Here is a 143,154-nt window from a genome sequence, read left to right on the forward strand (position 1 = left end):
TATTTAACATGTGCTGCCTTTTAACGAATAAAGTCAGTCCTGGTTTTCCAAGAGCAAATAACTTCTGCTGGAATACTGTTGTAGAGAGTTCTTCAGCACGATGTTCAGGTGATTGTTAGTTGCCAGATATGACCTGCAGGACTATAGGATAATGTAGAATAACTCCTGTCAGGAGGACCTTGCTCCATGCAGACTTCAGTACCCACACAGCTTAGCACGATGCCTTTCCTTGATCACCACATTCATCTAATCATAATACTCTTTCAGTGGAAGTGTACCGGAGACACCTAGTTTGAGAAGATTAATCTTATTTCCTTGGTATATAGAACTTTTGAGTCATCACCACTACTTGTTTGAGCAGTATTAAAGGCAAGTATCTTAGTTGTAGCTATACACCCACACCAAAGTTTTTATATAAGATTCTAATTAGCATAAGAAAACCTGGTGCATATTTGTAGAACAGGTGCAAGTGATGTCTCATCTCTTCCTGAATAAAAGGTTAATACAATCCCACAAGTTATTTAATCTAAATCACCTAATCTTATTGCTAAAAATGATGTGATTGTAAATTGATATAAGTGTAAGTTAAGAAGATTCAGATAAATGCATTGCAATTATTAGTTAGTATTCAATAAGGGGCAGGATTTTTTTTCTTTAAGAAAATGTACACCGCTAACTAGTAGCAATTAATTTGCACACATTGCATTAATTTAAGACTTAATTATGCTGTTAAGTTTAAGCTGAAGTATGTGTGGCACGTGCAGTGTAGGAGTGTGATGTAACAAGAACTGTAGCTCATGTTTTGACTTGTGGATTTAAAATCTAAGGGAATTTGATGTAAATGGAAATCCAGAGGATCTAAGTTTTATGACATGAAATTCTGTTGTGGAAAGGGAAAATAGCAACTTAGTAGAGTATGAATGGTATTGGTAGCCCTAGATCTACTTTACAAATTTTATTACCTCACTTAAATTTTTTTCAAGTATATATTTAATGATAAGTGATTGATTATTATATTGAAAAGTAGAGATGCTGTGGTAAACATTTCTTAGCTCTTTTTTTTGCTATACTCATTTAATGACAGACTTAGGCGTTTGTGAGTGTGTGGAGAAAATACTGGTTGTATGATCCTCTGAGATGTGTAAACTGGCATTGCTTTTCAAAAGTAAATGAAACTATGAAAAGATAATTCAGTCAGCCTTTGAGACCAGATATAAAAATATGCTCAAGCTTATATTACTTTCTGTGCATAAATGCAATATGTGTACAAATATATAGAAGCCTCCATAGATCAAAAAAATGATTTAACTGTGCTATAATTAATAAGCTTTTCTTACCATGACAGAGGTTAGTTATATTGGTGTATTTAATCTTTAAAACTGTCTAGGCATTAATTTCTCCTAAATATGATTTATATCCACAGAGAATCCATTAGGCAAGAAAGTGGAACAGTGTTTTGATCACTAATGTGAAGTAGTGATTACAGGGCAAGAAGGCCAAGTGTGTAAGATGAGTGCTGGAGATTTTAAAACCTTAAAGGAAGGCATTAGTTGCTGCAGTTTAATTTATAAAGTTGTACACAATGTTGGTTTATTCTGAATGATAGTACAGAGAGTATGATTTTCCCTGTTTCTTGGGGTGATTTTTACTTCACAATAAGAATCAAATGTAATTATATGTACTCTAGGAAAGCTCTGTGATTGAGTATTGCTTAAAAGCTACTAAACTATGCATAATCCAGCAATTGAACTTATCTGCCAAGAAAAAGGAATACTTCAACTATATTTGTTATAAACTTAAGATGCTTTTTTGTGTTAAATTTAAGCAATGCTATGTAACTTTCTATAATTAATTTTTGGTTTGGAGCTTTTAACATCTTAGTCCTGGGGCTTCCTAAAGCTTCCCTGTTTCTAGGCTGCCAGAGCGATGGGAGGGTTCACTGCATACCAGAAATCTTCTCAGTAGTGTACAACTGAATATATCATTGTTTTCTTCTCAAGAATTAATGACAAATGGGAATATGACTATGCGCAACTTTCTAATGTTTCCTGTAGCAGGAAGTAGCTTTCATTTAACAAACGTCCTTCAGTTAAAACAAACAAACAACTCTGACAATAGCAAAGAAATAAACAAACAAAACCCCCTTTTGTCCACATACATCGAAGACTGGCTCTCAGAATGGATGCAGTTTGTGGAATTTCCATCTTCAAAAATTTTCAAAATTTGGCTGGACAAGGCCAACATTTGAACTACGTTTGATCAGGATGTTAAACAAGTGACACCCAGCCATCCCCTCTGGCCCTTTCTATGGCTCAGGCCAAATAAATCACCTTTTGGGTTTTTTTTAGTGAGTAGTGAGATGTTCTTCCTTCCTTGTTACTTTCCCCTTTGAGGTGGGAGGAAGTATTTTTGAGAAGTATGGAAATTAACACTTATTTTTTTTTTCTGCAGCATGCTCTTGCTGTAGCAAAATAGTTCAGCAGGAATCTCCATTAAGTGGAAAATGTTAGGTATGTTAATGTTTTGAACTGTGAAAACAGATAAAGATCCTGTAAAATCTCTGCTTTATAAGAGCCTGCTTTCTTAAACATAGACAAAACCCTGTTTGGGAGCTTTCTTTAATATTTCTCTAAGAAATATATTCTGGGTTCCTCCGAAGGCAATCATAGAAAGTCATGAACAGCACAAACTTAAAATTCAGAGAGAAAGGCTCTGTCAGCTGCAGTTAGGATGCCCTTGCTTCAAGCATACTGCAGAAGGTGTCTGCTGCCCCCTTCAGGATTGGATAAAATATTAATTTTTAATCACTAATTAATAGCACCTCATTCCTTTGAACTTGTTTTCCAGGAGGAGGGAAAGAGCCCTAATAAGAACCATAGCAGTTGTTAAGTAACTGTGAAGTAGTTGTTATTGTTTGATGTTAAGTGCAATAGTCAGAACTGAGAAAAAGGCCTTAGAACCAAGGCTGGGGACTACAATATGGGAAACAGGGAGCAAATCAAGTTTCTGGACTGCAGGCTCATACTGCACAAAGAAGCATAAACAGCTTCTGTAAAATAAAATAAAATAAAAATGAAAACTCTCCATTGCAGATCTCTGCTACTTTGCATCTCTCTGTATGCTTTCTCTGGAAGCTCTCAAAATCCTTTGTATATGTATAGTCTTCATTTGTAAGATGCAGATGTAACTCTCGACTGCACAAGCGTATCATTTATGTCTCCATGCTGTTATTTTTTCTAGGTTTTCCTTCTTCCCCTTTTTAGGATAATAGGACAAAGATTCTAATGGTTCTACTCTGTTATTCAAATAAATATTTACGATTCCTTCAGGTTGGTACCAACTGACTTCCATGCAGTAGTAACATTCTGGTTAATACTGCAAGTCCTATTGCTACTTGTAACGCAGAACTGAGATGTGAGATACTGACTACATGGAGGTATCCTTTAGGGATGAAGCTATCAGAACAAAGTTAGTATGTTATGTTTGGGATGTAACATGGTATATTTTTAAACTTGTGTTTAGGAGATAAAAATTGATTAAAAAAAATTAAAACAGATTGCTTTAAGCATTTTCAGTTCTTACTGTGTGGAGGTAAAGGAATTTATGAAAAGTTACTTTGCACCACCCTCCATTAATCTAAACTGCTGAGATGTTAAGAGCAAAAATAAATACCAGGTTCTTGTGTAGTGACAGTGCTTTATTGTTTTCCTCACAATTTAAGCAAAATGATTACAGAAGATGAACAGAAATACAGATTTGATGGCATACTGCATTCCACATACCTCACTACATAAAGGATCCCAAAGAATCAAACTTATATACTCTTAAGGGGAGATAATGTATCTCTATTTTTTTTTTTTTTTTGGACACTGAAATAGTAATTTTCTACTTTGGTGAATCTAAATTCTTAAGTCTCCTAATTTATGCTCTCAGATGCCCCAAAACATGCATTTATTCTATTTGCTGTCCTGTCTGTACTCATTTTGCTCTTAACGGTAAAAAGAAAAAAAAAAAAAAAAAACCTTTTAATTTTACACACACCAGATTAATAGCATGCCAAAGGAAAACTAGAAATCATCCTTGAAGTCAAATCAAATCATTCAGATGTGACAGAAGAATCCTGCTGCTCACCAGTATATTACAATCCATGAAATGTAGTGCAATACATCACTGAGGTATGTTGAGTTTTGCTTTTGTTAGGACATTTGTTTTCTCAAATACTACAAGTTTGAGTTTATCATTCCCATTCCTTGGCACTCAATGATGTAAGCATCTTTACTAGGATCTTCCTCTTCTGATTTTGTTACAGTAAATTTGGCCTAAAACAAATAGGATAAAAAATACATATCACTAAACATGTCATAGTATACATGTAATAGACACATGTTATATATATGTAAACACAAATAAATCTTCAATATCTGTTGTCTGATTATCTATTTATAGCTTGTTTGTGCGTTTTGAGAGATTTGACTGATTTCATTAAAAACATTTAAATGGAAGTGGTAAAGGATCTAACCACTCTAAAAGAATTTAACTATAAAATACTCACTTTCTACTAGTAAACTCCCATATAAATATTGTAGCAATTATTTTATGACCACTTGTTCTGCATGAGGGAAAGTTCAGTCCACAAATACTGCTAAAATGGACATGAGTCTATAGAACTCACACTTCCTAGTATACAGGATGAGAACTGATTGACAAAATTTCCTCAAATTTTGGACTCACCTCTGTTAGCTGCTCTGCAAAGTGTATAGCAGTTTGAGTATGAAGTGTAACTGGTCCACTTTTCACTCTGGACACTCCCTTTGCTAATGCCATAAAAATGATCAGCTAAAAGAATAAAGGTAATTATTTAATAAGTGTATAGAGCAAAATCAAAAAAAAAAGAAAAAAAAAGAAACAAAAACATGCAAAACCTCTGTAAATGAAAATATGGTTCTAAGCACTGAGACTGTGGTGAGTAGTCCATCACTGATGTAGGTCCCTGCACTTCAGTGTTAAAATTTCACAAAAGTACTTGGTGCTGAGTATTAAGAATGATCCAAGATTCAAGAAGCTTGGGAACTACTACTCTAACACATATCATAGATGGGGACGCTACTTTTCTACAGTCAAGTTTTTGTTTGAGTTGCTGTATACAATAGTGTGTCTGTGTGTTATGTGTGTGTATGTGGGGTGTCTTTATTCTTAAATGTAGTTATGCGAGGAAGTCAAAAAGGAACACCTAATGGATATTTTGGATCTAATGGCCTCTCTTAATCTAGCCTTTAGCACATGGGAAGAGAACTCTCTTCTTCCTCTGCTGTATGGCATGGTTTCAGAAATAGCAAGTACATAGTAGGAGGGAATTACTACAGTCTAATTTAGAAATCTTCTTCCCATTCTTCCACTGTTCAGATTTGAATACCTTACAACAATACATATATCCATGTCCTTGCTATAGTTCAACTTCATCTAAACATATATAGGAGCCTTACTTGGTCTTGCAGAGAGTCATCCACAGCTCCACCATGTTTAAGATTTTTAAGCAGTATCTCTGCTGCTTCAATGCCAACTTTGTCAGAATTCTTTCCTAGCAAAGAAATAAATCCACAAGATTAAGATGTGTCCAATTATTATTTTATAGTTAAAAGATACAGAAAATCAAAAAGTGACAAACAACTTGTTAAATCTTTATTTTCATACTCTTACCGCCAATGACCCCTTGAAAAAAGTTCTTCTCTTACGATGTATAGTTCGTACTCTGTAAGCAGAGGCCTGTCGCCTCACATGCACTTAGAGAAACATTTTATACAAACCAATTATAGCTAAAATCCCTTCTATACCTTTTCATCTAGGTACAACTAAACTGAGAATTCCTTTCAACTCAGTGACCTTAGCAATTCATTCAGATAAAAGGTGAGTTTAAGAACTCTGTAAATTTTGACTATGCAAAAGCAGCTTAGAAATCGATCAGAGTCTAAAATCCTATTAGTCAAAATCGAAACCTGCTATTTCCACTGTCCTTTATTAAAGCCCAATTCAAACGAAACTCCAGGCATCAGACCCTTGGACAGATAATATGTGAGAGTCCTATTCATTAATAGGACATTAAGTTAAACCTGAAACCAGTGTATTTCACACAACTCTTACCTCTCTTGCCAAGTGATGACCCAGCTAACAAACAACCTGTTGAAGTCTCTGCTACAATGCTAAACATAAAAAGCAGAATCCATATTAAAAGTATAGAATTATTCATGCTACATCTTATTTATAAGAAAAATAATCATGATTATTGTATTTTGTTTTTAAGTAGAGAATTTTAATGTCACTATCCGCCTGCAAATTCCTCCATGCCAGGTCTCGCTACTCTCCTGCTCTGTTGCAGATGAAGAATTCAATGAATGGCAGTTAGTGAGATAATTTTAACAAAGCCAAAAACATTGTTTTTCATACTTTTCAAATTTGATTATTCAGATACTTATATTAAAAAATAGGTTAAATGTTTTTAACATGTAGTTAACATGTTTTTAACATGTCCTAATATACATTCTTGCTTTCAAAAAGAAATCACTTTTTTTCACTGCTTGTGTGTCTTGAGAAGATGTAGCTAATCAGTTAGTAACTTTACAAGACAGGTATTAATAGGAAGTTTTGGTTCATCTTACATTATTCCACTTCCAGTCCCAACAGCTTGATTGTCAGGTTCTCGAACTGATTGAATGTTAATGTAAAGATCCCTGATTTCTTTTCTGATACATCTCACTGCTGCTGCCGCCATGTCTTTTGCCAGCTATCAAGGTAATAGAAAAAAAATCAAGTTTAATATTGTAATAATACTTTTTCCTCATAAGCTTAATTATTACCATAGGATCCTTTATAAAAAGTCTCTTCTGAGAGAGAATTTCTTCAATCGTGTTAATACTAAATGCTAAACAATTGATAGTTTATAGTGCTGACTGTAGTTGCTGTAGTGAAATTTTAGTGATGTAGATGTACACAGAAGCTTTAATACCAATAGAATTTCAAGACTTTTTTCCCCATACCTATGGATAGAGACTTAGTCTTATCTTACATCAAGATATTAGATTGTAAAAGAGTGATTATGCACAGGATATATTCTGTAAATCGTAATGTATAAATAACAATTTTAGATCACAGGTAGCTGAGGGCCAATTAAGTTTTTCTCATGCTGGGGATCCAATAGGAGAAAAAGAAGATCATAGTCCATATCCATAGGTTTGGAGATTTTTAAGACCAAAACGAAGGATCTTCAAAAAAGTAACTATTTCTTCTCTCCCTTTCTCAAATGTTTCCTACCCTGTGCGTGTGAGAACAAGCCCTGAGAAGATCCAGCCACTCACTCCCTGTAAATACCGACAGGATAGGAACAAGAGCAGAGGTAAAAGGAAGCAAATGAATTTTTGTTTTGTATTTGCCTAATCTACCCTTAACTTGTTTGTCTGATGGTTGAAAAGTCTGATTTAATCTGATATCTGTATATTGCTAGTGCACTGTAGTTTATCCTCAAATCTATGGATGATTTCAGATTTAAGATAATTCATGCAATATGACTTACAGTTAAATCAGATTTAAAGTGTCCCACAATCTATGGTAAAATTTTCTCAATAGTCATGTCAAGGGCATCATTCTCATTCCCTATTTTAGGTGCTACCATAATGCTATGCAAATTTCAGGCTATTTTATGGCCCAAAAAATGAATTTCTTTAATAAGGTTACTTTGGTTTCTATGAGAAAGTGTGCATAATACAGGAGCAACAAGGACATGTTATGCACATTACATACAACATTTGTAATTTACATACAAACTTAGTTCTGGATGCTTCCAGAGCTATCATCAGCACTCACTTTTATAGGCAGAGCTCCAGCAACAAATGCTCTTCCATATATCTTTGTCACAGTGCCACGTTCTGTTAGGTTTATTGGGCTCAACTCCTTGACTGGTGACATCTGGACTATAACTTCACCACCTCCTTGGGGATAGTAGCCCCTATTTAGAAATAATAATCACACCTAAGTAAATGTGAAGATTAAAAAGAGCAAGAAAGTAGCAAGAATGCTTCACATTCTATTATACATTTTATATTCTCAGGTACTATATATATGAACTTTGCTGATGTTTGCCTTGGAAATATTTATATCAGAAATATGTTCTCTAGCAGTACTAGCTCATAACACACGTTATGAGCCTGAAACACACGTTATGAGCCTAAAAATAGCTTAACACATTTGTTCTTTTCTGAAACTTTACAATTGTTATTTGTGTTGAGACATACCTAAAGGCAGGAAATAAGGGTCTTACATAGGTAGTGTCATAAAGAACATGTTGCTGTGAGTGTGATTAGTTTCCTCATGATTGGTATCCTATCCCCTATTACACCACCAGCAGCCTCACTTTTCTTTTGCTTTTCTTCTGGGCTTTGAAAGAGAGCCCAAAATACTTTTTTGGGTGCCTGGGCTCTCTAAAAGTGCAGGAGGATACCGAAAACTGGCAACTCAGAATAAACTCTGTAATGGTGCTTGCTCAGCATGTGCTTCCCTCGGAGGTAGCCAATAGGACATACCAAAACGTAAGGTGGAGATGCAGCAATGCAAAAAGACAGGAAAGAGCTATACCCTGTTCATCGTGGGGTGATAATACACACGGAGAAGCACATGAATTACTGTATTACAAGTTCATCCCTTGTCTTGATTCAGGACACCTTGTAATGTGCCTAGGCATTGGCTGCCTCATGGTTCTACAGCTCACCTCTTTTTTATATCACAATTGAATGTGAAATTGAACTTTTCAACAATTGGCTTGAAAACCTGAAAAATAAGCACATACATAAACATAGGCTGAATGCAGTCAGTGTTCTGGATTTAGCATTTCTCACCATTCTATTCAGTCTTCAAAAAGAAAAACAGACAAAGAGATGTTCAACATGAAAATTTCACGTACACGATAAAAATCTATATATTTATATAGCAGTCTTATGTATACAAGTTATTTTAGGTTCTTCATGCTTCATTCTGAATGGCACCTTGTGTTAAAGGATTCTTATATGGGAAGAAGAAGAAAAATTCCTAAAAATTTTACAGCATTTTAGGAACAAAGAATCTATTTTAAGTGAAATGATCTTTAGTAATTAAAACCAACAAACAAGTTGTTGTTTCAGGCAATTCTGAGAGGTACTGGTTGCTCTCTAAATATAACACATTAATAGTGAATAGTGTAGTATTCCCATGTCAAACAGATTGGTGTTCGCTTCAGTAGTTTACCAAGTAAACATTTAATTTTGCAGTTAAAATTGAAGTAAAATTGCAGTAAGAGCAACAAAAGTACAATAGCTACAGTGCATACATATGCATGAAAGATGCATCAAGCCAAAGAAACTGTTCCCTACCATGATTGTGTAGTCTATCTGAGGAGCCATCTCAGCATTAGTCCCACCTTTTAAATGAAGTTCTGATGGGGAAGCAGCAAACAGCACACAGGGCATTGCTACCTGCATCAGTAGGCACACGCTCCTAAAAATAATCACAATATACTCAAATGTCATATAGCCATAATCCACAGAGAATCATTAGGTATTGAACGCAAATGGTTAGATATGTAAGTATCTTAATTTTTAACTTTATCTATTAAGTAAAATTATTAGTTTTTAAAAATACTGTTTTAAAACACTTAAATGCTTTTAGCAAGCCTAATACATTTTTTTCTATAGTAATTGCATCTTTAAAATTTTCTAAATTAAATTTCTGATACACAATTTTCTTGTTGAATCCTTGCATATTCCATAGGTAATAAAGCTTTCCTCCCAACCTGATGTGCAATTACTAATCCTTCTGCAATGTCGCCTTTTGTGTCATGTTTAAGTAAAAGGCAGTAGCTTGTTTATGCTATTGCAGCTTAGAAAAAAATATTTTAATTTAAAGTTTCAACTATGCCTAATGTATCTTATGCTGCCAGGTGGCTGCTCACACTGTGCTTGGGGAGCTGAACCCATTCTACTCAGTCTTGCAACAGATTCAAAGACCAAAGGACCCAACATGAGATACAGCACAGAAAAGCAGAAAGACAGAGAACAGTGGACAGGCTACGTCCCCAATTCTGAAGATGAGTATCGCTTCCCACCAGCGCATGCCCAAGAGAAACCTCAAAATCAACCCTATTATATAACTAATTCAACATTTTATTGAACATGCTACTAACAAATGTAGCAGTCGTTATCTTTTGCCATGACTCAAAGGCAGGCAGGAGGGCAGCAGACCTACCCTGCTGTTTTGGTGTCCGCCAGGTGGGTCCCGCCCTTGATCTTGCCAGGAGTGAAGGTGATTTCCGTGGAGCCGATCTCGCCACCCTCCAGCTTCCCCTCACACAAATCCTGAATCATCTCCAGGCCCATCAGATGCTGAGGCCTTCAAGTCATTAAAGACAACATGTGCAAGTAGTAGTATTCTTGATACACTGAAAAGAATTACTAAATGCTAACTAATAAATACTTATTAAATACCACGATTGTCCCATTCTCTCCAAACAAGCCTCAGAAATTCAATCCTGCCCCAACAGGATTTCTCTTAGAATTTCTTATACAGCTATATTTTTAATGCTATTATAACACTATTATTTAGTCTTTCCCCTAAGTTCTTGGCCACCAAAGGAGGAGCATCTGTTTATTTATGTGTTGCAGGGGACCTGGAAACGCTGGTGCACCCACATCATCAGGGCCATGTTGCTGTTTCACTATGTTTCAATGAGGACAATGATGCTCTGCAAGGTAAAAATTCACCTAGTGGCCTCCAACTTTCTCTGCCTTACGGGCTACTGGTCTGATAGTGATATTCTTTGCTCTGTTACTATTTTTTAACGGTTCACATCTCCTTGCCGCCCGTTTGCGTTACCTGAGGCCGGGCTGGCTGCGGCCGGCGCGGATCCTGCGCACGCGCAGCGGGAGCCCGCGCAGGCAGCTCAGCGCCGTGGAGACGCGCAGGATCTGCCCGCCCTGCGGGGAGAAAGAGCCGCTCAGACGGCGCCGCCGCGCGGTCCCGCCGCCCGGCCCGCTCCCGCGCTCACCCCCTCCATGATGCCGCCGTCTATGTCCACCCGGTCCCCGTCCATGGCGGGCGGCGGGACAAGGCGCCTCTCGCGGGGAGCAGGAGGGCCGCGCCGCGCGCTGCGGAGGGCGAGAACGCGGCGGAGCAGCGCTCCCTACTGCTGCGGCGCAGGGCCAGGCGCAGCGCGCAGCCGCCTGCCCGCCCAGCCCAACCCAACCCAACCCCCGGGCGGCCCCGTCCCGGCAGGGAGCGCGGAGCGGGGCCGGGTCGCAGCAGGGGCCTGCGGCCCCGCCCTGGCGCCCGGGCCGGGGGCGGGCTCGCGACCGTGCGCTCATTGGCCGGCCGGGGGGAGGTGTGCGGGGCGCGGCCCTTCCCGGAGTAAGATGGCGGCAGCGGCCGCCCTGCGCAGCGGCTGCCGGAGCGCGGGGCGCCTGGTAAGGGCGGCCGGGGGTGCCCGGGTACCCGGCGGGTGGCGGCGGCCTCTCCGTCCGCGGAGCGCCGTGACTTCCTCCAGCCCTCCCGCGCGCGGCGCTGGCCCCGCCAGCCGCGGCGGTGCCTGCCGAGGGGGCGCGCTGCCCCCGGCCAGCCGGCATTTGCCCGTTTCTGCGCGTTTGCTGTGAGGGAAAAGGCCTCGGCGGCTCCGGAGCAGGCACCGGCGCTATGATTTAGCCTTTATATAGCGGGCATGGGCTGCAGCTGCCTTTTAAATGTCTCGAGAAGCGGCTTGTTCATCTGATCCTCGTGGTAAAGTGGTGTCAAAATGCAAGAAATAAAGTTGCTGTTGTCACTTTGAAGTGTCACATTTTAATGCACTTGGTTCCCCTGCAAACCTTGAGTGGCCAAGGGCAGGACCTAGCGGTGGCATCATAGATAGGATGTGGCTATAGTTTAGGAAGAGCAAGAGAGGAGCCTGGGGTTCCCGCATGAGCTGCCAAGGAAACGGGAGTCGTGCACAGATGAGGTCGTGGAGCCAGTTTTTAAGGCTGATTGAAATATGCTAGCAAGGACGTTGGATTTGTTGATAAAACTAAATCTAGTGTACTGAAACCTCCATAAAGCAGTATGTGGAGACACAAAGTGGGTAAGCAAAATGTGTTAATAAATGTTGATTAAAATGACTAAATAGGGGAGCAGGTGAAATGAGTCTCGCTGAGGAGTGTCCTTTAATGTAAAGCCACTACCTTTGAACACAATTCATTCAATTTGATTTTGAAATCAAGTGTTATTTTGTCACGCAGTTGGTTGCCTGCAGGCTCAATAACATTTTTGTTCTGAGGGCAGCAGATTTCCAGGATCCGTGGAGTTTTATAAAAACACAAGGGGCTGTTTCTTAAGGAAATGGCCAAAATTGAACCAGACAGCATCAAGGTTACTCTTCCCTCAAATAGTGTGTGCTCCAAGGCTTCATTCAAACCTTAAGCCTTAAGAAATTTGGTTTGTTGTCAGTGGATGATGCATCCTTGGTATCAGTGAGAGGCTGGGGCAGGTGTGAGACCCCATCCCCTTGCGCAGGAAGGGCTGCAGCACCCTGCAGTAGAGTGGTGCCATAGCCCTCGCAAGCAGTACCCTGCTGCTTGGGGTCCTGCTGCCTCCTGCTATTTAGCAGTCACATGAATATCCACCACTCATATGTACATATATATGCGTTATGTATATATGACGGTATGTATTTATATATTGAGTTTAGGATTTCCTATTACAAGCTCTTGTTTTCTTACCTGGCTTTACACAGTGTTATGATGATTAAATGCTGAAATGAATAAGTAAATTGTCTCTTTATGGGTTTCACTTTTTCAGCTTTTCGAAAGGAACACAGTTATATGGAGAGACTGAGTTTTGCATTACTGCTTTAATATACTAACACACCAACTCTCTGGTTAACCTCATCTACAGACCAAAAAGAAAGATACAGTTTTACAAAATGCAGTAGTTTAGAATGATTCCTGCAAATATAAAATGAAAGAATTTCTGTAACAAAACCAATCTCTTTATTTGCCAGTTATGTTACTAATTCACATTTTTAGGTACTTCAGAGGTTTGATATGCTGCTTGCAATCGTCTTCACAGGTAAATATTGAATCATTTCCATGCAGGGGCATATAAAGACAAAAGAGTTCTATTTTGATTTTGGAACAAAAAGATCTTGTAGAACAAAAGAGTGTAACTGTGGAGTGAAATAGAAATACAGAATTAAAATAGAAGAAATCTGCCTTTGGAAAGCATAGATTTTGTGCCACTTTTATATTTAATTAAAATTTTAATTGCATCGGTTAAATAACATTTATTATAGCTTACGATTGTCATTTGACCTTTTTCTTTTGACTAAGGGAAAGGTATAGCTGTTTGCTTATTATGGAAATGAGAAAAGTAGTTATTCTAGATCAACAAATACAATCTTAGTAGGAGGCAGTTGAAAAGTAGCTCAATGTGACTTTGCAGTGTCCTTTGAGGTAGAGTATTGTATAATTATTTGTTCCCAAAAGAAAATAATATTTGAATGTAATTTGCATGTTAAATAATATAGGAAGTATGTATGTTTTCAGTTCAGTATAGTACAGTCTTCTGGATTATCTGCACTTTAAATGTGCAATGTAAACATGTGAAATTTTCCATAGTTTTGGGGAGAGGGCAGGATAATTCATAAAGATTCATATGTTTTGCAATTATTTGAAAGGATTATTTCCAAAAAAAAAAAAAAGCGTTAAAATGAACTTTCCCACACAGGTGTCCTGTTTTCTGGCTCTTCTAAGAAGAGAATTTGTAGATTTTACAGTTTTTGAGTACTTGAGGTACATTGTGGCACCTGATTTTTTTCATATCTCTAAATTAATTAGAGATTGTACCTTCCGATGATTTTTATTTATTTATTTTATGTCACATTAGGATAATGTAACACCAGAATTTAAAGGAATCTTACTAAACAAGAAAGGGTCTGAACTAAATTCTAATGTGTTTAATGATAAAATGGCTGTTTATGTCAATGCAAGTGCCACTGGCTTTGCTCTTGACCAGAATCATGACTGCTGTGATTACACAATGTGTTAAAGCACGTAGTTTTGTATGGAGAACCTTTCAGAAAATTCTGTTGACCCTTGAAGACGATTTCTGGATAAATATAATTGTAACCATGAAAGAAACGCACATCCCACCCAATCCTTGTCAAAGTCAGTAAAGTTGTTGTAAAATGGTACATGCTTCAAGATGTTTGTCTGCTATCTTTTGAAAGAAATGAAATGGCAACTGTGCCCTCCAGCGCGAAATTCCTTCCTAATTAGTATTTATGATCAACCTTTGATTCAAATAAGAACCATCAGAATAAAATATACTAATTTCTCCCCCTATCTGAGGGACCTTTCCACCATTCATTCTGCATGAGAGTATTTCACATGGCTGATGGAGTTAATGAGCTATAGACTTTTGTATGTGTATTCTGATTAAACTGATTGCATAAAGAAACTGGAACCTGTGAATCTGTTGCCAGATCTTGTCATGATTTTTGTTAATTCAGTATGTTATTGCGGCTTTGATCTGCCCTGCGATGTGTTATTAAAATTGTTTAAGAACATGGCAAGGCTTATGCTAGTCTCATAATCATTACATCTTCTATACGCATTTTTTGAATAGTTTTTGTAAGAAATTCTCTAAATAAATAAGAATTTAGTTAGTTACTGTTGTATCAAGAATATTAAATGAGTTTTGCCTTCCTCAATCCAAATTTTAATACTTGAGACTTTTCTCCCCTAGGTTTGTGTTCACCATGTTAGATCGTGCAGCAGCATTCAGTTTATAAAATCAAAATATGTGTGCCTGTTTGACAAATCTGCCCTGAAGTTTAGTCATCATCAGCGATTATTCAGAACATCTTCTGGTAATCATTTTCATACTAAAATAATTTGTTTTATATTGCTATTTCATGAGTGTTATATTAGCAGTCTATGTAACTGGTATATAATGTATTTTTTATGCATTCAAAATTGTCTGTGTGATATATTTAATATTAACCTTTTTCCTCCCTTATTTTCTGTTTTAAGTTTCATGCGGCCAAATCGTTCAGTTTAAGCTTTCCGACATTGGAGAAGGGATTACTGAGGTGACTGTGAAAGAATGGTAAGCACCACTTTCTTAGAAACATACTAAGAAATCAGCAAGCAGTGCTAGCAGCAGTGTTACTGATTACATGGGAATACATTTTCTGGGTTACTAATGGAGTTTCTACATTTTATTTCCACGTTTTGAGGCCCTGTTTAGTCAGAGCTTTGCATTTTGTTTATTTGTGATCTGGTTTGTTTGAGAGTGGAAAAGATGGAGGGAATAGGACTTCCAGCTGCACCTTTAGGTAGACTTTCTCTCAGATTAAATTCTGAGAGGGTAGGAGGCCTGACTTTTATGTTTGTAGAGATGAACTTAAGGAAAAATATACTTCTCAGAGAAACCAAAGAATTTTATCCTGCAGTACTTTTTCATTTAGGCCATTAATAAATGGATTAAACAAAATCAAAGTGTCTGGTGGGGGAGGACAATTTTGGAATGCCTTGTTCTTTGTATGCATGGTTGATAATATGCTCTTTGTGCTGGAGACAGGTAAAAAAGACAGAGGTAAATTTCAAATTGAAACTTTCCTTAACTTGAAACTAAGTGAAGCTCATTCTTATTTTTAGAGGGTTTATAATCAGTTGAGAAAACTGCTATTTTTTAACTAAATCAACAGAAAAAATACAAATGTGACGATATTCTTAATCTTTGCTACTTTTTACACAACAAAGAGTTCTGGAGTAGTGTGGCAAAATGTACAGCAAATGGATCCAGTGGATCCAGTTTAGCTTCTTCTCTAGAATACTACATTTTCACGTAACGTGGATGTACATAATGGAACTTATCAAAAGAATACACAGGATAGATTTTTACACTTAATATGTTTTATAGCAGCTTGTGTCTTTTTTCTTCTTAGGTATATAAAAGAAGGTGATAGTGTGTCTCAATTTGATAGCATCTGTGAAGTACAAAGTGATAAAGCTTCTGTTACTATTACTAGTCGTTATGATGGCATCATTAGAAAACTCCATTACAATTTAGATGAAATTGCTTATGTTGGAAAACCATTAGTGGACATTGAAATTGATGCTTCAAAAGGTATCATAAAGATTTTTTTTTTCCTCTTACATGTTTTGAATTTGCTGTTATAAAATCATTGGATTGTCGAGATTTTCCTTTGAAAATCTTAAGCTTTTTTTTTTCTATAAACTCAAGAAGAAAACTAGGTAGAAAAAGACTTCTATTAATTCTTCTGATTTTTTTTTTTTTTTTTAGGATTTTAAAATCTCAAAAACTGGACACTTCTACCTGTTGAAAATTTAGTGCAATCAGCCTCTAGCTCTGTTATATTCCCATCCATAATATCTCAAAGTAAATATTAAAAGTTATCCTATAGGATATAGTTCTCAGAGAGGAATTAAAATACAGTAAAAGAGAAAGGTGGAAATGTCCACATACCAGGGTCTTGGAGGAAAACAGTAATTTTTGCTGTAAATCAGTAAATTTGTGAAGCCTAAAATTAGGGTTATGATTTCACTTCAGGACAAGAGAGTTCAATTCACTGCTGGAATCTGTGAGGCTAGAGTGACCTGCTGGTCAAGTAATAGTTCACATGCAGTTTGGATATTTCAGAATAAGGATAATAGAAATAAGACTTGTATTACAATTTGACAAACAGTTCAGTGGACCCTCAGTGTGTGTTTGAAGACCACTCTCACTTCACTAAAAGGCTTGTTTCCATTTCTTCTCATCAAGGAGCCCAAACTGTTCAAATCTATGCCTTATACCATGGTGAACGTTGCAGTGTGACATGGTTGTAGGGTGACTGAATCTCTTCCAGTCCCTGTCCACATAGGGTGGAGGAGCCCCTGCTTTGTTTAAATACCTTCAGTCACTTGCTCCACTTCTGGGATCATTTAAGCCACAAAGATCCTTAATTTCTGCAGAAATTCTGTTCTGCTGTGGTGTTTGGGGGGAAAGGAGGAACAATATTACGTGGGCAGGTAACCTGGTAGTCGTCATAAGGTTCAGGAAGGAAGAGCAAAACCTATGGGCCAGGGTAGAGCCTGACCATTTCTTAGCATAGTGCAGTTCAAGGGAAGGCTAGTGCTGCCACCACTGCAACATGTGTGCAATTGTTTTAGTGTTACATATATTTAGAGTGAGATGTTATCCCTACACTGTGGTATTGACCAGTAGCTTCTGAAGAATGTCTTACTGCTTAACAGATTAACCATCACTTTTTCAAAATCCAGTACTTTGAGAAGCAGCTAATATTTCATTTGCTGGTTTCCTTTAAGATATTTGAGAATTTGTTCATCTTTATTTTTTACTCTGTTCGTTTAACTTTTGTTTAAAGTAGGAGGTGCAAAACAAGTTCCCATACTTTACTCTCTATTTAGCCACTGCAACAAATGCTTATAGGGAACTGTAATAAAGTTATTATTTTTCTTCCTGCTTGCAGGTGTTGCTCCAGAAGAAGATGTTGTTGAAACACCTGCTATTTCTCATGAAGAACACACTCATCAAGAGATAAAAGGTCATAAAACATTGGCAACTCCTGCTGTTCGTCGCCTTGCAATGGAAAATAATGTGAGTTTGTTGAGTCAGGTCCTGCTGAATTTGATTCCTCTTTTACATACCAGTTTGACTAACCAGGAGAACATTGGTCTAAAGAAAAGTGCAGTGAAGAATACGTGTTTTCAAATATATTAAAACAGTTATAAAGATGAACAGAATGATGTTTCCACTACGATTATAGTGGATATGAAAAGAGTAACTGGGCTTAAAATGCAGCTAGGACCCTTGAGTTTGGAGGTAGAGAGAACCTTTTTAGAGGTAAAAATAAGGAAGCACCAGGATATATTTTTGGGATAGAGGAGGGAGGGAGGGAGGGAGGGAGGAGGCAAAAATGGAATCTCAGCTTTAGTTGTCTTGTTCTTGAAGTCTTTACAGAAGTCAGAAGTGACATGTTATGCTAAAATTGCCTGCAACAGAAGATAGATTAGGTGACCTTTTAAAGGCTTTTCTATTTCTGATCTTTTGTGAATCTGTAAATACTCTATTATTTTGGAAAGCATGTGGTGCATTTTTAGGAGAAAAGTAAGATATTAAATAGAGAAAATGACTTTCTTCAGATTAATTTTTCACTTTTGAGCCTATAAAGTAATTAAATCGTAAGCAATTCTATTATTCCTTCTTAAATATGCAGTTAGGTATCTACAGAGACTTTTAGATTATTTGAATGGTGTCCACAGGAAGGGAGTAAGTCATAGAAAAGGAAATAAAATCGTAAGCATATTAGATCAGTACCTGAAATATTTTTTAATTGTAATTTACTTACAATGTAGGATTTCTTATATTGCTGTAAAGCAAAAGTATTAAAACTTAGTATGTGTCTTTCAGATTAAATTGAGTGAAGTTGTTGGGACAGGCAAAGATAACAGAATCCTTAAGGAAGACATACTCAATTATTTGGCCAAACAGACGGGAGCTATATTACCTCCATCACCAAAGGCTGAAATTATCCCTCCTTTGCCAAAATCTGAGGGAGTGCCTGCTGCTCCAAAGGACAAAGTGCATAAAATTCCTGTACCTGTTTCCAGACCCGTTGCCTTTTCAGGAAAAGATAAAACTGAAGCTGTAACAGGTAAAGCATGAAATACAAAATCTTGAAATAACTAATATTCACAGTTACTAGCAACAGATGTTACTCAGTCAACATTCAGTTTCTTTCGGTAGAAGGTCTGTTTTTTGTCTATCCTGAAAGTCTGCTGAGATGATGAGAAATAGGAAAACATGCTTTGCAGGAGGTGATGTTTGAAATTATTATTTTATGAAATGATTTTTCATCTTTTGGCTGGAAGATATTGGGCTGTGAATGTATGGTGAAATAGGTAGGAATTCTGAAACACTTTTGAATATATTGCAGTATGAGTCGTAATGTAATTAGTGTCAAGGTACAGTGAGTACAGGTGTTTATCAGAGCTTAAAAGCAGTGTAGGATATCTTGTGTTGTAATTTAAAGTACATATATATGTAAGGTAAGTATGGAATAATATAATCTGAGATATTAGAACTGTAAATTGAGTTGGCAAATAGTGAGTAACTAGTAGAGATAAAATAGTGAGGTCTTAAAGTGAGCTTTAGGATTGTTTAGGTCTTTTTTCTTTCTTTTTGTAAGTTTTGTAATTATTTAAAAAGGAAATCAAATACTTGAAACTTCAGCATAACTTCCCAGAAGCTTGTTTTGTATAAGAACTAGTGAATATTTTTCAGGTTTTCAGAAGGCAATGGTAAAGACTATGAGTGCAGCCTTAAAGATCCCTCACTTTGGTTATTGTGATGAGATTGATTTGACTCAGCTTATTCAGCTGCGAGAAGAGCTGAAACCGCTAGCACAAACTCGTGGAGTTAAGCTTTCCTTTATGCCCTTCTTCATAAAGGTGAGACATGCGGTACAGCACTAGAGCACTAGACTGCTAATGCAGATTTTGCCAGCATTTTCTGATTGATTGACTGCTGTCATAACTTTGAAGTACATTTCTATTATTTGAGTAGTCACAAGTCTCAAGAAAGTCACACGTTGTTTATTGAGCCACTTATCAGTTCACTGTTCAGATTGTGGCAGGATTATCTAGTTTCTAGGAACATTTTTGAAATATTAATGATAAAGGATAAAACAACTAAATTATCACTCAATTAGGGTCTAAGGATCTCTGAATATTTCAATCTGAAATAGCAGAAACAAATTTTGGAAGCATCAGTATTTTGTGCAAACTTCATTATCACATTTGAAATGTATTTTTTTTTAATCTTATTTTGTTGGTAGTAAATCCCTCAGGTGAGTGAGTGCTTCTGCTTTGTTATTTGGAAGACTGGGCTCTTGCATTTGTTTGTTTGCCACAATTCTATTTCTGCCCATTTCCAGCCTTAGACATCACTGACGGCTCAACACATAGCTTAGTATGAAGCTTCTGATAATGTGGTTTCAGTTAGAGGGCTAATTAAGGATTAATTCTGCTACCCTCTTTTCCCAGGAAATTATTTCCTCAAATGATAATTATTTATTGGAGAGCTAAGTGGAGAGTTTAGACCAAATTTGATTCCTTTGAGAAAATGCAAATTATTACTAATTGGAATTTTCTCTTGCCGTTTCTTCCCTTCCCTCCTTGACTAAGAATGTTAATGTAGCTGTTTTAGTTATGAAGTATAAAAATCGATATTTTTTTCTTTTATATTCAACAGGCAGCTTCTCTGGGATTATTGCAGTATCCTATTCTTAATGCTTCTTTGGATGAAGGCTGTCAAAATATTACATACAAGGTTTGTAAAATCCTGAGAAAACTTGTGAGCAAAATCCCAAACTAACAGCTAACAAGGATACCTTTTCAGCATGTCTGAACTAATTCTGGGATCCTATAACATATAATAACATTATTAAGTTGTGCTGGAAAATAACTTGAGTATCCAGGTTCTGTCTAAGATTGAACTAGATTTAATAATTTTTAGCAAAAAATTTTTAGTAATGGCAGAGTGGTTCCACTATTCCAACTCTCAACTCTCTATGTATCAAAGTCATCTTTTAAACTGAGTTTGCTAAAATTTATTTAATTTCATAAAATGTGCTAGTTTAATAGTCTGGGCAATTAATGTCTGTTTTCTTCAGGGGTAGATGCTGCATATATAGAGCAGTGCAAATTCTTTTTATGCTATTTTATCAGTATCTCTGCAAAGATAATTTCAGCCTTTGGTGATGGAGGTAATATAGCTCCCGTCTGTTTGGCCAAATAAGGCAAAGATAATTTTTTTTTTTTTTTTTAAGCTAGTGGTCTCTTTTAGACTGTTAGTCGTTTTAGGATGTTTGTCTGGATAACAAAATATAAAATATTTTCAATGTGAAATTGAATCCAAAATTTTAGGTTTCCTGGATGTGCAATTGCCAGAATCAGTTTGTACTTAGTTTCCAATGTAGAATGCTTATATTCTAGCATTTATCTCCCTTCTTTCCCTCAAAGTAGTATAGGAGAGTTGCTTAATGCAGACAGTGCTTCCTTGGTTAGAGGAAAAAAAAAAAAAAAGGCAGTCAAAAGCTTTCAAGTGCTTTCTTGTGTAAAATAAATATTATAATGACTATTTGTGCTAACGTCTGGTTGATTAAACTTATTGTAGGCTTCGCACAACATTGGAGTTGCTATGGATACGGAGCAAGGTTTAATTGTCCCAAATGTGAAAAATGTTCAAGTCTGTAGTGTATTTGAGATTGCAACTGAATTAAATCGCCTACAGTCCCTGGGCTCTGCAGGCCAACTGGGAACAAATGACCTCACTGGGGGAACATTCACCCTGTCAAATATTGGCACAGTAAGTACATGAAAAACTGAGAACTTACATCTGAAAACTGCTTCTGAAATTAATATCCTAATGCAAGTTTAATATGCAGAAAAACAAAATCTGTAGCAATTCGTGCAAGAAGCAATCTTGTTTTTCAAAGAATTATATAATTAATCCCTACCTTTTTTTTTTTTTTTTTTTTTTTTTTTTGTAGATTGGTGGCACTTATGCTAAACCAGTAATACTACCTCCCGAAGTAGCTATTGGAGCACTTGGAAAGATACAGGTATATTAATTTTATCTCAGTGATATAAGTGATTAACTGTAGCATGCTAAGGTCATCTTTAATGTATATGTAACACTGAGTGTCCCTTTGTATATTGTTCTTTTTTTCTCTTTATGAAAGAGAAACTTCATAGCTTGTTAATGAAGTTTCGTAGTGTTTTAGATGACCATGGAGACATGAAATATATAAGTAGAAATCTTTTACCCCAATGATGCATACTTATTTTTTAGAATGCTGTAATATTTCACTCACATCTATATTTAGCCTCCTAGTTATGAAGAAACAATGTAAATATGTTTTTACGAGTCTTGCAACATGGTTATAGCATTTCTGTTATCAAGGAGGAAACTTGGGGGCAGAAAAGTATTCTGATGAGTAGGCCATGTAGGCAGATAGCTACATGAGCCAGAGAGATGTACCTATTGCAGAGCTAAAAATGGTAAAGGCAGTTCTTATTTTTTGAATTTCAGGCTTTAGTTCTTTCTTACAGACACTGGAAATAAAACTAGTATTAATTTAAAATAACTTTTGTGTCTATGTCATATAAGCCTTTTCTTTAGGGAATGATCTTGGGAAATTGTGACTTTGAGCACTAATAAACTATAAGCAATAAAGAAACTATATAAAATATATGAACTATATATAAGCTAATAAACTATAAATAATAAGCTATTCAGTAAGAAGCTTGAGTCAAGAAAGGTTTTTACTACTTCATTATATCCAAGATGGAGGAAATAGAGGTATGGCTGTTCATAATGTAGGTTTGCAGTATGTTCTATTCTGCGATGTGACCATAATGGGAAAATTTTTGTTTCTTGAATGGCGCTACTGCTGTCTATTTAATTTAACAAACATTAATATGTATTAATGAAAGTTTTTTTTTCTCTCTCATTTTATTCTGTTCTCTGACTTTCAGGTTCTTCCTAGGTTTAATGGAAAAGGTGAAGTATTTAAAGCACAGATAATGAATGTGAGTTGGTCAGCTGATCATCGCGTTATTGATGGAGCTACAATGGCCCGGTTTTCTAACTTGTGGAAATCTTATTTGGAGAACCCTGCTTCAATGCTGCTAGACCTTAAATAAAGGAAATTATGGCTAGAATATGCCTTTAAACTTTGTGAATTAGACAGAATAAAAGCAGGCTGTGCTAGTCTGTTGCTATTCACAGTATATAATTACTTTATGTGGTTAAAAGTTCTCAGTAACTGATAACAGTCTATCAATTAATTGTTGCATTCTTTTAAATTAAATTACTAATGCTGTAATTTCTTCTACAGCAACCTGTCAAGCTTGATAGGTCATGGTGTGATTTCTAAATATGGTGATGGAAAGTCTTTATTTTGACTTTTATAATATATACGGATGTTAAGCTGATGTAACTGAATGACAGGGATCTACATGTCTGCAGCATTTCAAGTTGATTAACCTGTTTCAAAGGGAAATACTCAGAGTTTTTCCTCATTGGACGCACACATTTATTTTAACAAAGACTGAAAGTTATATCCAAGTTCCTGAAGAAGTTATGCAAAAATCATGTACAAATAAAATGCCTTATATGCTTATGTTTTAAGATGTCCAGAGAGCTTTTTGTTGTTTAATCGAATTAATCTCTCCTTTCATGTCTTTCTCTAGTCCACTTTTTCCTGGAGATGACTTGCACAGGTACTCTTTATCAGGTGCTAAAGGGAAATAGCATATTTACTCAAATGTTACTCACAACATTTACTGACAACCATCAGGACCTTATAAGTACTCTAGAATACCCTGTATATTTATAAGCTGAAAGTAGTTGAGGTCTTTAAATACTTTCCAGTTATTTTTGTTTCTTATAGAAAGCAGCTGTCTGTATAAAACAACAACAAAAAAGGATGACTCCATTTCTTATTCCATCATTAGGTAAGCATGACAGTAAACAGAATGTGTTCTAAAAGCCTGCATCACCTTGTATTAGTGATGTTTGGATATTAGAATTCGACAGATTAATACAACAAAGAAGTAATATCAGCAAAAAGTCTGAGATAAGGACTTTTTAAACTAAGATACAAAGCAGATAATGAACAGGTTCTAAGCCTTCAGAACAGATAACAGTTATGGTGCTTTAAATTAAACAGGTGACGAAGACTGCAGTGGTGTTTTAAAAGGAGATACAAAGAAAACTGTTGGTTATAAATACCTTCTAGAAATATAACTTGCAAACAGACTTAGAAGGTTGTGTGGCCTGAATAATTCATTTGGAGGCCTTTTTGCCTTCCTTTAAGAGTATCAAAATCTGTCTCTACAGTAGCATGCACCAAAGTTGAATACCAACGTAGTCTACAATAGTCTATTGCTGTGAAGATGCAGGACATTAGCACCTGGAGATAGGACCTCTTCTGTCCTTGATGCTGAGACTGGCCAGGAGGAAAGCTGGTAGTATAAGGGGAAAGCATACATGTAAACCGCTATTTATATTTCTACTGTGATATAAAAGGTTTTTATTTAAATCATTTCTTGCAAAGTTTGATGAATATGTTGTGCATATCACCTATTTAATTTTTATCAGATTTTTTATTATTAATAAAAGATTTCTAGAATCACAAAGAGTTGTAGTAATAGTCTTTCTATTTGAATTTCATGCAGGTAATTCTGTACAGGTGACTCAGTCTTCCATTTCTTCTTATCTTAAAGAGCCTACTGCACTTGAGACTGTCAAAAGGACAATGCCTAATGGCCACTCTCCTACAATTATGTTGTTGTGGTAAGGGCTTAGTATATTTTTTTAATCTTACAATCATGGAGAAGAAGAACATGAAGCATAAATATATGATAGAAAAGATTAAATGATTTTAAAATATTACACACAGAAGTTTTTTTTTGCTATCAGAAATAGCTTGAAACTCGCATTGTATCTCAAAACTCCAAAAAAACCCCCAAAGTATTACTTTTTTTTTTTTTTAAGTTCTGACTCGCTGTCTCTTTCAAGGAGGAATAAATGAAGTAGTTAATTTTTTAATTATGATTATTCAGATTAAGAAAAGCATTGTTTAGAAAACACTATGGAGGTTGAACAAAAATCAAAAGGAGAAATAACTCTACCATGAAGTAGTGTCTCTTTAAATATACATTGGTTTTCAGATAGTTAATAATGACCTAGAGAGCTCTTTTTACTTTCCATTTTAAAGTTCTAGTAGTAATGCTAAAATCTAAGGCAGTACATATCTAAAATAGTAAGGTAAAAACTGACTGAAAACTACTTCTACTAGAATAAATTAGTTTCATCATTCATATGATGAATGAAAATTTTAATTTCAGCATAACATTTTATACTCTTAAGTGTATTCTTGGTTAGAATGATGCAGTTTTATGTCTTCTACTTCAAACTGTGATCTGTGTTTATTGCTATCTCCCTGTTTTCATTGCGGTGAAGGAAAAGATTCTAAGCACCAGAAATAATAACAGTTAAAAGGTATCAAGTCACTTAAATATTTAATGGTGGCTTATTCTAACAGAGCTGGTTTTTTTTCTATTTTGTCTTCTTCAATGGCTCTGAAAGAAAACTAATGTAACACGTTTTATAACTGGGAGTCTGAAAAGGAATAATAACCTCTCTGAACATCTGATGAAGTTTAGTTTTCAATATGGAATTTGCTAATTTGCACTAAAAATCTTCATGACTCCAAAGGCAAAAGAATTGAGTAAAATGCTAACAAAAACTATTTTTCTAGCTTAATCTAATTAATCTATGTTGTTGTTTAATAGAACTTTTATAATACTAACTAACTATTTTTGTGAAGCTCAGTTATCTTGCAGAGGAATGCTGGAAGTGTAAAACAAATAGTTATTTTGGATTCAAAACTAGCTTGTTTAATTTTCATTGCTGAGCATAGCAAGTATTCTATTGTTCTTTTTGCACACAGTTAGTAACTTTTGTAAGTCCCACAATTTATGGAGTTCCAGCCATGTTCAGCAAACTGGGAAGATGTTAAAAGTGGTAAAAGTTCAGGGGGCTTTGCCAAAGTGCCTCATGTGATACCTTCTATTCTCAGCCTGGTTAAAATTAGAACTGGGCTGATATTACATTGGCGTCTGAGTGCGAGTTCAAAATGGTTTTAGGAGTACAGACAAGATTCATAAGTTACTTCTACTCTTGCCCAGGAAGCACTGAACTACAGAAAATGTTTGAAAATCCCAAATAATTGAGGTAAATTGTTCTTAAATGCTTTAAGATAATTGGTGGGGAAGTTTTGGAGAGATCTAGCTATATGGGAGTAACTTTGCAGTTGTTTGCCAGTTACGCTTGGAAAGTTGCTTCAAATTGTTGGTGTGGTTATTATGGTTTATTTTGTTGTTTTCGTGACAAATCATAAGATATAAGACTAAGAAGCTTTTGATCATAGTCCTGTTATTATATAATTAAATCTCCTTGGAAACAGGAGCCTATGTGTAGGGCCTCATATTTAAGCAGTGTTTATTAAATAAGCAGCATTTTACTGCAAGAGAGAGCTGCCAAATGTAAGCCAGGTTAAAAGATGGCTGTTTTGATTGTATAGTCCAACATTGTCTTGTGTGATACAATTATCAAAAATAGCTTTTTTGAGATTGGCATGTCATTGTCTCATTTTTATAAAACATATGTTTAAAAAAAAAAAAAAACTACCTTAAAAGGCTTATGTTTAGGAAATGTCTGTGAGCAGTAAGAAAAGATAGATCAGGTAGATCAGTTAGATCTGTAGAGGGTTACTGTGGAATAATAAGCAAATCGAAATTGCAACCCCTAATCAGAGCAAAAAGCTTCACACTGCTTTAGTCATTACTGCTGCATATTGGAATGAGGAATGGGAAAGGATGAGTGCTGAAGGAGAAATGAATCCCTCAGATAACAGCATATAAATGTGATTGCATTTAAGTAGGGGCAGGAAAGAGCATGTGATCATTCTTTACAGGAAAAAAAATGGATCCCTTTTTAGGAATGTAAATGCCAGAGTGCATTGTGCCACGGTATAGATGCTGTTTGTGTCACCTGTCAAGTGCTGCCACTTTCTCTTAACAAAGAGAACAATTAAGAACCATTGATATCAAAGTATTGGACTAGATACTTCTCTAGTCGAGCACTGTAATTTGATTTTATGACATCTTTATAATAGTAAGCAATCCTTACAATATAGATTTCTTATTATTTGCTTGCTTATATTTTTTTACTTAAGTGATTCAATAAAATCAGACTTTGCAGATTACCACCTCAGCAGGAGAAGTGATAAACATAAAATAGAATGCTTACCAGTTTGAACAGAATTGTTCATCAAGCTATTTAAATGCCTTGTTTCTTTATCCGTTGCCCTTGAAAGTTTAATAGCATATATATGGTGGGAAAATAGCCCTAAAAGACAGACTTCTATAAAGGAAATTAATGTAATTAAAATATGGTAACTTATCTCCAGTATAAACTGAAAGTTTCCTTTCCTTATGCTTTCTAATTTATTTTATGCCATTGTTTATATTATTACTTAAACATCTTTGGATGATACTAATAAGTTGGTTTAGTGATCTCCCATGGTGATAAATTCTCTAATTGTTTAATCATTTTATGGAAAATTGACTTTTAAAACTAATTAAACACTATTATTTTATTATGAGAAAATTTAACTAGATGCACTTATCTATTTTGTAAAGAGAAAGCGGTTGGTGAAACTGTCAGCTCTGTACATTAGCTATATTTAATAATATAATCAAGTGGGAATGTAATCAAGAAGGAATGGCAGCTATTTGATTTTCGTATCACTGTTCCCATCTGGTAGCTGATACATGCACCTCCACAGTGGTCCCAAAGCTCATAATCAGACCCTGAGGCTGAATGAGAACATGTAAGAATCATGACTGAAACTGCTGTTTGTGTTGGATCATTCTCTTCTGTGAAGACACTTTGGGAAGTGAGAATACAGAAAATAAATGATGAATTACGTAAAGAAAAGGAATTCAGAGAGAGGTCTGCAGGAAGGTAGGTAAACTGGAAATCCTTAGTATGTGAAAAACTTTGTTACATTATAGAAGCATATAACTGACATTTTCAAACTCCTGGAGGATCTAATTTTGTAATCCTTATGCCAGCAGAATTCCCACTGGTGAAAAGCTATGTTCAGATCTAACAAAGAACTGTGTTCTGTCATAAAAGAAAAAAAATATATATGTACTAAATCCACTAGGGTATATACTAAGGAACAGTAGCTTATCTTAATGCAGCTACAATAATTTAAATAAAAAATCATTAGTCTTTATAGTCTGCAAATTGCAAGTGATTATTTGAAATACTCTCCACTGAATGTTCAATGTATTCACTGATGAACCTAGTTAAAAAAATATATATTGTAAAATTTCTCTTTAATGTAAGGACCCTAACTAGAGAAGAATGAATTTTTTTTTTTTCTCTCTCAATGGAGGCCTTAGTGGGTCTTCTTTTTGGTCAGGTATTTTGTGAAATGTGAAGAACAGTTATGCTGAGCTGAAAAATATTAGAATTCCTTTGAATTACTTCAGCCACATGCTATCTTATATCCTGGCCTTCCTTCAGTTAGTAGTATATCTAGCACACAGATAAGTAAATGCTTGCTTTGACATCTGTGAAGGTTATTGTTTCTTTGTTGTTCCAGAAAGTATTGGATGGTAATTATTGACTGTATTCATAGTTGCTCCACTGACAAATCTGCTTTCCTTTGTAGACTAATGCTTGTCTGGGAAGAGAGAGCCACTTTAGCAAAGCTTAAAGAAAAAGTTATTAATGAAGATGGGAGAGCAATTTTAAGGATAGAGGAAGAAGAATGGAAGGTAATGGTAATGGGAAGGAATGTTGCTTGGGTTGAAAATTTGATGCATTAAAAAATATGCTATTTATATTTTTATAATCACAGTTACACTGTTTTTAATCTGTACCTTGCTCACAGTACAACTGAGAGATGCACTGTTGCTGTATTGTTGCTGTGACAGTGTAAAAGCAAACTCATCTTTATTCTCAAATATTAAGTATTGCTTTACAAATATATAGACCAAAAGACTTTTCTTTGTTAGAACTTAATTACATTTTAAAGTATGAGTTTAAGTAAGTAAGTATTAATTTAATTAACACAACAGAACTACTGGAGTATTTCAGTGTGAAAAACCTCTGTGGTAAGATGCATGAAAAGATATCTTTGTTATTTTCTCTTTCTAAAAATGAAAATTAACCAGTAGATTTCCAGAATACTATAATCGTTTCTGATGCATAGGGAAGAATGGGTAACTGTAGATTCAGCAACAGAGAGGAATCTAAAATTTCTTTTGAGCTACACACCTGGTAGCTTCATCAACACGAAAATAAAGAGGCCAGGACCTATGCAGTGAAGAGAATGAAGTCACATTGAGACCAGTGAAAGAGTGATAGCCCCATCCTGCCATACTGTGATGACTCTAGGCCAGGGTACAGAAGCTCTGTTCACTATTAAGAACTAATTCCATACGAGCACTTTAGTTTTTCCATCTTTCTGCTCTCAAATGCTCATTGTATTCCTTAAGAGAATGGAAATATCATTTAATTCACTGTTAAGAGCAAAAGGCTATTTAGAGCTGGTTTTGTGTAAAATAAATAATAATAAAAAAAAGTGGTGGGCAAGAAGGCTGAGGTTTTTCAAATTATAACAGTATTGCAGATATCTAAATCCTGCAAGCAAATAGTGGTTTGCTTAAATGTGTGATGAGAATGACCCACACTGATGAAGCACTTTTTAGAATGTTACCGTATGGCTTGAGAAGAAGTAAGGATTTATTATTTTTAGTACAATACTAAGTATTAATGTTTTAAAACAAAAATCCAACTTAAAGCCTGTTCATATTACATACTAAGACAAATTTCTTCTGATTCATATTTCTTGGCTTAGACACTACCTTCATGCTTGCTGAAACTAATTCATCTCCAGGAATGGCAACTCCACAGAAATAGTTTGCAGACAATACCTCAGTTCATTGGAAGATTTCACAATCTTGTTGTTCTAGATCTCTCGCGGAATTCAATCGAAAGTATACCTAAAGAAATTGGTGAGCTGTGCTTTCTTTTATTTTAAGCTGCTTTTCTAAAAAAATCAAGCTTATGCAGACATGACTTTTTTTGTGCACTTTTTTTCTCTAACCATCTTACTGTGAAGTTAAAAAACAGATTATGCAAATTTGACAGTGAGATAGCTATATCAAAGACATTGCATTCCTAAAAATATGAAAACACAGATGGCCAGATGGAGGAGACCCATGAGAAGAAAGTTTGTAAACACATCAGATGCTAGACAGAAGAGAGCCCATTTAAGAAAATGATACTAAAACATACTCTGAACCCCCAGTGTGAGTTGTCTACACTTGTAACTCTTCCTGTAGTAGTCTGGTGGAGTGTTGTTCAGTACGAAAAAGTTCCCAAGATCTACCACAAATTTCAGTGCATCTTTTCTTCAGTGAGCACTTGTATAATGGACTCTAAAATAACACAAAACAATTGATCTTTTATTTCAGATATAATAAATATTCAGGTTCATTCTTTCTGATTTGTGCTCTCTGCAGGCCAGCTGACTAGCCTCCAAGAGCTGCTTCTCAGTTACAATAGAATTAAGTCTGTTCCTAAGGAAATAAGTAACTGCATCAGTCTGGAAAGATTGGAACTGGCTGTTAACAGGAATATCTGTGATCTTCCTCTGCAGGTTTGGGAAAGACAGGGTTGTTTTTAAATATGCATTTTGAATTCATCCAAAAAGGATTTGTATTAAAAGTTGTACTCCATGTTTGCAGATTTACTTTAATTCCCTAATTTCACAACTACGCCACAGAAACACATATATGACCAATATTTACATAAATAAACAAACTGAAGCCACATGACTAGGACATACATATACCTATATATTTAGAGGAGCCAATCTATATTTTGACTAGATAAATGGCTTGGTAGAGCATATCAAGGACAGTGATATGCTTGGTCATTTGTTGAGGCTGAAGGTCTTGGGTGATTTACCCCATTGGGGATGTGACCCTTTAGGACAGAGAAGTCCTCTTTAAAGTTGAGAATACAAATTCATTCTGCCATCAAACAGTTATAGGTGTCTACCAGGGCTGCTAGTTATGAAAAAAGTTTGTGTAAGTAAATTCACAAAAAGTTGATCTAGCTCTTTTCTGAGAAGATTTCTGAAAAGATGTTGAAAACAAGAAAGAGTAAAAACCCTTGCTCACCTGCTATTGAACTTTAATTTGGTCTGACGTAGATGTGAAGAAGCTCTACATCATAGATACAGAGACACCAAATAGATAAAGTCATTTACTCATCTCAATTTATTTTAAAAACAGTGGTAATAATGGTTGATAGCAGTCAATGATCCACAATGTTGGGTCTAAGCAGTAAAACCTACCAACAAATCTTCAAATGAAAATTATATACTATTAATCCGAATCTAGTATTCACTAAATCCATGTGCATAGTTTTCAGGATATGATGTAGAGCAATAACTTTGAAAATGGCAGCAAATACTTGCCTCTGTCCTAGTGAAGATCGTGGTGATGTGAATACCTGAGCTATATAGTTTTAATTTAGCCTTAATTATACGTACTTGAGTGATATTCAGTGCTTAGATGGTTGGACCAGATTTGCAGTAAAGCATCATTGCATCACTTCAGCAGTATAAGAATGATTCACCAAAGACTGAAGTGTTGCAGTACTGAATCATGTGATCTTAATTTTTAGAATGTCTTGTCATAATCATAACACTAAAACATCTAGGCTCGCTCTAAAAGTTCATAGTCCACATGGTCCATGCCATTTGATCCACAACAAAACTAAATGCTTGATTCATAAAACTTGAATGGAGAATTACTGAAAGTGTAGGAAACACTGAGGAGTTTCTTTATATTCATTTTCTTCTCAGGGTTTGGGGTATACCTACATTGTAGTCATAAATTTCAGCTTCCCATCAGTTAATGAACTCATGCCAGGTAGGAGATAAAGTTCTTCTTTCTGAGCAATTTGAAACCTACTTTACCAGGTGAGTACTGTTATTGTTAGAAAACATCAGCAAATATAACTCAGGAACCATTCAGTTACAATCTCCAGAAGGTTTTTTGTTTGTTTTTAATGCTTTTAAATTGTGTCTTTCAGTAAATCACAGCAGTAATGGACCACTTAAACAAACCTACATTAAATCTTCCTCTCTTTTCAGCTCGGTGATTTAAAGAAACTTTCACATGTGGACCTGTGCATGAATCAATTTACTACCATCCCCTCAGCTCTTCTCAATATGCCATGTCTAGAATGGTTAGATATGGGGGGAAATAAACTCCAGAAGCTTCCTGACACAGTTGACAAGTAAGAAACTCAGCTGTAATATGGTATTTCTGATAAGATGGAATGATCCATTCAATACATAAGTGATCATTTCACTATTGATTATCAAGTTAAATGCTTTTGTTATAGAAATTTTAAGCAAGTAAATTACATCTTTATTAGGGATATATCTTTTTTTCCTGAAATGTTGGTATACTTTTTGAGACTGTTATGTGACAGTTAAAATTAATCAGTTACTATATCAATGCTTGGTGAGATTAATTTTCTAAATCTATATTGATTGTGGAAATACCTATTACAGAATGGAAAATCTCCATACTTTATGGCTGCAAAGGAATGAGATAAATACTTTGCCAGAAACCATTGGTAATATGAAAAAACTGAGTACCCTTGTTCTCAGCAGCAACAGACTTAAGGATATTCCTGCTTGTATGAAGCATATGACAAATCTGAGGTAAGAACAAACAACAGAAATCCAAATGCAAGTAAAAGAAGTTAAGTTTTGAAGTCTCACTTGAGTTGTAATGTCACAGAGTAGTACCTAAGGAAGTGGAGATAGAAAAGGTGGTACAGATAGTACAGCTCTATTCAAATCAGTTGTTTCACAAATTCAGTCTCAAATGTCCTCAGGAAACTGTCCTGAAATTTAGCACGGGTAGGGTTTTATTTTCCTGAAGTAGGGTCATGCCCCTGAAGCTTAATTGGAAAAGTAGAAAAGGGCCAAAAACATTATCTTGGGCCCTCTGTAGAAGAGGGCATGAGGGGTGCAGCCAGGCCCCAGTGTGTGTGGAATAGTGGAAGGAGATGGTCCAAAGGCAGAGGCAGACAGGGCTGGCTCCTGTCTCGCAGAGATGGACACACACAAGCATTTGCAATCTGGGTCTGAACCACTTGGCTTGTGGTGGAAGCTCAGCAAGGCTGGCATGGGGATGAGAACCTGGAGAAAAATTTGAGGTCTGCAAGGGTTTGCCCCCATGCATCAGTTACTATTATTTGAAGAAGTCATCTTAGCTTTGTTTACTTAATAGTCCTAATAAACTGGTGTTTTTAAACAAAGCAGCTAAGATTGCATCAGAAAAACTAGCCTTAAAATTGAAGTTATTTTACTCAAAATGCTATTTGATAAATCTTAATTCAGTTTCAAAAGTGAACAAAATGCAAAAAACGCAGAAGTGCAAGACTAACTTTCTCCGATCAACTATCAGATTTGTCAACTTCAGAGATAACCCCCTGGAGCTGGATGTAACACTTCCTCCATGTGAGGACACAGAGGAGGAAGAGGAACGGGAAATGTATGGCATTGAATTCATGCACTTGTACATTCAGGAGTCACTCAAGAAAGCAGGTATGATGTTTTTATTGATTCTAAACCCTCTAGAATACAGCAAGGAAAGGAGGTATAAAGTGGATACATACTAAAAATGAAACATGAAGAATCTTTTTAATAAATACATTTTCCTAAAGTTAAGTTTTCTTCCTTAGCAGATTGCCTTATGGGCATGATCTTATGAAATACGTATCTAAGCACATTTAAATAATCTAAACACAGCTTTCCTGAACTTCAAACTGGAAGCACATTAAGTATTTTAACTTTTTTTAATCCATTTGTTTTTCAGAAAATCTGGAAAGTTGCACTTCTGATCCCTCTCCTACCATAAATTCTAATGAATAAAGAATGTGATTTGGAAGAAAATATCAAATATACTTTTTCCTAACAAAGATTCTACAACACTTGGAATGTGTTGTAAGTGATTCTAAGTGATTTTATTTTCCCATTGACGTGAATGGGTTTTCATAGTTGCAATTCCCAGCAAAACTGGGAAACATAAAACCTTTTCCTGGGTTCAGGAAAGATTTGTTCAGGTTTTCTGTAAGCACGGAATGGGGGACTAGGTTTTTAATAATCTAGTAAATCTTGCAGTTAGTTTTCTACCAATTCCAAACCGAACTCCTGTCATGTAGTTGGCTCTGATATCCAAGACTGCCTTGGGACAGCTGTCAACAGTACATTCTCCAAGGACACAGCAGACTCTGTATAATACTGTAGAGCAGCCTTATATCCTCTTTGTTGTAAGTACTCAATCCGTCCATGGTTAATCAACCGTTTACAGAGACAACCTATCTCCTTTCTCTCTTCAACAGTAAGTATCCTAGTTTAAAAAAAAAAGGGGGAGGGGGTAATGGGAAAGGAGAGCATGTGTTAGAGGAATGATTTTATTGATTAACTTTAATAGCTAAGTTTAGAAGAATGACTCAAATCCTTAAGTGTATTTCAACCTAAGCAAACATGGTTGTCTAAATATTTTGAAATGCATGTCCATTCCAATTATGTTTTTATAGAAACATTGTACTTTAAAATATGCTTCTATAAAATGAGTCATATAAATGGTTCTATAAAATGAGTCATTTTGAGGACCCCTAATTACTTCACCTAGCACTATAACTTTGCCTTTTTTTTTTTCCCTAGCATATGAGCTCTGGAGAAGGAGAAAAAAAAAAAAAAAAACCCCACACACACATACCCTTGTAGAGTGTCAGAACCATCCTCTGTTTTACTGTATGTTTGGTCATGTTCTTCTGTGTTGTCAGTTTGATCTCCATGCTCTTCATCATTCAGAGAGGATTTGGTTATGTTTTCTTGCATGCCACAAGTGGCCCAGCTACTCATTCTTTGATAATAATGAAATTCCCCTGGACCAAGTCCTACTGATTTAAAGAACTCTTTGCCTACATAATGTGTCCAGTCACACCTGTGATGGCAACACAGTGCAATAACGATTCCAGCTATAGTTCTGGAGTTTTCTAATGTGCCCTCTTCATTCCTGTCATTATCGGGACAACTGTTGGAAGCCACCTCTGTTGTATCACTCTTAAAGCGTTTTAGTACAGGCTCTTCATTTTCTGCATCACTGCTAGTTGTATAACTGTCCACCAAACACCTTAAAGCAAGATCTGGGAAGCAAAAAAAAAAAAAAAAAAAAAAAAAAAAAAAAAAAAAAAAAAACTCTAGTGATGAATACTGTGCCATTATTTATACAGGTTGTATAATGGTTGGGAATGTCCTTCCCACAAAGGAGAAAATTGTATACATATGCATATGTATTTCATACCTGTGGCAGCACCACACAAATGCTTCCCAATTCCTACCACGGGTAGGTTTTTTTTCTCTAAAATAGGCACCTTATCTGAAACAAGCAAGCAAATAAAGAAGCCCAGAACTTTTATTCATATCCAAGCAAAAATTTGTAAATATTCTGTTTAAGAGAGATAGAAACTCACTATTAACACCCCCTCCCCCCCCCCATAAAAACCACTGAGAATTATCTTCAAAAACAGATTTATGCATACTACACGGAAAGGGACCTTAGCCTGTGATATTCAAAAGCCATAATTAAGCCTGTACACCTCAGAATTTTGCAAGCCAAGAACAAACTTACTTAAACATAAGTGCTGAATATCAACTTGAAGCCTTTCAAACATGGAATCTCTTCTCTTATGTTTTCCATCCACCTGCATAAACAGAGCTGTGATTAAGGAGCACTGGTCACTAAAAAAAAGAAAAATCATCTTGGCTGCAGTTATCAATACTTGCCTTTGTTCCTTTCAAATGCACATTTGCATGTCTTCAACATTAGACACAAAGATTTTTCTTTCCTAATGAAGTTACTTTAGCAAAGAATAGAATGTAGACAATCATGCTTTCAAAACTCTTAATGTTTCAAAGGCTTTATTTGACAAAGGTAGATTATCTGTTCTTTTTGAAGATAAAAATGAAGTGCTCCTGGCTTCACTATAGACAGTTGCAAAAAAAAAAAAAAAAAAAAAAAAAAAATCTGCTGAAATTTCTGAAAAATTGCGTGTGACAGTGTTTGAGCTTACCTTGAATCTTGTGGTTGCTCTTTCCACAAGCAAAAAATGAACATTTTCAGCATTTTGCAAGGCAATGTCAACCCAGTGAGACAGCTTTCCTCGACCAGCTCCAAACTCAACAAAACACCTTCCTGGACCAAGCAAATGTAATTTTTCCAAGTTGCCTAAAATAGAAGCCTATAAACTTCAAATGATTATTTATGAATGAAGGGAATATACCAAGAGAATATGTATGGTAATGTCTTATAGAAAAATGATTATTTCCCCAAACTGCACAATGCATCCTCAAGTTTATTTTTTGATACCACCATGAAAGAGGTGACAGGAGTTAAGGGAAAGATCTTGTCTGTACAGAGGAAAGGGACTAGAAGTTCTAGCTAATCAGCTTCATGCTGCCATTCTTCTACTTTCCACAGAACTCCATTCAAAGTTTGTAGAATGCTTTTTGGGGATTGGGTACAAGTTACAATATTGTTCACTGCAGATTCTTAATGTGGCTATCTAAAATCCATGTACTGCATTGGACATTGTGGAGCATTGCCCACTTCAGAGCCCTGTCTATGCCTGCTGCAGTTATGCATTTTTAATGCAATACAAAGGAAAACAAGAGGACAAGAAAGAGTACAGAAAAGTCCTCTTTTGAAGGTTTTGGAAGAAAAAATATAATTTTGCTACAGTATGCCATCTGTCTACCTTAGCATTCCTACTATATAATATGAAAAGACGGCAAATTCAAGCTAATTCTTTTTATGCATCTGTTACACAACAGGAAAGTTTAGTCTCGTATCTTACAGAAAAAAGTAAATAAATTCCTGTTAGTTCTTAGTAAATACAATATTTTACCTTTGTAACTCAAATTTACTGTAAAACAACATAAGAATATATAAACAAAACTCAAAATACCCCCACACAGTTTGTAAGCTTTGGAGGATCATAATAAGTTTTCATTACTAACGGATACTAACAAAGCAGTTATTCACATATTCTACATACTGGCTAGCATTTGAAGAGCTATTTGAAGAGCATATATCATATGCTCTATCTGAAGAGACTAGTATGCACTGTCAACGGTTTGAATTTACTGCTGTATGTCTATGTTTTTTAAAGATATCTCTAGCTATTAGTAAGATGATGATGATACCTGTTGTTTCAGGTGTTTGAAAGCAGATTCCCCATTCTTTGGGTCATTTAAGGCTTCCTGTAAAGCCTGATGAGACAGTATTTGTTCCTGGTGGTGAAGTTCCAAGCCTGTATGCAAACGCAACAATTTCAGTATAGGTTTCCAGTTTCAAGAGTTTTTTGTTTGTTTGTTTTTTGATTTGTATGTGTTCAGACATAAGCCTAATTTGTGGCACCAACAAAACAGACTGTTGGGAGCATTTATCTATTATCAGATGTATATAGAAGAGCTGCAGTGTTATCTCTAGTGATATTTGAGTGGAAAACCAACACAAGAAAAGAAGGCAGGAAACAAGCTCAATGAATGAATCACCAATGGTTTACCATTTGTCCAGTTTATTTCACTCTTCTGAATAAAATTTACCTGTGAGGATTGCCTACATCTTGATGCTGATTATTCCAGATGCATTAAGTGCCAAATGTAGCTATATATCAGCCTTTTCTCCTCAATATTTAATAGCAAAAACAATGAAATATTTTATTAGCTCTACTCAGAGCATCTTATTTTCCATATTAAGTTAGCTCACCATCGGTTGCTTTTTTCAACTTGATGATTAAGTCTTCCAGCACTTCTTTAGACAGAGAAGAGATAGGTCTTTGCTTAAGGAAAAAAAAAAAAAGAATAAATAGAAGAGGTTTGTTTTTTTTTTTTTGGCCACATAATAAACTGCAACAAGTTGAACAAGTTGCACAGGGATCAAGCTTAGAACAAATGCACTCACTTGTATTTCTGGTATTTCTGCCACATCTTTTAAACCTGCATTAATATCTTGCACAAAGTAGACCTTGAAAACAAAGAAAATAAATCTGATTCTGTTAATTTTCATGAAGAAAAAACTTATGTTCTTCTGTGTTTTTACCACAAGGTAAATGGCAGTAAAAATTCACTGCAGAAGCTGAAACTCCAAATAGAATTCCCTTTTCCTGGTGAAAGGTCCGATTCTGCTTTCCTGGGTGCAGTGCCTGCTGTGGCAGTTTGACAGGGCTGATTGTACACCCAGGAATTAGGCCGAGCCCAGTGTCAACCCGGACTTACCCCGTGTCAAACCCTTCAGCAAAGCAGTGCCAGCCTCGCTTACCGGCTTTGGCTTCTCTCTTGCATTGCACTTTTTTAAATGCTTTTGCAGCTGGTCTTCATACACTGTGCTGAAAGCCAAGTGGGAAGAAACCTGAGTGACGGTTTTTACAAGCCCATTAAAGAGAAAACGAGTATTTAACCGTACTTACTGCTTGGGATCGAGAGGACACGGGATCCTTTTCCTGTCGCTTTCCCCCTGGTTTTAAAGCACGAGCATTAGCGCTTCCGCAGAGCCGCCCGCCTGCCCTGCCGCGGCTCCGCCAGCCCCCGCTACCTCCAGCTGCCCGTGCTCCCCGCAGAAGCGGCGCCCGGCGGCCGGCACCATCTTGCAGAACCGCTTCTTCCTCTGCACGAAGTAGGCGCAGCGTCCCGGCTCCGGCGCCGCCATCGCCGCCCCAGCAGCCTCTGCGGCCGCCGGGGCGGCCTCCATCTTGAGGCTCCTCCTCCACGGGAGCCGAGCGCCAAGCTCAAAGCGCAAGATGGCGGCGGAGAGCCTGTTCAACCGGCCGCTGTGCGTGCAAGTGCGGGGCCAGGGCTGTGAGGAGAGGTGAGCGGCTGGCTGCGCGCGCTCCTTCCCTTCTCCCTCTCCTCTCTGGCTGTGAGGGAGCTTCTTTTCCTTTGGGAAGTGGGCAGTGGCGTGGCGGGCTCTTCTTCCCCCCTCCCGCCTATCTGCGCCGCTCCGGCCGTGGGGCTGCACGGGGAGGATGTCTAGGGGGGCCGGGGGCCGCGGAGCCGAGGCGGCCGGCGTTGCCGCTGCGGGGGCCGCGAGGCGCCGTCCCCACGCGGCGCCAGCGCGTGCCGCGGTTGCCCGTGGAGGCGGTGGCGCCGCCTCGCAGCCGCCCTGGCGCGGCCTCCTGCCGCGCCTCTGCCCCCTCCCGCGGCTGCAAGGGATGCAGCGGCCTCGTGTGTTAATTATCGCGTCGGTCTCCAGGTGTTCCCCTTTCTGGAGGCTGGTGCATAGTGATGTGATGCACCTGTGGTGTTTCCAGGCTGGGCCAGCTGAAGGCTCCTTATTGTGTTTTACATTTTTCTTCTCCCTGCAAATTTCTGTGCCTGTAACTCCGAAGCAGGACAGAAGCACTGGTGTGATAGTTTCACAGAATGATTAAGGCAGTTCTGGAGATTACCTAGTCCAACCCCCCTACACCAAGCTTGTTGCACACGATCATGTCCAGGGGGTTTGGAATATCTCCAGAGAAGGAGACTTAACAGCATTCTGAGCACCGTTACCTGCAGAGTAGGTTTTTCCTCAGATTCAGGCAGTACTTTGGTTTGTGGCTTTCATTCGGGAATTTTCAGCTGTGATTGTGTGGCTATTGCCTCTTCTCCCATCTCTGGCACCACTGAAAAAAAGCTGGCCCCGTCCCCTTGACACCCTGTCTTCTCAGCCTTCTCTTCATCAGGCTAAACAAGCCCAGCTCTCTCAGTCTGTCCTCCCGATCACCTTTGTAGCCCTATGCTGGACTTTCTGTAGTAGCTGCCTGTCCCTTTTGTACTTTCCCTTCATCCAGGTCAGTGATGAATAAATTGAGAAGGATTGGACCCACTCCTGATCCTTGGGGAGTACTGCTAGCTACAGGCTTCCAGCTGGACTGGTGGGGCTTACTGGCCTTCTCCTTGCTCTTTTTGAAGCCTGATGTGACATTGGCTCTCTTCCAGTCCTCAGGCACTGCTCCTGGTTCCCATGACCTTTCGAAGATGTTGGAGAGTGGGTTAGCAGTAACACCTGCCAGCTCCCTCAGCCCTCCTGAGAACCCATCAGGACCTGAGGGTTTGTGAGTGTCAGGGTTGCCTAAATGATCTCTAACGCAATCTTCCTCAATCAAGCACAAGTCTTCCTTTCTCCACACTTTCTCTCTTGTCTCCAGGGTCTGGAATTCCTGGGGGCTGCCTTAGTAAGGACTGAAGCAAAGGCGACATAAAATAAATCTGTACCTTTTGTAACCAGGGCACCCACCCCATTCAGCAGCAGACCCACACTTTCCCTAGTCTTCCTTTGCCACTGAGATATTTGAAGAAGCCCTTCTTGTTCTCCTTGACATCCCTTGCCAGATTTAATTCCAAATGCGTCTTAGCCTTCCCTGTTGCATCTCTGCACCCTGTGGCAACCTTCCTATATTCCTCCCAAGTGTCCTGCACCCCACTGTAAAAATGATGATTTTGGTTAATAAATTTCAACAGAAGTTTTCCAGAAGTTTGTGACAAATAAGAGCAATGGAAATGTCAACCTTACTATTTAAAGTACAAATATATGTTACTTGAGGAATGTTTTCTTGAGTTGTTAATACGTTGCCTTTTTTTCTACACAGGAGATTAAATGTTCGAGTGAATATTGAGCTACTATCAATTTCTAATCCTGTTCATAAAAAGGTGAGTTAGTTATCTGTCATTCATTTGTACTTTACCACTGAAAGCTAAAGGTATTTCACCTAGTTCATTTTTATGAGAAATAGTTTTGCTGGTTTTCCCTCTGTAATATTTAGAAATAGAACTGTGTGAAATGTTTATTTTTTTCCCCTGAAGTTCTAAATTAATTGTCACCGCTTTAGCTTATTTATTCTTGGTTAAAAATGAAAAAGTAAAAATATTTAATATACTGTTTCCAGTATTCATTTTTGATATTTAAATGTTCTTTCTAAATGGCTTATAGTATGTAAAACCATACTGAAATATCTTTCTCTTCAGGATTTAGCTGTCCGATTGACTGATGATTCTGATCCTTTTTTCCTTTATAATCTTGTCATATCTGAGGAAGATTTTCAGAGGTAAATTAAGTCATAATGTATTTGTGAATGTTGTGTCTCAGCTTATTGTATTTACTCAGAATGTGATCGTTGAATTTGGGCACTGAACATGAGTTTTTAAAAAAAAAAAAAAAAAAAAAAAAAAAAACCACTTGTGATCAGCGTGTGGTCACGGTCAAAAGGCAAATGCCAAACAGCACTTCTAAATCATGTTCCAAAGAAGTGTTTCATTATTCAAGATCTGTCCTTGGCCCGTTGAAAATCAGTTTCTTTGAGTTTAATACATTATAGTGAAGATACACAAAATAGACAAATAGGCAGATAAAGTCTTTGAATTGCTGAATCTCCCCTAACGTGCAAAGCATTGTCCTTTGCTCCTTCCCTGCATCCTTACCTGATAGCCTCACCGTACTGTGCTGTACGTTCTTAAAGGAATGTATTTGTTCTACCACAATAAAGTTTTTTGGGTGCAGCCCACTTGCAAGAGTTTTTTAAGTTAAAAATAATCTCTGGTGATTATTATCCAAGACATGATTGCATTTCTTCTCTATTCAGGGTTGAAAATAACAGTAAATAACATGCTAGGAAACTTTAATAGCATGGTCCAAAAGGGTTCTTTCTGCTAGTGTGAATAAAGTATTTCATGGGAAATAAGTAACACCTACATGTAATATTAATGTTTGTTTCCTATCTCTTTACATAGCTTGAAATCCCAGCAGGGTCTCTTGGTAGACTTTTCTTCTTTCCCGCAAAAATTTATAGATCTGCTTCATCAGTGTATTCAGGAACAGAACAAAGATATCCCAAGGTAGGTAATAAACGTGCTACTATATATTTGTGTGTGTTTCAAGGTCTTAAAATACATATGTCAAACACTCAAAGACTAAGAACAGTCAGTAGAACAAGGTAACTTCACATTATCCTGGGGGCATCTAAAAATCCATCAGTGAGTGTTGCTGGCCAAGCCTAAGTCTCATGAGACCTGAGCAGAGGGATGGGTGTTTAGTAGCGGTTTCCTTAGTGGAGCTGGAGGTAAATGGCAGACGTGTGAGGCTGCAGCGCTTGGGTTTCAGTGGAGCAGCTGGATGCTGGAAGGCCCAAGGTGGAAATCTTTCACAGGAGCAGCTAGGGTACAAGGTGTTCTGATAAGGGCTATCTCTGTCACTTTGTCTAGCTTGACAAACTGTTTCTATTTTGTGGCGTGTTTGTTGTTGTTGGGTTTTGGTTTTCTTTTTTTTCCTTAAATGCCATTGTATGCCAAAATCTGTTTTGTTACCTGATGTAGAAGCTCAGAATTACTCCTTTCCCCTCCGCCAGGGTAGCCTTTTAGTATGTTATTTTCTGTGTGTGAACACGGAGAGAGTTCTTTCTAGGTGACCTACGTCTAGGAATTATGCCGCTTCCCAAAGCACATACTGTGTGCTGTGAATTTCCCTTGGTAAAGGGATACATTAAAGTCCTGAGTCTTTCCTTGTGAGTTTGTTAGGAATTCTGCCTTTGGTTTTGGATTCTTAAATTATTAATTATTCATTAGATAGGATTTTCAAAAGCTCATCTGATTAATTTTATACATTTGTAACAAAGTGCAAGCATTTTAATCAATACTTATTTGTAGTATCAGCTACAAAAAAGGCATTAAATTTCTTATATTTTCCAGACAAAAACTGAACAGTCTCTTTATTATGTAAGAATATATTTTATTTGAAATAACTTGTAGGATCTGCAGTTTTAGTAAAGAAATGTGTACTGAACGTGGTGAGTTATTTTTGTTTTTCTTCTAGGTTTTTGCTGCAGTTAGTTTCTTCAGCATCTCTTTTGGACCACACGCCTGTCTTTTTAAATGTGGTGGAAACAAACCCTTTCAAACACCTTACACATCTCTCTCTCAAATTCCTACCAGGAAATGATGCAGAAATAAAGAAGTTTTTAGCCAGCTGTTTGAAAAGCCTTAAGGTAAAGCAGAGGTTTCTCATAGTTGCAGCTAGGCTTTTGTACTGTAGGACTTTAAGCAGGTTTTCAGTCTCATTGCTTTGGAAGTATACACCAAACTGTGAATCACACTGGTTTATTTTTTGTTTTAGTTCACACATGACACTGCATGCAGTTATTTGGGTATGTGTTATAAAACTAAATTGTTGCTGTCATGTTAGCAGTGCAAATGCTACTCATGTACTTAACTAAATGCTATAATTTGAACTGGCAGAAAATCAGGTGTTTCGTACCTGCAGTTCATGTAGCAGGCAGCTGTTGAAGGCTCCATTTCTTGCTTCATAGCCTTGTGCTGACTGTCAGTCCAACTGCAAAAGGGAAATACTGTGAACTTTGGCTCTTAATTCTGCAGTTGTGTTGAACTGACTAAATAGAATTCTAAGCCTTATGGCCTTCAAAAGACTGGTCTCTATAAACAATGCATGAAAACTGTGAAGTTGATGCAGTCACTGGCATGCCAGGTTTTATTTAATAATAAATGAATGATCTAATTGTTAGATAAACCCTTTGGCTGTTGTCTGTATTTCAATTTCATCAGTAGAATGGGACCTGTCTCTTTCCTGTGCTGCAGTTTTTATAGCCACCTGATAAGCTGTTGTAGCACAATAAATTTACAGTAGTTTTGTACATGTTTCTTCATGCAACCCCTTTGAAATTGTTTATGATAAGCTCCTGATGCCTTATAGAAATTTGATAAGGGTTTAATTTAAGATACTTAGCTTGCATGCCTTTTTTTTTTTTTTTTGGTTTTTAGTTTATGAGTTATATCTTGTTCAAGATGAAGTTTATCTAAAAATATGTTTGGCTCTAAATATCGTGGTTATGTGGTTGCTCAGACGAGATATGCTGGCGCAATCAAAGTTAAATACTCTTGTATTTTGGAAGCTAAAATGTTGATGTCAATTTTTATATAGGAAGACAAAGAGATGCTGGAACAAAAGCTTAGAAAAACTGAAGAGGATTTTACCAGGCAGTTGAGCTACACTCAGCAGGTAATGTAAACTTTACCTTTTCTTGAGAAAAAGGAACCTTATAGCTGAACAGCATTTAGTTCATACTGTTGATTTATGTGCAGCTATACTTTAGTTTATATAGCAGTGCATGTGTGCATGTTTACACACACAAATATGTGTGTATATCAATGCCAATATAAAGACACATGTTCTCTACACACTCTGTGAATGGCTGGAAATCCCTCTATTTGCAAAAAATTTGGAAGTCTTAATAGCTAAATCAGAAGTCTTGATTTTGTGTTACTGGGCCACTGTTTGATTTCATATTGGGCCTAGCAGTAGCTTCACATTTGTGTTTTAAAAGGATGGTAGCTCTAGGCCAGGTGGTTTTTGATCCCTGTGAAACAGGGAAGTTCCCTTATTGCATTAACACACACCTCGTATTTTTCGCAGTTTCTATGCAGTTGGAGCCGCTAGACTGTATTTGCTGAATTGGAGTGCAGCATCACAATTTTAAAAGAGGAAAGATGGTGCTGGGTTTTTTTCCTCTGCTAAAGCACTCAGTATTTAAAACTTTCAGACCATACCATGCTGGGGACTGCTGGCAGGCAGTTTTCTAGTATGAAGTAATGATTGGAGGATGATAAAATTGGGAATGAAGATTGTTTTATCCAGAATGTTAGAAAGATGCTGTTTAGCTTCTCGGTGTCTTACTTTCCTGTTTGTAGAATGAACATATATTTTAGTGTTCGGCATCGAGTTCAAACTGCTTGTAATAGCCTCATGTCCTTTTAAGAAGCAAATGTAAAGAATTGGTCAGTATTGGAACTGAGTTCTTCAAGACTCTTAATGCTTTATCAAACAGAGCCTGTCAGAAAAGAGCCAAGAACTGGACAAACTGAAAAATGAATGGACCACATATACCACAACACTAACAAACAAACACGCCCAAGAACTAACGAATGAAAAGGAAAGAGCTCTCCAGGTAGGATAACTGGAAGACTCAGCAGTATCTTTATCCGTAGCAGTATCCGTAGTGTCTTGGTTGAATTTACAGATTTACTGAGCAACTACTTAGTTTGCTTTGTTTCTTATTCTAGGTACAAACTCAGTACCAGCAACAGCATGAACAGCAGAAAAAGGAACTAGAAAGTTTGCATCAGAAGAGTATTCAGCAGTTACAGAGCCGACTCTCAGAACTGGAGATCATCAATAAAGATCTAACAGAAAGGAGATACAAGGGAGACTCCACAGTTAGAGAACTAAAAGCAAAGCTCTCTGGAATAGATGATGTATGGCTTGTTAATTTTCACAAGCAAACTTCTTACTTTTAGAGCGATACTGCTTGCTTGTGCATAATGTGTCAATTGAAAATACAACATGCTTACTGTTTCGGTTCAAATTCTCTATAGCTGTTTAAATTACGAACTTCTATTTTTTTAAGAAAAGTTATTCCCAACATTCTAGGAATGCCAGAGGGCAAAGCAGGAGGTGCTGTCACTGCGTCGGGAGAACACTACTCTGGATGCCGAGTGTCATGAAAAAGAGAAGCTCATTAATCAGTTACAAACACGGGTTGCTGTTCTGGAACAAGAGATCAAAGATAAGGATCAGCTGGTTGTTAGAACAAAAGAAGTACTGGATGCAACGCAAGAACAAAAGGTTCCTTTAAGTTTCAAAATGATTTTCTCTAAAGCTCTGTAGAACCTTAACTGCAGCCTCCACAGACGGCCAGATTTTCTGAACGTAGCCACTTTTCCAGATGCCACTTAAAGATGCTAAATTTTGGTGTCTAAAGTATGCCTTAAGTTATGTCAGTAAACTTCAGTACATCTTGTGATCAAAAAAAAAATCCCTTTATCATAGAGATACACAGATGAATTTATTTTACATACTGGATTAGTGCTCAAGCAATTACTAAGATTCTGCTTAAAAATAGAAATTGTCTAGTGAGTCTGTCGTTAGCACTGAAATCTTTTACTTTCTTTTAAAGGTGATATTGGAAGAGGGTACCGAAAAGAAACAAAATCATATCGAAAAACTTGAGGCAACAATTAAGTCACTGTCAGCTGAACTTCTCAAGGTTTGTTTGAGCTTTTCCCTACCCTTATGAAGTGCCTTCCTTTAAGTGTTACTTTTTTTTTTTTTTTTGAAAGTATCTGATTTTTTTTTAATAGGCTAATGAAATTATCAAGAAATTACAAGGAGATTTAAAAACTCTAATGAGTAAACTGAAATTGAAAAATACAGTAACAATTCAGCAAGAAAAGTTGTTGGCAGAAAAAGAAGAGAAACTTCAAAAGCAGCAGAGAGAATTGCAGGAAACTGGACAATCTCTTCAAATGAAAGAGCAGGAGGTACTGTGAGAGGCTGACCCTCTGCCTTGTAACCACTATTGTGTATAGTGGGTGGATTTTTTTTAAAGAGCTTTAAAATGTTTTATATACAGGAGATATCTTATTTTCTCTTCTGATTCCTGTCATGCTGGTTAACACATTTGCTTAAATACATGATCAATTTTTTTCCATAATATGCTGATTTGTAGATAAATACATAAAAATAATAATTAAAAACTCCATCCATATGGAAGAAAAATGAAATTGCATTGCAATTTCTAAATAGCAAATGAATCAACGTGCTTTAGTCAGGTGAAAGTTGGTGAAGAACAAAAGAGCAGGAACAGAGTGAACTTGTCTTTCTGCCCTTAGATATTCCCCTATTAAGATGCTTTATTATTTATCTGTGGAAAAGTTAAGGTTAACCTCCTGCTGGCAGGTTTATTTTAAAAGAATCATGCTACTTCTGCATAAACTGGATTCAAGTTTCTGCAAATAAAGTTCCATGAAAAATTTTCAGATTCCTGACCTTATAACTCATGCAATAATTTTGCTTCAGTTTCTAATAAGTGGTATTCTTTATGGTGTTAAAATTATTATGGGAACATTGCAGGTTTGCAAGCTACAAGAACAGCTAGAAACTGCAATACAAAAACTGGAGGAAAGCAAACAGTTATTGAAAACTAATGAAAATGGTAAGTCTTTACATCACTTCTTTCTCCTTGTGTGGAACAATGTAACAGTTCTAAGCAATAATGGGAGGCATTTTTTAATAGCTGTGGTTATGGGCAGCTTGGCAGGTAAGTTTGTCTGCAGCGGCTGAGCAGCAGCTCGAGCCCTTGCAGCGGCTGCTCCAGGCTGCCTGGGGTATCTGGCTGCCTCTGGCAGAGCTTGGCTCGCGGAGGAGGGAGCAGAGCAGGGCGCTGGTGAGCTGCTTGGAAGAGCCTTTGCAGGAGAGCAGCCCTTCTAGGGACGCAGGAGCTTATGGGGAAGAAAAACAGGCTCAAATGTTACTCTATTGAGGAAGTGCTACCTGCTATTTTAACCAATTTGTGAGAGGTAGGAAAGTGAGCTTGTTGTCTTTTCCCCCTCTCCTGTGCAGTAATCACATGGCTAAACAAACAGCTGAATGAAATTCAGATGGCAAAGAAGTCAGAGACTTCTAGCAGTCCCCTTGGTGGTGCTAGGACTGGTATTTCTCCTCAAGGCATGGTAAGATGCAAGTAAAAATAACGTATGGTTACTATGTAGTCATTATTTCCTGCAAACTATAGGATGTTCTTTGGCCCTTGTAGCCTATTTTTATGAAATAATTCTTGTTTTGGAATTTTGAATTGCTACAGAAAGTTGTTTTAAGCTGTTGCTCTCTTCTCTAAAGATTTATTTCCATTTGTCTGGCAGCTTGACCGACCAGCCTTTCAGAGCTCAGGTCTCAACCCCCTTTCTCCGTTGTATGCGCTCCAGAACTTTCCTGAAGCAGCTTGCAGGAAAACTGCCAATCCACAGTGTCCAGGAGCAAAGGCAAGCACTAGGACTTGTTTGTTTAGCTAAAAAGGGATCACAAAAGCTTTCCAAGTTTAATGTTTGACTTCTCGGACTGCCTTCTGCCTGCACAGCCTTCTGCTGGGCTCCAGCTCTCAGACCAGCTGGTGACAAGGAGAAAATGCCTCTTAAGGGCTTTTCTGCCTGCTCTGCAGCACACGAATGCTGTGCAGGGCACGGGGCCTTTTGCCCCTTGGCAAACCCACACGCTGACTGCTCGCTCGTGGGCGCACTGTGGCATTGTTGCCCTGTGGCTCTCATCTTTCTGCAGGTGCAGTTTAACATGCAGTTTTCTAAAACGAATCGCTGTGCAGATGGTCAGATGGTGACTGCTGCCTCAGGTGCCCCAGCAAATAAAGAGAAGTGAGTATTTGCTGTATGATGCGTTCTCCATAAAGCTGTGTTGTCTATGCCTGGCTAGAACTGAGCAAAAAAGGGCGCTAGCAGCTAGTTCTGTCAGCTGCATGTGGCCAGCGCTGTGTTACACACATCCTTACTAAGCCTGGCTTATGTGTGTTAGGGCAGCCCTGGACATGTTTTTCAGGAGGAGTCCTGAGAAACAGAAGCTGCTTGGCCCTTCTGATGCTCTAAGTACAGCTGTCGAGGGGGGACCAGTCACAGAGTTCCACACTGTTCCTGGCTACTCAGGGTGGCTTCCGTGGGAACATTCACAGGAACACAATAGCTGGACTTCTTACTCACATTAAAAAAAAATTTAAAAAAATTTATGTGCACTTCTCAATGCGTTGCTAACTAACTCAAGATTTAAGTTTTGTGTTTTTTTTTTTTTTAATTATTATTTATTTCCAGTGGTGATAGTTTTGGGCTGGAACCAAAGTATTTCAAGAAAAAAGAAGACAGCATTCCTTTACGAGGGCTTAGTCAAAACGCGCTTAACTCAGGTACGTGTGAAAACAGCAGAACAGAAGCTTGTTGGCCCCTACCTAGAGGGCCGTAGCAATGGCTGTATGACCAGTACCCTATTTCTGCTCTCTGACAGAGTATTTGAAAGCCTACTTACCAACAAAGGCACAACCCTCAGCAAAACCTGCAGTAACAACAGCCTCTGCGTATTTTCCTGGATCGTAGACAGTGATTTTAAAGTAAGAGGTCTCTTAATCCACGCAGGGAATATTTGAATGTCCTGTAACTAAGATATTTATTAAATAACTACCTACAGGTAAGGTATGAATATGACCGAACTTTTTTTTTTTTTTTTTTTTTTTTAATAAAGATCAAAGCTGTTTTCTTTGAGAAAGTTATCTTGGCTGATTTGAATGACACATTAGGATACTTTTAAGTTAAAGCAGAAAAATAAAAATAAAATAAAAAAACAAAACAGAAAAAAAACCCCATCTCTGCAGCTAGTCAGGGGACCTACACAGAGTTTTTGACTTGGTATCACCCAACCTATGGTCTTCCTGGAAAAAAAAATATGACAACTTATTGTAGGAAGGGGCACATGTGGCTCAGTAATAGATAAAAGCTACATGTGCTGTGGAGCGTAGTGTGGATGAGCAAGGCTCCTGACTGATTTTAGGGAGGGGAGAAGGCAGTAGTTTTTCCAACAGTTTCTGGAACATGTGCAATCCTTCCTCTCCCCATTTTAATGCTGAAAATTTGCTTAATTTGGGAAACAGGTTATTTGAATAAGTACAGTGATACTTGCAGATAAGCAGGTTTACACTAAGGATCCTAAATAGGGGAACCATGTTACAACTTCAGTCTGTGCCCCTTGGGGTCCCAGTGACGATCAGGAATGCAAGTAGTTCTGACATCAAAATACAGGTTTTTCAAAGACTGTTCCCATATTTCTAGTCCCTTAATATCAAACTAGGGGAAAATGTATGAACTCTTTAAGTACAACCAAATGACTGTATGTAAATGACTTGTCTTGCAGTGCACAATGTGTATATTTGTTTATTGTAATCACTCATGTTAATGTATAGCTGCCTGTTTTGAGATGTATAGATTTCATTGGAAATATTAAATTTTTTTAACCAACTCTGTTCCAATTAGTTACTCTAACACCCTAGCATCGTCTCCCTGCGGCAAGTGCGCTACCAAGATGAGGTAAGGCTCAGACCAGCACTTCGTAATCCTGTTACTTTTCCTGGAGCTTCCTTCCAGCTCCTCCTCCCCACCCCCCAGGGCTGTGGGAGCAGCACCATGAGCCACCCTCTTCCAGGTCTCTGCTTCTGCTGCTAGGTCTAGTTTCTGTAGCAAGTGCTACTTTAGGTGATTTTTTTTTTTTAGGTGAACTTATTTTTATTTTGAAATAGGTAAGTGGGTATCAAAACAGCAATGTTGTAATTAATGTCATCATTTTCCTTATCCCAGTTGTTTTTTTAATTTAGATTAGTATTAGGACAGGAGAGATAAACAACTAATTTCAGGATGGGGGAGCAAAACCTGTAGCACTGACTAGCTTATGTAGAATTTAATTAATTAATTATATTTATAAGTAAATATATATATATATATATATATAAAAAAAAAAAAAAAAACAATTTATTCCCTTATAGATCCCTGACGAAAACCACACCACTGTGGCCAGTTTGTGCTGCTAAATAAAAGGGAAAGTCTCCATGTGAGAGGTACAATCTTGTAATCTAACAGGTAAAAATAGAACATTGTATTTAGGGTTTAGCAGGTGTGAAGAAAAGGCTAAGGTCTCACACACATACTAGTTGATTGTGATTAAGGTTTCAAGAGCCATTAACAATTATTTAAAAATTCATTAAAATACTCAACTTTATTAACAGAATATTTACATTTTTTCCTGCTCTTGGTCAACCATGGTGAATGTTCAAAGGTAAAAAAGCATTTAAGCAATAACCACAAGATGAAAACATTTTAAACCTATACAATACTTTATACACAAATTTATACAAAGAAACACTTAAATAATACAACTGGACACAAAAATATACACTTTTAGAGAAATTCACATCAGTAATTGTATATAAAGCTCTCTTCTGTACTAAGGGTCCTGGAAATTTAGGACTAAAACATTAGCTCCGTAAAGTAAAAGGGTTCTTGTGACAGTCCTCCAAGGCCACTATAGAGCACACTGACATATTCTCAAGGCTATCAGCTTATTTCAGTTTGTGTGTTCAAGTTTTGAGGTCCTTTATGATTACGCAAACATCAGAAATACAGTGGTATAATAAACGGTACTTAGGAAAGCAGAGTTTTAGAGCCGGTATTAAAATGTCGTAGGCTCAAAACACCCACTTAATATTTAAACAAATGTTTAATACTACCGTTTATTCAAAAATAGAAAGAGTAATGCACTTACATAAAAAGAACTTTTACTGTTCAGCAAGCATGTTCACGTGATTTTTATATTAGTACAAACATAAGAAAAAAATCCCTTGTATGACTTTCAGAATAAATGATACCAATTGACCTTTTTCCTACTTGAGTACATTTACATTAAGGCTTTGAATCATCTGACCCAAGATTTTACAACATTAAAATGAATGGGTCCACATGGGTGCTAGTCTGTCTCATTGAGACTTATCATGAATAGGATTAAAGCTCACCACCTTAAGGAAACAGGACACATGCTCATATGTTGACTATATATTATTCTTTAGTCTCTCAACTAGGATGTAAAGTTTAACGACAACAGTATTTTATGGCAAGAGACAAGTGCTTAACTTTTTTTTTTTTCTTTTTTAAAAGCAAATTATTAATTTAATGGCAACATCTTTGGAGAAACTTACAGTTTTCTTGTAACTCCTACAAGTTTCATGCAAAAAGATATTTCTTAAGGTTACCTTAAGAAATTATTTTTTTGACCAAAGTGGAACATGTATCCCAAACTGCTGATGAAAAAATTCTAAAAAGTCTTCCTGGATGTTTTTTGTCATACATTTGTGTCTTGCAGTAACGGTTCTTTAGCCTCCCCTGGAGCTTGGGGACTGTGGGGATGGCCGTGCCCACCACAGTGCTTTTTCCAGCTGCCGGACCGCACGGTTAGGTTGGTGTGTTCGGGAATAAACAAGGCAACAAGTAGAGCCAACAACACAGAGCATGCTCCAAAGAGGAAGGGGGGTCCAGGAATTATCGAATTCTGAAAAGAAAACAGGAATTATTATGGAGCCAGCGACAGGCATTAACATAATAAGCTAATTGCACATTTTAAAAGTGAAAGGACTTTTCCTGTTGCTCTTGACAGTACAGTGTTCCTCTGTGCAGTCTTCTAGAGGAAGAAATGTGGGAAGAGCATGTGCACAGCTTGAGACTGGGGAAAGGCAGCAACTAGACATGTACTAGACACGGCCCATGGCCTATACCATCCAGATCACAGTCTTCCTGGTAGGAGGACTGAAGTCATGCTAGATTTTTCTTAATTTAGACATTCACGTCCTGGGTTAGTCTAGAAGCGTGACATTCTGTGCCATGACTTGCAGACCTGTTTCACAGAAACAGATGTACTGGATACCATTTTAAAAACAATTGTTAGCTTACAGAAATGTGATAGAGACACAGAAAAATGGGTATGTGTGCTAGTAAATTAGCAAGTAACAGTAATTCAGACCAAGTTATACTGATAAAATCAAAAATACTGTATATCAGGAGTAGGAGGAGTTTATATTCAACTCCAGGTAGGTTGTTATTTTAAAATAATATAATTTAAGCATATTTTTCCTGAATTTCCTCAGCTAATAAAAATTAGGAACTAAAAAAAAATGCAAACCTGGGTCAAAAGACTAAAGCACAACAAAACCAAATCATTTACCTGAAAGGTAAATACAGTTACAGAGACCTGCTCAGTGAAGCAAGACAGTGGGATTCTGTCATTACTGCTCCAGGCAGGTGAGTGTCTCAGCCTGCTGTTTTTACAGGGCTTGGCACTACTCTAATCAGCTGCAACTTCCTGACAGTCAAACCACATCCTAGTGTCTAAGCTAAGAGAAAAAAACAGCAAGCCTCCAAGAGCAAATCAAGAAGCTCTTCTGCATCTTGGTACTTGCAGCTAACAAAACTTTTAAAACACAGCCTTGTGATTAAGAACAGGAACCAATATGTATTTAATATATTTTTTCCTTTTTTATTTTAATTAATAAGTTAAAAAAGTACCTGTTGTAAATGGTACTGTGTGTCTGCACTGCTTCCTGATGATGTTTCAGGCATTGGGAGTTCATTCAGTTCAACATGAAATATATAGAATATAAAACCATAAAGTGCTGGTCCCAAACCATTACACAGTCCTCGAATTCCAGTTATCATCCCTTGGACAACTCCTGGGGGAAAAAGTAAAATATCCTGTCACCTGCATTTTATACATACATACATATATAAAATACATACATGTATTTTGTATACGTATACATACATGCATATGTATGTTTGCAAACGGGATGCAAGTATCTCCACATGGGGTTGTATCATTGGTAACAATAAACTAGGGGTTAAACTGCACCCGCTAAGCTGCTGGCACCGTCACAGTTTGTGACCCAGGCGCAGGTGTCTGAGCTGCTCCAGGCCAAGCCAGGGCTGCCCCAGGGTGCGTGCAGGGCCTGGCGCACAAACCTACCCTGCTGGTCAGCGTCGGCCGTGCGGGACACGAGCGCGCTCACGGCGGGGAAGGTGATGCTGGACATGGCTGCGACGGCCCCCGCTGCCCACATCATCCTGCACAGAGACAGAGTGAGAGCACCCGCGCGGCCCCGGAGCTCCCAGCATCAGCACCCCGGCCACACTCACGCTTGCAAATCACGTCGTTGCCACCACAACTGGGCGTTTTTAATTTTTTAAATAAATCTTGTGAAACCGCTTGATAAGCCACTTGGCCTAGCATAACCTTAGCCTTTACTCAAAGTCTTGGTCATATCTTTGGATTTCTTCTGGAGTTAAACAGTACTCAGATTAAGAGGTATATTTATGGTAGCTTTTGCAGCATTAAGAATCATGCAAAAGCCATCCAGGTCAGATGGGGAGTTTTTCATCTGTGGCTGGGCTTCCGTGCGAGGAAGTGTTTCAATACACAAAAACAAATTGAAAAGATACTTCAACCATCTAAGCCAGACAATTAATCAGGAAAACCTGACTAGGAAAAGACAAGGACAAAGCACATTTTTTTTGGGAAAGACACTGCCCCATTTGAAATTCAGAATTTATTTTCAAATGAGAAATCTGTGTGTATGGGCTAGTAACCAACTTTTTTTTTTTTTTTTTTTTTTTTTTGCTGCAGCACATGGCTTGCCTTTTTAAACACCTGGAGAGTTGTTACAGAAGGGTTGGGGTTGAAAGGGACCTCTGGAGATCAGCTAGTCCGACTCCTGTGCTCAAGCAGGGGGCACAGGGTGACATCCAGGCGGGTTTTGAAGCTCTCCAGAGAGGGAGACTCCATCCCCTCTCCGGGCAGCCTGTGCCAGGGCTCTGTCACCCTCACAGGAACGAATGGTCCTGACAGTGCTCCCTGCATAGAGCCCATTGAAACGCTCTAGTGAAGGAGAGCACAGTTTTAAAGAGTCTTTAGATAGGATAAATTCCTAGAGTGCTGAGGGGGATTTTTTTTTTTTTTTTTTTTTTTTAGTCTTTAAGCTGATCATTTTTATATAATACTTTTTCCACCCTCTAAATGTCTCTTTTGGACCAAGGGCAAAACGCCCCAGAGCCCACACTGAACTAAAGCGAGAGCTACGCACCAGGGCTCCGAGCCGAAGCCGTACCACGCGAGCTGCAGTATCTGAAATCCCAGACCCAGGAGGATGGTGTTTTTATTTCCAATGGACCGCATAAGTAAACTCAAAACTATTGTCTGTCAAGGATAAAAATACAATAAAAACAAAAAAAAATGAGTATTTTTGCTATGACTATTACATGCAAATTACGTATGTGCAAAATAGGCAAGACTTTTCACCATAATAAATAAATCGTGATATAGGAACTAATCATTATCGCTTCCTTTACATATGAAGGGAATTTAGTTTTCCCAACCCAATACACTTTGGATACTAATAAAACAAAACTCTGAGTCACTTCAGCAGGCTCTTTTTCATCTAAATTAGTTAAAGGAAGAGTGGAGGCTTAGAAAAACAGCTACAGAAAATGGGAGGCATGTTTCTGGAATTTCACTATTGTGGAAGTTTCCCACAGTGCTTAGTTCTCTTTTGAAGCTACTAGAACAATAAAATAGTAGTAATTCACCTGTGCAATAATGGAAAGAATCCCGAGGACTGCTATAAATGCTGCAACACTTTCAGATGAAAATCCCATTATCTATATTAAAAGAAAAAGCAATTTGGTTGTTGGTACAGACAGTGGGGGGAACAACCCGCACAGAAATCCGATTCAAACGATTCTACTCAACTACTCCTGAACCTGCATAACACTCACACTTATCACTGGAAAAGGAAAGAGAAAAGGAACATAAAAGCAAAGCACGTAATAGAGTTCTCTCAACAATAAAGCAGTGTAACATGGGGAAATCTCCTAACGCAAGATGAGCACAAAGGATTGCAAAACAGGAGAAATTGTGTAATAACACATTCCTCTCCCTCCTCCGTTTTCCTATCTCTGAAAGGAGAGAAAATCTAAAGAGCAAGAGGACTAAAAACAATTACTGAAAACTTTTAAATCAAGCTAGTTAGTACTGCTACGGTAATTTAGCAATATCAGCACATAACTATAAACTCACAGTTGTTCAAATCCATATCAAGATGTTAAATTACCTGTCTGAGGTATAGAAAGAAGCTGGAATATTGACCCGCCTCTGGGAGGTAGGAAAGAAAGACTGTTATGCAGATTAGCAGCACAATTGAATCCTGGCCAACTTTCTTCAGTGACTGTAGTGAGAAAAACAAAGTGTTACCAAATGCTGACCTGCCACATTCAGAAAAACACATCTAACAAGCAATTGAAAAGCACATAAACTAATGAAACTGGTGCATGGCACCACCAAAACACTGCCTGCACATTTAGCAAGACTGTTGGCAAAAGTTGCAGTGGCAGTGTGGGATCACCCTTAAAGCTTGATAAACTTAAGCTGGTTTTTGTTCCCTCTCTCCTTTTATTACTATTATTATTATTTAAAAAAAAAAAAAACTTGGTAAATACGAGCTTTTTGTCTCAAGCTCAGTATCTACAAATGCCAAACACCCCATATTAAGTAACTTACTGCGAAAGGGTCAGCCTGTTCCCAAGAAATGGGCGCTCCCCAGGATGCCGGCCTCATCTTCTCTGGCAGCGATTCTGGGACCGCGACAAGAATAAAGCAGATGTCGAGCAAGGCTATTGCCGTGGCCAGCACCACGACCAAGCTGTCTCCATAGACCCGACCAAGGTAGGCACCGATTGCAGGGCTGGTAACTAAACTTGCTGCAAAAGTTGCTGAAACCTAAAACAAACAACAGCTGGTAAGATTTACAGCGATGTCACTGGAAAATACTGTTTCCTGATTCTTTGCCGACTTTCAAAAGCCTCATCACTCTACTCAGGCAGGGACTAAAAGTAACTTTTCTGCAGCTATGCATTCTGGTGGCCAAAGTTTGGAAGAAAGCAGGTTTTTGATCAGACCGGGCAGTAACGTGAGGCTCACAGCACTCCCATGTACTGGCATAATTAATTTTAACCATCCTTCCGGCTGCTTGCATTTTCTGGAAGCAGTAAGCTGTATTTCACCTGCATTATGGCGAAACATGCAATGCTTGCTGTTAATTGGAAAGATATTACCAGGGAGAACTGTCTATGCATCAAGGACACCTTAATAAACTTAATACGCACATTAATTTGACTCACTACAATGGAAGTTCAGAAAGGAGTTTTCAAGTAACTACCAGGACTTGTTATGACCTGCACTGGCAGCACAAAACTAGTCAGTCCCACACCCCTTTCAGACCCGACAGTGCTGGAGCTGCTAACCCTTATTGCATAGGACGGGGAGGAGGAGCCAAGGGGGAAATGGAAACGGGTCCTATGAACTTGTCAGTGACTCAGCTCTAGCTGAGGCCAGGCCCATGCAGCAGCATGTGCAAACGTGAGCAGGATTAGTTAAGACACACGATGGCAGCTGCAAAATCGTCCAGAAACAAAACTTCAGATTTTGAAAAGGCAACAGTGGCTGAAGGGGACTGAAGGAATGACCTAAAGTCCCTCAAATGACGTAGTTAATGCTGGTAACTGTAAAAAAAGAACATCTGAGAAAGATTTTAACATGTCTGTACTATCCTTAAGCTAGAAACAGAATATGCAAGAAAAGTTACAGGCCTGGGTGACAAGAAATATTAAGCAGAAGAATTTTACTCCAAACTAAAACTTACTTGCCAAATAAATAAATTTAGAAACCTCTACTAACAGAACTGTTTAGTTAGTAGTTAATATCACAGGGACAGAAGCAAAACCTAACTACGTACCAACCCATAGGCCATACTCCTTTCATGTTCTTGGGTTATGTCTGCTACATATGCAAAAACCACAGAAAAAGTCACTGCAAAAACTCCAGAGACAGAAATAACAGCGAAGTACCACCTAGGAAAAAGCAATAACAAGAGTCAGGACAGCTACAAGGAGATATAAAAATCTCTATTTACAGCCTGAATACAGCTCAACAATAAGTTATCTTGTCTAACTTTTGCTAACAAATAATGAAATAAACTTTCGCAAAGCCATTATGAAGATATCTTGAATAGCTGTGCAACTTTTCCTCAGTGCACTAAGCACAAAAATAAACAGCATGCTCTGGTCTACAAAAATGCTGCTGTGATTAAATGCTTGTTTAAAAAAAAAAAAAAAAACAAAAAACAAGAACTTAGTGACCGCCTTGGCCTGGGTGCCCACATCACAAGGGCGAGCAGAAACCTCATTTCTGAGAGGTTCTGGACTTTGGGATCTCTCAGCATCAACCTCATCTTTGTGCCCAGACGCTAGCACTGATTTCATCCCAATCTCGGGCTCAGATAGGGGCAGTTTCCCAGGAGCCAGACGGGACTGGAGCCCACGTGAGCAGAGAGGAAGCGGCTCTGCCCTGCGCCAGCGCTCCCGACACCGGCTCTTGTTCCGGCTGTGCCTTCGGCAACAGCGAGGGCTGCTCTCGCACACAGATTTCTGCCTCTGGCACCACCTGGGAGCGTAGGTGCCCATTACAGCTTGTCAAACCCTCATGTAGTGCCAAAGCTGACAGATTGTAAAACTTGAGAAAACAACATGCAACACACAATTTGAACAACATTTTAGGTTATTATGACATTAGACAAAGGTAAATAATAATGAAGATGTGTTTCAATTCATTGAACTATATTCCAGTACACTTTTCATTTTTGCAAGTGCACTGAGACATAAAGTGGGGAGAGCCCAAAGCGCAGGGCTCCAAGTCAGCAGCTCCTAAGTTCTGATCCGAGGTGTTTGGGCTTAGGAGCTACTGCAGCTTGACTCTGCTGCCCAGATTTGCACAGAGGAATCCAAAAGCCCCAACTTTACACTGAGGACAAAGAATGTTGTATCAACAATATAACAAACATGCTAGCACTACACAAAAACAAGATATACTGTATATGTACTACCCTATGTATACCTTATATAGAAAAAAAAAAGAATACACTGTACATAAAACAGACGAAAAACATAAGAAATAGTAAAGTCTGGTTTGAAAGAAGATACTAACCATGGGCTGATCTTCATTAGTGGTATTGGTGCACAGGTGAAAAATACTGTTAGCAGCAAGAAGGACTTTCGTCCCCACACATCAGACAGGGCCCCTATGAGCGGGGCACTGAGGAAGGATAATAAGCCCTGTGAAGAAAAACACTCCAGTTCAACTGCGCAGCAAGAAGCGTGACAGCCGATGTGCCGCAAGCTGAGCGTGGGCTCGGTTCATTTTTACTGAGGTTGATAATTCCACACAGCAGCACATCAAAGGCAACATGGTCAAGCATGCGCGATCTTCTGTCCCACATTTGCTTACCTGAAATTTGAGTTTCATTACACCACAGAACCCCTAACTCAAAGCAAACCTGATCCAGCTGTGAAAGCAGTTCCAGGACCCATGTTTGTAATTCCCTCCCTTGAGCCACATGAACAGAAGTAACTGACAGTACACGGCTTGAGCACCAGGCTCCATGTGAAAGAAATCCCCACATTTTAACACCATTTGTGTCATCTGGCCCTAGCCAGTTAGTTGACTTTTTATTCTTTGGAGAACTCAAGCACAAGGCACAGGCCAAACAGTAACTTAATAATAATAAAATGTTGCTTTTTTTTTTTTTGGCAACGGTTTATTTCCGTGTTTTATTTACAACTTCTAAATGACACTGAAACGTCAGAGCACCTCTTCCATGCTCTGCTAACTGGCAGCATTTCCATCCTCCCCTCCATACATTTTAAGCTGTATGTGCAATTACTTTTGTAACTTTTGCCACCCTACCTTTACTCCTTGAATTAGACCATTCATAAGAAATGTATGTTTTGGGAAGGTTTCATGCAAAACCTAGAGAGAAGGAGAAAAAAAAAAAAAGACTATTATATATTGCACTGTCATTTGCACAGCATTAACTTTAAGTGTGGTTCAGGATGCAGCCACTACCTACAGTGGCTTATGGCAGCACAGAAGGTAGTTTTACATTTCCATAGATATGCCTCCATAAATGAGAGGAAAAAAAAAAAAAAAAAAGAAGTATAAATATTTGGAACTTTAAGCAGCTAACATTCAGCAAGATTGAAGCACCAAAAACAAAAAACTGGGTCTAAACCCGGAATACTTAACGGCCACATTTTCAGTGTCACTGTTCTGTGGAAGTGGGAAGGGGAGGAGACAGGTATGTGGCCTATTCCCCACTCCTGCTTTGCAAAGAAAGAACACCAAGGGGAAAAAAAATCTGATAAAAGTGCTCTTCTGTAAGGCTTTTCATAGATGTTTCCTGTACTTACAGACTCAAGTTGAATTTTTCTTTCTCATCATGTGGTATCTGAGCTAATCACTAGTGCTACATCTGCTCACATGGGATGTGTTCAACACAGTACACATTCCTTGACCTTCACATTACAGCAAATGGTCAATAACAAAATACTATTTTTAAATAAAAGCTTACAGACTCCACAGCTAGTACAGTCTGCATGTATTCCTTTATTTAATAGGTAAGATACCAAAAGGTCCTTTTCAAAACTTCCACATAACTAATATGATATAAAGCTGATGCTCTACCTAGTCAACACTGACCTTTCCAGAAAATACAAAAAAAGTCTTAATACAAGAGACAACCCTGATAAAGGCACAGTGCTTTAAACAGCTAATAACAATTATGTCACATCATTAGACAGCTTTAATGTAAATATGTTTAAATATTTGACACCATATAACAATACAAAACTTTTCACTTGCAGACCTGAGCAGATCTGTGACACACAAGTTTCATGTAATTCAGCAGTAAGATGTGCAGTGTCTTTGCCTCAATCTCCCACACAGCAAGAAAGAAGGAGGAGAAAGCCAGAGCTACCACTTACCACCAGAGTCGGTGCTGTTAGGAGTCCCCAAGCAAAAAACTCCAAAAATATCACTATCACAGCATGGTAGACACTAGGTGAACCTATTCCTTGAGGCTAAAACAAGACATGGAAAAAAAAAATCACTATAACACATACGACAAGCTGTCACACTCATAAGAAGGAGACTTAAGACACGAAGCAGGACTCCGAACATCTGAGTCCTTGAGGCACTCCAGGCAACAAAGGGAAATTCCCCTCCCAACCCCTTGCTGCGAGTGTCCTCAAGTGCCCTGCTGATCTGCAGTTAGTTATAACGTATATTCCCATTTCAAATGAAAAAATAATTCACCACTTATACCCCCACCCTGGGTAACATGGATGCTGATGAAAGCGGAAACAGATTCTTCTTAGATAATTTGATTTCTTTTTCCTTAAGAAAAAAACTGACACAATGCTAAATGGAAATAAAGGTTTCATCGTTTCAAAACACTGTAGCTTTCACATTAATTTCTCCTAAAGTCTAATTACTTCTATTGGTATATTAGACAACTTTATTGAATTTCTGTTAGCAAAACGCAGCGCAGTGAAGTGTAAAACTTTCATAGTTCTTAATAAAAAAACAAAACTGAGACAAGGAAAGCCAGAAATGAATCACAGGAAGCACACTGACAGTTTCCCCAAATAGCTTCCCCCACCACGATTAGCCGCAATGTACTTCGAGTGTTACAAGATCTGCATAGAAGATCTGAAATAAGAAAATTCATGTTCTTTGATAATCTAGTACAATTAAAGCAGCTTTTGAAAAGAAGGGAGGAACAGAAAGCAAGAGCAGAGGCAGAAGAGCCTGCTCACTTCTTTCCTCTGTAAATAGGAGCCTGCCAGACAGCATGCCATAGCTCATTTGCAAATTGAGGAAACTCTGCAGAAAGTATTTTCATTCTAAGGTACTAGGAACAACTCATCAGAAACCTCACACGCATCCTTTAATCTTAACAGTTCTGCTCAACATCCACTCTCCCAGGGCTCCGTGAAGCTGAGTTGCTGGCGCTGCCTTCGCTGGACCTGGCGTCATTCACACTGAGCAAACCCAGGCCAAACTGCTCAGCGGCTTCTCAAAAAGGCTCAAGCAGGATCTTATCAATGTGCATAAATATCTGAGAGGTGGGATAAAGACAACCGAGTCAAGCTCTTTGCAGAGGCATCAGTGACAGGATGGTGCAGAAACTGAAATACTGGAAATTCCACTTAAACATCCTGGGAAGGGGAGAGGATGCTATGTAGTTATTTATTCAGTGAAACGCAGTCATTTATCCAATTAAGCCGTGACGACAGCCAGACACCAGAGCAGGCTGCCCAGGGAGGCTGCACAGGCTCCATCCTTGCAGAGGCAAAACCTGCCGGGATGCGGCCATGGGCAGCCAGCCTGGAGGAAGGGACAACCACAGAGGAGCAGCCTTCGGAGGCGCCTTCCAACCTCAGCCTCCCCGCAGAACTGCATCTGAGCTGGATGATGCTCCAGTCTTACTTTTACTAAAAGGTTTCTGTTGCTCATGCTGATCTTAAATCTTTCAAAATCCTGATTATTTTCAATCCAGAAAAAAAAAGCCTCAACCATTTAAACCAAAATACACCCTTACACACTCTGGTACCAGATTCTTTAAAAAGTTATTTTTAAACAAGCTCAAATTCACTTATTTGAAGGTAGAGAATATTCCAGACAATATTTTCATTACCTATCAACAGGCCAGCAACTTCCCAACCTCATTTAATGTTCACAGTTCATTTTCTGAACACTGTAAAGTTTCCTGAGTTCTGAACAGTTTTCAGCTAACTTTGCACTCTGCTTTCGAAACCGCTGGGAGACACAAAGACAGAAACCCAAGTGCTGCTGCAGTCCGACATCCCTTCCCCTGGCTCAGCAAACACAAGTTAAAGCTCTAAGGGACACCTGGCAGCCCATTCTGTCTTAACCAGTGACCACTACAGGAAGAATTTCTAAAGTACCATGCTACAAAGATGGCAACAATGAATCTGCTTGTTACTCATCCTAAAAAGCACGCGAGTCCTGCATTTGGAAGCGGAACAGCTGCAGAAAGCACCAGCATCTCTCTGGGGAACGGGTTTTGCTTCTCGCCGCTCGGCCAGGTGAGCAGGTGCTCACGGCCTGATGGAAACACCGCTACGAGGACCCCGTCGTCGCCACAGAGGGGCCGAGTGAGCGCCGGGGCTGCGATGCGCCCAAACGTCCCCATTTAAGCCTCGCTAACTCAATAAATAACGACTCCCTTCAGAAGAACGCGCGTCTCGGCCACGCAGCGCTTCGCCGAGCAGCGGCGGCGCGGCCAAGGCGGCAGCCAAACCGCGCTCCGCTCCTCTGCGCGGGCCGGGCGCGCAGCTCCCGCCGCCCCCACGCAGCGGCCCGCGCGGAGGCACCGCGGCCTCCTCGGCCCTGCCCGGGCCGCTCCGCGCAGCGCTGGCCCCGCGGCGGCCTCCCCCGGGCGGCGAGCACCCGCCGCCCCGCGCGTCTTCCCGCCCCGCAGAGGAAACAGAAACGGCCGCGCCTCGCGCCGCCGCCCCAGCCTCACCGTCCCGCCGTCCTTAATGATGATCTTCTTGGCCAGCATGATGCTGCGGTTCACGGCGCGTTTCTTCTTCTTCCCCCCCTGCGTCATTTTACCATCCTACGGCCCCGGGCAGCGACGGCGCGTGGGACACGGGGCGCGGACCCCCCCCGCAGCAGCAGCCGGGCCTTCCCCGCCTCCGCCGCCTCCGCTCACGCACCCGGCGCCATCTTGGCGAGGCGGCCCTGCCGCCGCACATCACGCGATCGCCCCATTGGCCGAGCGCCGGTCACGTGCGCCGCGCGCCCCGCCCGCCCGCGGCCCCGCGCTGCCGAGGGGCAGCGCCCCCGGGCGGCCATGACGCGGGGCCGCCCAGCGGCCGTCCCGAGAAGGGATGCGGGTTTATTATAATTTATTAATACACACATATAGGATGAAATTAATATTATATTATATATACACGCACATCTATTCTCTGCCTCACCAAGGGGACGCTAGCAAGCATCATCAGACACATTCTCCCCTCTACCCTTTTCTAGGCTAGTTGCCCATCCTACCCAAGCCAAGCACCATCTTCCCTCACCTCACCTGGGTTCCAGGGGAGGGGACACAGAACGACAACTGCCACAGGACAACCCCACTGGGTTTCCACACACACAGCTAGAGCCAAAGCACATAGCCACAGGCAGGATTAATCTCAAAAGCGCAGTGTGGAGCTCTCTGTCTTTTCACGGCCAAGTTTCAAGGTCACTTAACGAACACTTTGATAATCTCACACAGACGAGCCGTTTCCCAGAGCTTGATTTACCACACTCCACTGAGGGTTGCAGGACAAAGCGACGGTCTTTCGCAAGAGATATCCAGAGCAGAGAGGGTCTTCTAGAAACATTTATTGCTGTAGCTCGCATCTTGCATGTGTCACTGCTGACACCTGGCTGGGCTGAGCAGCGTGATACCAACCTCCTACATGGCCCATCTCATACGCTGCTCTTCAAGCACAAACCCACACGTGGTCTTTTTGTGCGCTTTTGTAAGGCTCCATCTTCTTCCACCAGATCTTCACCTCCTACTGCACACTCCCCCCAGGCCCGAGCCGCCCAGTGCCCCCAGGCCCTGGGGAGCACAGCCGTGCTGCTGAGCCTCGACCCAATGCACACATCAGCCCTGGGGCTCACTTACAGCGCGGCAGGTGCTGTGTTAACGAGTGATACAAGGAACTCCATTCGGGCATCCTCTGCCTCACAAGTACATACGATCCCTCACCCACCAGCAGCTGGGCTACCTGACATTACTGCTCTTCTGTGCAGCACCAGCCACAGGTTACATTACCTCACACAGACTTGCACGTGTCCCCATAAGATTTGGGCTCGTAAGATTTGAGGAGGCAAACATTTGAGCCGAGCTTACATATAAACCGTGAGCTTTAAGAGCTGGCATCCCAGTTCCTCCATTGTGATGCAGCTTTAAGGGACATGGAATTTCACGCTGCATAAACATCTTCAGGTCAAGGGAGTTAGTCCGGTCTCACATCGAGACAAGGGCAAGCAAACGTGAGCTGGAGATGCAAACTGGATTTACTGGACTACCCAGAGAAAAAAAGGTGTCACAGGCCTGCAGGCAAGAGTGGGCCTCAAGGACGGCACAGCCCTTATAAAGCAGCCACTATCATCTGCCATTTAGTACAAGAATGCAATGATTTGGGGAAAAAAAAAATCACATGCTCCAGAATTTCTTACCCTAACTGAAAAGACAATCTAAAATATTGTTATGGTTTCAAATCCATTCCTTGAAGAGAGTCATTTTATTTTGGCAGGAAATTGCACACAGATATATATAAGGAATTTGGGTTGAAAACGTTAAACATAATTAGATCTAAACAAGGAGATTTGTAATTAGAATGATTAAAGCTTTTTTTCCACCCATATATCAAAACATCCCTTGGTCATTATCCCCAAACAAATGCATCTTAAGAGAAATACCAAGTTTGCTCATGTGGGCTGAGCAAATCATCCAAGTAAAAATTCCTAAATTCAGGAAAAATTCCAGATAAACTCAGAAATACGTCTTGCTTTTGCTGGTGTGAATTTCAACCACCTTCAACCATTCAGTCTGGATTGAAATCTCAAAATTCACTTACCTAAATAAATCCAGAAATCATTCATTCTGCCTTTATTTAGCTATCAGACAAATTCTTGGCAATCATTTTATTTTCCTGAAAAGAAACAAAGCAGTTTTGTCTGTGACACCTGAACAATTGTATTGTTCCACCTTCTATACAAAGTTAAGGAATATTATGTTAGCTGGAATAAATAAAATCTTTCTGGAAGCAGAATGAAAATAGAGTCATTACTTACATATCCAAGGAAAACCCTACTTCTAAAGCACAGACAATGGCTTCAATTGTTATTTGGACTGTATTTCCTGCCACACAACAGTGTAAAAAAATCAGTTTAATTCACTCTGCAGGTGGTCAGAGTGAATTCTACAAAAACATCTGATGGAAATAGAAAGTTTTGGAAAATTTTGGTGCACAAAACTGACAAAAGGCAAAAATGACCCGATTTTACTATAAATCCTCCTGGAATGGTTGGGAGAACATGTTATTCACACTCAGCTGAACAAATTTCAGCTTTTAAATTGTACTATGAATCAATTCTATAATATAATAGAGGGTAGATTATATACTATTATACACTAAGTTTTCCATACTGGAAATCTGATGCCCAAGCATTTTGCAAATTGATCTGAAAAAGTCATATAAAGAGCTAAAAAAGATGCAAGCCTAGAGCACACTAATCTGCTTTGCAGATATAAATCAGTACCTCCCTTTGAGTAAAAAGGAGTGAAATAATACTCATTTATTCCCCTGAAGTCACAATTCCACTTTGTGCAATCTGTACCCAATTAAATATATCTAAATTATTAGTTTCCATATAAAAATCTAAAACAATACAACTTTGTATTTTGATAGAAGAAAATATAGCAGCATGCAAAGCCAATAAAAATCAGTATCACAAATGCCAAAGCCATCAAATCAACTTACTTTCTTGTTCCTGGCTAAGTGGCTAAACTTAAAAAATTTAGAAAATTTTATGGTATTTACCTGAAAGACTTCAAGCTATTGTCATGAAGATTATTATATATATAATACTTTATAATAAATCTTCACACAGAAGTCACAATATTTTGTTAACAGAGCTAATAATGGGATACATTTTTACCACCATAAGGATGCTGCTTACAGTAAATCTAAGGCACAACAAACAAGCCTTACTGTAACAGAGCTGTGTTAGCGAAACATCCACTTGCCACATGCAGTGCAACACATGCCCCGTACAATACTGATGACTGCAAAAGAGGGCAGTGAGCACGTCAAGACCTCTGTGTTGAAAAACTTCCCTAGGCAAATTCGCACAGTATATTTGCGGTTGTACAGAAGTGCACGTGTTGGTGCCACAAACGCGCTCCTCCTAGGAACCCCTCAGTAGAGGCAGCGCGGCATCAGATGGCACAGACTGCACAGCTGACAGCACACATTTTTGTTCAGAAGTCCAGTTATTCTCGTGCACTACGCAGCCTGTGTACGTAAACACACAAAGTAATTCCTGCTCTCTGTCACAATGCAGACAGCAAACTTTGCACTTCAAAATCAAGGTAGGAATAACAAACTTGGCAACTCTCTGGCCTCCCACCTACCCTGGGAAATTAGATCAGATGCCCCCTACCCACCAGTAGGAAAACCCTATTCCTGAACAAGGAGATGAGGGTTTTGAGGCCAGAAGAGCCCGCAGACACAGCCACAGGAATATGCTGGAATACAATTCACAAGAGGTCACGATACAGTGGTCAAAAAGAAGCCTGCCTCAGACAAAAATACGTTTCTGGCAAAATCCAGTAAGTTTTAAGTTAAAACATACCATTAACAAAAAACTAACTGTAGCCTTTTTGGACAGAGCTCTTTATGCAGAGCTATAGCAAAAAATAAAAAACAAACAAAAAATCCTCCCCAAAAGCCCCCCAGAATGTTCTGGAATAATAAAAGTTAAATAAAGCATTTTTTCACGCTACCTAGGTTTTACTTTTTTCTAATATATGCCTAAAAGCAACCTTCTCAATTTATAAAGATCTCAAATCATTCCCAGTAAAGCTGGTGCTTAAGTTTGTATATTATCGTAAGTGACCTTATCTGCACTTAAGGAAAGATATACAGTATTTTACCCCATTATGGATAAAAGAACACCAAATTAGATCATGCAGACTGCATTCTGTGATTCACTAGTATTATACTGGAAAAGAAATTGTTTCCAAACTCCTGGGAAACACTATATCTTAGAATTGTATATAGCATAATCACATCAAAACATTAACATATAAAATTCCTATGAATACTTTTTTTTCAACAGTGTATGAATATATAATTTATTTTTGGGCTCACATATTTAAAATGCCATTTAAAATATACTGACAATAAAGAAAAATTTAAAAACATTATTCATGGCAGCACACAGATACAGGCTCAGCATATAAGCAACTGCTACTCAGCTATAAAGTGCTAATGAGATCATTACAGTTAATCACTGTCAGAACATGGACAGAAGGCTGAAAAAATACTGTCATGGGCAAATTTTACTCTTGGATGCAAATGTGCAGCACTTGTTCAAGAATGAGCACTGTTACTGCACCTCTGGACAGATTTTTTTTTTTTCTACTTCTAAAAGAGTTACTAATTTACCTGAGTAAGAAATAATCAGAAGCTATAAATTCAACTAAGTACGAAATCCGGATTCACAGTAACTGGGACAGAAGATATCACCTAATCAGTACAATGTAGTTGTTGCATTTCCTCTTGTGTTTTTTTCACACAACATAGTCTTCTCTTTAGATATCTAGATCTAATGAGCTCACCTGGACAGAGTGAAACTCTTTAGTTCTGGTATAACTTCCTGTAGAAAAAAAAAATTAAAAACAAGACAATAGAAACAAAGTCAAGGAAACATTTCTTGGATTTACAACAACAGAACATAACAGGTAATATAACATAATAATACACTACCCACATACATGATATAATGCCATACCATAGACAAACACTACCTTCATTTTTTTAAAACCTCAATTTTACAAAAAAATGCATTTAAGAAAAGAAAAAGAATCTTCCCCAATCATGGTATCTAGCAAGAAAACCTGTCAAGAGGGCAGAAATTAATAATGAGTTCAAATCTGAAAGTGATTGCTTAAGTATAACAGAACATGAATAGTTGATAAGAAAATGTATTACAAGATGGAAGTTACAAAGAGTAAAGAACACAAGAAATGTATGCATTTTGAAGCAGTTTAACAAAATCCTTTACATTCTTTTCAATTATACCCACAAAAATAAGTTAGGAACACAAAACAACTATATATTCAAAAAAAAAAACAGAAAAAAAATCAAGAGGACTGTTGGAGTAACTGAAACACAAGTATATGCTATCAAAATATTATTGATTTCTTTAAGAAAAATTAAATAAAATAGTAAAAACAGACACTACTTAGCGTAAGTAGGAAGTAGAACTTTAATCTACCCATCATTATTAAAGCAAACAAAAAAGAAACTGTATCAATTTGCCTAAAATAATTAAGTTAAATTGACAGTACTATTAATCCAAATTCTTTGAGGGAAAAAAAATCTAATGGGCACTTGTGGATAGCACAAAATACAGTTTTTAAGGAAGGGTTTGCCTTACTTTATTACCATCAAGATTTTTCATCACTAAATTGATTTATTTCGCTTTCAACATAGGTCTGACAGCTATTTGAACATTTACCATGTATCCCAGAGATTCTCAGGTAAAACTACCAAATACCCAAGTATTCAATAAATACCAGTACTGCCATTTTGTTAGTCTTAAAAAAAAAAAATTCAAGTTATTGCAAATAAATATCTTGCTATAACTTTACAAATATTTAAATAAAGTTATGATAAGCATAGGTTAGCCTCCTAAATATACAATTAAACTAACAAATCCATGGTCTATTTTTTTTTCTTTCAGAAAAGTAGTTCAGAAAGGTTTGTTTTTGGAAAGTTATGACTCCTACTTTTGCCTCTTTCCAAGTGTTTCGTACTAGCTGTACATCTTTGGTTAGTTAATGAGTAGTAGAATTAATACTGCCTCCCTGCCCTAGATCTGAAGGTATCTGAAACAAAAAAAATGCAGGCAGCCTCTCACAGCCAATGCCTGAGGTTTATGAGATCAGAAAATTCTCCTTAAATCCCTCCTCTTCCCAGAAAGCACATATGGGCTTCCCTCTTTCTAGTACATTGCTTTTCAACCTGAAGGGCCTAAGTGTATTCGTAAAGGGCAAAGGAGAAGCAGCTAAAAAAATGCCAATTCATACAACCTTCATGTCATCAACACATACAACTTCTTAAAGGCATCTTCGCCTCTACTGGAAAATTTATGAAACTGTGCATTGAAAAAGTAGAGGAGTCACCGCTCTAAAGACAGGACTGTAAATCCTGTTCCTTAATACAGGAGGTATATTGTTTTCCAAAGGTGACTTATTCTGTTCAAAGACAAAAAGAATATATTTATGTGTTTTTTTTTCTTTAAACTGATGCTTAAGTACACTGGTGCATATTAAAACTGGGTTATATCTAACTGTGCTCCAGCACTGTGATGATTTTTAGCCCATTTGCTTCCTTACTGTGCAACTGGTTTCAAAGTGCCTGCCTCTTCTTTCTTCCTCTCTCTTAAAAAAAAAAAAAAAAAGACAAACTCTTACGTAAGTTACCAATTAATATCATCTGAACATTTCCACTACTGTGACTCACGGAATAAGTATTACTGTTCATCCCAAACTCCAATTCAAATAATAATCACTACCAACATTTCCTACTCATTTCAGAGAATTACGTATTCTTCCCCTCCTACAGTGGAAGGGAAGAATACTCCCTTCCTACTCCCTTCCCTTTTTGTATAGCAGCACTGTAAGCCACTATTGCATGCATACATTTTACCACACAGTGTATTTCAATAAAGTGACTATATGTAATTTGTGATAGATTTTGCCACACTGAATGTTACAGGTGAAAACTTCAGTACTAAGGTAAATGGCTAAAGTGATCTGGAGAATTTTGACCACCTATTAGTACTGCTCCTGCAGCTATGGCATGACAGGGTAGATCTACAATTCAGCAAGCTTAAGAAACCTTTAGCATAGATCTCAAAACCTTGCTAGCACCAGCAGAAGAAAGTGTTCTTGGCTGATAATAAATGTAATTTTTTCTTTTGCAATTACAGTTATTTCATAAAAAACAAAAACAACAAAAAACAATCAATCAAACAAAAAACCCCAAAAAACAACCCAGTCGCACTCGCAGCACTTTAGGAAATGCTCTCTTGTCAACCCATAACTGAGATGCTCTGGAAAACACCCAGTCCTCTGTGGAAAGCTGACTGATACATTTCAACAAACTTTAAAAACCATCTCATCGCAATGTTTTCAACAACATACAAAAAAAAAAAAAAAAAGAGAGAAAGAGCATGAATAGAATAAATAAAAAGGAACTAAACATTTTTGTCATCTGTCATTCTACAGTAAGGAGTTTGTTGATATCTTTTTGTATAAATTCATATCTTCACAAGTGTAACACATGAATAAGAAGTCACTTTACATTAATACTCGTTGTGAAAAGGCCTCACGGATACAAATGAATAAGACAGCTTTTTGTGTTCATTAATTCTGCCAGTTTTTTGTGTGTGCTTCTGGCTTGACGGGCTGTATATAAATACTTTAAACAAGTAACATGTACCTAACAGCCTGACTCATTCTAGGTTTGTTTTTTTGTTGTTGTTTTTGTTTGACTGGTCCAAAACAAAAGGACAGTATGCTTTTATATTAACCTCTTGCAGAATAAATTACTTTTCCACTAAAGTAATTCTACCACTAGACTGAATAGCTCTAGAGAATCCATTTGGTTTGTTGGCTCAAGGACTCTAAGCCATTACGTACAAGTGCACTGAAACAGCCTTAGAGAGTTCGTGAGTAAACACCACACTAAAAACAGACAAAAAACCCCAAAACAGCATCCCTCTGTAATACAGTATTATACAGCATACAGACGATATACGTAATGACACCATATGGAGCCATTACAGATGACAGTAATGCATTTATTATGGGCCTTTTAAAAATCGTAGTTAAAAAAAGTTAAAAAAAAATCCTTGAGAATATTTAAAGTACAAAAACTACTTTAAAGGTTCTAGCAACAAGCTGATTCGGAATGAACATTATATCTGGGCAAGCACTCCATCCCAACCCTAACGACCGTGCGCAGTTACTGCAGGAACCCTGGGCCTGTGTTTCCAGGGTTCCTGGCTCCTTGGGAACACTAACAGCCATCCGGAAGAAGGCTGGAGTTTCGTCACAGTCTTCTAGCTCTTATATTGAACTTCTCCCCTTGTGCACTCAGCTAAGGACGTTATCATTCTCATAATAGTTTTACATATGCAACAGAACACAGATTTCTGTTATTAATCGGCCTTCTAAAAATATAAAGATATGTGATATTGTGAAAAGGTCTTTCAATGATACCTCCAATTTTCAGTTTTAATAAGGAATATCTAATTAGAATCATCACTTTAGAACTATGATGTGTGTTCAATTGATTTCATGTAAATAGACAGTTTAAAACATATTTACTATAATTAAATATAGTCAAACTGCAAAAACATACAATCTGACAATGTTGTCATGTGCTCTTTCAAAGAGTGCATAGAACTTCTCTGCAGCAGTCAAAACAGTAAATTCTTTTGATGCAATTCCAGTCAAAGCTGTAAACATCCCTAATTGCAGTTTGCTGGAAACTTTTTGTTCCCTTCAAGTTTTTATTAGCGACTTGCACTGGGCTTTCCCCTACCATTTTTTCATCAGTTACATACAGTATCATCATCCATCCTAACTCCTCTGATTGTTCAGAACTACTCATAATCACTTCTTCATTAGATTGAGGGCAGTAATCCTCTCCTTCCAGTGCACAATGCCATCTCTCATATGCCGTTGTCAGCAAGACACCCAATACATGGTCTTCTTGGTAAGGAAGTCTGCTATGCCTTAATGGGATTTCCTGCAGGTTTTGGATCATAACCATATAGGAAAGTAGCTGCTATTACAAGAATGGCTCCGAAGAAAAAGACACTGAATAAAACAGGAAGAAAAATAAGTTAGCTATTTTTAGTTGAGGAAATGTTATTAAGTAATACAGTTTCAAAGAAAGGACATTTTTTTCTTTTCCTTTCTTATTACTCCATGAGAATATAATCAGGATAACTAGCATCTGTCCAACTTATAATAAATTAATTATTTGGACTTATTTTCCTGGAGAATGATACAGGAAAAATAGGCAAAATTATGACATATTATGAAAAAAATCAAACAAAAAATATAGTTTCATGAAGCAACTACCAAAGGGATAATCAAAGTAATCATATTTCCTTCTTCTGACCAAAGCACTATGCAAAATGCATGCAAAAGAAGCTTGAAGTTAGCGAGCAGTGGTTTGTTGTGACACAAAGAACCAGTCTGCAAATCATTAGATCTTGTATTTTGGCAGATATATAAGTATTATACAACAAAGAAGTATTAAAGAATCTTGTGTATTGACACATGAGGGAGTTTGACAGTATTTAGGTAACTGCAGGTTTGAAATATAATATCCAAAGCCATTAAACAATAAATTACATTTTACAAAAGAAACCTGTTGACAAGACATGCTTAGTGTTAACAATTTCATTTTCTGAAGAAAACACTATAGAACAGAGAGCATTAATTACTCCCTAAGCCCTCAGAGAACACAGACGACCTATTTCATATTTCACTGCAATACAATTGAGCAGTCAGGTACTTATATATACTACCACAATCAGAAATATTTGTTGAAATTAAACAGTTTCTGCTCAAATAAATTCAATGCGTATATGCAACGTAATAAAGATTATTTTTGACCAAAAACTCAGGTTGTTACTCTGTTACATGAGACATCTCAAGTTTGTTAAATAAGATAGAGTCAAGTTTTACATGCTGCTACTTAGCTTCATCTCATTCAATTATTTACCAATGATTTCATTTTGAACATGCTTGGAGGGCTAACAAGTTACTTATTAACTTACAGTTGAAAAAATATATTAATTTATAGTTAAATAAATCTTATCACATTCCATATTTGTTTTTGCTTAACAGGTTAAATGCAGGCTACTTATAATTTAAAGTCTTAAATCTAAGATGCTTCTTTTTATATCGTCCATTGTTCTAATGCCCTTTTTTGTATATTAAAATAAACTCCTACAAACTTTGAAATACAATTTTTAGATACAATTGTTTCCGTGTATCAGGGAAAAAAAAAGTTAAAGTTACTCAAAATATTTTTACAATTTGAGTATGCGGAGTGTATGTAGGTCCATTACAAGCAACAGCAGATCCTATTTATATATCTGAGGGTGGGCACATTATTTTTATACTACATACATTAACAGGCACTGCCAACATAAAAGTCATCATTTCAGAATCTATCCATGTATAAAACAGTACTGCACATAGCTACTAAAATCAGATCCACAAAAATCACAGAATCACAGTGTATGGGGCCTGGAAACGTATCCGTTTACTTTCTTTCTTGGTTAAATCTTTTAGTTAATAAATATGGTATTAGCTTTAGAAAAAAAAATGAAGTCTTTGGACTACTGGATATCCTTGGGCAACCAAATCCTGTGTTATAATTTCCACATTTGTCTAACTGCAATTATCTCTTTCAGAAACTGCTTGAGCATGGATGGAAAACCATACAGCAGGATTATCATCCCTATCACTGTTGAGCTGTAAGGCATTTTGTGATGAGATGAGTTGCGGAAGATAGTTCTATTTAAAGGATAAAGAGGAAATTAGAGGCAGGCAATCCCTTTTCCACAGACTTATCCAGAAGGGCCAGCAGGGGGGAGCCGAGTTCAAGAGTAGAGCTATGCCCATCCCAGCCAGGTATCTGACCCAAAGAGAAGTGACTTCATAAAAACAAAGAAAGACCCAGAGGACAAAAAAAAAAAAAAAAAAAAAAAAGGGGGGGGGGGAGGAGGGCATTAAAATAAAGGTTAGAATAAGAACAACTAGAACAGGAAAAAATACAAGAATAAGACAAAGGAGAATGGGCATGGAGGAAAAGTAATTTGGGTACATTAAAGAACAAACAGGAAAAAAACAGAAGAGAAGGAAAAGTGAACTAAAACACAGAGGCAGTAAGAGACAGGTTCAATAAAAACTGAGCAGAACTGCTCAATTATTTCTGAAATGTGGGGAACTGGATCTTAGAGAAAACTAAACATTCCCCTCTGTACTGCAAAATTAAGCATAAATTATGGCATATTATAAAACTAGACTTTTATGTAAAGGTTTGATCTAAGCCTTTTACGAAGTGTGCCCTGTTTGTTTTTATTTTTGCTCTTGTGTCTGGTAAGCATAGAGGTGTTTCCTTCTCCCCGCCCCTGTACATGTGGAAAATAACACTCACCTTGTAGGGACAAAATCTTGCAGCCAAAAATAGGAAATCAGTGTTGACAGTATAATAGAGAGAGATGTTGCAAACCCCTTTAAAATGTTGTCTGCATATTTTATAACAGCAGCAATCACAAGGCCTCCAAGTGCCTGAAAAAGACAGAGGTTCAGATATGCAACCCAGTGATTTCAGTGAGAGCATCTATTTTAACAACACGCACTTACTTTAGAGAAAGCTTTCTTGTCTATCTCTAGAAGCATTAAATTTATTTCATGTGTTACTGCTGAAGGTAACTATTGCAAAAGTTCTTCATTATCTAATGAAGAAAACACTGATTATATTTCCAACATTAAATTAGTGGAAAATGCTAATATGCACATTTTTAGCCACAGAAGGAAAAAAAACCCACATATTTTCCTTTTTAAATATTTTTAGTATTTTTTAAATAAGATAAAGTGTTGTGTAAAATGAAAGTGAACAGTATTACCATAATATTAGTTCAAAGATTTCCCGATTTTTATGCATTTTGAGGTTTATGCTAGTAGGGATGGACCACACTTGACTACAGAATTTTCAGTAGCTTTATGGGCAAACATTAATCCTCCCATCATGTATTGAAAAATAAATTTCAAGTGCCTTCATGGTAATGTGTGATTTTAGGTATCTTACCTGCAGAACAACAACTATCCAAGTGAGTTTATTATATCCTTGAAAAAATCCATGCTTTGACAGTTGTTCTCCATCATAAATATATACACCCATCAATCCAAATATGCTACCAAAAAATCCTGAAAGTGAAAGATTGATTGATTGATTCAAAAAGCTTCAAAGCTTTATTATGGTACTTCCTTACATTCATTACACAGCCCTGATCTTCAGGCTGAAGATAAAAGATCTTCATGATTTAATTCCACACCACTGTGGATTTGATCAAGAGTCTGTATCAAGGTGTTCGAAAGATCAAACTCTGCCAAAAACATTCATTTAACTATTATATATATATATATGTATATATATGTATACACACATATATATATGTATACACACACATGTAATTTTTGCCTACAGGGGAAAAACTAAAAGGGAATCCGCTCAAGGAAGAAGGGCAGCTCCAACAACCACTTCTGCAAAAGAACAAACGATACTACTTTCATGGGATTTCCAACATCATAAGTTGGGCAAACTGGTCTGGGATGAGGAAAAGCCCATTCAATAAAAGGGACCTGTTCTGCCACCATTAATGCCTAGGTCTTCTAGACGCAGAACTACAAGTAGAGGATATTTCTTTATAAGTAAGTGCACAGTAGATAAGGCTCATAGTACAGCACTCACCTTCGCACTGAAATAATCACAAGTTCTTATCTCAGTTTTGTTTGCACATGAAGCAAGGCTTTATTTTTCTAGTTTTAATAAAAGTTCCTGCCTATAAAAACTGGCTACCCAGGTATGGAGAGGGGAAAAAAAAAAAAAAAAAAGGAAAAAGAAAAAGAAAAAGGTCTCAAAGTATTGAATTGAAAACAAATTTTTAATGCTCCTGCATTTTCCAAAATATTGTCAGATAAATAATCAAGTTAAATCAAGAACTAGGATCAGATCAAAAAGGAATTCTCACAATTCCAGCTAGCAGTCTTAACAATAGTCTTATTCCAAGCTTTAAGAGTTCATTTATGAAGAACAGTGATTTTTTGACATTTTTATGATTTTTTTTGCACTTTAATTGCATCTTAATTGCACCTTGCATCTTAATTCTTCTAAATGTAATATTGCTCTAAGAGAGTATTAAATTCAAACTTACCAAGCTGAATGTTTCTGATCCACACAGACTGTTTAGTTTCCTTTAAAATTTTCTCAAAATAAACCCCAGCAAATCCACTAGAAAAGCATGCTATAAGAACTGCCATCAAGCCTACAAACTGAGATCCAGCTGAATGTTCCTTAGCGGATGTTGCTTGAGAGTCCGAAGGCCACTGGATGCAAAAACAGTTAAACTTCACTCATAGAATTAAGTCACGAGCATTCAATAAATGCAAGTTTATTTTCTAGCAATAGTAACAATTAATAGAAACAGTCAGATGCTAGTACAGTTTTACATTTTGCATCATACATATTTTTAAAGAAATGCAAAGTCACAATTTTTCTTTCTGCATTCTAGTAGGGAGTAAAACTGGGCCTTAACTGAGGGGATTTCCATTTACTTACACAGGTCAGGAATTTATCCAATAGATTTTATAACCTGGCACTGTATCTCACTCCCAAGATGAATTTTATCCTTGTGATGCAAGTTGCCAACCTTTGCCATCTAAAAGTTACCTACCCGTTCTTTACAGAAATACAGGGACAGTCAGAAAAGTCACTCGTTAAGACAGGACGAACTGTCATTTGAATAGGCTTCTCTTCAGTGATTATGCAGAAAACTAATCTGAATTTTGTGAAGCAAAATCTCACCATACACCTAAACCTTGCAGAGTAAAACACAATGCTGTGAACAAAAATACATACAAAAAGTCTGATAGGTATCATCAGAATTTTTGGTTCTGAACTTTTTTTTTTTAATTTAATAATTATAAAATGTAGAATATTTTATTTAAAAATTTAAAAAAATAATTTCTAGGATATGCTCAGAGTTCTTACAAGAGTCTGTGTTCTCATGGTCCTGCCCTCCATAGTGCACAAACTGCTGTACCTTAGAAGTCAAATTCACCCCTGAACGGGTTCAGATGAATTTGCTGTGCTGAAATACATCACAAGACCAACCCAAACCCTTGACGTCAGAAGAAACGTGCTAGTAAACAGTATTATCTGAGTGACTGTCAGGTTACTCTGGATGCCATCTCATTCCCAGTAGAGTACTAGGACCACAAAGAGGTGTTGCCTTTTGCCTGCGAGCCCTATCTGCTATTTGGCAGCCTTGGCCAGCAGTGATTTGCAATTCAGCCATACGTTGTTTTCGTGTGAAGTTGGTACAATCAGGAAGCTGCATAATCATTATAGAAATCCACATTCCTTGAATAAACATATTAAATAAATACAAGGCACCTGTTAATATTTACCTGCACAAATGCCACTCCTGTCATCAAGATGACTAATGAAAGCCATTGGTATACACCCAGTTTTTTGCTTAACATGAACACAGAAAACAATGCTGTGGTAAGAATTTTCAGTTGATACGTAACCTTAAAAAACAACAACAAAAAAAAAACAAAAAAGCCACAAAACAGTTATTATCACAATATTCATGTTTTTGTGTGAAACCTGTAGAGAAAGTCAAATGTACAATACCTGATATGTGGCTGCATCTAGGTTTGACAATGCTATATAGAGCAAGTTATTCTGAAGAGTGTAAATCCCTGATGGAATAGCAAGTTTGAGAGTTTCCATGGGCTTATTAAGAATTTCATCACGCAGCACTCTGTTCAGAGTCCGTAAATTGCACTCTATCAAAAGAAGCAATAAAAGAAACAGAAATTCACTAAATGCAAACCCTTCCATGCCCCCTCACCAAAAGGTAGCTATAATCTGTTCTTTAAAATTGGTGACTCCTTTTTACAGCCATCATAGCTATCAAAACACCAAACTCTTTGTCTTGCTTTCATAAGGCTATTAAAAAAAATGCAAACACTCTAGCCTAGAATACCAAAACTATGATCACTTACAATATCTCAAGTGAAACATACTAACGATCATCCTATATTTGGAGAGCATAAATCAAAGATCACCAGTTTTGCCTCACTTACGATTTTCTTTTACTTAAACCCCAAACATTATCTGCAGTCTCATTTGAATATGCACATTTAATTGCTTATGGAATTAGCAACAATTAAGTATATACAATGATTTTTTTAAGTCACTGAACACCAGATACATATGTCAAATCTGGAAAATTCAGTACAATGTATGAAATAAGAAATACGGTAGAATAAAACTTTTCCTGAACTTAAAACTAGTAATGAAATTGTTGTTCCCTTGCACATCCGCATGACTCTGCTCATTGTAGGCTTTCATATTATCATTCTTGCTTTGGACACATTAAAGCTGTTCATCTTTTCCTGTTGCTACTTAGAGGTTTCATAAAATGCCTGAGCAAACACAAGCCTCAAAGCTGTTAGTGGGAATTTATTCTTTCTTAGTACTCACATGCCCTTAAAGAGTCAGCAAGTATACATGTTACATAATATGTTGAAAAGTGAAGCGTGATTAGAGTCTTCTCAAGACTATTTCCTAATCAGATGGGAAACTCTTTTTGAGATTCTTGTGCTCAAATGTATGTTTTGCAGTTGCCACTACAATACAGAACATCAACTAGGAAAATTACTTGGTGCAAAATTTGACACATACTACTATCTTTGTAGACCAATAAAATACAGGTCAAAATCTTCAGAAGTTCAGCAATAACTACTGCAGTGGAGGATAAATAACGAGGTCCTTCTTCTTTCAGTGTCCGAGAGTAACGCATGGTCAAGACTAAACTTGTGGTCTGAAAAACCAGGATGCCCAAGGAAAGGTATTTTAAATTGGTAGACATTTCTTGACTTTGGCTTTCCTGAAACAAAACAAAAAAACCCAAACACACACTTAAAAGTGTGACAGACATTTCCATTAAGAATGAGCATATTAGAAAAGTTATCCAGGGAACTCAGCCCACAAAGCAAAACAAATACCAAAAGACTGAATATTTACTATTTCAAAACAAGTTACTAACATATTAAATTAGCAGGTTATACATAACAAGACAATTCACAAATTGCAAACAAAAGCTCTTTGGAAGAATAATCCTTATTATATGCAAAGGATGTGACAATGGACCATATATTTGCAAAGTGCACCAACAGACATATTTTAAAGCTGAATTTAAGTTGTTTCTAAGCTTTTATAGATTTTCTCCGGTCAAGTATATGAAGACAGCTGAATCCCTATATGATACAGATACTTAAGAGGTGCTGTGCTAATCTGCAATTAACTTTGAATCACAGGCATACAGAAAAATATAAATCATATAAACCATACATTTGTGCCCTACCCAGTAAATTTGTTTACAGCAAGAATCCTAAGGCTGCAAAAGCTTTTTAAAAAGTCTATTGGAAAATGAGAAAAAAATGCCTGGATGCAGAAACACACAGGGTTCTTTTAAGGAATCTTCGAAAACATTATTGTATGAAATAGTCTCATTTAATTCATGGAGTAAATGAATTGAATATTAAAGAAGCAACTGCAGAAGATGGTATAAATCAGATATTTAAAGATATGAGTGAGAAAAAGAAACTTAATTTGTTAATATTTCTCAAAGAACAGATTCTTGCGGAATAACCCACTGCCTGAAGATGATCACTGTGGAATTACGTATCTCCAAGAACGAAATGGAGAAGAGGATCAGTTTGTCAAACAAAAGTGCTTTTGAGGATAAGTTTGCTAAGGAGGAGAAACAGAAGAACAGCTTTCCTCAGGATACAGAGAATCAGACGATGAAGAAGTCAGAGATCATACCCCTCAAAGGAATACCAACCGCACACACAAGACAGAAGGAGAAAAAGGGGGAAAAAATCTTCAGAGAGAAGACAGGACTGAACGTCATAAAAAAAGGGCATGCTTCCACTACTGCAGAAGAACAAAATGCACATTTGTAACAGCCAACTTGCGCAAACAATTCCTTTCATCTTTCCTATTTACCTATTTTTTTTCTTAGCATCAAGACACAATCTGGCTACACAAATTGCAATATAGTGTTAAGATGAACAATTCTAAATTTCATAAAAGCAGTTAATGAAGTTCTAAAACTCTTAATTTTTCCATTTTCAAAATGCTTCTGAACAAAGTATGAATATAATGCATTCAGAACATTTCTGCTGAGCTCTGACTGACATCTCTGCATTTAGAAAACATGTATAGTGACCAACGGTTTTTACAAACCTTCATAGTTCTTATGAGAACCATTCCTTAACCTTCAAAATGGGTCACAATATCAGAAAATCACTTTCATATAATTACAAGCCAAGCATCTATTCCCTAAGCAGCTTAAAAAGCAATTTTAAGCACCTACCACTAACAGCTTACTTCAGATAAGTAAATATCAAAGCATTCAACATCATATGTACCAACAGACAACACTTAAAAAAAAAACAAACAAAAAAACAGCAGAACTATAGGAACACATACCAGAGCACTAGCTTGAACTGCAGTCACGTCCTCATTAGCAATCTTGATCATGATTCAAAAAAAAAAAAGGTACTTTTTCACAGAAACGCTATTGATTTAATCTTGCTTTCACAGACGAATAACTAACCCATCTTCTCCTGTTCATCAAGTGGTTTCAGTCACACAACGTGATTCAAAAAGCTGCCACTAGCAGAATGCTGCATTTCTTTACCAGAATTCACTAAAGCAAATTCCGAGATACCAAAATTCATACTAAATGGACTGCAAATTTCGAGTTCAATAGTTGAAATAAGGACCTTCATTAAAAGCTGTCTTATCAGAGGTCAGCAAGACAGGCTTGCAGAGAAAAGGTGCCTCACGTTTCATGCTGTACTTTGAACTAGCTGCTTCATCAAGCAGGAACTACACTACACAGACGTGAAACTTTTATCTCAGCCAAACACCTACCCTCTGCTAAATACACACAATACCTCTGAAGTTTTCCCTGTCTCTCCCCTTCCTGCAAAAGGGCTGCAGAGCACTTCCAAAAACTCCATGCAAACTGGAGCAAGCTGGACCCTGCCAAGCTGCCATGGGGAGAACTTTCAGCAGGTGAGCTGTCATCAGCTGCTGTTTCACAGCAGGGTTAGATTTACAGATTACCACCAGCAGAAGTGTAATCGTTCTTCTAAAGACAAGTTCCTGCAAGCCCCATGCAACAGACTGTGCAGCCATTTGCTTAAATAAAGTAACCTTCAGGAACAGGCACACTTTGATCATCTTAGATCAACACTGAAAAGGAAAGTTCCTGTCACAGGTCTTGTCCTGTCGCAGATAACACCCAGGCTTAGATTTCGCACTGGCCTTTGAACTGACTACTCAGTTGTCAGTAGGATGTATGTGTGCCACTAATGCAGTGCTAAGTCCACATCCCTATTTGTGAATTCAAAAACTCAAAATTGAGTAGTCACATTAATACAGTGACTTTACTAGACTCGTTACCCTCTCATGTTATTACTCCAGGTTAGAGAGAAAAATCAAAACTCGAAACCCCCTGCTTCTGCCTACTTGCCCATATACCACACAGACACTCCCTGAAATAACAGCAAGTGCCAGCAACATGGGAGGCAGAGGAAAGTTAAAGCCAGACCTATTTGGAAAGTCATTATCTTGCTTCGTGCTGAGATGGTATTTGCACTACACGTAATTGGTGGATATAACACAGATACTATCATAAAATATTGTTCTCTTTGAAAGTATATGGGGAAGGAATCTGGTAAAGATTTTACAGCATAAGGAAACAGGGTAGAATGTATAAAGGAAGCAATAGTTCCAGCTGAAAAGCTGCATGTTGTGTAAAGTTTGAAAAATACCTTTCAAAAGGAAGTAGAATTTCTAAAGTGGAAAACCACATATTTCCATTTCATAAAATTCACTCAGACAAAAGGATTTTGTTTTTGAACTACTATCTTCCACCTCAATTAACAGCTTCACCACAACAGGCTAATATTTAATATTTTATTTTATATCATTCCTACACTGTCCTTCCAGAAATACATACGAAAATATTAGAATTTACTAGTGTTAAGCCACCAAGAGAACATAATCACTTTGGCTTAACAGGTAGTTATATATATTGCATATGTTTTATTTCTCTATTTATTCTTGAACAAAATTTGCTAATGTCAACAAGATTTTTTTTTGCCATAAGCAATAAAAACAAGACTATAGGACATTTCTTAACATTATGACTTTTGTCTTTTAAAGATCTGATGGTACTAATTATTGATCCCCTCAGCTCCTATGTATCCAGTAACATAATCTTGTGCAAAATTAAGTTTTTCATTATGAGTTTATTCTATATTTAAGCTTGTCTTGCACAAAGTATCTCAGTTGACCAGCATGTTTTAGACTCAGCAAAATATTTTAAGGTTAGTGTGCCTTACATTTTCACAAATAATTTTATAATAAAAAAACAGGTTCCATGAATGCACAAGTCTTCCAAATTTCATGCATTTGATTCTGCATTTCTTCTGAATCAAACACACAAAGTTCTTTTATTACCCCAAACTATTCAGTATTCTGCGTTGTTCTTCATTAATCAACATGAATTAACAGAAAGTCTTTCTTACAGTCAGTGCAGCTGGCTCATTTTTCATTAATTAAAGTTAATTTTCCTTAAGTTTCTAAAAAAACAAACCCACCAGTAATTGGAGAATCACTACTGCAAGTACATAAAAGAAAGTTTGAAAAAAAGAATTCTGCATCCAACAACAATAGAGACCCATATGGCAGATAAAACTAAAAAACTAAATTAATAATGAATTCCAACAAGTCACATAAGGGAGCATATTAATTTCATATTGATGGAATATTTCAATATAAAAGCCATGTCTGCAATTCATTTGTGTTTTATCCATAAGCTAACCAAAAGGTGTGATAGGCTGCATTAAAATACACTTAGGGATAATTACTGCAGGTGCCTAGCACCTCTCAAAAGTAAGATGCAATTTAAAAGTCATGTAAAATAGTTTTCATACATCTCTTGTCATACTGACTGCAGATTGAAGTGTGTTTGACAGCCATCGCTGATACATCTTTATAACATGCTCCTGCAGACTGCAACGGAGGAATTCATGAAAGTGGGAGGTTAAAATGTACCCCTATTTCAAGCTCCTATCCTGCAATTTAAACCTCACTGTCAGGACCTAGGATGGTACAGAGGCAGGAAAGCAAAAGCCTTCCCAGAGTGTAATTTAGGAATGCCTTGCATTAAGAGCAAAGCATGCAAAGAAAATAGTGAAATAAAACCCTTCAACATGCTGTGGAGTTCAGTTAATGCTTGTAATATATTCTACTGATTTGAAGAAAGATTTTAATATGAAAATAACTTCTATTGGCAACTACTCCATTACTCCTAACGCCTTTCCCACAAGAAAAGTTAAATTAAATATATATATATATATATATTATTATGCCTTCAAACTTAAGCTTCAAAGGCTCATTACTTCAGCTGGTCCGTCAGAACAAAATGTTCAGTTATAGATCTTGCTCCTGTTGCTGACTGCTATTTCATTTTATTATTAAAGAGCATAAAATGCTTAACCAGGCAAAAAGCAATTGCACATTAGTTAAAATATAAAGCTACAGAGAAATAAATATTTTATAGAGAAAATACCAAGCTGAGAGAATTAGACAATCAGGTGCTTAAAAAGCAGAAAGGAAAAAAGACACAAAGTTTATTAAGTTCTAGGTGCCAGTACATCAAGTTCTGTGTCTGAGATACGCCGCAAAATAAACACTGATCAAGTCTACCTTATGTAAAGAAAAAAAAGAAAAAAAAAAAAACATGAAAAAATCACGTCTGCTTCCAGTGGAACAGGTATGGACACATTTCCTGGGCATTCTCCTTGAAAGCAAGACTACAGATTAAAGAAACAGAATCGTGTTCTCATATTTCTCAAAAGAAATACGAGCCTAGTGCTGACTAGGACAAATATATGAAGAAGTGGTCAACAATGAGGAAAATAAGTGGCCCAAGAACTAGTTAACTGAACTTGGAGGGCTTATTTTAACAAGCCTCCTCATTCTGCAGCACAGCAAAGGCACTGCTCTTTTTCATGCTGGGTACATACCAATAACACTACTTGTATTGCAACTACAACGCAGCTACATTTCTCAGAGGGCAGTTTATTTCATAAAGCTTTTTTTTCAGAAACTATCAATCAGTATTGTCTTCTTTATGCCTAAAAGTAGTATCCAATGCAACAACATAGTTTATGCATGGGAATTAATATCCCAGATGGTTAATAAGAACTCACAGACCCTTTAGGATCTGGTCAAGTACTGCTGAATTAGTTTCTGAAGATTATACACACATACTACTAAGTGCTGAATTTGGAGCTCTTTCACTGAACATCTCCCTTATCCTTCCTTCCTACCAACACACATATTCTTTCCTATCTATGTAAAATCTTTATAAACTGGAATAATGCTGTAAATATTTGTAATAATCTCAAAATTCTCCTTCTCATTTTATAATGTCTCTATTAATGTGTTCTACCTATCTCCTATTTGACACAGGTTTCTTCCCTCTTCCTTCCCATAGGCTATCCTTGCCAACTTTCCCTCCCCAAATATATAGCAATTTATTTTTCACCTAAATCACTGCAAGTCACCTTATCATTTTAAAACTTACCTTGCTCTTTCTTTTGTTCTTCAGTCTGTTACTCATTCTCCTTGATGGATACTTTACAATGTACTAAGTAAAGTACGTAAAAATAAGCTACGTTTTTTTTCTTAGTGCTCCTGTTCTTCTTGAGATGTACTATTAAAAGCAAATTCTGTAGCTAACCTCTTCCTTTCTCTTCTAGCAGAAGCTGAACAATTAAAGTTTTGTTCTTAAGTGAAGGTTTTGTTAAGGCAGAATTTTCCAGTTTAAATTTAACTAGTGAGAAAGACTGAGAGCAACAAAAGACAAAGTAATGCTTCTACAAGGGTTTCAAGCCAAACAAGCCAAGCAGAAAAAAAAAAAAAAGGATGAACTTTGTTCCAACACAGCTATTTATTGCCCTAAACACAACCCTATCTTGCCCTTTTCAAAATTATGCTGATATGTTTTAGCATTTATACACAGAGCAGTTACACATTTACATGTAACTGCTAAAGATCATGCAATGATCTATGATCTCTTAACTTTGCTCCGAAACGGGTCAGAGGAGGCTTTATCAATAATTCGCTGGTGTTGATGTCGATGGTCAGGAAATTCACACTGCCAAGTCTACCAAATGGAATCCAACTGCATATCACCTCATGTCAAATATTTAAAGATGGTTCTAACCTATACATAGGATAAGTTGGGAACTGTGAATCTTAAACCTGTTTAAAGTTCCCTGTGACCATTTGTTTTCTTTTTAGTCTTCGGTATAAGGGATAAAGTAAGAATCCAAAATAGGATTTCTTTGATGAGTATTTGGTTTGGTCTGAAGAGTGTTAAAGAGTCACCTGTTAAATATAAAACCTCAGTGTTCAGGCAACTCGGGCTCTCACTGAACTAAATCTCACATCGGTACCTCTTACCAGACGAAGACTTCCTGTATGCGCACAGTAGTGCAATAGTTTTATATTGACACAAGAGTTACCGAGCCAAACTCCGCCTGCCAACACAGAAATTTGATACAATCCGCCTTACTGCCTCTCTGTATTCAAACAGTACATACACTGTGTTCATTATATAGATACAGCACGGAAAGATCCTAGTAGCCATGTTTAGGCTCCAGGAGCAAGTCATTCAGTTCTCAGCTCCAGTTCGAGTTTCCACCTCTCCAAAAGAATATACAAGTACAATACCAGGCTGGGCACAGAACAAGGCACTGCCCTAATGCAGTTCCAGGAGATGTACCTAGCCAGTGATGCAGCTTGAATTAAGGTGCTGAAAGACTGAACATTAAATATAGCTGTGGTTCAGCTGTAGTGCCCACTAGCAGAATTTATGAATTACTAATCAGGCCTGCATGCTTGAGGCAGTGCAACCACCCTCAATCACTGTGACCTAGTTTAAGCAGAATCACACACACTAGATAGTACAGTGGAGATAAATAAGTCTTCAGACTTATTGCAGAAGACTGCAGAAACCTAGTAGTTACAAATAAAAGTAGACAACTAAATAATATACTGAAGGGGTCCGAGTATAAGACTAGAAAGATTCAAATTTCAAACAGGAACAATCCAAATTCCTAACCATCTTTACTTTCATTTTTTGTATGGATCTTAGGAGACATGGATCTTTTGGGATCACATTTTCCCCTCCAGAGATACCTTCTATTGACATAAAATGAAAAATAAGCCCAGTTTGCAAATAACTCAAGGATATTAAGAGAGGAATAACCGTATCTAGCAAGCCTGTCCAACAGATCAAGGATGTGGATCTGGAACTGTTTTTAAGTAGATACCTGAGATTTGATTCCCCTAGGTACCTGGTTAAGATGACTTGGGCCTTGTGTCTGCTATTACAAACAGAAGTGTTAAGGAAAGCAGGCTGCAAAGGCACTCTGGGGGATTAGTGGTTAAGCATATAGAACCTGTCTTAACAATATGCTGCTCTTCATAAAGTGTCTACTCACTACCACCATACCTTTTCCAAAGCCCACGCTTTCACACACATTCTACAATCCAGAACATCGCAACTTCTTAAACTATGGATCCTTATCTCTCACACAAGACAACCACGAGCAACAGTTTTCCAAAGGAAAAGGCAAACTAGTTTCTCCACATCTACTACCTGCTTCAAACTCACCCTACAGCCTTGAAAAAGAAAAAAAATGGTGTTTCTTATTCTTGTATAAAGACAGACCTCTATTACAGAGCTGGAGTCTATACAAGAGCCGGCTTTTGGGGCGTAGGTCCTGTGCACTACAGAAGGACTGAACAGGTCAGGCTCACGGGGTTCACATGTGTTCAGATCAGTCACCTGCAGTGCCTATAGAGAGAGGCAGCTCTCTAGGTTTGGGAAAGAGTCTACACGATGTCAACCACGATTTAAGCCCCAGCTTTATCTGCCTGCATATTTGGTTTTTGAAAGTGAGTTTTTTCTTAGATCCCAGCCCTCCTATATGGAGGCTGACACGACAGATAAGCCCCCACTACTGTACTCACTCAGTTTTGGAAAGACTTCGCCCAAGTTCTTGTCCAGGTCTCAAATAAAACACCCCTGTCATTATTTCCGTCTTCTCTCTGGTTTCCAAATCTTCCTCATTTTGATTTACAAAAGAGTTTATAGGATTCACTAAAACATGACACAACTTAAAGTATATTATGGCATTTATTCTTTTACCTCCCTAATTATTCCATAAGAGGTATTATTTTATGCTATTGTGCTCATTACCTCTACATTTTTTTTTGGCATTCTGACTTAAACCATAAGGTTTTGACTACTGCTACTACTACAGTCTTCCTAACGTGCAAAGCCCAGGTGCCACAGAGCCACCTCTGAGGGTAATTTCTGGCAATTTCACATAGGACGCTGTAACAGCATAGTGTGAGCCTTCCGAGCGAAGCCGGGCCAGCACCACCCCGCAGAGGCGCCCGGGAGGCGACCCGCGGCTGTTAGCAACGACGATGCTGCCGTCAACCGGATCCTTATCCCTTCACGACAGCAGGCGGCAGCTCCCCGGCGCCCCCTCGCCATTGCGGACATCTCTCCCTCCCGCAGCCACGGCCCTTCCCCCGCCCGGCGCCGCTCGCCCCGGGCAGCCCCGGCGCGGACCTCCCACCTGCGGGCGCGGGCCGCGGCCCAGCTCGCCCCTCGCTGCCGCCTCGCCTCGCCTCAGCCGCCCGGTGCTTCCGGCTGCCGCGGTGCCGTCCCGCAAAAGCTCCGGCTGCAGCCGTGGCCCCGCCCGCTCCGTTCCCAGGGCCGCGGCGCGCAGCGCGCCCGCCCGCGTGCCCCGAACCGCCGCCCGGGCCGCGGGACCGGCGGGCGGGAGCAGCGGGGCCGCGCCATGGCGTGCGGCGGCGCCGAGGGAGCCGCGGGGCCGCCCCCTGCGTGGGGAAAGGGGCCGTGGGGCCAATCCAAGAACGGGAGCCGGGGCGGGAGGCGGCGGAGGGATCCAAGCCTTCTTCCAAACGCGGGGTTATCCCCTCGCCCCCCTTCTCGCCCCACCTGTGGCAGCGGCGCCCGCGCGGCCCTTGGGGCCGTTACAGCCGTTGGGGCGCGCGGAGCCCGCGCCAGCCACCCCTGCCCGCCGTGCCCCCGCCCACAATTGCCCCCTTTCCTTCCCTTGTGAACCAAAATCGCTGGTTTCATTAAACCTCCTGTTTTTACCCGGTAGTTGTACAGTGAACAATACATAAGGGTCGTGTATGAAATCCATGATATCTTTATTAAAGAAGTGTGGTGCAAGGCCCAGACAAGGCACAGAGCTGTAGGGAGAGCTCTCCCAGGGTAGGTTAGTATGCTAAGGAGCAAACTGTCCCCCAAGATTTAAAGATTCTAATTGGGCAGAATTCCTCTAAGGTCTGAATTTAGGCTTCAGTCATTTGGGTGGATCCAGTGGTTATTGGCAGTGCCGGTGGGGCTGTGGTGTACAGGGCAAATGGGGGAAATCCTGGCCCCAGTGAAAACTGTAGTGTAATTTGAAGGGAAATAGATCTCACTGATTATAACTGTATACATCATGAGACAAAATAAGCATATTAGTAACAAATGTAATTTTAATACTGGGTACATGTTCAGTAAAACATAATTACAAGTATGTTTTTGAAGAAAGCTCTTTGTTAACATCACACACTAGCCTACCATGCAGTTAAACCGTTACAGTGCTGTTTTAGGGGCAATGCTAGATCACTGTAGTTGTGATAATACCTGTTAAGACACCACTACCAACTGCTCGCCCGTGTGCAGGTCACTAGGCAAAGAGAAGATCAATCCACCAGCTCCAAAACAATCTGCTGCAAAGTGGGGAACTGGTTTTGAACCTAAAGAGTAGCAATGAGTTTCTGTGGCCCTGTTCTGTGGAGATTTTAGCATCGTCTTGAATTCAAATTTGTGGACAAAATAATTGAGAAAAGGAGCCAATCCCAGGATTCTATCAGTTTTATGAACTTTGTTACATTTCTGTTTATTCTCACTGGAAATGTTGTTTTCCAGCACTTCATAGGCTATCAGTCTAATCTGGACCACACTGCCTTCTGTGCTGCTCTGCAGAGGCTTGCTTACTGTAAAGTATAATTAGCTTCATTTCATGTGATGATGAGCAATGGCAGTGCTCAGTTTACATATACAACAATTTGTCTGATCGCTCCTCATGCCCCTTTCTGGTTAATAACCAAATATTCTCTAAGCAACAAATAAAGTTCCAGTTAGGCATTCATCACATTTTTAGTTGGAAAATAATAATAAAAAATTATATTGGTAGGGCACAATATGTTCTGTTAAAATGTTGTCTAAAACACTGATAAAACTATTGACACCTATTACTTACTAAAACTAAAGGTAAACTAATGGCATATTAATAAGACATACAATTTAACAAATAATGTATCCCAATTTGACTTTTCTTAAATCAAGTAATTAATCTAATATTACAGAGAAAAATCAACGTATAGGATGCCAAGCACATCTTCAGAAGTTCATATAGACCACTTTGATACAGCAGCAGAGGCTGCAAAGGCACTCAAAGCACTCAACAGCAGCAGGAATCCAGGACTGGTGGGTTTTCCAGCAGAGCTCTATAAGGGAACAATTTTTGATTCAAAATAATTCCATTCATTACTATTATTAGGACATACACAGTTTCAGAGAAATCTTGTTAGCCTCGTAGACATTTTGTTAAGAGACCATGTGCCACACCTTATGCATGCGTAACCAACAGCTGTTCAAATGATAGGCAGGATCCAAACTATAAAGCCCTTATGTGGTCCTACTTTTCCTCATTTTTTTTTCGAACTATTCCTGTTTATTATGTTGTACATGTATTCTCAAATATTTATGCAGATACATGTTTTTAGACAGATATCTCACTGCCTACTCAATACTTCGAGTTTTCTGTAATTTGTGTAGGAAGAAAACAGTAGAAAAAACAAAGAGAAAAAAGTACTTACCACTTGGCTGCCCCCTGTGGAAGATGGATTCTGCAAATAAACAAAAAGATAAGTCTAGAAGTGCTCTCACACATGGTTTTGAACACATAGGTTTGCCTGCAATCAATACAGTTTTGATAGTCTAATCAAGAGAGTAGTTTTAGGATGTTTAATAACTTTTGTACAGATGAAGTAATAAGTTTTAGTTCTACATTGTTTATTCCATCTTACATCTGAAAAAAAAATCAGCTAAAATTGATGTAAGGACAAAGGTCTATGTTTTCCTCTCATTCTATTACCGTATTTCACATTTCATATTTCATTTATAGTTGAAAGATGAGGTTAAAAATGAAAATAAACTGTACTGAAAATAAACAAAGGATAAAGAAATTTGCTAGTGAAAGACACAAAAACTTATCAAAAAAGTGAAGGATTAACTAAACGGAGCCTATACAAATCTACACAGGAAAAAGGAATTTGAAAATAGAGGACTGCAAAATGTAACAAGTCCTTTAAGAGATTCACACTTAAAATAAAGGCTTTTCTTTGTATGGTAGGAAGAGAAAATATTGAAACTGCTTCTCCAGACTGAGGCCAGATTTTCCCCAGCTGTTCCTTTAAATATGCTCTAATACAGAAGGAATCAATGCGCAATAGTCTCTTCAGACACAATCACCCATATGTTGCTCTCTTGACCATCCAAGTTCCTTGTTTACTAAGAAAGATTACAAGCAGTGATGAAAGTGTTCTTACCTGTTTACCAGAATACGTGTATCCGGAAGTAGAAGAACCCTGTAAAATAATTTTAAAACATTTTTGTTTTTTTTTTGTAGGAGTATCCTAATGAATAACAGTTGACAAGAACACAGTACTCTTGAACACACCCTGCATATTGATAGTTCTGATACTGGCTTTCATTTTAACTTCATTTCTTGCACTTTTTTCCCCACCTACTTAAGTGAATGGTGTCAAATAACCTCAGCTGTGTCCTCTTTACTTCATTAACAATGCCAGAGGATTTTCAAAGCAAAATATCATTCTAACTGAATTATAATGTTTGAAACTGAAACAGCTTCTGATTACTTATCCCATCATCTTTAATAGAATGAACACCAATGACAAAGCAACCGAGTATCTCACAACCTTGTTATTAGGGGGAATCGTCATCCTCCTGTTCAGGCTTGAAGAGATATTCCATTTCAATATATTGGCCATTTTTCTGAGACATAAATCACTACAAAGTAAGTTAAAATTCTTCCCTCATTATTTTTACTTATTTTAAATAATAATATTCATGTTTCCAATGTGATTGTGAAATACTCAAAGGAAAATATTTTGAGGAATACCCTTACTGGTTTTCCTTGATTTCTGCCTCCTGAGGAAGATGAACCCTGAAAAAAAATTAATATCTTTCTTTGACTCTAAGCCTGTTTGTACTTAAATATATTCTTCTTGACTGGAATAAAGGACCACAGGAGAAGGAACACTATTTTGTGCCTAGTTACCTCAAAATCCTGGGGAAAAACTTATCTGGAAATAAGAATATTTACCATATTTTTTTAAACAGATGCTCTTTTGAATGATATATATTAGTCAAGGAGAATCTAATCAAAAGTTCTCAAGAAAAAGAGCTCTTTTGTTGTAATAATGTCTCGTGGATATAAAAAGGAAAATATAGCAAGCTCCAGTTAAATATTAATTTGCTTGGAATTAGTCTGCATCTAGCTCTGAAAAAATGGGTAAGTTTTATAATACACAGTTCACAGTCCTACGTGAAGAAAGTTTTAATAAGGGAGCTATAGGGGAAAAAAAGTGGATGCAGAAAAATTAAATATTCTACAGAAGTCTTCTTTTTTAAGCAAAACTATCCTTCCTATTTGAATGGTATTGCCAATAGAAAATCTTTGCAAGCAAAGGCTGTTTAAGAATGCCATCCAATATGTTACACAAACAGTCTCATTATTATGATTCAAGTGTATGACAATGTAACAATTTTTACTAGCTCTTTAATCAACAGGTGGATGAGATGCAGTTAAAATAGTTAGAAAGTGAACCCTGAATGCAAAGTGTGAGATTGCCATGGATTAAAACAGAAGTAACTATTCAGAAAAAAGTCACTTAAAAAAAATAAAGCTCCTGTATTTTCTTCCATGATTACTAATCAGAGAATGTTGGGAAGTTCAGTTACCAAGCAAAATACTGACTCAAAACTATGCAACTGAATGAGAATAAATATCTGTTCACATTTGCTGAGATTATCCCAGATGAGTAAATCATCTAACACTCATATATTTACCCTAAGTAACACGGCTCGTAGAAAATATCTGGCCCCTAATTAACTAGATTTTTTTTTCAAGTTTACAAAGAGAAAAAAAAATAAAAAGGTCAGTATGGAAAGTTTTTACTTACTGGTTTACCATGTGATTGGCCTCCATAAGATGAGCCCTGTAAGAAGAAAATCAAGCACCTGTTACTTAAATGGAAGACATATTTATTGGGCCAGCAGATGCAAAGCACCTAAGTTCATTTTCACACCTAAATATATGTATATAAAGTGTCTTCTTTAAGTGTCTTATGGCTCTGTTGGAGACAAAAACAAAATCTCTATTTTATTTGTTATATTCTGCTAGCTGAAACATGCATTTTGGGAGTAACTTGTGTATTGTTTTGGTTCATTATTCCATATAATCTTTTGGGAAGAATGTTATTTGTTTTGAAGCATATGAAAACTGAGTTATTTAGATCCTTCTTTTCTCCATGATATAAGATTTACTCTGCTTAATAGAGTCATACTGCAACTCAAATGTTTGCCTATGAAGCAAAAAAAAAAAAAAAAGGTTTTTTTTTTCAGTATAGCAGAGTGAGACATTAAGAAGAGTAATACTAATGAAAAGTATGTTCTCCCTCAGAGAACAGCTTTATTAAACAGCTATCAACTACATCTTTTAACTGTCTGGGCTGGTAAGGTTTCACTACCAGTGACAAACCACTCAGTTTACAAAACAAGATGTTCTTAGAAAGGGTACATAAGGAGTTGGTTACATTAAAATATTGTTATTGCAATAGAAGATGAGAAAAGCAGTATTACTATGGAAAAAACACCAAAATGTATATTTTCCAAACAATATCTGTCCATTTGTTTTACACCAAACTTCCAACAACTTAATCTAAAGTAACATAGACATGCCTTTCTATATATGGAATAATTTTAATTGAGAAATGACACAGAAAAGAAGATCTGACATAGTGTTAACATCATGTGAAACTGAAACACAAAAATGGCTGATTAAATTTTCACTTGAGCTAAGAAGCATTCTAAAGTATAACAATGGAAAATGTGATCTATGCAGTTTCTTTAAATGAAGTTTTTTGATGCTATTCCATTTCAGTTACTCAGAAATACCTACCACTTGCAGGTATTTTTTGAAAGTAAAATGACTTTTTGAAAAAAATGATTGTTACTAATCCCACTCCATCACGTTTTTCATTTACTAAATTGCATGTAGGAAGAAGAGTTTAAAAATGAAGAGCTGTTTACCTGTCCACCATACTGCCTGCTTCCAGAATAAGATGAACCCTGTAAAATGAATGTAAAACCATAACTTTAATAAATCCTTTTTTAAGTACTCACTAGCACCAAAGAAATGTACTTAATCTGAAGATCATTCATGATATCAGTTAGACTTCCTTCTTAGAGGAAGACTCTTATATAGTTATTAATGCAAAAGAAAATGGTAGCTTATTAGAAGACCACATCAGCGATTTATGCAATAAGATGAATCCTGCAAACTTTTCTTATATGTTATTTTGAGTTAAGCAAACTTACAAAAGTACAAAGTCTTGTGTCTAGTGATTTCAACAGATATTTTTATTAAAAGATGTCTGAAATGTGAAGAGACTGATTCAATAAAAAACAAATACACTCTGTATAGAACTCTGTCTAAACTCAATATTTAATTATTTTTTGTGAATATGGCAACTGAACCAAGTTCATCCCAGAGAAAATAATCTGAATCTGAACGAGGAATGTTGAAGAAATACTGCTTACCTGACCACCATAGTAGGTATTTCCTCCAGTAGAGCCCTGCATTAAACAAGAAATAGGAATAGTTACTTTTTATAAAATTCAGTCATATGTAGAGAACAAACATAAAAACAACATACTGACTTACTGCACTGATCAGACAATTTGCATTGATTACTGATATACTTTTATATTTGGTAGATTAATCAATAAAGGACTTGGTTTCTATTGGAAAGATAACTTACCTAATAATTCATAAGTGGTAATTTATATGCTGTTTCCAGTACTTATGATGCTCAGTGCTACATTAATGGCATGCATTTTTTGCTTGATTGCATAATCCTAGAGAAGTCACCTAAGCAATTATGGCTATCCTGAGAGAACAGTTAACTGAACCCTCCTTAAAAGTAAATTAGGCTCAAAATTTTCCATTTCAGCACAATATGAAACAACTTTTGTTATGTATATAATTGCACAGAAGAAATTAATGCAATGTAGTTGCTTGAGAATTTTCCAATTACACATCCTATGAAAAATAAACAGTAGGCAAAGAATACTTACTGGACTTCCACCAGGACACAGACATCCACCCTGTATAACACAAAAACAAACTAATTTTCTAGAAAGTGCATGGCTGGAGAAGGTGTTTGGATTAGCAAATCAAACTCAAACTTTGATATTGCAAGAAAACAGGCTACAGAATCTTGCTCATAAACTCAAACTCCATCTAGAGAGTAGTTGTCCCTTCACCCTCCTTCCAGGGTAGGTATGCAATTACTGATCTAATATTTAAATATGGTCTAATTATTCCCTTCAATTTATAGTAAAAACACTACACACATAAAATGATGTAAAAAGTTCTGAGTAGTACTATATAACATATTTCTTTGTTTTTTTTTTCTTTTTTCTTTTTTAAGGGAGTCAGAGTACCTGGGTAACATGCAACATTCCAGCAATTTTCAGATGTTAGGGAAAACACTAAAGATGACCCCCCAGTGGAGGACTACCAGGTGATTTCTACTCTGAGGTAACTAACTGAGAGGTGGCCAGCAGGATTTGTGAACAGTTTTTGTGAAGGAAAAATACTCAAGGTGAATTTTGAGTGACTGAGATTTGCAGCAACTGAATGCTGTGGAAAAGAAAGGCATACCTGTCCACCAGAGTGGCTGCCTCCTGAAGAAAAGCCCTGTAAAAAAAAATTAAAAACTGTTGAGGCCACATCTGTATTGTGTCCAGTTCTGGGCTCCACAGTACAAGAGGGATGTGGAGCTGCTGGAGAGAGTCCAGCGCAGGGCTACAAGGATGATCAGGGGCCTGGAACATCTGCCCCATGAGGAGAGGCTGAGGGAGCTGGGCCTGTTCAGCCTGGAGAAGAGAAGGCTGAGAGGGGATCTAATCAGTGTCTATGAGTACCTCAAGGGAGGCAGTGAGCAGGATGGTGCTGGCCTCTTTTCAGTGGTGGCCACCAACAGAACTAGAGGTAATGGCCACAAACTGAAGGACCAAAAGTTCCACAGGAACTTAAGGAAAATGTTTTTTACAGTGAGGGTGACAGAGCACTGGAACAGGCTGCCCAGAGAGGTTGTGGAGTCTCCTTCTCTGGAGATCTTCAAAACCCGCTTGGATGCAGTCCTGTGCCACGTGCTCTAGGTGACCCTGCGTGTGCAGGGGGGTTGGACTAGATGATCTCTAGAGGTCCCTTCCAACCCTAAGCATTCTATGATACTATGATTCTATGAATGCAGGCAGCGATTCAACCTAACCATCAGCAGTATTAAACCTTCCTGCAACATCAGAAAACAGTCAACACTGACTTCTAAACCTGAAGCCATCAGCACTCCGGGCCAGTCCTTTCTGAATAATAAGGATAATAAGGAGACAACAGTCTCTGTTGTCCTTGATATTTTCACTTGCTTCTGTTTAACATAATGTGCTAAAATGTGCTTCTTGGATCAAGGGCCAGGATAAGGATTTCCGACACAGGCCCCTGTAGCACTCACATAGCATGATCTGACACATCAGACTGATGCGTATTTACTGACTTTCATGTAATTCTGCTTTAAACTATTATTTCACAGAATGTTCTTTTGCAAAAAGTACAGAAGAGTCAGTTTGCTTGAAGTACTCTGTACTAAAACTGCAAATACTATGAAAGGAAAGATTTTACCTGTCCACTATACTGGTTGCTTCCTGTAGAAGCTATACCCTAAAAATTGAGAAAGCATTTATTTTCGTTGCTGGAAAACACACTTTTCTTTGTCTTCCGTGGATTTAAATGCCACATGAATGTTAATGCTTCATTTGTCACCATTTTAAATTCTAGTGGCCTTTAAAGTGGCTACTGTTTATATAGAACAGTGAAGTTCAAATCACTGGCAGCTTCAGGTAGGTGTGAATGCAGTGCAGCTGCACTGGATTCATTGCTCACAGCAGGCACATATATTTTACTTTTGCTTGTGCTCTGATACAATTGTCTTTTATTCATTCATCTATTCTGACTTCAAGCAACTCCTTTATGAAATACACTATTTAGCATAAAATAGAAAAGAGAGAGAGGTGAACCACAAAATTAAACTCCATAAATGAAAATAGTTCTCACCTGTCCTCCGTAAGGGCTGCCACCTGAGAAATACGGACCCTGAAACAAAGATATCAATTAGTTCTGTACCAAAGAGGAGAACTTACTGTCAAGAGTTAAGAGACTGTGACAGTAGCAGAAATGCAAATGGGCCCAGATTTAGCTGTACAAATGGAAAAACAAAAGATAGAACTGTATTTACTGTGATACAAAAGAGGTACTGGCTATTGTTTTGTACTGCTTCACCTCATAGAACATGATACAGGTATTAAATAGAAATATTATTTTTTGCAGTCAACATAAAAGTACTAAGATTTTATATAAAAAATGTGTGTTGAATGAAGATTACATGGCAAGAGATTCTCACCTGTCCACCATACTGGTTGCCTCCTGAGAAGTGTGAACCCTGAAGAAAAAGAATTAAATATTTTCTATATTCATTTCATAAGAATTCTTAAGCAATGGTCCATTTGAAGGATATCTACTTTCTTTCAGTGCAAAACTATGAGTGGACAGGACCAGAATGTGCAAAAAGGCATGGGAGTCTCGTTTACATTTACCATGATGCATCAGAAGTTATATCTCCTAAAAATTCTCCTGTTGTTTCGTGTCACATGCATTTATAATTACTATATATCTTGTAGCAAATAAAATAGAAAAACAAGTAAAATCAGTCTACTTAAAATATTCTTTTACATGGAGAACCATTAATTCTCTCAGATGAAATTCCTAACCCAGCACAAGAGAATTCTCACCTGCCCACCATGCTGGCTTCCTCCTGAAGGTGAACCCTGAATAACAACAAAAAATAAATAAAATCTCCTTTACATCTGTTTCATGGGCTTTAAAAAATGTTGATCAATATAATGGAGACATGCACTTCATATTGTATTTCTTACTAGTTTTAAAACAGCTTCAGACAAGAACTGGGTTTCTTTGAACATGGCAGCAGCATAATGCCATAGGGAATATCTACTGAGAAGATCCGAGTTTAAGGTATTAAGGTAGGCAGCTGGATAGACGCAAGTTATAAATAGGGCTAAATTATAAAAGCAGGGATTGTTAATGCTTACTTGTCCACCGTGACTGCTGCCTCCATAAGATGATGATCCCTGGAAAGATATTGAAAATCAGATATTTCTGTTTCATTATGTGTCTTTAATTTATAGATATGAGAGAAAAAAAATCTGTTTTTTTATCATTTTGTTTGTAAAGTTTGAAGAATAAACTGTATTTTTGTCTTTCTTGAATGCTATAACAGGAAATAGATAAATATAAATTTTCTTGAAATACTGAGGTAGCTAGCTGGATAATCCTTTACTTGATAGCACTCAAATACTGATAAAACAAGAATATCATATACAAATATTAAAAGTAATTGCTTACACGGTCTCCATACTGCCTAGCTCCAGAGGAATAGGAACCCTGGAAAAGACATCAAAGAAAGTGAATTCTCTTCCTTTCTCCTTCGCATTCTGAAATTTTCTTTTAGAGATTAAGAAAAAAATAATTTATGCACTAACTAGATCATGCCCCTGTGCCTATCAGACGTGCTCATCTGATATTTCTTTTTTTTCTTTTTTTAAGAAAACCACATATACATTGATTAAATGTACATTGACATCAATATCACTTCATCCTGAAAATGATATAGAATAAAACAAGGCAGTATTCACCTTAAACTTTTTTTTTTTTTTCACCAAGCCAAACAGCACGGCTTCAAAATGTACATCCACAGAACTTTTATCGGGACATATTTGTTTTCTATGTTTTACATTTTTCTCTCCTTTTTTCTTTTTAATGACACACATCCTCTATTTCTGGTGAACCACCATGCGGTGTTGTTAATGATGTTACTGAGCATGGCCCACACCCCTTCCCTGTCACCACGCTTGCAGTGGTGAGTTTGACATTCAAAAACAAACTGCAGCATCATTTGGGACTTAGGCTAATCCTGAGACAGCTTAACCCTGCTCTCTTTCCCATTGTGCCTTAGCTTGAGCACTTTCTGTCCCGCAGTCGAATCTGCCACAGCAACAGGACATGATATAATTCAGGTGGCTGGCAGCTGCCAGTCCTAGCAAGTGCTTGGACAGACACCCAGAACACACATGAAGGAGTGCTTACCGCTCCACCCTGCTGGCCACCAGATGATGAGGAGGAATCCTGTAAAATATTAGAACCCAGCTATTTCAGTAAAGATTTCTGTTTCCTTGTTGCGAAGGTTTAAGACATAGGCTGTAGGATGAGCAGTATTTTTTCAAGTTCTCTGCTTGTTTCTGGAGAGACATTTCTTCATATAGAAAGATACATACTGGGCCAAAGCTAGCAAGAAAGGGCTGGTTACCAAATTGGTCTCTGAAACCGGACCAGGTGATCTCATACAACAAGAGGTCTCTTCAAAGAGGGGTGATTTAAGTTGTTTTTCTTCTTAATGGAAAAAAAATGGGAATCAAAAACATTGCATTTCTATTGTTTCCCTTTTTTCTAGAGTAAGCTTCATTGTATAAATACTGCAAAAAATAATGGCAACTAACTAGTGACTAAGAGAGCCATCGCATACCATTTTAAGGATGTAATAAACTCAGTGGAAAATTGACAGAGTTTCTGCTCTTTATCCAAAGTTTCCATATCAAAACAACAGTTTAATTGAGTTTGTAGATAACCGTAATTTTTTAAAGTGGCCAGCTGGCTCTCCCTTTGGAATGACTTACGTGACTATTGTACTGGCTGCCTCCAGAAGATGTAGTACCCTGGAAAAAATTACAAATCAGTTATTTTTCTTTAATACAACATCATTAAATCAAGACTTTTTGAAGGACAATAGTACATACACTTTTATTTTTATTTTAAATTTTTCTGCTTGAGGTTAACCTCCACTCAAAATTTAAAGTCTAACCTTCCCTATTTTGCTAATCACCTAAAAATTATTGTCTATTGTGTATAATGTAAAAATTATTGTCCATCAAATGGCTCTCTGCAGAGCCCATCATCAAAAATGACAAACCACTTGTTTCACTTCAAAGGGTCTGAAGGAAGGAAGCTTGCTTCTTTCAGTTTAAGATCAGTGAGCTCCCTGAAGAATGACATAAGCTGCAAAAAACTTGGAATATGTATTCTTCATATTGCTTTTAATTTTTGGAGTTCCGCTGGAACTGATTACTAATCAAGGTAAGATTTATATTTGCATAATTTGTGCTAAAGAACATTCTTCATTCAAAGACTTTTCTTTGAACGACTACTGTTTTAGATGGAAAGAGGATCGAACTGCACAAATGTCCTGTATGTATTTTGATTTGTAACTAGGGTAAGTTATTGTCATGAATGTATGATTTCTATTAGATACTGACTTTTTTGTAACCTCAATAGCCACCATCATATTGACAAAACAAACACCAGGTACCCTGAAAATCTGATGAACGGTGCTTACATTTGCAGAGGAATTACTTCTGGTTAAGGTAGAGGATCCACCCTGTAAAATAATAATAAAAATAAAAAGGAATAATAAAACAGCTTCTGTTGTATATCATAAACTAAAATCAAAATGAAACCTTAAAACAGCTCTTCTATGGGATTTTCAAGGAAAAACATCACATTCTGAACTTATCTTACACTTCATTTACTTTACTTAACTTCCCAAGATGATCAAAAGGCTTTTTTGATCTGTAAATCACAGACTGTAAATCACAAAGAACCATTTTGCATCCGCTCATGCCTGATTGTGTAGGAAATAATAACACCACCCGAAGTTCAGGAACCTCCTTTGCCTATTACGGGTTGACTGACCAAATACTATTTGCTTTAGAAAGCATTTATTACCCTATTTCATGATCCCTAAATAATACCATATGAAATTTTCTTAAAAGTACCAATGAGAACTGGCTCTGATCGCCTTTTTTTTTCGTTTAGTAAAGACTGGTTTCTGAAACAACTTTTTATGGTTGGCAGCTTTGTAGAGTTAATACTTCACTTTCCCTCTGTGATAGTTTTTTTTTTTTTTTTCTACAGTTAACCCTGCTATTTATTGCAATTATAGAGTTTTCTGTTCTAGAGCAACAAGAAATTACTGCTTTTCTGTAGCTTTTCTTTGGAGATGAGATTATATGACAACTGAAAATCGCTTTTCAGTAAATGTATGTTGCTGCAACTGTGGGGGCACTGAACTCCTAATTATGACATAACAAGAAATAATTTCTATCCTGTCAGCAACATTTATGCCAGCAAAGGAACACCGAACATAAAACCTACAATACATTCAAATAAACAAATAATGTAATGTAGAAGCAAATAGATTTGCAGCTAATTTTCCATTTGCATATATAAAAATATAATGAACAAAGAAAACGTACAGAGCTTGCCCCGGAACAATCACATCCACTCTGTAAAGAACATAGAAAATGTGTAAAATCTCAAGAACATAGCACTGAAAAGGACTCATAACAAATTGAATTCTTTTTTCTACCATCTAGGTATCCAAGACATAGAATTACATTCATAATTCTCCTTCTGCAGTTTTTGTTTTTTGTTCTTATCCCCTGTAACTACTACTGCTCTTACCACTTCGATGGTGTAAAATCTCCTAATATTATCTTCAAATCTCTTACCTATAAACTTTATCTAGAAAACCCTGCTCACCAATATAGCATAAGAAATTCTGAGTAGTACTACAGAGCATACATTTTTTTTTTTTTAAGCAGCCAGAGCACGTGGGTTACATGCCACATTCCAGCAATTTCCAGATGTCATGGAAAACACTAAAGATGACTCCCAGTGAAGGACTACCAGGCGATTTCTACCTAACTGAGAGGTGGCCAGCAGGTCTGCATGGGATTCAGTCTGCATGGGATTGCTATGAGTCCTTGGGGATGGGGAGATGAGATAGGATGAGATGGGGATGGAATGGGTATTTAGCACCAGGACAAGTGCAGAAGCTCAAATACAATCCAGACAGACTGCTACTCTGGCCACAGCGATCTCTGGATGACACAGAAAAAAGAAAACAATGCACTACTGAGACTTTGGTCAAAGAGGACAGTGGTGAAGGAAAACAGGTTTTGTGATGGAAAAATATTCAACATAAATTGTGACTGAGATTTGCAATAACTGAAGTCTGTGGAAAAGCATACCTGTCCACCAGATTGGCTGCCTCCTGAAGAAGATGAACCCTGCAAAAAGTTACGCTTTCATTTAATAGATCTTTAACTTTGATGTATCTTTTACTAGTTTATTTATGTCTGAAAATATCAATCTGATAAGAACCCTATGTTATTTACAGAAAGTTTAATGAAGATTTATAAAAATACGGTAGTCTGGAAACATTAGAAATAATATGGTAACTATGAAGAAAAATTTCCTACCTGCCCACCATATTGGCTACTTCCTGACAGACCTGAGTTCTGAAAAAAATTGAAAGATAATTAACTTCTGTTTCAAAAATACTATTTATATCAAATATTTATTACTTGCATTTGAGTATATGTGCTTACATGTCCACCTGATTGACTGCCTCCTGGTGAATAAAAATCCTGTAAAAAAATATATGGGAAGTACATGAAAAAATGAAAATAGGCCTTCTGTTGTAGTGTGGAAATATTATGATGTAAGCTGAACACTCCCTTCTGCCTCTCCATATTACTCAATTTTCTGTCATGGATTGTTTGAAACCAACAAATAACTTTCTGCATAAATCACCACATGGCATGTATGCCTGTCAACAAACGCTCATTTAATGAAAGGTATTCTCTTGGATAGAATGATTAAAGAATTCTTTTTTTTGCCCATTCTTTTTCCTTTTTTTTCTCCATTAGAATAAATAAGATGGGGTAAAAATGACAGGAAAATGGATGCCCTTGCAAGTAATACAAGTGCAACAAAGTAAAGGGTTTCAGTCAGAGTAAATGTGGGTGCAACACAGCATTGGAAGACTTCTGCATTAATACAGTGAGTCTAAAGGCTGAAACATGAACAAGTAAATCATGGCACCATGCCTACAAATGTGATTCTGACATTAAAGAGCACAGTGCAGCTTCAACTGAGACTTAGGATAGTCCTGAAACACTCCAACCAGGCCCTCATTCCAACTGTGCCTTATCCCACACAGGAATCTGCCACATCAGTAGGACAGAGGACTTGGAGAGAGACCCAGAGAACCTGTGAAGAATGAGCACTTACCCCTCCACTCTGTGGGCTGCCAGATGGTGAAGGTGAAGGTGAATCCTGTAAAATATTTGAAGCCAGTTATTTCATTAAACATTTCTGTTTCCTTTTAAGCAATGGTAGAAGACAGAAAAAAGTACTGCTTTCTTTGTGTCTTCCAGTGGCTTAATTTTTCTTTGTTGGGAAGTTAGACATAAGCTGCATAAGCTGTAAAATGAGTAGGATTCTCTCAACTCCTCTGCTCATTTCTAGAAAAAGGCATTTCTGTATATATAAAGATTCATAGTGGGCCAAAATGAGCAAGAGAGACTTAGGTGACTGATAAAGGCGTAAAAAAAAAAAAAAAAAAAAAAAAAAAAAACAGAAAATCTGAATAATTAATGGTGATCTGTTTAGCAATTGTAATTGCTATTAAAAAGGCAGATATTTCTACAGAGTAATAAAAAAAAAAGTAAAAAAGAGATCACATCTTAATCTGCATTTCAATAATGCAGGGAAAAATGTCAGTCATTTGAAAGACGTCCTAATACACACTTTATACCTCAATTTCCTATGTTACCATGGCCTTCTGTAGTACTTTATTTTTGTTTTCCTATATTAATACCCAGAAGAAAAATTTGATACTGAACCTCTGTGAGGAAACTGTTAGAATATAATACTTGTTACCGAATTGGACGTAATAACCCTTTGTGGAAGTTGTTCTCAAGTGCACAGTGGAATTCTAAAAATTTATGGAGAACAATATCCTGCTAATCAGGATACTGAAAAAGAGACTGTTAAAATTGAATTCATTGCTAAAGAATAAGGGGAAATAAAAGTTGGAAAGTTTTATAAAAACCTAAACCATAATTAATGAGAAATACTCTTTAGTCAGGAAAAATGTATGTTCTTAAGTAGAAAAGCAAGTATTGCTCATCCTACTACATGAAAACAGATTATCCATATGTTGATAAAGAAACTTGAATCTTCTTCTTTCTGACAAAGAAACTTGAATCTTCTCACAAAGCTGGCACTGGAAGAGCATGAAGGAAGAGGGTAGAAAGTGAACTGGAGATGGAAGGATAGAAAGTACAGTCTCTGCAGTAGTGATCATAAATGAAACTGATTAGTTTGTTGTTTAAAAGAGAAAAATATGAGATGATTAAGGATGAAATATGATGTGTTTCAATAAAACTTGAATTTAAAATAAGTCTGGCTGTTAAGAAAAATAAATTGGAAAATTTGATCTATGGGAAGAAATAATAGAAGCAATTACTATGATATTCCACAGTAATATGCATTTAAGAGGTATACTATAAAGGAAGTTAAATGCAAAAAGGAAAAAAAAAAGAATAAAAAATAAAAAAGAGAATAAGAATGGTTGATCACACATGCTAGCAACACTTCTATTGTTATATTATTAAATTAATGCTATTGAATCAACTCCAATTAAATTATTGGAAATAAGAACTTGGTGGTTTGGCATATTCTGGACATATTGTGGACACTATGTTTTAAAGGAAATAGTGAAATAGAGGAATAGAACCTCGATTTTGACTTCTACTTCTAATGACCAATTCACAAATGTGTGATTGTTATAAGAACTTTAGTTACTGCAATTCTAGTTGGCTAAGTCCTTATTGTACCACACCAGAATAACACCACACAATTTAAATCTTCAGATTTTCCTTTAGCTTCATCTGTAGAAATAACCCTTTTAAGAGTTTAAGTTCTTGAAGCTCGCTAGTAAGTATGAGAGATGGTCAGAATTTGCTCTTTAGGTTCTCTTGAAGATAAGATGATGTGCGCTTGATAAGATACATAAGACTTATGTGAGATCCACAAAAGCACCTAGATTTCTTAAAAGGAAGTAAATTATCAGATTGGTACACTTGAGAAGAAATGCTTACACTTTCATCAGATTCACCGTCTCCTATGGAAGGTGAATCCTGTAAAAGAATTGAAAAACATTTATTTTCATAGGAAAGTTACTTGTGGAAAATACAAATAATCAGAATAGAAACAATAAGATACTTAGAGAAGGACCAAGAAAAGGAAAAACACATAAGCAGAGGGAATCAGTCGATTTGATTTTTTTCCTGATCCAAATATTTTTGGCTGGCAATGATAAGGAAAGAATATTTGCAAGTATTTGAGGAAAAGACTGATAACAAACCAGTACTCACAATAGATTAGTTTTGAATTTGAACATGAAGATAAAAGAGAACTACGTAGCCGGAAACAGCCATAGTAGCTTCCATTAATAATATAAAGTGCACCGACATAATATGAATTTTACTGTAAAAACCTAAGTACAAGCAACAGGTTTATATATAAGCCTTCCAAACAAAACTACATTGTCACAAAGTGTGATTAGGGAGCTGTTCTTTACTTAACTGCTTATTTATTATAACAAGATGCTAACAAATAAACCTAAGTGCATAGAGCACAAGGCTGAATATAGAGACAGAAGTTGATATATGGACCTTGCAAGGAAAGAGAAGGTACAATGAATGACATGAGTGAGGTGGGTTGGTTGGTTTGTTTGTTTTTGGTGTAAAGGAGACTGAAGGTGTAAGAAAACTGAACTTACTTGTATAAAAAGTAAATATTGGGAAAAAAAGTTGAGCGAAATCTATGTTAAATGGCTAGATAACAATTAAATCTTGTTAATATTTTTAATTGTAACTACGTCAGTTGCTGCTTAAACAGAAGAGGCTAAAAAAGGGATTTTGTTTGTAAACATGAGGTGTTTTTGGGAAACACCTCAGATGAAGCTGACTTGCAAAACTGAATGGTCTTTACGTTGACAAATCCCATTTTCTATGTTTTGTTTTTAGCATCCTGCACTAGAAGCAGAAACAAGACACATTTTTCTACAAAACAAAGTAGCACCTAGGTTATAAGTCTTTCATTTTTAATGAATAATTTTGTATGACTTTGGATAGTTATACTGTTAAATAAAACAGAAAGAAGATGTTTTTTACAGAATGATTCTACAATGAGATTTACATCAGTAAATCTATTCACTAGGAGAAAATCTTCTGCATAAGTAAGGGATGTAGAGAAATATCTATTCTCTTTCCTTCTGAGTGAGTTAATGTATAAACAGTAATTTTGGGGTAGAGAAAATGTTGTACTGATTAACAGATTGAATAATCACATTAGCCCAGTAAGCAGGCTGATCTCTTCAGTGCATCAGATTCCCTCCATTATGGAAAAAATTGGAGTTGCAAAAAGTAAACAGAAACAACAGATAAAATGGCATTTGCATGATCATTATTAAAAAATAATGGAAATAAAGGACGAAGCTCACAAAATAACCAATACATTTAGCTTCAGCATTTCATGTATAAGAGAAATGATACATACCTGACCATAAGGTCCACCACCACTGTATGTGGAAGATCCACCCTGTTCAGAAAAGATAAATCATTTCCATATTGCAAATGGAACCTTTCCTTTTGAAAGGTTACCATAGGGATCTCCTTCAGGGAAGATTAAGGAAATGAGAGGATTTATTTAGTTATCAGAATAGCCATTAAGAAACTCATAGTTATTTCCTTGTAAAGATTATTTTGCCTATTAACAAGTGTAATTCTCAACTCATTTTATTTCCACTTTTGAAGAGATCTTCAACTGTCTGATAATTCAAAGCAAGTGTTGTCGAGAAGATGCTTTATCTGTTTGGGCTTTTTAAAATACAACAAACCATAACGACATCTTACATATTCCCCAATTTTCATCTTGTCTTTTTAGGAGTATATGAAATTTTGTTCCTCAAAGCAAAAACAACAACAACAAAACTTAATTGAAATAAAGTGATAGCCAAAATACCAAATATGGCTGTATATGTGGGAACCGGGTTATTGGCCCTCAGCACCCTTAATTCATGAGGAAAAAGAGTATATACCTGACCATAGGATTCACTGCTGCTGCCATAGCCAGAAGACCCTCCCTGTAGAGAAAACAAAAAAGGTTTTGGTTCTCTCAAGAAATATTTTTCCTTCTTTTTGAAGGACTTTAGGAACCAAATAATAGGAGTCTGTGTTATCTTACCTGTCCGTGAGATCCACCAGGATAGAAGGAAGATCCTCCCTATACAGAAAATAAAGGAGGTCACCCTTTTGTAGTTACAATGTTCCCTCAAGAAAGATATTTAGATGGCTCCTGTGCAGAAACAATCAACTGAATATTTACCTGGTTACCAGAATAAGTGTTGTATGATGAACCTGGTGCTCCCTAAAATGAAAACAGAAATCAGATATTTTCTTGCAAACGATGATTGTTTTAAATACTAATGCATCCAATTTTCACTTTTCACTCTTTCAGCAGACCTTTATGTTCTATATAAAAATTAAGAACAATACTGTTAAAGTAGAAGAAACCTTTTGACAATAATTTTCTTCCTCCCCAAGGATGCTATAGATACCATTCTGTATTGTGCTCTGTCAAATTGAACACCATGAGGTTACAACAGGGCTGATCTAAGTTTGCTGCTCTAAAACACAACTCTCTGGTCCATAATTACAGTATTTCACATGGCAACTACCAGATCTGGAATCCAGCAGCTGGGGTAGCAGTTGTTTGTGTTACCTTTACAGGGGTGGAAGAGTGTTTACCTGTCCATAAGATCCACCAGGGTAGAAGGAGGGTCCTCCCTGTGCAGAAGACAGAATGGGTTACTGTTTTGTAGTTGCCTGCTCCTTCAGGAATGCTTTTACACGGAGCTTTTGAATAGGGTGATTTATCAGAACATTTACCTGGTCCCCAGAGTATGTGCTGTGTGAAGAAACTGGGGATCCCTGAAAGGAAAAATACAGACTAGCTATTTTCTTGCAAACAAGATGCTTTATATTGCAAGGTGCCGATTCTGACTTTAAGCTATTATTGTTTAAGTTGGGCAAACCTTCTGACACAACATTCTTGGTTGGTTGAAAGACCTCCCCATGGAAATCATTGATATATTTTTGTCTTTTTCTCTGATGGATTTCATACTATAGGTCATGTTATGGTTGATTTGACTGCTGCCTGTTTAAATATGCTGTTTTATAACATCTCTTATATGATGAGTATAGGAAGTAATATAATAGGAGTCTATGTTATCATTACATGCCAGAAAAAAAACCACTTACCTCTCCATAAGATCCACCAGGATAGAAGAAAGGGCCTCCCTATACAGGAAATAAAGGAGGTCACCCTTTTGTAGTTACAATGTTCCTTCAATAAAGATATTTAGATGGCTCCTGTGCAGGAACAATCAACTTAATATTTACCTGGTTACCAGAATAAGTGTTGTATGATGAACCTGGTGCTCCCTAAAATGAAAACAGAAACCAGATATTTTCTTGCAAACAAGATGGTTGTTTAAATACTAATGCATCCAATTTTCACTTTTCACTCTTTCAGCAGACCTTTATGTTCTATATAAAAATTAAGAACAATACTGTTAAAGTAGAAGAAACTTTTTGGCAATAATTTTCTTAGCCTATTGAAATTCGAAATTTCTGCTGAAATTTGTATTGTGCTCTGTCAAACTGCACACTACAAGGTTACAACAGGGCTGATTTAAGTTTGCTGCTCTAAAACACAACTCTCTGGTCCATAATTACAGTATTTCACATGGCAACTACCAGATCTGGAATCCAGCAGCTGGGGTAGCAGTTGTTTGTGTTACCTTTACAGGGGTGGAAGAGTGTTTACCTGTCCATAAGATCCACCAGGGTAGAAGGAGGGTCCTCCCTGTGCAGAAGACAGAATGGGTTACTGTTTTGTAGTTGCCTGCTCCTTCAGGAATGCTTTTACATGGAGCTTCTGAATAGGGTGATTTATCAGAACATTTACCTGGTCCCCAGAGTATGTGCTGTGTGAAAAACCTGGGGATCCCTGAAAGGAAAAATACAGACTAGCTATTTTCTTGCAAATACACATTTAAAAATAAATTAATCCAATTCTGAATTTTATTCCAAAGGGACATTCCTGTAACCATTAGAAGAGAATGCTTGCCATTTTTGTTGTTCAAGGTGAAAAAAACTTTTATTAGGAACTTCTCTCAAGGGGTTGTAGGATCCCAAAATATAATATGCATCTTTTCTTTTCCTCTTTTTACTTCAGGAATTCTAAATTGCACTCAGTAGACTCTTCTTTGTTATAGAGAAAGAAAATGTTTGTCTCTAATCATGTTTTTAAAAATTGATAAAAATACAGAATTTTTCAAAGTGTAAATCTTATTGAGTGAGATTTCAGCTCGTCGCTGAAAGTGGAAAGACTATTTAAAAGCAAATAACATCTGTTATTACTGTTGCATCCCCTTTACAGAGAAAAATAAAATTCTATACTTTGGTTATTTCCACAGAGAAGATGTTTAGATTGTGCTCTTATCATTAGGAAAAAAAAAATGAGGAAATGTGGAATAATTGCAGCATGAGGAATTTGAGGATCCATATAGGAAAAGACTATATTAATTCCCCTTTTAAACAAGATGATTTAAATATCAATAGCTTAGACTCTTAATTTAGGATCATTTCCATATTAACATAGTTTGGTTTTAGTTGTCTGTGCAAATGGAGAATTAGTTACCTGATGGTAAGATCCACTGCTGCCTCCATATATGGAAGACCCACCCAATTTAGAAAAATCAGAAGATCTTGCAAATGGAAAGCTTTTTCAGGAAAGATATTTCTATAAATCTCTTGAGCCAAGAAAATACACACACTGTGCAAAAAATAATAAACCTGTGCCATATGAAAGATTTTAGTAAATTGGTATATGATAAAAAAGATGTGCCTATCCCCAGCCTTTCAAAAGCTATTTTGCACTGCTACGTTTACAGCTGGAAAGTAAGGGTTAAAAGTGCATTGCACTGACAAAGGAATAAGATTCACCTGGCTAAAAGCCAGTTCAACTGTAATGTCCATGTAACTGCATTCTTCGATATATTCATGGAGGCATTGCCTAAGAGAAAAGCTTATCCATTGTCACTGCAGTGATTCTCCTTATAGGAAAGGATTAGTTTAAATATTAATTTAAGAGATTATCTTTTGAAACATTTATTAAATTTTGACGTTTTAGGCACAGCATTTTCCTGTGAGAAATATAACAAAGCTAATTTTGCAGGATGCATTTAAGTTTGTGGTTACTAAGATTTTTTGGCAGTTATACATATAGCAGCCAACTCGGGAAGAATTTTGATTTCCAAAGACAGTTATAGAAAGTTAGTGACCAATTAGTAATTATGCATGTACAGTCAACTGGAACTCACTGTTCCATTTCATTGTATGTAATTCTATCCATACTAAGAAAACTATCAATGATGTTTAGTTTTATCCAGATGTCCATACTTCCTGGATGATTAATTCAAAATACTCAATTATGCAGATGAAAATTTAGGGAAAAAAAAATTACCTGTCTCATACCACTGCTTCCATCAGGACAAATGCAACCACCCTGTAGATAGAAAAGAAAACAAAGTGGAAAACAAACCTCCACTTTTGTGGAAGTTTTGAATAAGATCTTATTCCGGATGTGAAACTGTTTAGGGGAAGAAAGACGGTGTAACTACAGAGTGGCTGTGACCTTTCTTATGCCTACATTGAATAAGTGGGCAGCACAGCTCCTTACATTCAGTTTGCTTTGGAAATTAGACTGACATTAAAATCTTCCAAAGCTATGTCTCAGTGACAGGTGCCACATCAAAAGAGAGCTATTTGGGAAATGAGGAGCACAGAGAATCACCATTGTGCCTTTATCCATATAATCTATGTGAACTTGCAACAGTCTTGAGAAATGATTTCAGGGAGCCATCTTAGACAAAGGTAATGGAAACAGGATCGTTTCACTTACAATTTAATGCCCTTAATATTATCAATAACATTATCAAGTCTGCATGCAAAGTTAAAGGACTTAAACTCTTATTTTTGAGTTTAGATTAATTATTGAGAAGTTAACTAGTAAAGACTAGACAAAAATAGAGAAAATCCTAACCTGGCCACTTGATCCGCCACTGGTTGCAACAAATGATTCACCCTGTGAAGAAACCAATCATCTTTTATGAAAAGGTTCTATCAGATCAAAAGCTTACCTTTTTATCAGATATCCAGCTATTGCCATCACTAGAACAGGATTGTTTCTAAACCAGATTCTGAAACTATTTCTTTATAATACAGTATTTCCAAAACATAAAAAAACTTTACATAGAGAAACACCTGCAGTGCTTTCCTGCTTAGTGGAGTGAAGGACAGAAGAGACAACATATTCTGGGCCCATTATTATTTACAGCTGTGCAAAATAACATAACATAAAAACATTATGGTCAACACATAAGTGGGAAACGATATCAAATCAATATAGCATTCTTTTACATAGCTAGACTAGTGGAACCTAATTTTCAGAAATTGAAGTATGATTTACTAAAAAGCTCCTTGCTATGAAACCAAGCAGCAGACACTGTTATTACCTGGAAGTTGGTGTGGTTGCTGTTTGAAGTAGAAGATTCATTCTGTAAAAGAAATGAAAAATTATTCATTTTTCTGTGAGTGTAATTATTAAAAAACCCATATATCTATTGAAAAAGCATTACCTAGCCCGAAACAGAAAGCTCTGTTATGGAAGCTAAGTTCTTACACTTCTTTTTGTGGGCAATATACTACGAAGCTGTAACACCAGCAGCAGTTAAAAAAAAAAAAAAAAAAAAGGCAAGGACTGTTTACCTGTGAGTTATGGTCTCTTTTGCTCAAAACGTGTGATGTATCCTGCATAAAACAAAGAAAAGTAAGGCAGGAAAAGTCTGATATATAGAATCATCTATACACCTTTTTTAAATTCTCCTTTATATTTATAGCAACTGCAGACCCATTAAGGCATTACTATTCAATATTTATATTATTATGAAATAAAATGGTAATTGATCATAGTTTTTATAGGCTAACGCAGAGTCTTATTTGAAGCTATGAAATACACTTTCATACTTCATCCCAACATGCTGAGCACAATAAATTACCAAATATCATTCTTACTTACTTTAATATTCTGTAATACAGGTTAACAAGTTAAACATTTTATCTGGCCTCTGTTTGCATAATGCTCTTATTATTCAACTAATCTCAGTTTGGATCAATCCTGTATGTGCTTCTGAAGAACAGGGAGCTGAGTTGTCCAGTAACTCATAGCAGGATTTTCATGTGCTTTCTTTTTTCTTTTTTTTTTTTTTTAATTAAAAAAATCATTCAAAGAGCAAAGCATAGAGCTCCTTTTATTTTATTTCACTTTATTTTTTACTTAAATAGGAAACTAATAATTAGAGCAAAAATAAATATAATTAAAATAAATGTCCTATAAGCCATGAGAAAAAAAGTTACTTACACGTGCAACAACCACCTTCCTTTTTGAACAGCCAGAACTCTGTAAAAGAGTCAGAAGCCAGTTATTGTTTTATAGGTAGAACAATAAAACAAAGTATTTTCACTGAACATCTATCCAAACTTGTCAAGGTGACATATGCAGCAACAAGAAAATGATGAGTATTCTGATTGATCTCACACTGGATTACACAGTGAAAGTATTTGTATTAGAGGTATCTAAAAATAAAAGTACAACTGCAAGTGATTGACTAGTTTTGGAGTGAGATTAAAGTGTCATTTATCTCCTGAAAACCTCATCCAGCATGAATTGTAATGAAAATCAAACCAACCTATTTCTTCCTCTAAAACCAACTATAAGTTCGAAGCTAACTACATCACAATACCAAGCTAATAAAGGTTAGTTAGATTCTCCCTGTTTGCAGTGTTTTTTTTTTTCAGAATTCAGTTATGAGTTAGCACAAGCATAAAACACAACTTGCTGTTTCTACAGTGCATTCAAATGGTGATGCATATTTTAAATAAACTGGCTTGAGTATTAGTAAGGTTGAGGTAACAAGAGCAAAATGCTTGTGTTAAACTCTTCACCTGAATATTAGTCAGTTTCTCAGGAGTTTTGCAACCTAACTTCAGGCAGGTAGCTACATGCTGCCACAGCTATCATTTTGTTATGAGTAAGAGTCTTAAATTGCATATTATTAGGCTATTTTTTTACTTTATGACTCCTTGATAAGAATTTCCTGCCTAGCAGAGTATAATGTCTCCCTCAGCATAGCTGTTATGGTTTAGAGCACAATCTGTGTAATGAACCTGTCTATTTTCCCATCTCTCCCTTTTTTTAAACACAGCACCTGGTAGTCTGCACTTTTGAGTAAGTGCCTAAAAGCAAATTATTTTAAAATGATGCCCTGCAACACAACCTGCATCAAAATAACCAAGTAAATGACAGCATGTTCAGTGACAAAACTCTCGTAAACAGGACTTGCTGATGCAGGAATTGTTTTGCAGACCTTTTGCATTATTTTTGTGCTTTCAAGGTAAATACAAGCAAAGGTGAAAGATGTCTACAAAAGGCCTTAATTCTTCCTATCAATGTTTGGTGCAGCATTAAAGTAATAGAGAATAAATATATAGTGAAAATCAATATAGGGGAAATAAAGCCCTAGACCATATGGCTCTACTTGAAGGCAAATAGCTAATGACAGAAAGTGACTCTAGATGGCAGTAAAAGGTGGCTGCAACAGATGGTAAAAGCTTTTCTAGGAGCAGAGTAAGAGTACAGAAAATTTCATTCACTTACACAACAGTATCTTTGTTTGACCACAATCTGTCCACATTAATCACAGTTTTTATTTGTAGGATAGAAACAGAAGTCTTGATGGAGGGAATCGCACCAGAGGTAACTACTATCTTACAACAACACTAGGTTATTTGCAAATCCAAATTAGAATAAGTAACAAAAGCCTGAGGTAGTTAGTTGCCTCACATATAGAGATGGTAAAATAAATAGCTGGTCAAAGTGCATATGCTAGAGTGTCTTTTGGTTATCAAGAACCTGTGCTTTTATACTATACTAGAGTATCGGGCCATTGCAAGTAATTGTGCAACAGCCCTGAGAGTCAATTGAAGGGACTCACTACAGAGAAAAAGTATCAAATATCTTTAATTAATATTATGAAGGCTATTACAAAGCTACACTACAGCTAAAGGCCCACGTCTAATGTAGAAGAGTTCAGTTACTAACACTGTCATTCATCATAAGAATCTAATCATTGCAGAGAAGAAAAAGCACTTACTTGACCATTAGTGCTATATGTAGTCTCATTCTGGAAAAAAAGAAATTATTTCCTTCTTTATAAAATTATTTAAATACAGTAAGCATACAGAAAACTGATTCTTTCTAATGCTATGGACAGTCATAAAACAAATCACACAGGCTTAGTCACTCACAGCATCCACTGCTTTGCATCTTGTCTGTTTAAGCAGACACAAATTACTTTGAAATTTTAGAATTCCAGTCATGTGAAAAGCAGTGGAATATCTGTGACTATCTCTTTTCTTTCCTTCACTGTATGTACATAAAGATTGGCCATTTTCTGTCTTGGAAAATTACTGTATAATGCAGTTTGGGCCGAACTGGAGCACAAACCACTGAAATCTTTTTCTCCATATTTCATTTCATCAAGCTAAATGCATTTAAAAGTACACACGACAATTTTCAATAAAACCCCAAATGTTTCAAATGATTATTGAATCAGCTATTATTGCAGGGCCTAAATTCCTTCTGTGCAATTCTGCTCAGAAGGCTGTATATAATAGTACAATAATTTCCCAGCTATATAAAATGCTGTGGTGACAATATACTGGAGAAAACATACTCACATCTTCACAAGCATTGGGATTATCATCTGAAAAGTCCTGTGAATCCTAGAAGAATACCAGATATCATTTATTTCCTTATAGAAAAAGATCTTTTTAAAACAAGTTTGTCTTATCTTGCACTCTGAAAGATATATTTCAGACTCATATAAAGAAAAAAGCTGCCTCATTACATTAGAATTTAAGTACGATTTTCATAGATTTTAGAGTCAAATGCATAGCTGTTTTGTGATAGTTGTAGATAAAATAAAATAAAAAAGACCAAACAAGAAGGGCACAGACACAAAACTATTATGTTCCTATTATTTTTAGGAGTAAGATGATGCAATTTTGAGTTGGAACTACAATAACTAAATTGAAATAATAAATAATTAGGTGAAAGAATGAACTGGTTACCTGATTATCACCATAGCTGTCTGAGGAGGATGATCCACCCTTCAAAAAAAAAAAAAATCCAAAAATCAGAGCCAATAAAGATATAGGAAACCTGATTTTCAGTAGACACCAAAGTTTGCATGAAATGGGATATAAGTAAGAAATTAAAGTTTTGCTTACTTGGCCACCTCCATAATTCTGTGAGGAAGATCCACTTCCATAGCTCTGTGAGGAGGATCCACCCTTTAAAACAAACAAACAAAAAATCCTATGCAGGAAGAAGCTATGATTTTGATGTGAAGCTAGAATAAACAATTGATTCAGATTTCTTTGGAACAGAAATAATTTTCAATATAACAATAACTATAGGATTGTTATAGCAATAAGCAATAGAATCGGAATCAAATACGGAGCAGAACACCTACCTGAGAATGATCAACAATAATATGATTAAAATTTCCTGTCAGATGCTATGAAAAATCTTACCAGGAGAAAATCAAGGTCTACCTACCTGGTTGCTGCCATAATTTTGTGAAGATGATGATCCTCTCTGCAAACAAACAAAATTAGAATAAATATTACAATTTAGAAATCTAATTTTGATCAGAGATCATGGAACTTACGTAAAGTATAACCTCGGTGGGAAAAAGTTAAAACCTAATACTTACTTGGCTACCACCATAGTTCTGTGAGTAGGAGTCGCCCTGTGAAAACAAAACAGCAACAATTTACAACACCGGATGACTGAGCTTGATCAGAATCCATAGAAGCAGCTTTATTTGGTTGCTAGCTTCCTCTATGCAAGTTGAATTACAGAGCTGATACTGAGTGTTTTTAAAGGGGATGCGTTAAAGACCAGAACTGGAGAGAGTCTGCAAGAGTCTATACCCTCAGGAGCAAGGAAATTAGGTACTGAAACAGAACTGCTTAAAAACATTTATTAGTGGATAATAAAGAGCTACCTACCTGGCTACCACCCTGTGATCCATCCTGTAAATTAGACAAAAATGATATATATTCTTAATACTTAATGTTTAACTATGGTTTGTTTGAAAGAAAGCTGCTGATACTTGCTTAGGTGTAGGAAGGAACAGAGAAGGATACACAGTGTGATTTCTGACTTAATAAGAATTAATTCCTGATAGTGTAACAGCAAATACTTGGCAAGACATAGGTCAAGGAACCACATTTCAAAAAAAGGATAGTCTATTGTTGTTAACTTGATAATTTTTAGTATTTAGAGAGATTGCTTATTAAAATAACAAAAATCTTATAAAATCGTGTTAGAGCTCCAATAGAGAAACCTGTAATAAAAGCAAATGCAACTATCTGTACTTTAAATGAATGAAATTTTAAAACAGTCTCACTTTCAGGAACCTCAAATGACTGTCCTAAAATATCTGGATTTGCAAGATTACATGGATTTGCACACTGTGAATATATGGTGGGTACCAGCTGGGTTTGTGGCAAAATTCATTTTGGATAAATCTTAAAATCAGAGGAGGAAGATCATTTACCTGGTGGCAGGGATTGCTATCATATGAAGTACCCTTTGAAAGAAAAAAGAAGAGTAAATTCCCAAGTTTTCACTTTCTTCTTACAATATCTTACGTGAGATTTAGTCAAGTAAAATTCAATGTACCACTTTGAAGTAGGTAAATTTTATTTTATCTTCTAAGTTTGCTCTTCTTCCCTCTGACACACTCATATCTACACGCTCACTAGCACCAGTGCATACCGAGATAATGGAGGCAGGATTACTTTGTTGCAACATGGCAAGTGAGGTAGGCTGACTCTGTGGCTCTGTGTACCATTCATCTGGTAAAGATAAACTGCTTTTCAGGCAGTCCTTTTAGGAAGCAACAGTTATTGCGGTATGATCTTTACCTCAGAACCTGACTAGCTTCACCATCATAAATCTTAGGCAAGGTTGCTGCTCACTTTCTTTTGTTTCCTTGTTTGGAGTTATTTTTGGGCTATCATCTCTCTTCCTGTTGGGATAATAGGATCAGAACTGACACATACACAACACATTGTACCCAGGGTGCCATACTCCTGTTATTAGAGCACAGGTCTTAGGCTGGTAAGTCGTCTGTGACACAGCCTGGCAGAAGCCACATTCTTCAGTGTGCATCGCTTTCACTGCTGTTAGCCATGCCCTTTGCATGTCACTTCCAACCCTTGTTGTACTGCTACTTATGATGCTTTTAGACATGAATTTCTATTCATTCTTCATTAATACCAATCTTAGCATTTCTGCTGCATATTTCTGTATTTTTCTTCATTCACATCAATTTCCCCAATATATTTATTTGAGCCTAGGTTTACTGTTGTGGCCTTACCTATGCCCTTTTCTTCACCTGGGATTTTTTTTTTTTTTTTTTTAGGAATTATACGACTTCTTTAAAAAAATTACAACTAGACAGAAGGCTAGGTTTAGTTTTCTAAAAATTTAGAGAAAGGGGACTTACCCGTCCACAACCACTGCTACCACCTGAAGTGTATCCACCCTGCTGGAAAAAATAAAACAGCAGCTCAGTAACTTACTTGATTTCATACAGATTTTATATTTAAATTCCAAACAATCCAAATATTCCTTTTTCCCATTTTCAATATAGAAATAAGTTTAAAGGACTGTTGTTGCTAGACAATGTGGGAGGAGGAGGGACAGGTATGTCCTACTGTAAATTTCACAGTATTGTGTAGATAGAATATTAAATTGCATAAACAATGAAGACACCTACAGGCCTTCCTTTATCGCAGCCCATTGCTCCTGGACCCATACAAAAATAATGTTAGTAAGTCTTAATTCCAGAGAATTCAAGAGAAATACCACAGAATTTTTAACACCTATTTGGGGACATGATAAAAACAATATACACCTTTATAATTTAAATATAATAGGAAAAAAGGTAATATGTTAATAATATTACAAAATAAAAGTCTCTACATTTTCATGCACAAGAGCTATATACTCCCAAAGGAAATATCCTTTAAACATCAAATTTTGACTGACTCTCTAGCACTTTGTAGGGCTCTAACACTTCACTCTCTTGAGTGCAATATACTGACTGGAGCTTACCTGGCCATAGGAACCACCACCTTGAGACTGGGAGCCCTACAAAAAAGGCAAGAATTCATTAATAAATAAAGCCACACTCTTGGCATAGCTGCAACAGCAATGCCTATTCCCATTGCATCTTCTTGTGTTTTGTACTATTTTTCAAATTTTCATGATTCCAACCCAGGACTATTCAGCAACATCAGAAAGGAGTTACTGAAGTCCAAAGTGCAAACATCCATTCACAAAGCAGGCCACTCCCTATAAAAATGTTCAAAAATGCTGTGGCAGAAAAAAGCCTCACCTGGCCATAGGACTGGCTGCCTTGGAAACCCTTAAAAAAAGAGATGATAATGATCACCTTGAGCCCTTTCAAAGAATAAAACAACTGTGCAAATACACCTGCACGGGCACAGTGCGAAAGGCAAGAGCAAAGGGTCAGAAGAGACTTGGCTGGACGCCGTCATTCCCAGGAAAGATTGTCCTACTCACAACCAACGCCACTAATCACACTGAGACTAAAAATACCACAAGAAACAAACCATTCATACAATTCTGCCAGTCATGCTGACCACAAGTGACATGAGTGAAGAGCTTCCTCTTGAAGATCAGGTTTGCTTACCTGGCCGTATGAGCCGCTGCTGCTGCTTCCCGAGTAGCTTGGGCCACCCTGAGACAAAGACAACATCTGGTTAATTCCCCTTCGCAAGAGACCCAGCCACTGCCAGCCTGCTCCAGCAAAAGCACCTCCTCCCTGCTAAGCTCCACAAGGCAGAGTGAAGGGCCTGGGTTCCCCCGTGGCAGACACTCTCGTGCTGAGGGAGATGGTTTTGTGTGCTGGGGTTTCACATAAGCTACCTGCGTGTGGACTATTCCTAGCAGTGGGAATAAGCCCCTTCAGAGAAAACGGCCTTTGCATTTCAAGTTCTGAGCGACCGTAGGGTGCTTCATGGTGCCAAGGCACTCCACTTCCTATAATGCTGTGCACTGACTGCGGCTTACCTGGCCATAGGAACTGCCTCCTTGAGGCCGGTAACCCTGTAAGCAAAGAAAGAGCTGATTTGTAGTTACTGCACTTGCAAAGTGCCTCTCCCTCATCTGTCTCTTTGTGGAGGAGGAAGCAGAGTAAGACAAAGAATGGACTGACCCTGCTTCCAAATCAGAACTATTTGTTATATTTCTTATTTCTGGTGAGTATGCTGACACACTGCACATATTGGAACACACGGTACATTTGAACAATCGCAGAACAAAGACAGATCTGAAGCCTTACGAAGGCTTTTCTACTTCAGGAGCCAGATGGAGCACAACATTTTCGCACTATGTTTCTTGAAACTACTATTTTTCATACAATGGGTCCGAATGCTCAGTCTGAGGTGCCACATCAGCTTCTTACATTTGTGCTCTTGGTGTACTGTAATTATACGATTCCCTTCCTCTTAGTGAAACAGAAAATGATATATAAAAAAGAAAATAATAAGTGAGGAAGAACCCGAGGGAAAACATAGATTCATAAAATGGAAATAAATCCATGCAAGTAAAACCAGCAGATCCAATAAACTAGTCAGGGTTGTAAGCTGATCTACCTTGAATGCAATAAATGGCATGGAACCTAGACTGCCTTCCACAAGTCTTTCTGTAATGCAGCTGCCAGTTGCAAGCAATTATCAGATGCTGATGCATTTCACTTTTGATATAACATCAAAAAAGAGCAGACATTTAAGGTACCTGCACAACTGTGCTAGGGATTGTTGGGGAACAGTTACAAAGGCAGCGAATCCCAAGAAAGACTTAAAACACTGTGTCTATTTTTCACTATTCGGGCATTAAAATCCTGTCAGAATTCCTGGCCATCATGCAGCTGCCTTAATTAGCACATCAGCTGTAACTGGAGGAGAGAGTTCATCAGCTTCAGGCAGTAAGATCAAATCAGTCTCTAGTGGCAAATGTGAGCCACTGTTCTTTAGGCCTTCCATACTCTCTCTTTACAGAAACCAAAGTCAACAGTGAAGTAGTGAAGAAGTAATTACAATTTGTACAATTACAATTATCACGTTACTCAGCTACGGCAGGAGAAATACCAAACAGCCTATTTCCAAAACAAACAAACAAACAAACAAAAACAAAAAAAACCCTTTTTATTTCTGTATGCACGGAAAACTCAGCCTGAAGCTCCTGCTTCCTACAGACCTCTGCTTAAGAACATCTACAAGGAAAACACTTTTACAATAAAAGATAGGAAATGTACCCAAACTAAGATTTTATGACGTAGAACACAAAATGAAAGAGAGTATTTAAAAATCTGTTATTTTTTCCACTGCCCTAACACTTCACTCTCTCCAGTGCAAATCCATTTCACAAATGGTGCTTACCTGGCCATAGGAACCACCACCTTGAGACTGGGAGCCCTACAAAAAAGGCAAGAATTCATTAGTAAGCAAAGCCACACTCTTGGCACAGCTGCAACAGCAATGCCTATTCCCATTGCAGCTTCTTCTGTTCAATATTATTTTTCATACTTTCAAGGCTATGGCTCCAACCCAGGACTATTCAGCAACATCAGAAAGGAGTTACTGAAGTCCAAAGTGCAAACATCCATTCACAAAGCAGGCCACTCCCTATAAAAATGTTCAAAAATGCTGTGGCAGAAAAAAGCCTCACCTGGCCATAGGACTGGCTGCCTTGGAAACCCTTAAAAAAAGAGATGATAATGATCACCTTGAGCCCTTTCAAAGAATAAAACAACTGTGCAAATACACCTGCACGGGCACAGTGCGAAAGGCAAGAGCAAAGGGTCAGAAGAGACTTGGCTGGACGCCGTCATTCCCAGGAAAGATTGTCCTACTCACAACCAACGCCACTAATCACACTGAGACTAAAAATACCACAAGAAACAAACCATTCATACAATTCTGCCAGTCATGCTGACCACAAGTGACATGAGTGAAGAGCTTCCTCTTGAAGATCAGGTTTGCTTACCTGGCCGTATGAGCCGCTGCTGCTGCTGCCTCCTGAGTAGCTTGAGCCACCCTGAGACAAAGACAACATCTGGTTAATTCCCCTTTGCAAGAGACCCAGCCACTGCCAGCCTGCTCCAGCAAAAGCACCTCTTCCCTGCTAAAGCTCCACAAGGCAGAGCGAAGGGCCTGGGTTCCCCCGTGGCAGATACTCTTGTGCTGAGGGAGATGGTTTTGTGTGCTGGGGTTTCACATAAGCTACCTGCGTGTGGACTATTCCCAGCAGTGGGAATAAGCACGTTCAGAGAAAACGGCCTTTGCATTTCAAGTTCTGAGCGACCGTAGGGTGCTTCATGGTGCCAAGGCACTCCACTTCCTATAATGCTGTGCACTGACTGCGGCTTACCTGGCCATAGGAACTGCCTCCTTGAGGCCGGTAACCCTGTAAGCAAAGAAAGAGCTGATTTGTAGTTACTGCACTTGCAAAGTGCCTCTCCCTCATCTGTCTCTTTGTGGAGGAGGCAGAGTAAGACAAAGAATGTACACACTCGTGAAAAACTCTGACTGGAACTCCTGTTTCCTACAGACTTCCATTTAAGAGTATTTACAAGGAGAGTCACACTTAAAAGTTATGAAATGCACAAAGACTAACTTTTATGACTCAGAACACAAAATGAAAGAGAATATTTAAAAATCTGTCATTTTTCCAGCACCCTAACACTTCACTCTCTCAAATGCAAAACCATTTCATAAATGGTTCTTACCTGGCCATAGGAACTGCCACCTTGAGGCTGGTACCCCTGCAAAACAGACAAGAATTCATTTATTAGTACAGCCGCACAACAGCTATATACTCCCAAAGGAAATATCCTTTAAACATCAAATTCTGAGCGACTCTGTAGCACTTTGCAGGGTCCTAACACTTCACTCTCTCAAGTGCAATATACTGACTGGGGCATACCTGGCCATAGGAACCACCACCTTGAGACTGGTAACCCTGCAAAACAGACAAGAATGCATTAGTAATCAAAGCAACACTCCTGGCACAGCTGCAGCAGCAAGGCCTCTTCTCATTGCAGCATCCTTTGTTCCACATTATTTTTCGTACTTTTAAGGCTATGACTCCAACCCAGGACTATTCAGCAACATAGGAAAGAAGTAATTGTTGCAAGAAAAAAAAAAAACCCTCACCTGGCCATAGGACTGGCTGCCTTGGAAACCCTTTAAAAAAAGAGAGGCATTTCATGATGCTGTAACACTCCACCTTAAATGCTGTGCCTGGACCAGTGACTAATTAGTGCTTACCTGGCCATAGGAACTGCTGCTCCCCTGTGAGCTTGGGTACTGGCCTCCTTGTGGTCGTGATCCCTGGAAGTCATAGGCACCCTTGTGAATGCTTTCTTCACTTCACTTAGTGCAGTAATACTGATAGGTATTTGCATTTCTGCCAAAATAACTTTAACACTTATGTTCACTGGAAACACTTCCATGCTTCTATTTTATTAGCTTCTATTATAATTGTATTTTTTAATTTAGCATTTGTCATACAGACAGGTAGCTTTAACCTCACATTTTAACTAATACTGAAAGGCCTTGCTGCATATAGTTATTCTGCACTTATGATTCTCTGTCACCCTTGGTATGGATAATTAAACATCCTCCAAAATTTTTGAAGGGAAATTGGGGTTATTACGTATGACAGGTCTGAATATAGTAGTATGGGATCTAGACTGTGAGACTGAATCTTCAGTGATACCTTCACTGTCCTGACTTATATACAGCTTTTAGAGAACACATAGAGTGGAATACAGTAATTTCACTTATGGAAATGCATTTATGAATATTTCAAACAAAAATATTTGAACATAATTAGTAATTGCAGCCAACCACTAGGTAATGCAAGGATCTCTGCAGCCTAAAACATACTTAAAAATATATTTATTAAGAAGGAAATAAATTGTTTCCAAGTTGTGCTTTTCTTTTTTATTAAAGCTACAAGAATATCTCTACATCCTTTTAATTCACTTACTTGAACATAACTACTGCTGCTGCTTTGTTGCCTTTGTCCACTCTACATAGAAACAAAAAAAGTCATTTCATTTTAAGAGAACTTTTTTCTATACTGAGACATTTAAAGAAGCTTCTCTATTCCTAATTCTGTTCAACAATTTGAAAGCCAGAAAGAGTGAATTCCTTATGACCTTCCTCCCTTTGTGCCATCTTTACATGCTCCAGGATTCAAGACTTCAGTACAAGGTTTCTTCACAAAGTGTTGTAAATATTTATTCATTTGGATGCCACTTCTTAATGAAAATTCATCACGACCCTTTGCCATGTGCTCTAGGTGTTCCTGCTTGAGCAGGGGGGTTGGACTAGATGATCTAGAGGACCTTTCCAGCCTCAACCATTCTGTGATTCTGTGATATAATACAGCTTCTGATTAATTTTGTGGTATTTCAAGTTAGTTTAAATAGTTCTGCCTGTTAAATATTTCACAGAAATCTCCCTTATACACATGCACATTTATATTCATGTCTTTTTTTTATATGACTAAGTAAAAGAAAAATTAGAGACTGTTTACATGAAGTACGCAGGTTGTGATTTATGCAGATTGATTTAATAGTGAATAACACTGAAGCTCAAATTCTAGATTTCCATCTATCTTCCTGAGCAGACTGAGATGGCTAAATTTGCAAGAAGAATTAGGACACAGAGGTTTTCATGTTTTATGACTGACAATAATGACAATGGTCTTGAATCAGTAAACAAAAAGACATTCTCTTTCATGTAAACACATAAATGCATGTCCTAGTCCATGTCTACAGTTCGTCTACTTTTAAAATAACCATAATGATTTATTCCAAAGAGAGGAATGCTTGTTCAGTTTCCTGAGATAGGGGTTGGGTTAAAAATTCAAGCACATCAAAGAACAAAAATAATTACCTGTATTATAACCCTAGTAGCAGAACTGCCCAGGCGCTGTTAAAGAAAAAAAAAAAACATTTAATTTAAAAGGGAATATATTATAATATAATTTATTATATGTATAATAAAATCTACCAAGTTGTTCTCCTTTGCTTAGGAGAATAAAGATAGTTTAAACACTAGAGTAATCTCAGCTCCAGTGATTTGGGGAAGCAGTCTATTTTCCTATGCTTAGCATTTCTTCTTCTATAGCTCTTTAAAGAGCACAAGCTATACCCTTTTGCACTGCCAGTCAGCTCAGGTGTTCCAAATGTGGTGAATGAAACCATGACACCATGTGCCTCACTGTCACCTGTACTGGGCATCTAGTGATAGAACACCAGATATACAGCTTTAACTCCTGACTTTGCTATTTTGCTGAATTCTGGGGCATGAGAAGCGAAAGGGTTATAGACACTATCCCGAGACATAGAATTTTGCCCTGCAGTAGCTGTATTATTACAGAACTGAGGAGAAGAAGTATGCTTACCTGTGGGTAGGTATGACGCTGAAAATGAAACAAAAAATTTTTAGTTATTTTATACAGATGCTTGTCTGAACAGAAAACTGCAGCGCAAAAAATATGTATGTTTGGGTGCAGTAAATAATCAAATGTGGATCATTCCCTATTATGCCTGTCTCCGATGTAGAATGCCCCATTACCAAAAGGTAACATGTAAAAGGATTATATAAAATGAAGGTATAAAGTGCTTTAGTCTTCATTCATATTAGACCACGTGTTTGACTAGAAATTGGACATCAGAAAAAATATATTTATCTATTAAATGTTATTTCATATAGAAGCACTTTAACCACCTTAAGCCAAAACTTCCTTTCAGCTGGCTGTATGAACTCAAATCAAGCAATTATAGTGGAAATTTAGCAGTTTAAAAATAAAAGTGGAAGTGAATTTGCAAAATAAAATTTCAATAGTAATAGAAAATCAAAACCATTCAAAAATGTGGAGGTTATACACATGGAGAGATCTGGAATCTACAGCCAATATAATCTCTCTGTAATTACTAAAAGCAGTCATATAACCATGAGTTAGTACAGACTTTACATAATGTGGCTGGCTGAGACTTTCAGTTATTGCATTATTGATTTTTTTTAAGATAATTATGTGGTCAACATAAAGTCTGTCCACCCCCAAGAACTCGCCATACAATAATAATCTTTCTTATTAGTTAAATGTGTAACTATCTGAAAACTCTCTGAGTCAAAATTCTGAGTGTTCTAGAGAAAAGCTGCTTACCACAGGTGGAAAAGGGTTGCTGTTGGCAATGACCACTACCTATAAAGAAATGAGAGACAAATTGTTTACTCATCACAGAGGTTATTTAAATATTTGAATGTATCAGAACAATGAAGAATTCTGAATTACCTAAATTTACACACTTACATAATGCTGATTACAGATTTTATAAATACTGGGTTTATAAACAACACTTACAGTATCTTACAAAGCAAAGAAGAATATATATATATATTTATTTTTGTGTATGTTTTTTATATATATATCTATATGTATATAGGTATAAAGACATATATAAATATAAAGACATTATAGACATATATAGATATAAAAAGACAAGAGACTACACAATGACTCAACTTTAGAGGCAGGAGCAAGATTTCATATATTGTACCATATCTATGGGCCCAAATTATATATCCTTTTAATCTCCCATCCTTTTCTCTTTACTCAGTATTTCACTAAAGGAAAGTCTAATGAAGAAGTCATTAAAAGAGAAGCCAAATGCATTTGCAGTATTTTATTTAGATTTTTAATGTTATTTTTTCATATTAGAAGCTTTTATTTGTTTTAAAACAAAAGCAGTGTGTACCTCCAATGGTGTAAACACTAAGAGGAGAGTTGGTGTTATTACAAATAAGTAATCCTAATATAAAACAGGTAGGAGTATTATGTCTTTAAAAAATAAGTCATTAAAATATATATCAGTATTCTGCCAACTCTTAAAGAAACGGGAAATTAAAATGGAAAATTTATTGTAAGGACATGAACAGGTATATTGTGTTTACTTAACATGACGTAGTATTATCCCTGTGTATTCTGGCAACTGTAAATATGATGAGTCCAAACTGAATTCTATTGATCTAACAATGTGAATGTACTCTATTGATCTAGCTTGCCTTGGGTCACACTTATCCCCTGGTGCCATATTAATAAATCATTAAGTGATTTATATTTTTTAAAGTCCTAATTACGATTTCAGTATCTTGAAAAAAAAATCCCATAGGCATGTGTGACAAAAAATGTAATCATTTTTATGTACAGTGAATTCAACTATCAGCATATGTGAGCACAGCATAGTATAATTCATCTAATAATTAAACCTATTCAAATTAAATGAATTAAAACTTTGAAAAGTCTTAGCTGGTAAAAAAGAACAATAGTACCACCGAAATAAAAGGAATTATGCTAAGTTACATCCTTAAGTTCTTTTTTTTTCTTAGAATTAAAAGGAAAATAAGTATTTACCTTCTTACTGGAATCTGAGCCACTTGCAGGGACAGACTGCAAAGAATACAGGAATCATTTTTTTCTTGAGAATATGTCTGACAAATTAACTACAGCACTACTTTCCATGAGAGTGATATAGCTAACAATATCTCTCAGAGTACCAAATGAAATTAACATTCTGAGGTAAAACATTAATGTATACAATTAATAAATGAACAACAAAAATAAATATGTCCACTAGAAAGAGGCATATATCAGTTGGTTTCACAATCTCAGTTATCCTCTTAGTTTTACAAAGCATCACCTTTAAATTCATTTTCAGATGTGTTTATTAGCGAATCATTTGAAGACAGTCCTCCCATACTCCCTCCCATGAATTTGTTAGAGTGACGTAAAAGTCTGGTGTACCAACTTAGTTTTTGATCAGTTGAATAAGGTCAAACTAAAAGCATGCTTGCAAACCTATACTTACCTGACCATAGGTAAGCCCAGAGCTATATGAGGATGCACTCTGAAAGCAAATCGTAAATAAACTCTTACTTCATATAATGATTTGTTAAAAATACATATATAAAAAGAGGAATTAATCATATCCAGAAGTCAGCACTTTTAGCCACAACAGATGTACATTTCAGGTCAAATTCTGATTTCAATTGCACACAAATAATTCCATAGTGAAACTGGGCTTTCTATCTCTCTTAACCCTAACCTGAGGCCTAATGCTAGCCCCAGGCCTAGGCATGAAGTTCCCCCGGCCAAAGAGCAAAGGAACTCCTAGCACCAGACTGGTGCTACAATTCCTTTGGCCTGCCCTTTCTAGCCCCACTCCCCATTATGCTCTAGGCCTTCTCTCTCTCTCTTAACCCTAACACTAACCCTAAGTCTACATATTGCCTAGAGCCCAGTTTAGGGTTTCTCTCTCTCTCTTAGTAGATAATCAATAACTGAATATATAAACCAAGAGCTTACATCTAGGCAGGCTTGTCTTCCGTACGTATCAACCGCACCTCCCTAAGAAGAAAAAGAAACCAGTTATTTCTTTACTATAAATGGCTGTGAGAGATGACATTTCCAGCTCTAGGCTCATGATTCTACATACTTCTAATATGCTTGTTTACCAACTGCTTCAACTCATCGAATAATCTCTCACATTCATCTTCTCCTACCTCTCTCTCCACAGTTTTCAATTTAAATTCCCAGTTGAATACTTGCATAAGTAATATATTTGAAGGTTGAAAATTATTATAAAAACAGCTATATTGAGTGTTTAAAAAGGAAATGTGAGAAAAGTGCTTACTGGGGCACATCCACTCTTGCTTATTGAATAGACTACTCCACCCTAAAACAGAAAAGGAATCAATTATTTACATTGAAAAGGACAAGAAAATAAAATAAAAAGGAAAAGGGAGAGGAAAACAGAGATTGCTAAACACTAGGTTGATCAATTTCATTTTAGAAGGCAACATTAGTCATCTAATGTCATCATTTCATTTCACTTCGCCCTTAGTTATGTAGTCTTTCAAAAATCATGAGTTGTGTACTAAATGGTCCATATTTTAGAAAAAAAACACTAGTTAAAGTAGTTATATGACAAAATGATATACTCAACCCTCAGAAAAGAATATATATTACATATGAAAGAAATACATATACTGTATGAAAGAAACATGATGAAGGAAAATCAGTGAATAGTTTATACATCAATATAATTGATATTTATCAAAGCCTGGTAATTTTACTTAGAAATAGTCTGTATGAAACAAGTGGAATATTACCAGATAATTCACTAATAAATATACGGACTAGTAAGTAGTAACAGGTATTAGATATTATATTGATATATTAATATATACTTTAGTAATACATAATAGGAGAAGATTATTTCCAGAAACTAGAAACACATCAGCAACTATCTGAGAGTTAAAGTGAAAACAGGCACATTATGGTAGTGAAAAGAATTAATTAAAAATAATCATTCCAAGCCAAGTATACTTTTTTGTGATTAAAGAATTGCAAGTGGTTATAGGAGTGCAGACATACTCAAGAAGTATTCAAAGGCTACCTAGACAATGAAATCATCAAATATTCAACTATGGAAATAATCCAGTGCTAATAATAGTAAAGTAGAAAACATACTGAAGTTTTACACACACACACTCAATTTTTTCTCTCTACATATACATACATACATATATATATGTATATATTCATGAATTTGATAAAATTCTGAAAAACTTTTGAAATATTTGTTAAGAAGATACTGAAACTGGCAAAATGAGTCCTTTCATTTTGATTATCCAAACAAATGAAATAAGAAAAACACATTAAAATAAATTATTAATAAGTATAGATTCATCTTAGTTATGAAAAATGTTCTCTAAACTACAAAACGGATCACTGAGTCTGTGTTTTGATGCATATATTCACAAACAGGTAGGAATCTTCTGGGAAGATGGACAAAATCTTTTCTTTTCCTCAAAAAGGTCAGTTTAATACTTGATAAAATGTTTAATGCTTGAAAACAGGGGAGGTGACACATCACATTAAGTATACTGAGAGCAAGCCATTTGGTTCAACACAGTGCAGGTAGTTGAAACTCTTCCAGGTACTTAATAGCCCATTTGGCAGATGAATAACTCATTCTGCATTAACTGACAGAGATATTATTTCAGTACTGTGTTAAATCACTTCAATACTCCGTATCTATAGAATTTTAGTTGTTTAAGTTTACTAAGGAAAATTTACCATTGTTGGAAGTTAGTATTCTCACCTGACTACTTTTATAGGTGTTCTGAGAAGATCCAGAGGGCGCAACCTGTACAGAAATCAGAAAGCTATTGTTTTCCAGAAAAGTGATTTTTATATAAATTTCAGGATAGAAAGACATACTGGGTGGGAAAACAGAAGAAGACACAAAGTAGTTTTCTGTCTTTTCATTCCACCAACTGATACTACTGTAATTGCTAAAAGAAATTAAAACAAAATAATCATAACTTTACCAACTGCTCTGGCTGGTATAAGTTAGTATAATTCTGCTGCTTGCAGAACTATACCACATCATCCTGGCTGAACATCTGGCTTTATACACTTAATGTCCAAAACTGAGCAACATGTCTATGCTAGTGACTTCAAGATCACTAAGCAGAGCCAAATTAAGCCAAAATCAGATGAAAAATAGAGTCTTTAGTGAGTATATAAACTCTAGAGATTTGGAAATGTAGGGTATAAGAGCTGAACAGAAGGGGAAAAAAGAGAGAGAGGTGTTTTCATTGAGCTGAAAACATTTTTTAGGAAAAATTCAAATAGCTAAGTTTTATATAGAGATCAAAAGGCTATGTTTCAGAGATGTTGAAATAAGTGTTGAAAAATTCTGTAAGCAAGCAGTATGGATAAAAAGTGAAGACAGACAAAAGAAATTTGGTATTAAAAATTACTCTAGTTTTTCTAGAGATATGCTGCCAGAGGAAATGATAACCTGACTGAAAACCATTTAGAAAATTTGGGGATTTTATTCACCGAGATATAAACTGTCAAAAAGAAAAATAAATTGAGCAACAGGATGCGAGTAGAAGCAGCTTTTGACTAGATTTTGACATGTGGGGCAACTAGTAAAATTTATAGTATATGAAACATGCAAATCTGTATCTTTACAGAAGAATACTTACCAGGACACATCCTCCTTGTGGTGTATAAGTCCCTCCACGCTGAAAGAAAGATAGATTCTAGTTACTGTTTATAGATTGCTTGTATAAATATCAAATTATTATAAATAAAAAAAATAAACTGAAATTGCATTTATTGTGTGAATGAAGAAATCCACTATAGGATTGCTTATAATATTTGTATATCACTTTGTAGTAATCTGGTCTCAGAACTGATGCACCTCTTTAAAAAATACATTTTTAGATTCAATTTTGAATGTAAGCATAAATGGAAAAAATGGAAAAGAATCTGAATGAAAAGATAAGAACTTCATACTATAACCATGGAACAACTGCATTAGTTGGGCAGGAAATCTAAAAATGAGGTAATTTAAACATGGGAAATTGTAGATACATAAGTCTTACCTTCATACATTCTACTTCTATCATAATCTGTGAAAACAATAGAGGAAGCAATTATAAACTATTTACTCTATAAAAAGCTTGCATCAGTTTAATTGTTTATATGGGAAACAAGGAACATGTGGGGAAGTGAGGGACAAGAGAAAAATATTAATTCTGAGTTACATCACTAATTGACATATTGGGCCTGTTGGCCCATTGAAGAACAAATACTGTAGATTTAAATGGACTTTCTTTTCTTTATCTGCCTATCTTAAGCTGCTTAATATTAGGAATTCTTAGCAAAAATGGGTTGTATTTTCATTCCTAAGCAAATCTTGTTTTACTACAGTTTACAGTGATTGGGAAAACAGCAAAGTATAGCTGAAGCACAGTAGTGTCTTCATTATCCTGATTTTCTTTTTTCTTTCATCTGCAAACTGTTTTGCTAATTAGATTATTACTTTTCTTATTTCTTCAGGGGAAGAAAAATGTTGGACTGTTATATTAAATTATCAAAAATGTCTCATATCTTTGTTAAGCTTTGTAATGAGTACTTGACAATGAAAGTATACTTCATATCAAATCATAATTTTAGTTATTTATTGTATTAATTTATAATGGGTAAATATACTTATACCATACCTTCCTCTTGCTTTTTCCTGTCCCATTCACTGACTTGGAAACTGCAGGTGTGACAGTTTTACTTTGAACCCCGACCCAAAATTTTTCTAGATCTTGAACAACAGTTGCACTAGAGAAAAAAATAATTATTTAAATATATGACAGTCTATAGGGCTGGGTTGACCTGAAATCTATATGTCGAATGGAATATATTTTGAAATTCATGTTATTTCATGAATACATTTGAAGGTATGCCAAATTGTGAAACAAAATATGACTGTGGCAACATGAAAACATCAGAAGTTGTTTTAATAACAAAAAATTAACTTATTTAAAATAAAATCATGATAGTATTTCCAAAATAAATAAATTTTCAAGGCAAAAAATTAAAACAATTATTTACATAAATTGAAGTTCTCTTGTATCATGTGGTGCGATCCATGTTGTCGTAATTTTTTGTTTCAGATCTGAATTTGCATGACTTACTGCTGAATTCTAAAAATAAAAAGAAATAATTGTAATTATATTAGACAAGAAAATTATTTTTGTGTACGTACTTGCCTGTATTATTAGGTAAATGGTGCTACAGTGGGTTAAGTGATATCTTTGTAAAATGTGCAAGGTGGCCTGCACATGTTAGATTTATATCTCATGCAAAAGGTACATGTATTACTTGAGAAGGACAAAATTTTTAGCTTTGTTGATGAAATTTTGCAATAGCAAATGAACAGTTTTTATCAATATTTATTAACATATTTAAAAGAAATCCAAGCTTTAGTAAGTACTACGAAGAGTCAACATGTACCGTCACGTTATGACAATCCAAGCCTTTTGTGTTTGGATCTGTAATTTTAAAAGTACCAACAGGAACATCCCCTTCCACTTCTCGAGCTTGTAGATGAAATCCTTTAAAGCTAGCCTCCTTAAGGGCTTCCAAAGTCACTGTGAAAACAGACAATTTGGAAAATGTAAAGTTGGAAACACTTAAATATTTAAAAATACACTTCCAAAACATAGGATTACATGTACAGAAATGACTTAAAACCTTTGGAAAAAATGTTGTGTGGTATTGCAGTTCTAATAAATAATAATAAAAAATGACAATAAGGAAAATAAAAAAGCCTGGAGAGGTATCTGTAGGTAACAATATCTATTTGTAAATTAAATATAATATTTCACTGACAGCTTTAGAAGTAATTATGCTCTACCACATTACTTGAACATTTTTATAAACCTGATTTGCTACACTATGCATGCTCAGAATGCTGCCTATGGGCTATAGTGACTAAAAGCTTATCTATTCTTTCTGTTTAATTAGGCTTTCAAAGCCAAAATAGCTATGTGAGAGAGAGTTACTTCTTTTTCTACCTCGGTTTCTAAAGAAGGGCTCAACTTTGGGCTAAATTTGAACATCAGAACCTTTTTATCTTTGAGGTGTTACAACAGGGTAAAGAAAGCAGTTTCTCCATCACAGTCTCCCTCACAGCTATTAAATATAAATGAATCAATAGTTATCGACTCCAATTTACTCAAAATGTGTTACTGAAGGAGTCCAGAAAAATACGGAAGAGCACACTTTTGTGTATAGCCAAACTGAAATTAAAGAGGCATAATCAAAATTGTTATAATCTGTCATAAATTTGCTCAGGTAGTGCCAGTATTAGGTAACTTCTGCAAATACAGTTAGAATAATGGTTTCTGCCCAAAAATATGTGCGGTCACTAAAAATGAAGATGAGCGGATAAAGAAGAAAATAAACCAGAAATGACAAAAAAGTCAAGGCAGTGAGCAACTATGCCTTGACAATGTAAGAACACCTGCACATTCAGCCTTTCAATTTGTCATCAATCTTCAGTCTTGGTTAACTAATTTCTCTCAGGTCTCTCAGAAGGATCTCACAGAAAGGAGGACATCTGCCATTGAAACACAGAGTTAAAGCCAGCACAGATGTGACAGTAAGAGTGATGGCAGGTGGTGTGTCACAAGTGAATATAAGAATATGTTACATGGAAAGACAGCTCCCTGAAAATGGGTACCGGATCCTGGTAATTTATAGCAAAAGAAAAGGGGAGCTAGAGAAAGAAAAGCATGGTTAGATACGAAGATAATAAAAGGCAATGTTAAAAACATCTGAGGATCAAGGTTTCTGTCACTGTAAACTCTGTACAGCCTGGCAGAATCAGTCTCTGTATATTTAAATCCACTCATCATTCTGCTGACAATACTGCTTTTTAAATGCCTATCAGTACAGCAATCTGACAGCCCTTCTATGCTTGAAGGAGTTTCCAGACGTGTTTTTCCAAGAACAGCAGCTACAATCTGCTCTAGTGTTTCCCCATTCTTTTCCATACGTATCACCTTCCAAGGAAGCAAATGAAACTACTGGCTCAGGTGAAAGAGAACAACTGGACAGGAGGTATTTAGTGATTAATGCCCTTTTTGAGCTACTGAGATATAGTAGTGGGAATCTGACAGATTATAACTCACTTCTAGTCCCATGCTTGTTCTATCAAAAAAACTAGAGAAGAAAAACACAAGTTACTGAAGGAGTCCAGCTACCAAGGAAATATGCTATGGAGACTGCTCGGAGAACTAAGGTTTTCCATTGAGAGAAATTCAGGATTAGCAAGATAAAAAAGTAGTTTAAACCACAGTAACTCCACCTCTTGCAATCTGATAAAATCTGGGATGCTGCTCTTGGAAGCATGACTCACAATATCCCACTCTGAGTCATCATAGACTGCATCCTGAATTTTTAGTTTCCTGTAAGATGATAGCATATGACTAATAAACGGGATCTCTTTGTATTGCAGAGACCAGATGTAAAGAAAATAAGAAATTAAAGAGCAACAAATGCAGTCCGGTTTGACCAGTTGTCTCATTAATTTTGATTCTGTCACAAAAGTTAAAGCATGAACTTAAGTCATATTCGCTAGATGCAAAAAAGGAAAATATGTTATTTTAATATTGAAAAAAATGATTTTTAATTAACAGAATTTATATAAATTTCAAAACTGAAAGTATACAATTGAAAGTATGTTTTCAATGTATTTTATACATATACAGAAAGCACATTAAGAAAAAAAGAAAAAAACTCTAAAAAAGAGGAAAATTCTATCTATTTCAGGTATAGACATACAGGAATGAAAAAAAAATAGTTATGCTGAGGGAAATGGCGGGTATTCTGTTGAAGACTGGTAATTCTTATAGATAAAGATAAACATTTAAAGTTGTCCAGATTATTTACCTTCGATTTCATTTCCTGGTTCAAATTTATCAAAGGATATAGCAATGAGGTATGGTGGAGTAGATGCTTGTGGTTCAGCTTCATAGTTTGGTAACAGAGAATCACAGTCAATTGAAGTATTTGCTTGTGGAAAACCAAAGATTCTGGGCAAAAATATCCCACAAAACAAAAAAATGAAGCAGGAATGTCCCTTCATCTGCGGAAAAAAACAGCACATGTAGTCCACATTTACTTCTTTTTAGTAGTTATCATGGTTGGCAAATATCTTCCTTTCCCCAGAATATTCCCATTCAAAACACAATAAACCTAGAAAGCTTGGCTTTCATTTCATTCATCTTAATATTTTGAAGAAAACAAATTAAAATAATCTCTATATATTTAACAGAGCAGTGTAATAAATTATACAAATGTTTCCTCTTAAACACTGAATTATTAACTCAAGTTAATATTCTCTGGTTACAGTAACAGCAATACATGACTATTGTGTCTGCAGCTTTAGGGCTTAGAAAGAGTTCGAAGAAACCATGACATTGCTGAGGGAGCAGTTTTAGTGCAAACCTAATAAAGACATAAAACTCGATCGTGCAAACTGTCTTTTGTAGGTACAACCATGGTTGGCATGATCTGTTTTGTCTCTTTCCTCTACTCCTACTTCCATGAGACAGTCAAAAATCTATTGTTACCACTGTTTTAAAGCTCTTAGAAGCTTTTCAAAATATTTGTTTTCCACAGCATTTAACAAAAGACTTCCTGGAAGTCCTATAGAATTTATTAATAATTTTAAAATATACACTAATAAAGACACACTAAATCATTCGTGCATATTTCAAATGGGTTAAGATTAAATTACATTCTGTATAGGAATTCACAAAAATAACTAGCAGGCAGAACTGAAATGTGCTCAGGATTGTTAACAGAAGTCAGGAAATAAAAAGCATTTTCTATATAATTCACTTGCCATGTTGACATGAACTGTAAATTCTTTCAAAGAAGAAAAGAAAACATTTCCCAGTAGTAATCCTGAGATTTAGTACCAGATTTTATGGCCCGTATTCAAAGCCTAAACATCAGCCATGATACCACAAATTTGTAACATTGAATCTTGCTGACCCAGATAAAAATTCTGATACACTGTTAAATATGAAGAAGTATTTAATAGGACTTTATACTTGTTGTGTCTGTCTGCCACAGGGTTGCCTGTGTGACTCAATAGATCGCAGTAACGTGAATGGAGATATTTGCTTGATTTTTTAAAGTATTTCTCGCATAACATATGCCTAATTTGTATCATCTATCTATATATCTTGCATATTAATACATAAGACTATTGGGATTTATAGATGCTAATGATATAAATAACAGATATCTCTGCAAGCATCAGGGAAAGACTGCGGAACAGCCATAAGCTTAACTCTGATATGAACTTTATCATCTTTCTAAAAAGCCACTGTGTCAATAGCTAATAAAACAGGTGACTGTCAAATGTGTGTTGAAAGGGCTGCTATAAGATGATGATGAAGGTTGGTGCAGTGTCACAGTCATTAAGTGTAATAAGCAATCAGGAAATTTATATAAACAGGTTATCATGTGTTTAAAACACATGGAGACTATCCCTCCCAAAAGTCTAATGAAAATGCCATTTAAATGGGATCCTTGTAAGCATTACGTTTGGGTATCAGTCCTCTGGGTGCGGTTATCCAGCCTCTTGTGACTATTTTGACATGCGCTATGTCTAATTAAATGTTAAATACAGCATGTAGGTGCTATTATATTAACTGATGTGGTAAACAGTGATTTAGTATGAAATAGTCTATGTGTTGTTGAAATCTTTGTCTGACTCATGGTTAAGAAGAAAAAACTTTGTTTTTAATTAGATGCTCTATTTCAAACCATGAAATCCTTAGCTCAGCTGGGATTGGAAAATCTGGAGTTGCACTCTGCAGTGAAATAAAACCAGACTAAAACCTCTTCTTTCCTCTTTTTCTGATTAGAAGGGAGCCAGAAACTCAAGTGCAACAAGTTGTAACATGGCTGAGATCTGTCACTTTGCATCAGCTTTCTGATTCAACAGTTAAAGGATGATCCTAAAAGTCTAATCACAACCACCTTTGGAACTAGATTTAAGGTGAAGGAGAAACACTGGCATCTTATAAGATTCCAAGTCCAGATGGAGGCAGAAGCAGAAAATAATTTCCATGGAAAATGAGTTCCAGTACAGATTGAAAGTAAACATGATAACTTGCATCAGACATTGATACTTTCCTCCATAAAAAAGAAAAAGAAATATATAAAACCATAAAGATAAGAATTTATCACATATAAACAGGGAATTCTGGTAAATATTATCTGCAAGCCTCTAACTGGATAGAGTTATGAAAAATTAATTTTATCCTCAGCACAGTCAATTGCACCTGAACATATTTTAATCTGATGGAAAAATTTTAGTACGTCTCCTATTTTCTAGCATAATCCCTTCCTCCTATTAGCCTACATAGTCCTCATCTTTGTAGTGCCTGAGCTTCTACCTTGAGATTCTTATTCCACACACATTATCTAATAAGACTTCAGGCCAATAATTAACCCCCTGGGTGCTACTTAGCTATTTAACCCTATCCCATATAAAGTCTAGCGAACTCTGGTCCTCAAAGCCTTGGGCAAACTTCTGAACAATGTTGTCCTAAAAGACTTAAAGCATGGAGAATTTAATTAATATGATAAAAACTTCTCTGCAACTTGAGAAACGGGCTTGGTAGTCCTAGGACTGGCAATCCATTTTGTCAACTGGTGAAGGTTCAGTCCTCCAAACCCCTTTCTAATGCCATGCTTCAGGAGTGTTGTCTTCCTGTCTTTCTGCCTCCTAAATGCTCCTCCATGGCCATTGCTCCACAGCCTCAGAGGATGAGCATGAGCAGGCAACGCGCGCCCTTCCCGCCACCTCCCACGCCACACACCTTGATGGAGGGCTGGCGCGCAGACATCCTCCTCTGCGGTCCGCCGGGAGGAAGAGCTGCAGGCGGCAGCGCGCGCCGGGGCCAGATGAGACGGAGGAGGCGAGCGGCTCCGCCAATGGGAGCCGAGGCGGCGCCCGGGCGCAGCCAATGGCCCACGCAGGCCTGGCCTGGAAACGGGGCCGCGGGCCGGGCTCGGCATGGGCGAGGACACGGCGCTCCTCGCCCGACGTGACTCATGTCCCCTCTGACCCCCAGCCACGCTGGCCATCACAAAGGCTCCTCAAGAGGGACTGCCTGGGCTAATGTGCCAATCCCAGGCAACATGGTTATGTGATAAATAAAACCCAACTTACTAACATTTTGTGAGCACATCAAGTATTCCATATGGGTCTATTCTACTTGACATCAAAGCAATCTGTTGTTTGCCTTCTCACTCTTGTAGCGCTCATCATAAAGAGGCTGCTTTATCTCCTGTATCTTGCGTCAAGCACATGAAGTTGCTGCACCTGATCTGCATTTTTTTTCCTTCAGAAGCATTTTCATAAATTTTCTGTTGAACACTGGGAAAAGAGCAGAAACAGGACAACATATGGCTGACATTTCTATTTAACCAGAATAGCAAGAAATGTATGAACACAAGACCATTACAAAAAACTTCTTCAGCTCCTTGATGTTAGCACAGTTAAAGTGTGCTCAATATTCAAAATGATGATGGCATTTTAGGAATATTATTTAATTTTTGTCATTTACTTTAATGCATTTAACTAATTGAATTCTCTTTCAATTAATCACCTTCAATCATTGAGAGGTATTTAATTAACATCATTTAATTATGAAAGACACTACTATTTGTTCCTATCCACTGAGAAAGAGATCATAATCTCCCTTTCCTCATGGTACCACCAAAATTAGCATTGATACCAATGTCATGAATAATACCGGCAACGTAGTCAAATAAATCCTATAAAAATGGAATATCAGCTGATTAGGAGCAAAGAGATAGGATCTTACACTGCACATATACAAGACCTTTCTTGCATAAGGAGCAGTACCTCTGTGAAGGCTAAATGCCTGCAGAAAGACTGCGATGTCTTCACTACCAGCCAAAAGACACTGTCTGGTAACCGGTGTGATCAGAGCTTCGTTCCAGTATGCTCCGAGCAGCACCAAGTACTGTGTGAGCACTTGGCAGATATAAAATGACAGACAATGAATTGCTACAATCTTGGTAACATTATAAAGAAGCACAGGTAGGACAAACAATGTTTATGTTGGCTGTAACACTGATAAAATACTATGCTGAATAAGCGTGTGAAGACTCAGATCTGTAGCTTACAACATGGGAGTTGTAAACCTGGTCTCTCAGCTCATACACAACATATCGTTGTGGTTTATTTCAAATGAAAAGCATTTCCACTATAACAAACAGGAGACACTGATATAGTAATGATACATGTGTATTCCGGGGTTGTCAATTAAAAAGTATTTCAGGTTTTCACCTGACCACTTTGAGATCATAAATTAAATACTGAGATAATAAATTAAAATACATACTGAGATAATAAATTAAATAACTAATGGTGACTTCCTGACTCTATCGAAACTGATTACAAAGTTTACTACATACTGAAACCACTGTGCAACCATGCTATATGCATATGGACTTCCCTGGCACTTGGTAAGCCTCCAATGCATACTTGTCTGTGCTTTCTTAGGCATGTTTTTGTTTGAAATTTCTTATAATGTGGCAGCATTTTTTTTTTTAAAAGAAAGATTTACCAACAACAAAGGAGAACACTCTGGGCCTGTGCCTCTAAAGGTGTGTCATTTGATTTTAGGAACAAGCCAGGGAACATGGGAAAGGGCCAGAGTCCAGGAATCCGGGAGGAACAAGATTCCTGCTGGGTGGAGGATTGAAACTTTAAAAGTTGGGTGGAAGTTGGGTAGGGGAAGCCATCTACTCCCATAAGTAAAAGAGCATCTTCTCGAAGAAGGGACTGCAAAGTTTTCTAGAGATACTGTTTCTGCCAAAAGCTGTGCGTACCAAATCAGACCCTGCAGCCCATGGCACAACCCTGTGTTTCCCCTGTCTTCACTGAGCACAGGATCTGTAAATGTCCCCTTCAGGGTAAATACAAGGCAATTGGCAATGCTAGGAAACATAAAAAAAACTTCAATTGTCAAGATACATAAAAAACAAGTTAAACAGTGGAAAGATTATTTTCACCAGTGTTTGGTAACCTTATCAAACTATGTTTCCATGTTGTTCCAAGCTATAATATTTCCAGTATGTAGTATGGATATGTTTCTTGGACTTTGCAGCAAAACTGATAATCTCTTTGCTCTGATATCTAGGGAGTGCTGGGAAAAAAATGAACAGTAACAGTGGGCACTCCAAAATTATTCTGAAGAAAGTAGGCAGAAGAAATGCAACATGATTGCAAGAACATGATTTACAAGACTACAAAACTGTAATGTGCCAAGAGCAAGCTTGCGCACAAATCTATAGGTTAAGCAAAACATGAAAAAATCCTGTAAATGTTAAAATATAAAGTTAATTTTATAAGACATCTTTTTAAATTCCAAAGGAAATTTCTGCAATTTAAATCAATACTTACATCCTACACTTCCTCTCTAAATGAAAGTGGTTTATTCAGTGTACAATACTGAATTGTTTTAGTATTCATATATCTAAGTATATGCATAGTAAGTATGCATCTAGGTATAGCCATATTTTTTGTCTACAAGTCAACATTATACTTCATGGTCAGTGCTTTATTACTCTATAAAAATACATAAACACACACTAGAATACTGCTCAGAATAACTCTAGTTCTAACTAAGTATACTGCTCCTCAAAGAAAGAAATGTATATTACATTAAAATATGCTTTATACAAACCAACTAAAATACACACTGTATATTTTGCACATTTAAATAAATTAACTATAGTCTTAATAAATGTGTAACTACCAGAAAAATTAGCAAAGCAGTGATTTATATATGGGTTGTTTTCAGAAAAAAGAAAAGACGGTATGAAAGTTATCTTTTCTCCTATATTAATTTTTTTCTACCTCTTCTTGTCTTTATTTAATTTTAATTTAGACAATCTATTAATATTAGAATGTTTCTGGTCATATTTAAGCTCTGCCAACATCTTCCTAAGTCTGGTGCTCTATAAATACCACACCCTGAAAGTCTTAGATGATGTCTCTGGGAGCCTTACATGAGAATGTGAGCTATAAAAAAAAAAAAAAAAAAAAAAAGGAAAAAAAGAAAAAGAAAAAGAAAAAGAAAAAGAAAAAGAAAAAGAAAAAGAAAAAGAAGAAGAAAAAGAAAAAGAAAAAGAAAAAGAAAAAGAAAAAGAAAAAGAAAAAGAAAAAGAAAAAGTATTTCACTTCACTTATGTGCTGCTCAGGAGAAAAAAATGCCAAAAGTAGAAATTACAACAGCAGTCACATCTGAATGTTGCGTTAGTCTATCTCATGCATTGTGCAAGCTGACACACAGTATTGTCCCCATGCACTTTTAAGGTGAATATTTGGGTGTAGCTGCAAACATCTGCAATACTTCATACAAGCTACAGTCACTTCTGGTTAGCAACCATTTGTTGGTGGTTTACCAGACTCCTAAATCCAGTATTCAAATTTAAATGAAGAATTCTTAGGATAGAATACATATAATAGAAAAGGGATGTGACCCTTTTTGCAGGGTCACAGGCGTGATGGAGATACACAGTCCAAAAGACATCTGAAGCCTTAGCATTAACAATCAAAATTAATTGTTTTCACAATCATGGAGAAGCTAAATGTCTTTGTTAGGAATATCACCTACTGGAATTACAGAAAAAATCTCTCTATGTTATTTGTGTCTCTGTATCAAGCATATCTCAAGCACGGGTTAAATACACTTACAGGCTATTTGCGATTCCCTGTGGCCAAGAGGATTCACCTGCACAGTAGAGTTACTGTAATCATATATACACATGTACAATCCACTTGAGAATGACCAGATAGTGTTCAGTGACACAAGTTTAGCTTTAAAGATTCCAGCAATCCCATCACTCATTTTATTGATGCACATTCATCCAAAACACTGGTTAGACAAATTGAGTTTTGGCTAATTTGGCAGAAATGTCATTGCAAGTCTGTATCTGATCTCCACAAAATTTGCACGAATACATAATCAAACAATGAACAGATCTGGTATTGGTAACAACAGAGCTGCAGCTTCTAAGAATCCCTCAGGCCAAAAGGGAGATTCTCTCACTAGTAAAATGTTCCTTGATCTTCAAAATCAACTCATTTGGGAGACACTTGGGATCCACTTCTCTGAAACCACAACCCAGTAGAAAGTTTATTACCAATCTCTGAATCAATATATAAAGGATACTCCCAGTACATGATTTTAATTTCAAAGGCCTCAAGTTCACCACTTCTATCAGTGAAGAAGCAGCAATCACAGGAACAGGCATATTTCTCTGGTAGGTGGAGAGGTTGTCTAATTTTTCCTACCAGCATGTGGACAACTACTTGAAAACAAGGGCATAGGGGAAGCAGAGGAATGAGGGAAGGAACGACGGGCTCATGCGGTTTCTGGTAAAATCAGATGCCCAAGGAAAAGCTGTTCAACAGTATATTCTCCAGAGCATGAATAACATATTTGATATTGTACAGGTTTCCAACAATAAACAATAACCCCTCCATTGCATCTTGTCTATTTAGTCTCTGAATACGCCTTACAATAATGAAGTAACCCATGCAGCTCCTTCTGAGGCAGGAGAGTATTATTATTATTACTACCTAATTTTACAGGTGAGGAGATCAAGCCACAAGCGAGATTAAGTGACGCGACCAAGGTCATACAGAAAGTCTGCTGCCATTCCTGGGATGTGTCAGGCCTTGTCAGCACTCGGTGACACTCCCTGAATAGTTCACTCAACCCTTCTCCCTGCGTGGGCCAGCATCTTTACGATTTCATAAGTATCACCTTCTACCCTCATCTTTAATGAAAGAAGAAACTGTCGGCCCAGGTGGGAGCCAGGCTGAGCATGAATCTCCCTAACGCCTTTTCTATTGTTTCATTATCTCCTGCACTGCATCTTGTTTTCACTTTTGCCAGGAATTCTGCCTAACAGACTCCTTTGATTTAAAACTACGGATCTAGGGAGGATAATATCCAATAAGTAAACTATACAATAAATATATGCAGTAATTATTTTAAAAGATACCTATATTTCTCTCATTGCAGAGCATACACGATACCCTAAACTGGCAGTTTCTACTCCTGCACTTACAAAATCCACCTTCCTTCTCAGACAACATATATCCAACAGCTCAAAGTTTGGCACAGATCATGTCATTGTGTGTATACACACACACACACGCACACAGAAAAATTATGAATAGGACATTCCCTTCTGTATACACTGTTATACTACAGATGCAGTTCTCAAAGTATATAAGCCTTACAGCCAATAACAGAAACAATAATATTAAAAAATTTTAAACCATAAGCTAAACTATTTCACTTTTACAGTATCTTTCCAACAAAAATGTTTGTTGCTTTTTTATTTATAAGCACTTATGTGTACTTGTGTTTTAAATAAATGAGATGTTTCCTAAGTTGTTCTTTCATTGTGTGCTTCTGTACAAACAAAAGTAGCGTTTAGGTGATGTTCAGGGTGAGAAATTTAAGTACATAACAAGTTCCTTCTCCCTAGTAAGGCAGAAATGGAGCTTTATCTTACATTTTCAGTTGCAACTGAGATGATTTCTTCTCATCTTTCACAGTTCACTGTTCTGTTCCTGAATTTAAACAATTTTTAAATTATACACATTGAAATTACATAAGACAAGAAGATTCTGAGGGCACAAAGATACGTCTACTAATCCAATTTACCTTTAACTTACATTAAGATAATGTGCATTCCATATGTATTTTAAAACACAGTTTTTCCACTGAATGCCAATGTCTTTTCATAAGGTCTTATAAACCTGACAGATGATATGTACATACAGTGAAAAACTCTGAAGTAAAAAGATGCGAT

The 143,154-nt window shown here is 37.0% G+C and overlaps 7 protein-coding genes and 2 long non-coding RNA genes across 13 annotated transcripts; 4 read left to right on the top strand and 5 right to left on the bottom strand.

The window, feature by feature from the left end:
• Positions 1-3,889: 3,889 nt before the first annotated feature.
• RTCA (RNA 3'-terminal phosphate cyclase) lies at positions 3,890-11,246 on the bottom strand. Its single transcript, XM_010213720.2, has 11 exons — positions 11,063-11,246; positions 10,891-10,991; positions 10,264-10,407; positions 9,393-9,516; positions 8,756-8,814; positions 7,855-7,996; positions 6,654-6,778; positions 6,139-6,197; positions 5,484-5,578; positions 4,732-4,836; positions 3,890-4,319 (listed from the first exon to the last, which is right to left on the bottom strand). The coding sequence occupies exons 1-11, from the start codon at positions 11,105-11,107 to the stop codon at positions 4,221-4,223; spliced, it is 1,098 nt and encodes a 365-aa protein (XP_010212022.2). The 5' UTR covers positions 11,108-11,246; the 3' UTR covers positions 3,890-4,220.
• A 170-nt stretch (positions 11,247-11,416) lies between these two features.
• On the top strand, positions 11,417-23,257 carry DBT (dihydrolipoamide branched chain transacylase E2). Its single transcript, XM_088524490.1, has 11 exons — positions 11,417-11,477; positions 14,788-14,911; positions 15,075-15,150; positions 15,992-16,173; positions 17,540-17,667; positions 18,481-18,724; positions 19,354-19,520; positions 20,323-20,400; positions 21,247-21,438; positions 21,623-21,694; positions 22,611-23,257. The coding sequence occupies exons 1-11, from the start codon at positions 11,427-11,429 to the stop codon at positions 22,776-22,778; spliced, it is 1,482 nt and encodes a 493-aa protein (XP_088380616.1). The 5' UTR covers positions 11,417-11,426; the 3' UTR covers positions 22,779-23,257.
• A 4,089-nt stretch (positions 23,258-27,346) lies between these two features.
• On the top strand, positions 27,347-33,707 carry LRRC39 (leucine rich repeat containing 39). 3 transcript variants are annotated; one of them, XM_088524494.1, is made up of 8 exons: positions 27,347-27,601; positions 28,388-28,493; positions 29,579-29,735; positions 30,246-30,382; positions 31,889-32,034; positions 32,315-32,467; positions 33,219-33,358; positions 33,630-33,707. In XM_088524494.1, the coding sequence occupies exons 2-8, from the start codon at positions 28,392-28,394 to the stop codon at positions 33,683-33,685; spliced, it is 891 nt and encodes a 296-aa protein (XP_088380620.1). In that variant the 5' UTR covers positions 27,347-27,601; positions 28,388-28,391; the 3' UTR covers positions 33,686-33,707. The 3 variants fall into 3 exon arrangements, with proteins under 3 accessions (XP_088380620.1, XP_010212027.2, XP_088380621.1); XM_010213725.2 differs by having other exon boundaries at positions 27,348-27,669; XM_088524495.1 differs by lacking the exon at positions 33,630-33,707 and having other exon boundaries at positions 27,470-27,669; positions 33,161-33,299.
• Positions 33,708-33,838: 131 nt separating this feature from the next.
• TRMT13 (tRNA methyltransferase 13) lies at positions 33,839-38,579 on the bottom strand. Its single transcript, XM_010213724.2, has 11 exons — positions 38,415-38,579; positions 38,290-38,336; positions 38,142-38,208; positions 37,785-37,847; positions 37,590-37,662; positions 37,025-37,131; positions 35,893-36,060; positions 35,451-35,523; positions 35,124-35,198; positions 34,536-34,965; positions 33,839-34,163 (listed from the first exon to the last, which is right to left on the bottom strand). Exons 1-11 carry the CDS (start codon positions 38,568-38,570, stop codon positions 33,968-33,970), a joined length of 1,455 nt encoding a protein of 484 aa, XP_010212026.2. The 5' UTR covers positions 38,571-38,579; the 3' UTR covers positions 33,839-33,967.
• Positions 34,039-36,153, top strand: LOC148594736 (uncharacterized). Its single transcript, XR_015913341.1, has 2 exons — positions 34,039-34,154; positions 35,923-36,153. It is a non-coding gene; the product is annotated as an uncharacterized LOC148594736 (long non-coding RNA).
• Positions 38,580-38,599: 20 nt separating the features above from the next.
• Positions 38,600-49,435, top strand: SASS6 (SAS-6 centriolar assembly protein). Its single transcript, XM_010213723.2, has 18 exons — positions 38,600-38,687; positions 40,450-40,510; positions 40,826-40,905; positions 41,588-41,692; positions 42,666-42,837; positions 43,788-43,865; positions 44,692-44,811; positions 44,927-45,118; positions 45,294-45,488; positions 45,820-45,909; positions 46,004-46,183; positions 46,776-46,857; positions 47,265-47,374; positions 47,564-47,683; positions 47,976-48,067; positions 48,515-48,606; positions 48,705-48,814; positions 49,345-49,435. Exons 1-17 carry the CDS (start codon positions 38,620-38,622, stop codon positions 48,791-48,793), a joined length of 1,926 nt encoding a protein of 641 aa, XP_010212025.2. The 5' UTR covers positions 38,600-38,619; the 3' UTR covers positions 48,794-48,814; positions 49,345-49,435.
• Positions 49,436-50,429: 994 nt separating this feature from the next.
• On the bottom strand, positions 50,430-62,948 carry SLC71A1 (solute carrier family 71 member 1). Its single transcript, XM_088524491.1, has 12 exons — positions 62,722-62,948; positions 60,155-60,250; positions 59,079-59,141; positions 58,320-58,447; positions 57,073-57,187; positions 55,839-56,057; positions 55,393-55,506; positions 54,869-54,940; positions 54,367-54,479; positions 53,253-53,350; positions 52,796-52,959; positions 50,430-51,785 (listed from the first exon to the last, which is right to left on the bottom strand). Exons 1-12 carry the CDS (start codon positions 62,806-62,808, stop codon positions 51,579-51,581), a joined length of 1,476 nt encoding a protein of 491 aa, XP_088380617.1. The 5' UTR covers positions 62,809-62,948; the 3' UTR covers positions 50,430-51,578.
• An 8,472-nt stretch (positions 62,949-71,420) lies between these two features.
• SLC35A3 (solute carrier family 35 member A3) lies at positions 71,421-84,764 on the bottom strand. Of its 3 annotated transcripts, XM_010213726.2 has the most exons (8): positions 84,549-84,764; positions 78,557-78,761; positions 77,501-77,655; positions 77,272-77,394; positions 76,017-76,188; positions 74,891-75,009; positions 74,237-74,370; positions 71,421-71,877 (listed from the first exon to the last, which is right to left on the bottom strand). In XM_010213726.2, exons 1-8 carry the CDS (start codon positions 84,582-84,584, stop codon positions 71,787-71,789), a joined length of 1,035 nt encoding a protein of 344 aa, XP_010212028.1. In that variant the 5' UTR covers positions 84,585-84,764; the 3' UTR covers positions 71,421-71,786. The 3 variants fall into 3 exon arrangements, with proteins under 3 accessions (XP_010212028.1, XP_088380565.1, XP_088380567.1); XM_088524439.1 differs by lacking the exon at positions 84,549-84,764 and having other exon boundaries at positions 78,557-78,870; XM_088524441.1 differs by lacking the exons at positions 74,237-74,370; positions 84,549-84,764 and having other exon boundaries at positions 78,557-78,870.
• A 5,184-nt stretch (positions 84,765-89,948) lies between these two features.
• Positions 89,949-91,322, bottom strand: LOC148594737 (uncharacterized). The gene is made up of 3 exons (XR_015913347.1): positions 91,279-91,322; positions 90,680-90,718; positions 89,949-89,977 (listed from the first exon to the last, which is right to left on the bottom strand). It is a non-coding gene; the product is annotated as an uncharacterized LOC148594737 (long non-coding RNA).
• Between the last annotated feature and the right edge of the window lie 51,832 nt (positions 91,323-143,154).

The sequence above is a fragment of the Tinamus guttatus genome, unplaced genomic scaffold (genome assembly GCF_059628265.1).
Source record: "Tinamus guttatus ecotype Peru unplaced genomic scaffold, ASM5962826v1 Tinamus_guttatus_pri_ptg000211l, whole genome shotgun sequence".
NCBI lineage: Eukaryota > Metazoa > Chordata > Aves > Tinamiformes > Tinamidae > Tinamus > Tinamus guttatus.

What these genes read in the sequence shown, in the direction of transcription:
- SLC71A1 (XM_088524491.1), bottom strand. Translation starts at nt 62,808, where the DNA reads ATGACGCAGGGGGGGAAGAAGAAGAAACGCGCCGTGAACCGCAGCATC. An exon ending in TAACAGCACCGACTCTGGTG is followed by an intron (nt 59,142 to 60,154) that starts GTAAGTGGTAGC and finishes CCTTCTCTCTAG; the next exon opens with GTTTTGCATGAAACCTTCCC. An exon ending in GGCTTCGGCTCGGAGCCCTG is followed by an intron (nt 53,351 to 54,366) that starts GTGCGTAGCTCT and finishes GTCTCTGTGCAG; the next exon opens with GATGATGTGGGCAGCGGGGG.
- SLC35A3 (XM_088524439.1), bottom strand. Translation starts at nt 78,818, where the DNA reads ATGGAAATGTCTGTCACACTTTTAAGTGTGTGTTTGGGTTTTTTTGTT. An exon ending in CAGGAGTGGCATTTGTGCAG is followed by an intron (nt 76,189 to 77,271) that starts GTAAATATTAAC and finishes TTTTGCATCCAG; the next exon opens with TGGCCTTCGGACTCTCAAGC. An exon ending in GATCAGAAACATTCAGCTTG is followed by an intron (nt 75,010 to 76,016) that starts GTAAGTTTGAAT and finishes TTTCACTTTCAG; the next exon opens with GATTTTTTGGTAGCATATTT.
- DBT (XM_088524490.1), top strand. Translation starts at nt 11,427, where the DNA reads ATGGCGGCAGCGGCCGCCCTGCGCAGCGGCTGCCGGAGCGCGGGGCGC. An exon ending in GAGGTGACTGTGAAAGAATG is followed by an intron (nt 15,151 to 15,991) that starts GTAAGCACCACT and finishes TTTTCTTCTTAG; the next exon opens with GTATATAAAAGAAGGTGATA. An exon ending in GCCTTGCAATGGAAAATAAT is followed by an intron (nt 17,668 to 18,480) that starts GTGAGTTTGTTG and finishes TGTGTCTTTCAG; the next exon opens with ATTAAATTGAGTGAAGTTGT.
- LRRC39 (XM_010213725.2), top strand. Translation starts at nt 27,545, where the DNA reads ATGACTGAAACTGCTGTTTGTGTTGGATCATTCTCTTCTGTGAAGACA. An exon ending in TAGAGGAAGAAGAATGGAAG is followed by an intron (nt 28,494 to 29,578) that starts GTAATGGTAATG and finishes TTCTTGGCTTAG; the next exon opens with ACACTACCTTCATGCTTGCT. An exon ending in GGAGTCACTCAAGAAAGCAG is followed by an intron (nt 33,359 to 33,629) that starts GTATGATGTTTT and finishes TTTGTTTTTCAG; the next exon opens with AAAATCTGGAAAGTTGCACT.
- SASS6 (XM_010213723.2), top strand. Translation starts at nt 38,620, where the DNA reads ATGGCGGCGGAGAGCCTGTTCAACCGGCCGCTGTGCGTGCAAGTGCGG. An exon ending in ATGCAACGCAAGAACAAAAG is followed by an intron (nt 45,489 to 45,819) that starts GTTCCTTTAAGT and finishes TTTCTTTTAAAG; the next exon opens with GTGATATTGGAAGAGGGTAC. An exon ending in CACAGTGTCCAGGAGCAAAG is followed by an intron (nt 47,684 to 47,975) that starts GCAAGCACTAGG and finishes ATCTTTCTGCAG; the next exon opens with GTGCAGTTTAACATGCAGTT.
- TRMT13 (XM_010213724.2), bottom strand. Translation starts at nt 38,570, where the DNA reads ATGGAGGCCGCCCCGGCGGCCGCAGAGGCTGCTGGGGCGGCGATGGCG. An exon ending in GGGAGCACGGGCAGCTGGAG is followed by an intron (nt 38,337 to 38,414) that starts GTAGCGGGGGCT and finishes CTTTAAAACCAG; the next exon opens with GGGGAAAGCGACAGGAAAAG. An exon ending in GAGCAACCACAAGATTCAAG is followed by an intron (nt 35,524 to 35,892) that starts GTAAGCTCAAAC and finishes CTGTTTATGCAG; the next exon opens with GTGGATGGAAAACATAAGAG.
- RTCA (XM_010213720.2), bottom strand. Translation starts at nt 11,107, where the DNA reads ATGGACGGGGACCGGGTGGACATAGACGGCGGCATCATGGAGGGG. An exon ending in AGATAGACTACACAATCATG is followed by an intron (nt 8,815 to 9,392) that starts GTAGGGAACAGT and finishes CTTATTTTTCAG; the next exon opens with GTTTTCAAGCCAATTGTTGA. An exon ending in GGGACTGGAAGTGGAATAAT is followed by an intron (nt 6,198 to 6,653) that starts GTAAGATGAACC and finishes TTTTATGTTTAG; the next exon opens with CATTGTAGCAGAGACTTCAA.